General features: G+C 35.9%; 5 protein-coding genes across 6 annotated transcripts; 2 read left to right on the forward strand and 3 right to left on the reverse strand.

Annotated features, from left to right (window-relative positions):
- Positions 1 to 20,470: 20,470 nt before the first annotated feature.
- prd1 (pleckstrin homology domain-containing protein pruning defect 1) lies at positions 20,471 to 31,861 on the forward strand. Its single transcript, XM_089592030.1, has 12 exons — positions 20,471 to 20,630; positions 24,971 to 25,166; positions 25,253 to 25,440; positions 27,339 to 27,533; positions 27,740 to 27,997; positions 28,076 to 29,113; positions 29,391 to 30,132; positions 30,182 to 30,432; positions 30,511 to 30,840; positions 30,927 to 31,175; positions 31,252 to 31,371; positions 31,453 to 31,861. The coding sequence occupies exons 1-12, from the start codon at positions 20,532 to 20,534 to the stop codon at positions 31,567 to 31,569; spliced, it is 3,783 nt and encodes a 1,260-aa protein (XP_089448156.1). The 5' UTR covers positions 20,471 to 20,531; the 3' UTR covers positions 31,570 to 31,861.
- A 1,866-nt stretch (positions 31,862 to 33,727) lies between these two features.
- On the reverse strand, positions 33,728 to 35,105 carry mRpL47 (mitochondrial ribosomal protein L47). 2 transcript variants are annotated; one of them, XM_014351885.2, is made up of 5 exons: positions 34,982 to 35,105; positions 34,578 to 34,745; positions 34,280 to 34,494; positions 34,020 to 34,179; positions 33,728 to 33,944 (listed from the first exon to the last, which is right to left on the reverse strand). In XM_014351885.2, exons 1-5 carry the CDS (start codon positions 35,101 to 35,103, stop codon positions 33,794 to 33,796), a joined length of 816 nt encoding a protein of 271 aa, XP_014207371.2. In that variant the 5' UTR covers positions 35,104 to 35,105; the 3' UTR covers positions 33,728 to 33,793. The 2 variants fall into 2 exon arrangements, with proteins under 2 accessions (XP_014207371.2, XP_089448137.1); XM_089592011.1 differs by lacking the exon at positions 34,982 to 35,105 and adding an exon at positions 34,846 to 34,925.
- A 1,166-nt stretch (positions 35,106 to 36,271) lies between these two features.
- Positions 36,272 to 86,884, reverse strand: l(1)G0289 (plexin domain containing lethal (1) G0289). The gene is made up of 9 exons (XM_014353889.2): positions 86,664 to 86,884; positions 86,031 to 86,246; positions 44,377 to 44,816; positions 43,590 to 43,883; positions 42,886 to 43,078; positions 41,598 to 41,807; positions 40,043 to 40,435; positions 39,189 to 39,325; positions 36,272 to 38,124 (listed from the first exon to the last, which is right to left on the reverse strand). Exons 2-9 carry the CDS (start codon positions 86,158 to 86,160, stop codon positions 38,056 to 38,058), a joined length of 1,866 nt encoding a protein of 621 aa, XP_014209375.2. The 5' UTR covers positions 86,161 to 86,246; positions 86,664 to 86,884; the 3' UTR covers positions 36,272 to 38,055.
- On the forward strand, positions 77,956 to 78,948 carry LOC149374762 (uncharacterized). Its single transcript, XM_089592065.1, has 2 exons — positions 77,956 to 78,013; positions 78,096 to 78,948. Exon 2 carries the CDS (start codon positions 78,178 to 78,180, stop codon positions 78,694 to 78,696), a length of 519 nt encoding a protein of 172 aa, XP_089448191.1. The 5' UTR covers positions 77,956 to 78,013; positions 78,096 to 78,177; the 3' UTR covers positions 78,697 to 78,948.
- A 3,747-nt stretch (positions 86,885 to 90,631) lies between the features above and the next one.
- Positions 90,632 to 96,875, reverse strand: LOC106636080 (cilia- and flagella-associated protein 69-like). The gene is made up of 11 exons (XM_089592124.1): positions 96,567 to 96,875; positions 96,025 to 96,460; positions 95,714 to 95,960; positions 94,961 to 95,264; positions 94,494 to 94,675; positions 94,272 to 94,426; positions 93,593 to 93,797; positions 93,182 to 93,504; positions 92,871 to 93,064; positions 91,661 to 92,074; positions 90,632 to 90,829 (listed from the first exon to the last, which is right to left on the reverse strand). Exons 1-11 carry the CDS (start codon positions 96,873 to 96,875, stop codon positions 90,632 to 90,634), a joined length of 2,967 nt encoding a protein of 988 aa, XP_089448250.1.
- Positions 96,876 to 133,272: the final 36,397 nt, after the last annotated feature.

The following is a 133,272-nucleotide window of genomic DNA, read 5'->3' on the forward strand; positions in this document are numbered from 1 at the left end:
GTCATACATAGGAACAATGTTTATGATGGTACAGAATAAAAGTCAAATAGCGCTTTAAAACTGCGGGCGCTGCTGAAAAAAGTATAAAGCAAAAGGAAAGAGAAAAGTAGATCAAACAACTTCGATCTCAGCTCACAGAGAAATCATGCCAGGAATTGTTCGTAAAGAACAATTGCTCAAAGTCATAAGTAGTGTCAGAAGAAGGAAAAGCTTTAAAGCCCGAAGAAATCAAGAAAATGTGTAAGTCCAATGTAGTAGAAGCAGCAGAAGATTATGGTTTAGATTTTATTCTAACATAATTTGGGGAACTCATTAATCTCACTAATGAAACAACAAAGTTTTTCTCGTGGCACTAAAAAAAAAAAAAAATTATTTTCATATTTGGACGTCTTCTAACATGAAAAAAATGTAAATCATATAATTGTATTAAGTGGAAGAACGGTGGATTGAGGTGCAGGCAAGATAACAAGAACGTTTTTAAAAACAAAAAAAGAAAAAAAAATTGTTTTGAATAAAGACGTTTAAAAACGAGTTAGTTTTAAAATACTTATAAATTTTCATGTTTAATAATACTCTTATTATAAAATACAGATTTCTCCAATTGTAAGCTCGAGAAATTTTCCGTAAAACTAAAGTTAAATCCTCATTAAGGGCATCCATGGTCGATACTGGTACACGTCCAACCAGGGCAGTCGTAGAAGCACTGTTTGATGTTATGCTTCTTTTAGCGGAGACGTAGCACAAGTATTAAAAAAGACTATAAATAATGTGTGTTTTTATATACATTGAAAAGTTTGCTTTTTCACAATTTCCAAACCAAATACTTGTTTTGGCATGTATAAACAATGCTTCATTATCCATGGATTTGTTACACACGGGATCCTGTAATAACGTAACTACCGCGGATAAAGAGCTTTGCCTGAAATCTCTTTTGTACTGCAATGTCTCTTCATCGTCGTAACTCCACCAGAGAGTCTTGTAATTTTGTTGTATACTAGTGCTTAGTAATTAGTAAAAATGTCCCTAAAATTCTAATTATCACCATAAAATTCATTTTAAAATACATGCAGCAACTCTACACTATATTCAGAATAATATTTTTTGCAAGGTTGGTTGACGACAAAATTTACCCCATTAAAACACGGTAACGGGTTACACGCACCACTGCACACGTTCGCACTGTAAGCCTCATTTTTGCGGGAACGTAGAGCTGTGGAAAACCCTCACTTTACAAATACAAGCTGATGGTTCAAAAGACCGGGCATGCTAGAGACGCTAATTTTTCCTAACTAATTAAAAGCTCAGGCTCTAATTTTCTTCATTATTCTCGCCACAGCCCACGTAGGTAAGGGAATGAGCGTAGGTGTACTCAAGCATCATTAATCCATTTTATTCGCAGCAAGCGAAAAAAAAATCATAATAGCAAATAATAATGATAAAAAAAAAAGGTCCGAGGTATTTGAATGAAGGGTCGACTGTGTTGTGTATTTTCAGGTACGATTCGCAGTTGGAGTGCGTACGCGCAATTTATTCTTTAACAGGTTGGAGGGTGCGATATGTGCTGTACTTTTGCGGTCGAAGGTACACGTGATCGCTTTCCCCTTTTTTTTTCCATCCCTCGCCGAGGGTCACATGATACGCACACGCCACCCTTCGACTTGGACGATTTTTCTTCCCGACTGCTGCTGCTGCTGCTGCTCCTGATGCTGGTGTTTTTTCACTCTCCTCGGGGATCGATGTTTTCTTCTTGGGCTACGTACGTGTATATATAAACTGACTGTTTGGTGTGTATACATTCATGCGCTGATCTCGAGTATGACTGTCTATCTGGTCGGAGGGCGAGGGCTCGCGCGCGAGGGATGGGACTGTGCGTCCTCAAGATCCTCTGTTGTGCGGTAAGCGATTTATTTATGTGTAATTAATGTTTGTACGCGGTTTTCTCTTTTTTTTCTTTTTTTTTTGTGGGAGAAAAAAATCATTTGTCAAGTTTTTATCATAAATTTAAGCTTTTACAAGTATGGGTACTATTCATGAAACGATGTGCGTTGTTGTTAATCAACATCACTTCGTAGCTTTTTTTTTTTGTATTTTGGAAATTGTAATTAGTCCATCTCGTCAGATAATATTATTCCTTATTTGTACTTCAATATTTTTTGATTGCACGTTACAATTTTTATTTCTAATAAAAGAAACTTTGAAAATCTAGACTTGATTGATAAAAATTATCAAATTATGAATTCATAGTTACGAAAATAGAAGGCACACATTATTTAATACGTTTGCAAATTTTTATGTAAAATTTTATAGTTTTTAAAAATATTTAAGATACTTAAGCCATGTAAATGTAAAAAATGCAATTTATTGAGATGTAAAAAGTTTTTGGTCATTTGTGATTGCATTTTCTTCTAATTGCTCAACACCATTTTAATTTAAAAGTAATTAGTTGTATAGTTACCCGAAACTATTGCAGATCATGTTAAAAGTTTTTTTATTATAAAGTAAAAAATTAATGGACATTAGATTTTTTGGAACCAATAGTAGGTGCTATTATTTTCTTTTTCACTAAATAAAAATGCTGTGAAATATTTTTACAAGTTCAATTTGAAATATTTTTGAATAACATATTAAGTAGTAACTTGGCATATGGCAATCAAAAATTCTTTGGCGATAAAGGCAATAATCCACAACTTTTGAAAAAAAATGTTTTTTATTCACGCAGTTGTAATATAGTAGATAAATCTCAAAAAATCGAGTATTGCAAATTCCATATATTGAGGTGTTGAAAAAAAAATCTGTTTTGAAACGTTGCGAGAAAACATCACATGTTCATTTCATTTATCAAAATTTTTCTTATAACAACTAAAATTATAAGCCTTTTTCTTTTTTTTTTAACCCACACCAAGGCCTTTTTTTCGTATCATGCGAACAGTACACTATCACTGTTATCGTACCATCAAAACCAAGTGCCTGAACACACAAGGCGGAAAACAAAAAAATTCCTTTAAAAAAAGTTTTAGGGCACACTGTGTTTCCCCGGGAAAAAAATACTTTTTTTGTTTTCTCACCTCAAACCCTGCAGGCAATAAAGTTCGACAGTGCACGCATTCACGCCCATACCACCCACTCGTGGTTGCCCCGAAAATACATCGTCCGACGAGTCTTGGTCCCGTGTCCATCGACGATTTACAAGACAAATCTGGCTTAAAGCGGATACTCTCAGCCGCAACATATCCTTCTGCGGAACATGAAGCGATGTTTTTCTCGACTTGCGTTGAGGTGCTGTGATTTTTTTTTTTTTTTTTTCGCTGACGTAATTTTACGCGGCTGCGGCAGTAAAAAGGGAAATACTTACGGGCGGGATAAGGAAGTTCGGAGTACGAGATGGTCCTCGATAAGAAGGGGGTGAAGCGAGCCCGCGACTCTAAGGAACTGCGTCGTCCTCCCTCTTTTCCTCGGGAAAGGAAATTTCGTGTCGGAAATTCGCGACTCGTGAATGCTGGTACTATGTGGATGAGTGAGATATTTTCTGCCGAATAATCTGATTTTTTTCGTGATGCGTGAGCTGCGAGAATTTTATTGGAAGTAGTTTTGGGGTAACAAAAAAAAAGTCAGCTTTACGAGCTACCAGATATACAGCTGTGCTGCACGACACACGGCATTGCGGGGGATTAAGTAGTGGGAACTCGTTTTTGATGCAATCATTTTCTCAGGGGAGTATATACGGTTGCTCTGAAGTGATCGAGAGCGTAGTAATGGTAATGATTTATTTATTTGACAATGAGGTGTCTAACATTTTTTACCAGTACTGAAAATTTTATTTTTCTCATTACAATCGTGTTATACGTATTTTTAAAAATTTTATCAAACCATTAAACGCATTTTTGTTCTTAATTATTTTTCTTTAAAGATCTAATTTAATATTTTTTTTAGAAAAAATTCTATTAAGTGCAGTGTTCCGGAGGTAATTTAAAAATAATTCAGTACAAATAAGGCATTGAATTTTGAATTTAAAAAAACGACAATGCAAGGTATTTGAATAGATACTTTTTCTTAAGCCTGATAATAAGCTGAAATTTTTATGGCCGTAATTTTGATGACGCTTACCACCAAATATTTTTCAATTCAAAACATCCACGGAACACTTTCTTATGAAATAAAGTTTTTCTCATTAATCCTAAAACAGTTTTCAAGTAGTCTGTTTTTTGCTAACAGAAACTATGACGAGTTCAACGAAAAAGAGTACGCAAATGGAGATACAAATGAAAAATATCACAGAATGGACTTAAGTTCACGGAAAAGAGTAAGAGTGGCAGAGACGAAGCTCCTATACGACCAAATTGCGAGTGAAATTTGCAAATCAGAAAAGGACAATAGGGGTAAAGGGTATAGTTATTGACACCTTAAGGTAGTGATTGACCCCTGTATAATTTGTATATCTATATGTAAAGACTCCATTTAAAAATGCATGTGGCGGTCAATCACTATCGGGGGGTCAACAACTGTACCCTTTACCCCTATGGTGCACAGAATATAAGTTTCATGAAATATTGCGATGAGCTTTTTGCGTCGTAAAGGCTACTTTGTAAATTAAGAACTGCGGTGTATAATAATCCTTGTATACTATAACACATTTAAGAATAAGAGTGTGTCAACATAAAAGGGAGATATGTTGTGTATTACAATTTTTCGACATTGATCGAACTTTTTTGATGTTGGTTTTTAATTATTATATCTATAAGCAACCCTGGGTACAATTTAGTGACTCATTAAAATTTGTTGTAAAAACATTAATTTAGATTTTTGTAAAATTGTAATTTCAAATCTAATAATGCCCAAGTTATTCTAAGATCTGATACATTGTATTTTTGTGCGAATACACGTTACTTCGAACTATTTTAACTATTTAAAACTATTCTGAAATTACAATTATTTTGTACCATGTACTACGATTTTAATACATAAAAACAATTTTATCCAAGTATGTTGTTATGTGAATATGAAATATTACTCAAAGAACAGTATTTGTATTCCAGATATTTTAAAGGTGAGATATTATATATTTAGTATAGTAAAATATGTAAACATACGCGAAGAAGTTTTAATAGTTTCTTCATTTGTATATTTTTTAAATACCGTATTATTTCAAGAAACATGGTTTATTCATAAATTATACTAAATAAACAAATATATTAGTTGTACAAGAAGATTAATATATTTACAATATGTATGTGAACAAATTAAATTCAAATAGATTAATAATTATTGAGACACATTTTGTCTGCTTTTTGGAACAATTTTATACTTGAAAAAATTTTTCGTGTCATGACTTTTTAATAAGCTTACACTTAACTACAACACTTATAAACTATTGACTTCCATTATTTTTTAAATAATAATTAAAAATATCATTAATAGTTACATACAATGTATTCTAAAAGAAAAAATATTTAGAGGTACATAATGAGATAACGATATAAAAGTATTTTTTCACATGTACAATGATTATTTTAGAAATTTTTTCACAGAACTTCTAGTTTTTTGAAATTTTAACTTACATTTTTAATTTCTTATCGCAGAGTTTTTTATTCTCTAACAAAGGTCTTTCACAGATCTAAAGCGTCTTTTTTCAAAGTTCCAATAAGTCGTGAAAAAATCTAACATAAAAATTTTTTAATCGCTCGAACAATACGTACAGATAAGTTTAAAAGAAGTAAATATATAGATGTAAATGTACATACAAGTGATATTTATAGTTGATTAGGCATAAGATATTAGGACAATATTGTTTTTGTGAAAAAGCGAAATATACGTGTAAAAACCAGAGATGTAAATTTATCTCGTATTATTATAATTACGTTAAGTCATCTAAGAGTACTTATATATAGACTACGATAAGTATTCCTTCATAAAATGTGATTTTTCAATTATATTGTACGTGATTTGCTAGATTCACGGCTAATCAATCAAAAAAGCAGAAAAACAGTTTCAAACAATATTATAGGGACGATATTGGATTATTATTTAAAATTTATTTATTCTGACTTGCAATAAATTAACCGAGAATTTAGCCAACCACTGACTATGTGGATAATTTTTGAGCAGTACAACGTTTTCTCCACATCCCTTCACATGTACCATACAAAAATACGTAACTACTTATTCATGGCATTATATGAAATGTACGAAAATTCTATTCATTTATGTATACATGTACAACTTGTTACTGCTGTAAATTGTTACATAAATTTTGGGATCTCTACGAAAGGTATCCAATAAATAAAATGTGAATTTTAGAAATCATGATATTTCTTATAAAAATTAATAAATACAAGTGGTTAAAAGTATAAAAATAATATCTCCAAATCCGCTCATACGATTTCCTTATTCGTGTAGCAAGTTAAACAGTTAAAAGCAGTCAAAACCGTATTTTAATTATTTAAAAAACTTGTTTTTATCCAACATCAATTTTTTGAAATATCTAAAAAAATCGTCAATATCTGATACAAAAACTATTATAGAGTAAAAATCCCATTTGCAGCCAATCAGTAAAAAATTTTTGTCAATCATTACCTTTTTGCAAATGAAAATTTTTTATTTAAAAATCCCCGTGAATAAAGAAACAAAAGGTGAATCACGCGATTTACAAACTTATAGGTTAGCTTTCTCATCTGCGTCCTCCGTTGATCATCCATATAACGCAAAAGAGTAAAAAATATGACTAAGCCAAAAAAACCGTTACTTTGAGTAAACAAAAAGAAAAACTTACATTTTCCTAATTTCCCGGAAAAACGTAATTATTATACATCACACTGAAGGACCAAATTCCCTGAAAAGGCTACATCACGAGTATGTCTCGGAGCAGCAATGGTTACTCGCCAGGGACGTCTTTTGGAGGACTGTCGGCTGGCAATTATCGGCCTCCGGCTTACCACCAGCATCATCGGCCCAGCGTGTTTGTGCCACTTCTCGCCTCCAGTTCGCCCAGTCCTCGATACTTTGACACAGGTTAGCCCACTGGTATACATCCGTTTTGTATGCACTGCACCCGAGAGCACGTTTGCAATTACCATTTTTATTATAATACCGAGAACAGCATATAAATTACATGGGGATGGGATATTTTTTCCCTTACATATCTCCACACGACAGACGTGGAAATTGAAAAGTGTGCGCCTAATAGGGATTGTTTATGGTAGTTGGGGTTAAATTTATTTATAATAGATGTCATGCCACATGCGACGATATTTTTAGCTAGCAGTAACGTACCGAAATTGAAATACATTGAATATAATACGTGGGTTACGTTGATATTTCACTTTTACGTAATGTATGAAAAAATATGTTTTATAAATCAAACAAATGCTCTTCTCACGATTTTATCATCATAAAAGTACATGATAGGGGTGAAATAAATAAACAAAGTTTTTCTCAGCTTTTTTGATGGAAGAAACTTTTTTTCAAAATTTTTAATTTTGAGTTGCACTTAGTTTTGGTGTTGAATGTAATGGGTTTTGGAAAAAATTAATAACTAACTATTAAATACCTTCAGTATAGAGTCTTCAGTGAAACAAAAACATCAATGTAAAATAAACCAAGAGAAACTGTTTTTTGAAGACAATAAAAATCTCTACTGATAATTTAAAACATATTTACCAGGTAAGTTTTTATAATCAATCTACTTGAAAGTTTATTACTCAACGTGGGTTTTTATAGCTACGAAGTGAATATATCTTTTATAAAAAGATATTCACCAAAACGCAAAGAAAAAGATTCTAATATTTAGGCTTATCTCCTGTAATCAATGGACGTAAAAATAAAAAAAAAACTCGATATCATTAGGTGCAATATTCCAATATTATGTAAAAATCTAGTATAGGTGTAAAAAGCTTCAGGTAGCTGGAACTAGATGATAAACTTACAAGTTTGATAGAAAGCATGAAATTAATATTCTACATTATCACGGTAGCCCGTTTTTCTTCTATCATTTGTTTTTGTGCCAACGTTTGAGGAACGTATACAAATAACGAATAAAAAACTCTGCCAACGAAGTGCTTGGGGAAAAAAAAATTATTAAAAGTCAGAGCTGCGATTTTCACGATGGAAAGTATTGATGAAAAATCTTTCCAGGGACGTCGAGAAAATATACACACCTAATTACAGCTACGTCAAGTCAGAACAAGAAAATCTTCAAAAGCACATTAATAACTAGACTTCCAACGACTGGATGATGATGTCTACGTCTACATGGAAAAAGGAAATGCAAGATGCTCGTGTATCGAGAGTTCCAAGCATGAATTAAAAATCCCATCACGTTTCTCATCGCTCGATACCCACCTGCACACTTCCTTGATATGCAAACGTGCTCTCAATAAATGTCCCTTCACAGGATACAACTTACATTTAAAGTATCGCGCGATAACAGAAACCCCACAAGTGTCATATGTTTTTTTTCTTTTTTTTTTTTTCTTGATTTTGATCATATTACTTGTGCCCGTGGTAATGCAGAGGAAAATAATTGTAGACAGCCGTTCGTCCTGCTGGCCGAGCGCCCGAACCAGTTCGAGCGTGGGCGAGGAGTCGCTGCAATCTCATCAGAGTAAGCTCTCCTTTCTTTCGTTTTACTTTGTTTCTCATTAAATGTCGCGCGTTTGGGAAAAAATAACCCGTCGATCGAAGCGGAATGACTGTATGGGCGGGATTTTTCCTTCTGATAAAAGTGGAGCCGTTAAACGGAAGATGCTGGGAATGTTAGGTTCATCCAGACTCGATTCCTTTTTTATTATCAGCGATTTATTCGAAAAAGATGGACGGAAAGTTTTCCAGGTTCATCATAATTTCTAACGACGTGTAAGTTCATGTCAGACTTGTGCAATGTTTTTTCAAATATTTTTAGTTGCAAAGGTGTCTTGAAAACACAATTTGTTATTTACACTAGAAATTTTTTACTACTAGTTGCAATACAGTGAGTAAATACGTAGTGTTTTATATATTTTTTTTTTCAAGTTGCTTGCACTTTAAAAAAAAAATCTGTTTTCAATCTATTGTGTTTTAAGTGATAATAAAAATAAAATTTTAACATACAAATACCGTATTGCCATTTTGAAAAAAAGGAAATTATTACGATGTGTTTATAAATGTATGAAATAATTTCTTTAAATCATATTAATCGTTATCAATCATAAAATCAGTAATCGTTACTTATTTTATTTATTCACACTTTTTCTTTATTTTACTTGGTCTGAGCTACAAATTCCAGGGATCCAAGTAACAGTAAGATTTTTTTTAATTTACATACGCTAAAATCGGGTATGGTTATAATATCACGTGGAGATAATGAATTTCGCTTGCACGTGTACCCACATTTATTCGAACGCACGTATAAGCTTTAAAGTTTCTCGTACAGGTTTTCTCGCAGTACTCATGAGATTTGTCGAGATAGAAATTACAAGTTTTCAACAAATATTTAGTTTTTAAAAGAAATAGAGTGAAAACCAAATATTATTAAAAGTTCGTGATTTTAGTTTACAGTCATTATGTTACTTTAATAGAGGTAACGAAAGCCCGTATGGATGTTACTGCGTCAAAGATAAAATAAATACGTTTGGAGAGTAAACATTAAACACGGTTATCCAGTTTTTACTTCTCTTGCATCCTACAAAAATGTGTAAATAAATAGAGTCTTCAATCGAATAAGAAATTTTGCATTTGGTCCTCAAAATTTTTTCTTCTTGCGCGTATTCCTGGAATTTAAGAATTACATTTTGGTAATTCATACTGGCTTTTAAACTTTTTTGTAACAAAGCAACAAAGATCAGTCTAGTTGTGGGCTGTTAAACAAAAATCCCTAATGTTAGATAAATATAAGGTTACATTAATAAATTTAAAAATTCTTTCGTTTTTTTTTTTTGCGTTTAAGAATTTGGTTATGGTAGTAATTGTAAAAAATCAGTTTTTTAAATGGTTTTAATTGTTGACAAAATGATTTGCAGGAAAACCCGAGTCAACTTGCCCTACATGCAAAAATCAAGTGAAAACGCCTTATTACACGATGTACTTGGAAGGAAAAATTACGACGATGCAAGAGAAGCATGATAAAGTTGTCTCAGAAAACGTGGATTTAAATAATCAGTAAGATTACTTGCTTATTTTTTATTTCATATCCACGTGCTTTTCATTACATCAGTTAGCAAATAATTTCCCAAAATATTCAGAAATTTTTTCTATACTTAAAAAACTGAGGTCATACTGCTATGATTCAAATTAAATAAACAAAAATTGAAATAAATATTAATAGTCTTCCAGAAATTTGACTAATAATCAGTATTAATTAAATATTAAGTAGAGTTTTTTATTTTTAATTAACAAATCAAAGATTTGTTTGCACTACGATTTATTTGCAAAAATTATTTTACTTTACTGTATTTTCTTAAAGTTTTATTTTATATAATTATTAAACCTTGAAAAACGTATTTGTCTACGCAAATGTTAAACCATACAAACAAACAAAAATGCTCATGATTCATTTTTGGATGATCAAAAGTACCATCGAGTAAAAATCGAAAACTGATTCCTTGCATGATGCTGGAGACACCAAACCGCCATAAAAACCATTAATTTATCCTTACTCAGGCTCTCCAAGTTGACAAACCAAAATCACGAGCTCGAGGAGAAGGTGGTCGCACTCGAAGAGGCCCTTGTGGAGAATCGCAAATCGCCCGCGCCAGTGGACTGCCAAACGGTAAGCGTTGATTTTCGGCTCCCGCGCTCGATTTGCTTTCATATTCTGCTACCAACTCGCCTTAATATCGGGAAAAGTTTGCGAAAATTCCCTGCAGTTCGAAAAGTTGGGCGACCGCCTTTTTTTTAAAGTTGGTTCGAGCGTTTGGTAAGTGCTTATAGCTTCAGTACGTATGGGGAGAAGGAAGGAAAGATCGGAAACGGAGAAGTTGGGGAGCTGCTTTGATGCGGAAACTTTTTTGTTATTCTCTACGATTTTCTCGGAATGAAAAAAATGTAAGATCCTTTTAAAATCTTGCAGGTAATAGGAGAATTTTTTTGTTTGCAGTAAATTTAAGGGTTAAATTTGGGGGATATAGGCACGTCGAAAATTAATGAAGATTCACTACAGGTATAGACGTTTTTTTAAATTGAGTTTTTCTGTACCCTCGGTAGTGGTTACTTTGATTTATCATGATTAAATAAAGTATCCCAAATGAATTTAACTAATACAAAAAATGACCTTATTATATTTTTGGCTTGGCACATGGTATTCAACTAAAAAAAAATTTTTATACTTGCAGTTCGTTTTTTATAGCTTTTATAGTAAGTAATGCCTTATAAATGGATTTTTACAGCTACAGAAAATAAATCAAAGCTCAAGTTGTTTATTTTTCCGAAAAAATAATCAGTGCTAATTATACCGAAATGATTATTGTAGCTCAACGATCCATGACACGTAAAACATGTGGATGAAAACTAGACTCGTAAATTAACTATGAAACCTGAAAAATCACCTCCCAAAATAAGATCGCCCAGAAAAACTAAGTCCCAGTGAGCTCGTGACTGCATTAATAATTTCCCCCCTCGGCTTGCAGTTTTCCCATACTTACTTGGCGCTCGATGTAATATATATTCCGCGCAGCTGCACCGCGGGATCAACACGTCCAAGACGCTGCTGCACCAGTCGCTCGATGATGCCTCGACTTGGACGGAAAATCTACAGAAATACGACTGCGCCGCGCAAACGAGCCTCACGGAGTCGACAGCCAATCTTCCAAAGTGTAACAGAGACGACGACGACGGCGACGCTACTGATGTGCAACAGGAGGAGCTCGTGTCCATCAGCAAGTGCGTTTCTCTCCCTACGCAGTTATTTGAACCTAGTTAGTCTCTGTCTCTCTTTTTTTTTTGTCTGTGAAATTCATAGAGGCGGTGTATTTTTGGGGAGGACAGATCGACTGTGAGGATTCACGTACAGGTCGTGGTGCTAAATGGGTTGAATGGAAGACGAGTCAATTAATTTAAAACGAATTTTAGGCATGGTTGTGGTTGTTTTTAAGGTTTTCTTGGAACATTGGACACTTATCGGCCCTTGACCTTTGTAATTATTTATCAAATAATATCTGTAAGACAAATAATCTCATTGATTTAATCATTATTATAAATTTATTAAAAAATGGTGACGAATAAAATATAATAGCAATAATTATTAAATGCCATACTTGAGACTGCGATGATATTAATTGTATGCTTCATGCAAATATTTTCAATTGTTATGATTGGTTATTATTTTTTTTTAATTTTCCTTTATTTTTAGCAAATGTTTTTAACAATCGAAGTAATATTATTCACTTTGACTTTCCATTAACTACAAAAAACTTTGTATTCGCACATTATTGCTTTTTTGTCCGGAAATCAGAGACTATTTGAATTACTTCAAAATCGAAATTTTCCCATAATGTACTGAAATTAAAACAAATATATACTTCAAGACTATTTCTATTGAAATTATTCCTTTGAAAGCACCAAAAATAAAGATGGCATTGTTTTTTGAATCTCAAAATTAAGATACAATTATTATTAATTATTATTTACCATGCCAAGCATTGCTTTGATATTGTACGAATAATCTCTAAAAAAAAAAGTATATTCAAAGCTTCTTTAAACCTTTACGTCTATCATCAATCAAAATCCATGTAATGAGTCTCATATTCTAGACCTTTATTTTTTAAAATCAGATAAATTTTTGGATAAAGTTTAATAATAATTGGACCATGAAGAAAAAAATAAAGGTATCTCATATGTTAGAAAAAGAAATTTTATTAAATTTTCTAGTTAGACAATAGACATTTCTTTTTGTGAATATTAGCTATTTCCTGAAACGATTAGCAACAAGATTGATAAATTAAATCTATAAAATTGTAATTCCATAAGGGTATTATTTATACCAGAACGAATAAAAGTTACAACAAACAGATATAGCTTCTCACACATTTAGCATTTTAAATATCTAAATAAATGAATTTTTGGATTACAATCCAAACAGCAAAGTAAAATGAATGGATGAATCAAATATTTCAACATCTAATAATAAGAACAAATATAGTATTACCAATATAAAAAAAATAATTTTTTTTTGTAAACATTTTAAGGTACCTTTACTTGGTATATATTAAAAAAATCTTATAAAATAAATTAATAAATTAAAAATTTAGTGCCTTTTCAAATACACGAGACTTCTTGAATGACTTTGATAACTTTGTTACGTTGAAAACAGCGTTTAAAAATATGTGCGCATTTAATTGCTACACACCACTATGTACACCAAAAAGAAACCCAAGCAATCCCAGAGACACCTTGCTTCCACCCAATACTTAGCCAAATCTCACTTTCGTGCGAAATCGTGGATACAATCGTGCATGTTTATAGATCCGAATTGGAGAGCCTCGAGGCGGACATGAGAGCCCTGCGGGATGCCGTGCAGGCGAAAGAGGAGCTGTGGAATCAGACAGCGGGCCGCGAGCAAAATTACAGGGAGCACTTGGCCCGGCTCTACGTCGAATTGATCAACGCCCGCCAGCTGGCTGACAGCCGTTACAGCGAGATGCAGATCTTCGAGCAAAAATTAAAGGTAAACTCTTATTACGCTATGCGTGTAAATGGCGATGATGGTTGATACTATTGAGATCGATTGGTGTTACTTGTTTTATAGTACTTTTTTAACTTTTTAATACTTAAAAACAGACATTTTTTTCAATTGATTTCTTTGCAAGTCACAAATTATGTAGGATAAAGTACGATGCACACGGTTTTTTGTTGACCATTTCATTTCCTTACAACTTAAATTTAGTACCAGTAATAATGCTTGCAAAGGAAAATTAAAATTAAAAAGATTCTGGTTTTTTTAGAATACTGATGTAACATGTGAATTGAACGACTAAATATTAAATAAATAAAAAAACCAACAACAAAGTATAGAAAATGATTATTCTTAAACAACTAGAAATCTTAAAACAAGTCTATTACCGTAATTTTATTAAAAAATGTATCAAACATTTACAAGGGTATGGCTCACTTATTTTTACTTATTCAGCTGACATCTAGAGTATGTTACTTTTATAGAAAACTTTACTATTATTAAATATTTTATGATGCAAAAATATTCATATCAATACGATTAATAAATTATTTTAACAGTAGTATAATAAAGAAGAAATATTATTTTTCAACAATAAACAAAACAAACACAATTTATTATCGTACTGCAGGAAGGAAAAGAAGAATTGAAAATGACGCTCAAAGAACTGACTTTGATTAAAAGAGAATTCTTAAAACTGCAAAAGATACAAAGGTAATTAAAATCGTACTTAGTAATTAGGTAAGGATACAAGCGTTAATACTATTTTTTTCTCCGCTGGAAACGTACTCTTGCATCAGAAAAATGAATGTCTCTAAAACAAACAAATTGACACTTAATTTTCATTATTAATACTGAAGTGTAGAGTAGAAGATTTTAAGCCAAAGTATTTTTATAATGCTTCTTATTTGCAATAGATGATGCTTTTTTCAAAGTGAAATTCTAATTTTTCAACTAATTATTTTTTTATTAATTAATTAATTAAATAATTAATTTATAGTTCATTTAATTTTGATTTTGAAAAAACAACCTACAATTTCAAATAATTATTAGTACTAATTTTTCAAAGAAATATATTTAAAATTTTGCTACAAAATACTCTTTCAAACCCACAGACTTTCCGGAGAAATCAGTCACCAGAATTTATCCACTGCAAGTGTTCTTAATTATTTTGACATCAACGAAAAACAGCGATCAAGACCATCGAATAGCCAGCCATCAAGTCCATTATCAAAACATGGACTTAAAGTGTCATCTGCAAGAGATGGTAAAGCAGCTCAAAAATACTCGCCAAAAAATTCTAGAATTTTTTTGCCATAAAGTGAAGGACCAGCATTTAAGTAGATGGACAAAATTTAAATATGTCTCAATAATAACAATCAAAAACGTATTTTTTTGTTAAACGTGATAGTTCTGAGAAAGATTTTTATATTTGAGAGTGAAAAAACTTTAACTTAAGAAAAAAGAACTGAAACTAAATTGCTGTATGATATATTGCTATAAGTCGTGCTAAATTTTAAATCTTTTCAAACAGAAAAGTGTTTTTGTCTCTATAATTAGTCGTATTCTCTTTAGTATAATATTTTCTCGCTGTAAGACAGTTAAAGAAAAATTATAAAGTCATAATATTTTGTTAGTGTGATTATTTAAATACATTTGATGTTTATTGTGAATTTAATTAATTACTTTGCTCAGTTCCAAATACATTGTTGTCAAAATTTAATAAGGATGATCGTGAACTTGAAATAAAGTATCATACTTTGTGTTATTAAAACAGTGCACTGTAACTTTAACTAAAAGCCACCAAAAGGTATGTTGCGTATTCATTTAATTTCAAAATCTTTCTAGCTAACAACAAAGCTCTTAAAATGCAGTTTCAAAGATTTTGTTTAAGCGTAGCAAATGTATACCACTGTTAATGTTTATTCGAATGAATGTTAGGTATTAATGCATTATTAAATTTATTCAACAAATTTTGTAAAGTGAGAAAGTTTAGCTAAGCAGTATAGCAAACTGCTTACTTACAATGTTAATTAAAATTGTATTGTTGTTGGCTTATTATTTTTATTTAAAACATAAAATAATTAAAAGAAATTTTCAGTCGACAGAAATTGCGTATCTAAAAATGATTAATGTACAGTTAATCAGCACAAATCTTCTTCACATTTCTATTTTCCATTTTTTAAATTCTTACTATTCATTGAATTTTATTTCATTTTTTATTCATTTGCGGGGTTCATAACACTTCCAATAGCAACAAACAATTCAGAAGCCTCTTACAATTTATTGGGTAATTTATGATAGACATATTTTTGCATTGATGAGGTCAAAAAATTCATAAATAGTTGGTTAATTTTTTCGTATAGTTGATTAAAATTTCTTTTAAATTATAGGGTATTACTTTTGAATAAGAAATTGAAGAGTAAAAAGGTAAAAATTGGGAAATAGAGTACTCATGGTATAAAAATTGACATTGTCTGGAATTCCAACAATAAGCAAGAAAATGCAAGAATATACACTTTTTAAATGTCTCACATTAGTCAGAAAATTATGATTTATTCAAAATATTATAACATTCAGAGAAATATTTTAATAAATAATGATATTAACACTGTAGCCCACATTACGTACTTGTATAAAATAAATATAAAACAGCATCACAAAAGGATTTAAATGATTTACGAAATTCTTAAAATTACATTCACTTATTTAACCATAGTGGATGATAATCTTCGACTGTTAAAAATGAATGATGTTAACTATCTGTGATTCAAGTTGTAGGTTTATTTACTGCACAAGTCTATCTTCTAGCTATTTTTAGTTTAATATGTTGCATAATATTATTAGTTCAATTTTATCATGTTCTCCATTAATTGAACTCTTGGATATCTTTTCTTTTAGACAGCAAAAATTATGTATGAAGCAAATAATAAATACCCTCCAAGTAGCAAAAATAGCATGAAGTGCGTGTTTCCATAGAACGTGGAAGTTTTCATGCGATAATGGCCGATGAAACTGCTTTTTTTTCTATAAATTCATTTTGGTTTTCTCGTTTTTTCCATTATATCTGTATTTGCTAGTTTGCTTTTTCAGGTGTCCCATAAAAGCTTCAAGTAAAAAATATATTTTTTTACTAATTTTTTTTTCAAGAAACATTTATAATTTCTTGATTTGTTCTACATTATCATAATTTTTTCCACATTCAGAACTGTCAAATCTTACAAGATAAAAATCCAGTAATTATTGACAATTAATTCAATTTACCAATTAATGAGTCACGTCTTGATCATAATTTAAAACCACTTGATTTTTCAATGAAACATTTATAATTGAAATATAATCTTTACTGAAAAGATATTATAACTGTCAATACGTAATAATAGCGAATAAAATTAAATTTATATTAGCTGAAGTGACAGTTAATTACGAATACAATGTAATTCTTAATGAAAACAAGATCCATTAAATAATCAATTAAATTTTGAATCAAAGCACCAATTGTTGATTAAATTTAATCTAATTAAATGTAATAATTAATTTGAAACTATATTAATTATTAACACAACTTGTCCATTAATTACTATAGTATACCAATAAATTAAAGTGACAATTAAAATTAGTTTTTGGTTGAAATACAAACGATTTAAAGATTAAATTCAGTTCTAAATCTAACACAAATTAAGATTCAATTGAATGATTTAAAACCTTGGGATCGAGTCGATGTGACCTCCTGCGAGGTCACTGTTTTGATGATAAACTGATAAAAAACAAGCATGGTACTAGCTTGTGATACCCGAGTGCAACTTTGTTGGGAATTTATTTCTTCTGCCGAACACAACGATAAGAGACCTCTACAGAAGCTAGAGATAAAAGAGATAGAACATGTGTGCGTAGGGTCACCTGACCCTTAGCGCATCTCATTTACACTACACAAGCATATTTACATTTGCATTATGCCTCCCCGCCCCTCGTATCTATTAATTTTCCCTGTTACATATATGGGATGGGCGCCACTCTCCCGCAAGCATCGGGCATTGCCTTGTTTCCACCAAAAGCACAAATTGACTGTCTTATTCCCCCTTCTCTTGTGCTTTTTTTCTCATCTGTGTGTATTCAATTCGTCACGATACTGTCGCATCAGTGTGTCGCGTCGAGCTTTTTTTCATACTTGTAGTATGGATATACGCGTGTAATCGTACCAGTGATCGACATCATTGGTCCAATCATACATTTTCTCGGAGGCACGTTAGCCGGTAGTAACAGCTGCTTATCTTTCGTACGACACTTTGAAAGACATGTCAGCTTCTGCCTAATCTGACTCTTGGCTGTTTCTGTGAGTTTAAGCGAGAAATGCAGTGCATTTGAGAGAGAAACACTTGGATAGTTTTCAGTGCTTTTAGGCACGACTGCTCTTTGTTTTTATCACTACCTCATAGTTTTTGATGTAGAAAATTTAATAATAGGAAAAAGTTTTACCAACCTTAGGATGTAATTTTCCGTATATACCTTTTTATGCCGGTAGTTGAAGTCTATATAGTCGAAAAAAATTGTGGAAAAAAATCAAAAATTTTTTTTGGATTAAAAATAATGGTTTTTATATTATAATACTAAAAGAAAAGCTTTTAAAATAAAATTTAAGAATTAGAATTATGGAAGATCAAGTCTTATACATTTATTAAAAAAAAAAGGGTTTGATCGTAAAAAATTAACATAATATACATATTATGTATTATTTATTTGCTACAATCATCTTTTTAATGTTAACATTAAAGAACGGAGTATAAATATTTAAAAATAAGTATTCTCTATAACATCAGTAGTTAATAATAATTAAAAAACTGTTTCTTCGTTCATTTACAGTACTTAGTTAATTTGATAAATTTATAAAATAACGTAAACGAATACATAGAAGAAAATTATGATTCTAATTTGTGTACGATATTTTTAAAATAAAAAACTTGGAAAGCAGTAACTTAAGTTCGAAACACTTTAAAAAAAAATTTTTTTTTATTACATGTAGAAAATAGTTCACCTGCAGCTGTTAGTACATAAGCACATACACAACTGTTAGTCTTGTTAAATTTTTCATGAAATCTTATGCTTGGATTTTTCTGTCCAATACATTATTGTTGAAGTAATATGATTACTTCAGATTTTATTTATAATTATGACCAAAAATTTTATTACTATGATATGAGGGCCTGACTCCTCCTTAATTTTTATCGAACTTTTAAGTCACCTTCGTCTTTTCAATGATATTTTATTTTCAGCTACTAGTGGGACGATTGGTCTGTACTTATCTTATGTTTTCGTGTCCAGATATATCTTGCATTGACTCATCATTTCAATGTGTAATGAGACGTAATTTTAAATTTTCAAAGTAAACAAATAAAAAGAAGTGCTGAGATTCTAAAGGTCAAGTATTCGATTCTCATAAGAATGTTTGAGAATTTTTTTATCGTCTAAAGTACCAAGTACTTTAATGGATCAATAGCCCATCTACTTCGTCGTGTTTAAGGTAAAATATAAATACGAGTGTAACAAAGTATTTAAATGATTAATTGGTCAATATTTGGTCATTCTACAATACACGATTTTACTTATTTATTTAATTTAATAGTAAATTATTTATATAAATTTAAAAACTGGTTAATTTAAAATTTTTTTTTAATTTTATGTGAGCACGTGTGACATAAAGTATACTAAGAAATTCGGCACCAATAGAATAACAAAATTTACCTGTTGAAAATGATAACGTGTTTTTTTATAAAAATTGAATGAAAGAATAATAATGCACATTCAACTGAAATATTAATAGAATTAATCGTCGGATAAGCAAAATGCAAATACACCCGATATAAAACCAACTCGAGAAGTTCCCACCAGCCCCTCATCGGAAGTCAAACGCTCACCAGAGATATACTTGCACTCTTTGAAAGATGCAAAACTTTCCCTTCGTCATCCGCAATCAAGCCAGTAGAAAACTTCACCGCATCTACGTAAACACATATCATCTTACTCAAAGAAGTGAAAAAAAATCTGCACCACTACTATCTTTCACTCCGTCTATTTTCTGCCAGCCCAACTTCGTTATCTTGCCGACACAGCAAAGAGGAGGCTCGCGCCAGCGATGCGCGAATCGCCAGTGGTTACGAAAAATCGGCGCAACGCTAACGTAATGCGATACACTTACGCAAACAATAGCTTATCACATATCCCTTCTGTGCCCACCCGGCAACTACTGGTCACTGCATTCTACGGCATTAGTACTCCCTGAGTCGTCAAGGAGCTCGCATCACCGCTTTTGCCCGTTTTATACCTTTTCCTTCACTCATATACCGATCACTCTTTCCTCTCGGTGAAATTGAACCGACCATTCTGTACCCTCGATCCAGGAAAATTTTTCAACGAACAACTTTTTTGTTCATTCAACACTAGAAATCGAAACCTTACCGATCTCCTACCGATTTCGCTACTCATACTATTCTATGCTCTAAGCGATTTTCGAAATAGATGACGCGATTTCAATAAATATCTCAAGATTTCCAATCACCGAGAGCAAAAAGAATAGGTTGGTCCTTTCGAAGTTTACGCGCGAGAAAAAGCTCGCACCATCGACGCGCAGAAGCATCGGCTTACCTATATAACACACGTGCAACGAACGAGCTGGTGTACGTGAGCACATCAACGTCCACAGTCTCACAAGCTGAGCTCAGGATCGATGCGGCTGATGTGCGCGGAGGACGCGCGGTGTGCGTCGTCGCAGCAGCAAGCACAGCCACCAGACGTCGTGGGCTGCGCCGAACAAGTTGATCAGGCGAATTGTCATTATCGTCGTAATAATCACGAGGATGGAAAGGATGGCTTGAAAAAAAGGGCGAAGGCGAAAGTTAAGATGCCGGGCTATCAGCAGGACGTGGACATGGAGCTCTGCACCGACAAGGTCTTGTCCAAGGGCAGGATACTGCAAGAGCTCACCAAAGCCGTCAAGCTCGTGAGTATCAAGCTCTATGGATTTTCTTTTTCTTCTTTATTACAACTTGTTGTCATCGTCGGATTGTCTTTCGTTTTTTTTTGTTGGGGGCTTGGTTTTTGTTCATTAACAGCTTGTGTGGATGGTTGTCGGGATTGTCACGTTTGTTGGACGAACCTGGGTTATGGGCTTCTGGGTGGATTTTTAAGTCCCATCGTAACAAGCTCTTGTGCTTGGCAGCGATCCTATTATTTTTTGTATTAAGTCGTTTTTTTTTTTTTTTTTTTTTTTCTTTTTTTTTCTTTTCATGGGTTTTTTTATTTTTTACATTTTTACACTAGAAAGTCTTGTGTTTGGTTGGTTTTTAGGACGTAGGGTAAGCTATCGATTTGCAAGTCAATTCACTTGACAGGAGAGTCGGAGATGCTCGTTGTATTACAGTTTCCAGAGTTAAGGGGTTTTTTTTTTATTTTTTCTTATTATTGAATGCCTCATAGATACAAAGCGGAAAGTACAAAAGCTTCGTTTTATTGAAAGTTTCATGAAAAGACTGCATCTCTTTAATGAATATGTGCGAGTATGAGTGCAACCAAACATTAGTGTACCTAAGACTCATTGTTTATACTTACAGGTTTAACAATTTTTTTTATTTCTGATCATTTCTTTTTATTTTTTATTAAAATTAATAGGCAAAGTTATTGATGGCATTTAAATTAAAAATCTACTCGTGGATTTACATTAACAACTGATTTTTCTAGACTCAAGCCTATTTATTATCACGTAACACTAATTAACGTTAAAGCAACGTAAATAGTAGAGTAAACATCAATAGCTGGGTACAAAAAAATGAAGATATCCTCGAAGATATCCGTAATATAAATATGTTTTTATTACGTGTATTTTTAATTGTTAATTATTTAATTGTTATCGTTATATTTTCTTCATTGTTAATCAGAATACCAATTTAATTTTGTTACAACTTATAACGTAGTCTAAAAACCAAGATCTTGAACGTAAAAAAATCATAATTAGAAGAATCGATAGCAGCGCCTCGACGGAGAAAAATAGTCGATTATTTAAAAAAGAATCGATTTCTGAGAGCTAAGTTTTCAAAATGTCGATTCCAAATAATCGATTACATCTTAGAAAACGAATAATTCCAATCATTGAATTACTTAGTATCATAAAAGAGTTTTAAGAATAATAGATTTTAATCAAACTTACTTGCATATTACTTAATAATTAGATACATTGATAAAAATAGCAAAACATGGTTTGCTTGAATTTTTGGACAAAACTACTTATAAAATTTCGCGATACCGATGTAATTATTAATTGTTCATCCTGATAAATCCTCAGAAAAGGCTAGTGTAGACCGAACATGTATCTCATGGTTTTAACGAGACGTCATACGTCAAGGCTAATAAGTATATGCTACACGCTATAGTCACTTGTGAGAGATAGGTTTCGCCAACGCCTCTCTCGACTTTTTAAACTTCAAGAGTGTGATTCCGCACTTACACCTACGCCCGTTTAAACAAAGCCTTAGAGCGTCGACTGTTGTGATGTGACAGTTAGAAGTGCAAGTCGTACTCTGCATTGTAATTCTATAAGGTGTTTGCACTGTGCTTACATAGGTACATCGGTACATGTGGAGTGTGGAATAGTCAAAGCAGAGTAAAATGTCTGTTTATAACAACGTGTGAAAGTGAATCTAGTGAGTGAGTTTTGTTGTTCATTGTGTACTCACCTTTGGGTGTATTATCTCAGATCTATTATTAACTCATATTAGAGATACGTTAATTGCTGTTGGAAGAAAAAGTTAATGAATTGTGAGTTGTTCATTTGATACTGCAGTTGTGGATAACCTCGAAATCTTGTGTTTATGATTTGAGAAAAAAAAAGAGTAGATTTTTTTTTACGTCGAAGATACTGCACTACTGTTGGTACCTAACAGCTGACATATTTCATGCATTTTAATGTTAAAACATTTTATTCTTTGTGACTTGATGGAAAAAATTATTTCAATACATATGTCATGTGCAACATATTCTTGCAATGTCCTACTAGAACAATAAACAAAAATAGTCGAAAGACAATTTTTTCAACGAAAAAAAGAGTCAGGAACAAAAACTTTTGACATTAAAGATATTGATGCTTCACTAGGAATGTTCAAATTATGCAGATGATAATATAATAATTAATCCTACCTAAACCTATTATCTACTTTTCATATTCTAATTATTTCATTATATAAAAATTTAAGTTTTATCTCGCTCAATCAGCACGTCAACATTGTACTCGAGTTATACAACAAAGTAATTAAAATAATATTCTGCTTTTACATTTGTATTTCATATTTTTATAATCTGCATTATTGTGTCTGCAGTTAATTTCAGATTACTTTTTTTTATTAAATGTGCCCAGTGACATTATTAATATCGATATCTGGTATGTGTCTTGTGGTGGAAGATGAGATATATAATTAAATGAAACAATTAATGTAATGAACTATATTATTTAAATAAAGATTGGAATGTCAGAAAATTTGGAATCTAAAAAATGACACATTAAGTCGATCTAATTGGCCTTGGATTTTTTTTTTTTTTTTTTTTTTTTTGACAAAGTGAACAAAAAAAAGAACTCGACAATATTAATACCTAACTTAACATGAAATCTGGTAGCGTCAATTTTCGTACCATCAGCTATCAGACCCAGCACTTTTCTTTTGCTTTTTTTTTATAAATACATGTATCAGATGCGTGACATCCAATGACAAGACTGGCATATGAGACTGAGTAGATTAACTAGTACATTAAATATATAACTTAAGAGAAAATTGAATTTCGGATTAAACTAAAACTGCCATTCAGATTTGGAAAAACTATTTAGATAGAAAAGTTAATATTTACAGAATAGTTTAAGTACTTTAATGTAATGTTTGAATTTGAAGCAAAAGATGAGTTGTTAAAAATAAAAGATACGTTTTGCAGCTCGATAAGTCTATGCTAAATTGCTTCTTAACCTTTTGTTTTAAAATTTACATTAACATGTAGAAAAAAAGTTTTTTTTAAACCGTTTTTAACTTAATACTCATGTTTGATCGAAATTCTGCATTTAAATTAAATTTATGAATTTTATAAACGTACGTGCAAAATGTTTTATCAGAAAAAAATATTCTGAATTTTCTGTTGAAAAAATGTATTCACTCTATTTTATATCTAATGAATTTTCCCAAAATCACTGATTTTTTACTGTATGCAGTACATGCATTTATAATTTAAAAAGAACTGCTCGATACTGTCTATAAATGTTTGTGTAACAAAGAAAAAAAAGAAACAAAGAAATAGTTATGTAAATATTTATTGTTTCAGAACGTCTTTTTACCTAATATTAAAAAGCATTTTAAAAAACTCCTTTGATCATAAAAGAACCCTTCTAAATCTTACTTTAAACTAACAAAAACAATCAATTTACATGAAAACTTGAAATGTACATATGTAAATAGAACATATGGAATCATTTGAGTCTAAGGTATACAACTCGCTAAAAACATACTTCTTATTGATTATTTTTGATCCAAGAAAGCTTTGCTAATAATCATAGTTAATACTCATTTATTTAAGTATCTTTATCGTCAACAAAATAATTTGGTGATAAAAGTTTAACTAAAATCTCACTAAGTTAGTAAATACTACGTAAATGTTCAGCAGGTTCTACGTAGAACCTAAAAATTGGTAAAAATGTACTTTCAACATAATTTTTATGAGTATTTACATCCTTATGATCATAATATATCATTGTAAAACCACAAAATATAAACAGATACAAAATAATAAACAGTATTTATTGTCGATTCCTACATGTTATAGATCTATTATTGTCGAGCCATAAAATTTGAAACGCTTTATTTTTAGAATGATCTGAATGATCTTTAATTGATTAAAACTAGAGTACTTATAGTATCAATATCATTATACTGATTATTGTATACATATAAAACAACAGTTTAAATAACAAGTGCTTGAAACGCGTTTTTGCGCAACAGGTATAGTGAGTGATCTTATTTTAGTATCGTTAACGAAGGCAGGGACGAGTGACACTCGATCCGTTCTGACATAAAAATCGCAAGACAAGATTCAGCACGAACAAATTGTACAAGATCATACGAGTAGTACTTATGTGATTTTTCTGTACTGTATGCATGAAATACTGCATGAAAATTTCACGTAAAGTATATTACAAGTACTTAAAACTATGCGAGTAAGATGTTGCTCTATATTATCCTCATCTAGATTTAATATAAATTTTGTATAATAAAAAAAGTACTGGTACACGAAGCGTCATTTAACATGTTCCAGGTATATGCTCAAAGCCTACACGGTACTGTGGTACTGGATGGTGACTCCTGGCTGGTCTATTGGTTGGACAGAGCCCTGCGACATGGCTTGCGCATCGAACGGCACGGCTATTGGGGCACAGCCCGAGAACTAAGTCACCAAGACACTGTTGTTGTCATCCATGCTTTGCAAAACGTCCTAACTTCGATAGGAAAAGGTATTTTCGTAGTTGTTCAATTTGCAAAAGATATTACTGTAGAAACTTTGACTAAAATTAAAAAAAATAAAAATATCCTGTTGCAGGAAGAGCATGGCTGTATCATACATTGAGCGAGGGTAGCTTTGAAAGTTATCTCGCTTGTATGCTCAGAGATGTAAAAACCTTGAAGAAGCAATACTTTCCACATGCACTTGTCAGAGATGCCGACAGGACCAACCAGTTGATAAATCTGCTGGTTGGACTGGAAAATGTCTCGTTCACGTTGCAACTGGTGAGTGCCGTTATTGAGATTGTTAATCCGATATGCTACTTTAATTTATAATTTCATCAAAAGATAAATTTAGAACAGTCAATGTTAAATTACATGTATTTACATTGAGGGGAAAAAAAATTACTGTTCCAGAATGGTAATCTGGTACTGTTCGTAAGAAAAACAAAAATTGTTCTACACTATCGTGGAACAAACTTCAATAGCTCATCATTTAAATTAATAAAAGTTCCCTGTCATAATTAACGTATCTTAAATCATGAAGATGAAAAATACGCAACATTCGATAAACACGAGACGCGCACATGGCACTATCTTGGATAGTTGCTATTTTTTTCTGAATCTGTATTAAATTAGGGAGTGAATGTGTTATCATTTCTCAAGGGTTGATAGCCACTTAATCTTTAAAGTTAATTGATGGATACTTTTTACGGACGTGTTGACAAAGTATGTGCGTTTTTAGACCCCACATAATGAAGATATTTGATAAGCAGAATAAATAATGGTATTGTGAGAAAAACACATAATAATCCACGTTAGTGATATTATTATACTTGATTAATTTATTTTGTACCATGGATTGATCAGTTACTAAGTGATAAATGCCGAGTAAACATATTTTTCAAAGCTATTGCACTTTGTGATGTGAATGTTAAATTGCATTTAATTATGAAATTGTATGACTTGCATGTAAAAAACGAAATTAAATAAATTTTTATTGAACACAATCTGTAAGAAGCACATGACGATTAGTTTGACCAGAAAGTGCAGATTAGAAAAGTTATAAGGCAAATTGTTTGTCTCGCCAAAAAACACGTAAACGAAGCCGTGCTTATGAGACCAAAATGTATTAAGCAAAAACTATATGTATATTATTCTTGTAGTACCTTTTTATTTTTCAAGCCGAGACATCGTGTATTAATTGCATGGTAAATTTTCCGGTACTTGCTCTCCCGTGTGTACGTAACACAGATTCAGGGCCGAAGAAATTTCCACCGATGATTTTTCCAAAAGAAGCGAGAGAGAGCAGCTCACTCGCGCACAACAAGTGTATATACATATACGTACGGATGCAATAACCCCCCTGGTTACAATTATCTCCGACTAATAAATAGCCCCTTTACAGCACGAGCTTGAGCACACGCATTTGTCATATCCCAAAGGCGATACAGACGCTCTGTTTTCTGCTTTCTCGATTACAAGGGGCCAACAGGCTATCGCGTTTCGTATGTGTATTTGCTCAAATGCCGCTTCTTTTTACAGTAAGCTTCTGTACGATTATGAGGGCATATTTATTGTACGCTCTTTCTTTTTTTTCTTTCTTTTTTTCTCCTTCGTTTCTCTGGTGGCGTTGGCGGGTAATGGAAAATCTCGTGCCAAACGAATAAGACCGGTATAGAGAAGGAAAGTACTTGTTATTGACGAGAGACAGAGATGTACGAGGAAAAAAGTAGCTGGTAGACTTAAAAATAGTTTGATTCATTCGGTATTGCATACGGAAAAGTGCGAGTATTAATGATCGTGGGGACTTACTGTCGCTGTGGTGTTGACGCACTCTATGACTCTACTATGATTCATCGTCTTTTTTATTTTTACTTCTTTTTTATTTCATATGGAAGTAGTTGAACAGCCGTATTATCCAGGAATTGATGAAAAGTTGGGATTTTTTTTATGTTTTTGGAATTCAGTCAGAGTTTTTTTGTTGTTGTAGTATTGTCCTGTAAAAAAGGAAAAATCGTGCGTTCCTTGAAAAGTTTAAATGCCCCATGTTTTTTTCAACTGACTTATAATTTAGAGATAATTTTTACAAATTCAGAAAAGAGGCTACATTTTACTGTTTTTTCCTAGTAAAATGATTACCGATACAGGGTTAAAGTAAAACACTGATTGTGTAATTGCAGGACGTCACGTACCTGGACATCTGCAATTACATGCCACAGCATCCCATGAGCGGCTCGCCATCGGGCACGGCATTGAGCTTGCACTTGCGCACCGTCAGTTTGTCGTCGAGTCTGGCATCACCCGGAGACAGTGGTGCCGCGTTCGACAGCGATATGGACGCCGCCAACGAGACCGACACCAGCAGCTACAAAGAGGTATGACTATATTATTATAAAGTTGCACAGTTTTATTACTTTTTAAAAATATATATCCATTCAGTAAAAACAACATGTATAAATACATTCATTCTCCATAGAAAACTCAAATCGTAGAATAGTTGACACAGTTTCACTTTGCCACACACTATTTTACACGCAAGTACATCACTCCATGTGATCTAAAGACACCTATCGTTTCTCAGGAGGATTGGTCAGCACAAAACGCCAAATACCGCAAGTACCGATTGAAGAACGGCTGCACCAACGACAATAAAACAAACTCGGATCGCTCGTTCGTTTCCAGCGATTCCGGGAACGATGACAATAGGACGACACCGAAATCGTCCCCAGCGCTGCCGAACAATTTCCGCAACGCGATACTGGTCACTGAGAGCGACATCATCAACCAAAACCTTACGAGCCCTCTCGACAACAACAAACTGAGCTCGGATGCGATGAAGGTTTGAATTTTCCTCTCTCTTTCTACCCTTTCGAAAAGTCAACCTAACCTTACCAATTTTTAAACGAACCGCTTCCAGGACTGTAACTTCTATGTCAATGACTCAATGGACACTAACTGCGCGTCAAAGGCTACGGACTGCGAGAACAACGGCATCCTACTCAACTCTAGTTACGGCAACAGCCCGCACTACTACTACAGTAGCGTCGAGCCGGTCACCGGCGGCACCGGCTACAGTTTCAAGCGAGTAACTACCGGCCTGAAAACGGACCAGTCACGCCCGCATGGCAACTCATACGTGATAAACAATGAGACGAATCTGCTCGAGCTGAGCATGACGATATCGGATTGCGATAATGCCGAGGCGTCCTACAACATCCTCGATGCCATCAGCATGGTACCATCGCTGCCACCGGTGCCGGTAAACAACAACAGTAACGGCAACAGTAGCAATAGCAGCATACTGTCATCGTCGAGTTCAGAGGTCTCGGTTCAGCTCAGACAACAACGTAAGAAGAAGCGCAGCGAGACCAAGAAGCGCGTCAGCTTTCACGAGGACATTTTCAAGATGATGAAACTCGACGATGACGAAAACTACGTCGACTGCTGTTCACCATCGTCGGCGAGCTACGGTGGTGGCGCCACCTGCTATGCCCAGCAGCGTGTCAAGAGGGAGCTGCCGCAGAAGAGCAGGTACAGCTGGTGTGCCAATGGGGATTACTCGCCTTACGTACGAAGGGGAACGGTGGGTCCGAGGAGGAACGCCTTTTCGGACTGCTACTCATCCACATCGTCGCTGAGCATATTTGATGGCAGTGACGCGGAACGTAAATCGGGCCGCGTTGACCACGAGAACAACTACCAGGAGGATGGAGATGACACGGAAGTGCAGGAGGCTATGACGTGTGCGTGCATCGCGATGGCGGAGAGGGGCGTACCTGAGGGCCAGGAAGAACCCATGGGGGCCCCTGACAGATGTAAAATCGAGCTCGAGCTCGAGGAGAATGAGGCTCGGGAGGCTTACACCGTCGAGGAAGAATGCGGGGTTGTACACGAAGATCCGCTGGTGAAGCTTGAAATGCCCACATTGCCCGATGCCAATGGCGGCAAACCACTGGTCAGAGCAAATAAATAACTATATAAATGTATATCGATAATAGCTTTACATCCTGTTTATCATACATGTGGCAATGGCTTTGGCTTCCAAATTATTTGCATTATTCTAATGTCTCATAATGACAAACTTCCCATCAGTTACCATAGGAAATGATATACTTGTAATTTATAAACATCAAACTATAATCCCAAAGCTTTATAGAAATAAATCACTTTTTCAACAATAAGAACATAGCGAAAAAACTATTAGGTAATCGTAATTTTTTTCAATCCCGCAGGGAAAGTATGCAAGCTCGAACGACTGGTCGGATCTCGAGAGCGTGACCACGATATCGGACAATCCAGAGGATCGCCGTGGCAGTGTTAGTGCTGCTAGTACTTGTAGCAACAACAACAACAACAATAACAACAATACCACTAGCAACAATAATAACAATAACAGTAACAATAATCGTCATCTGGCCTCACCAGTGCGAAGGCGAAACACGACCACAGCAATTCTGAGCAGCGGCGAGAGTAGCCGCTTCATGCCGGCCGGCACGCAGCCAGCTGCTATGAGACAGGCACCCTCGAAGTCGTCGCTGCTGAGCCGATTCCTGCGTTCCATAACCGAACGCAAGTTCGAATCGAAGCGAGACAGGAGAATGACATCAAAGTCAAGCCCTGGTATGGCACTATTGGTCAAACGGTCAAAAGTAGATCCAGCCCTGCTAAAGGAGTTCGACGACGCTCTGGTGAAGGAGATCCGAGAGGCTGCTGCGCCCGGCGAGAGGGAGCTCAGTGGAGAGATAGTAGGGGCCAAGGTTAGGGAGACCTTAAGGAGGAGCATCTACAGGGACAAGACCGAGGTGCTGTACAAAGTGTACAAGGTTAGGAGTTCGTACATGACGAATGGCGAGAGCAAGCCCATGCTGGCTCTGTTGACCGATAAGACTCTCTATTTAACCGGTAGCAAGGGTGGTTTAACCTACAGCAACCACTTTGTTATCCCGTACAACGAGCTCGACGTCATTCTGGTGAATAAACTACGTCTTTTTGACTTTTTAATGTTTGTATCACATGTAATTACTTACTGTTAATAATTTTGACATACAGATCGGGCCTAACGCACAAACGGTTCTCATATCGAACGCTGACTACGAAATGCAGTATCTCTTTTCAACGGGAAGCAAAAGAACCACCTCAGAGCTCATTGGACATTTGGAAATGGCTATGCGGGGATCTCCGTCGAAGCCTAGACTACCGGCGGTCAAGGAGTTGCACTACGACGACATGCACATGCTCAGACACTCCATTTTAGCCGATACGGCGGTTCACGCGGTAAGGTTCAAAAGATTAAGATTATCGTGCCTATTGTTCTTATATTTAATAACCTCTCCACGTCCATCTGTTGCTCAGGATGAAAAAATTGAGCACTACAGCTTGATATTCATGGAAGATGAACACATCTCTCCACCGACGTCCCCCTGCGGGCCCACGAAAGAGGGTGACCTCATGTTCAGGAGCCACAGCTACGTATCAGGCTCGACCTCGGCGGCGAGCCCCTGGGAGGCTGGTTACTTTGTACTGAAAGGTGGTGTGGTCTACATGTTCACCGACAGTAATCAGAGGCTGCCAAGGCGTGCCATACCACTGAAGGGCGGTCTCTGCCAAGGATGCCGTAGAATTCCCAACTCGCACCGGCCCCACACCTTTGAGATTCTCCTCAAACCCAACAAATCTTTCCAGGTTTCAGACTTGTTTTCCATTACCACTTGCCACTGGGTAACACCAGTTATTTGAACGATTTACAACTCCTCGTGTGCCTTTTACAGTTCGCCGCCCCGGACGAGTACGTGGCGTCCGAGTGGCTGCAAAGCTTCATCCAGAGCGCCTCTGGCCTGTTTGACTGCTCTGAGAACAGAGACCCACTGCCTTGCAGCCTAATCGTCACTTCGGGCCATCTGGTGGCAATGAAGGAGGTTTTTCCTGGTACCCAGCGCGGTCAGACGCTCTCCTGCGCCAGCATCGAGGACCTCTCGGCCTTCCGGGTACCCCTTTCGCAACAGTCCTGGTGCATACTGGTGAGTTTACAACTGAAATAAACAACCTGGTTTATTGGCGTGTACCATTTGTCCTAACTATACATTTCTCTTCCAGGAGTTTGCATGCAGAGAAGTTCACGAGAGCAGCGGAGACTGGGTCGTGTACTTTTCGAGCCACAGGGAGCAGCGGGCGTTCCAGAGGGTTCTCGAGCGTCTCTGGACAAACGCTAAACTGGTGGGATTACAATTTGTTCCTTCAAAACGTGTCTCAAAAAGTTGAATTGTTGTTTGAAAATGGATTTTCACGAATTCGCAGGGGGAGTTCCCAGTGAGCAGTTTACCGGCCGAGGAGAAACTCTACAGTCGGTGCTCGAGCGCGAACAAGGCCCTCGAACAGGCTTGGCAGCACCTGCTGCCGTCGGAGACAGATTAGCAGTTAAAATTACTCGACAGATTTGAGATCGGCGCGATCTTCAAGTCGTTGTTTTTTCATTGAAAACAATGTGTGTGAGGGAAAGGGGGGGGGAGTGACAAGTCGGCAAAACCAAAAAACTATACATAGTACTATTCGTACCTCATATCGTCGCTTCTGTATACGCTGAATCGTTGTGTTACCTAGGCCAATATATATATAATTATAAGTGCTCTCGTGTTATTGGGACATGTAATGGAATCTCTAGAATCGTATGTATAAAATCAGTGAGCTTTCATTGAAAAGATTATATATTCGCAAATAAATATATATATATATATATATTTATATATTTTTCGTTAGAACTCGATCGGAATGTTGTTATAAACAAAAAGCGAAGCCGGAACTGCATGCGTCTGTGAATTCAAAGTTTTGTTATAGCTATTATTGGAAGTTTCGTGACATATTTATAATTATTGAGACTGTATATATAAATATCATACGCATTAAAGTGATTCATCGTAACGCGTAAGTGTCTATGTATATTTACTCGCATTTATCATCGGAGAAGGCTGAGAAAAGAAATGTAGTTATCACATTAAAGGAAATATCTGTGCAATCATAAGAATCTTATAATCTTTTACTTATGTTACGCAATAAATCGGGTATTTTCGCACGAGTGCGTACAAGTTGCGTATTTTATGCTTTTTAATACAGAGTTGATTGAAGTGCAACTTCGAGTACCTGCACAGAGTGCGAAGTAGTTGATTCTAGCACTATGTGAAAAATAAAGTAGTGTTTTTGTGCATTGGATATACGACAAAGCACTTCAATTGAAATTTTCCTACTCTCCGTGTTAAAATAATTGTACTTCGCAGTTTCTGTGTAAGTGCGAGAAGTTGAGCTTCAAAAACTGAGAGACAGCTCTTTAATAAAGAAAAGTGAAAAGTTTCAAGACTCTTTGACGTGTAACAAAGATCAACCGGACCTTTCTGTAGTCATTATCATAAAAACGCCTTAGCAGTTATATTTTTTGCATCATCGCCTTCTAATCATAATAAAAATTGAATATACGAGATGGATTGAGGAAGAAAAAAGTATAACTGTCTCGAATTGTACAGTTTTTATCACGACTCGCACATACGTTACATAACACATATTAAAGGTGCTTTCGTTGCCAATATAAGCCAAGAAAAAATTTCATTCCTTTTTTCAAACTACAAACGATTAACGGAAAAATAGCAGTATTTTTAATATTATTACATACGAACATCTCGTATTGTGCCAGTGGGTTTCTAACATATATTCAAACATAAACACCCAAACTTGGATCAAGTTTTAAATCAATGTAAGATTGAGCTTTAAGTTAAATAGTTTATTTTTTAAATATTTTATTACTGTTTTTTTGTTGTGATAAAAATGTTACGAACAGTGGCTTATACGCCAATGTTATATACACCAAGTTGCGAGGGTTATACGCTGCACGTAAAAAATTACTCACGATATGTGATAGAACGTTTTTAGTTAGTACATAACGAATTGAGATATATTGAATCTGTTGAAAATTCATGATGAACTGATGACAGCTGTTTTATAGGCATGCATATTCAAGGTTTACCAGTTGGATAATTAAAACGTTGGTTTCCCTTGGGTTCTCCTCGTTTGAGTAAAGCTTGCCATCGAGCCTCGATTAATTTAATTGCAATACATTTCTATTGAATAAATGAATCTAAAATAATATAAAGTTTTGCATAATATCATGTTCGATTCTATGTACTATGGTTATATACACAATCACCGGAGTTTTGCGTCGATGACTTTTGGTGTGCGTTTTGTCAGTGTACCCGAATCACATCATCTAACCAGCAGTTAAGTATATGATCAAAAATGTAGTGATAATTATTGAAACTCAACAATAAAATTATACAAAACAAGTAAAGAAATTCAATTTGTTAAGATACAATTATTTTCTTGCTTCCCATCAACTTGTGTACTTACATAATACACACGTGATGAAACAGGTTCATTCACACCGTATTTCTTACTTTCCATACAAAATAGTATGACATCAGTCATAATATCGTGGTTATTGGATGAATAAAAGAAATTTAGAAGTTTGATGGTAAATAAAATAGTAAAAAATTAAACAACGTATTTTATTAATAATGTTATTGTTAATTAATGTAAGTTATAATATTTCAGTTTAAACGATGATATTCAGCGAAGTATTTACAGAAACAATATATCATTCATAACGAGAAGCCATACCGTGATATTTAAGCTTATTAGACCTCAGTGCTTTTTCTATATTTGCGTTGGGATATTTCTGTCTGAGAGCTTCCATATCCAGATTAGGGAATTTCTTCAGCAAAGAGATAGCAGCATTGGTTTCTCGGCTACAATGTAATGAAAACCAATGATGAGTAAACTATGAAAGATAGAATGTAATCAACATCATAAAAGATGCATACTTATTTCTCTTTCTTTTCTCATTCCATATGTTTTCACGGTATTTAAACAGGAATTTCCTTACTGCATGACCACCATATCCAAATAAGTATTTTTTCTTCCAAGTTTTATTTATTCCTTTGGGTATCACATGTTGTGAAAATCTATAGTATTGCCTCAGGCCTAGAAATAATTGAATTAGAAATGCATGACATGAATTTCATGCAAGTTTGTAGTTTTATAAGTGACTCTTCGAACAAGCTGATACAAAAGGAAATGTTACCTAGTACATTATTAACAATTTTTGATGGCACTTCTCCAGTCTGTCCAGTTTCTAGCTGGTAATAGGCTTCATTTCTTTCTCGCACAACTGTTTCCAAATTTTTCATGCTCTCCTCGACTTTGTCCAGCCTCTCTGGATTTGGAAATAGTTCATAGGCTTCGTTGCAAGCATGTTCCATGGTCAGGAGCATATTTTTTTCTTTTAACAACACATACCTTGAAATCGAAGTAAAATCACCAAAATCAAACGAGCTGAATGAACACTGTTCTTTATTGGTATTTAATACTGGGAATCATACCAGAGCTTGTGCAAATCTTCGTTGCTTTTGATGCGTAGCTCATCAGTGCTCCATGAACGGCCAACCTGAATTCTTTGCTTCGTCCAGTTGATGTCTTTGTCGAAGAATTCCATCAGGTCATCTGTCCTCGAAGAAGTGTGTATCAATGCACTCCTGGGGATTGTGGGCCTAAAATGTGATAACAACAGCCATTTCTAACCTGTACGAATCATGGGTGGTTTTGATTGGAATAACAAATAAAAACACGACCAAATTTGTTGTAACGAACATTCTACATAAGATTTTACTTCATGTATCACTTTTGCTTGATGATTAATTTGGAAATTAATTGGAAAAAGCATTGTTTAGTGCATGTGACATTAAATTGAATGAAAACAGTGATATCCAGGTAACTGACAACTTACACACTTGGGACTTTTGAATGTAACGATGGGACAACATTTTGACAAACCGACAAGTTAGTAAATAATTTTTTAATGTTATTTACTGAGTTTGAAAGTCTTAAAACTTTTGTTAGCGAAGCCATATCTTTCGAATTTCGGATGTATATGAAAACAACATGTGCATATATATACCATACCTTACCGTTGTCGTCTGCTGGACTGATAGTCTGGTAAAATTTAGAAAAATTTCGAGAAAAATTAAAACGCTTTTCGTACAGACTTTATTCAGGAATTTGATTGAAATAGTTTTAGTAGTTAAATATTGTTAATAAAAAATATGTAAATTTTTTAAGCCAGTTCTAATAATATGAAATATCGTTTGTACTATAATGCTGTGGTGACACTTAAAGGTGTGACGAATTTATTTTTTTTAACTACATTAACATTTTTTTACAACTTATACTTGAAAATTTAATAAAGTTCAATTGAAAAATCTCTAAGATCAAAATTTCAGAAAATTAGAAATAAAGAAATGAAAAAAATTGATGTTTGAAAAAAAATTACCAAGAAATTTTTTTTTTTTTTAATTTTTACAAGTAAATTTTTTGTTTTTAAATTAGCGGTGTGGAAACTCCAAAATTCCAAGCATAAATTAGCTAACTATCTGTTGATTAAAAAAAAATAGTAATAATAAAAAAGAAAATTTCCTGTTTTGAATTTGAGTGAGTTCATAATATTTAAAGACTGCATACCGATTTCTACCTTGATGTATTAATATCACTTTTACTGTAATCCTTAAAACCATCCAAAGTAAACAATAAAACGATGTGATGATTTTTTTCACAATAATTTAAAAAATGTTTTGTAAAAAAATGCATATCGTCGGATCATTCTATATTCATTCTTATCCCAGGAATAGCTTGCTTATTTTGTTTAATATTTTTTTAGAAAAGAAACAAAAAAATAAATAACATCGTTGCATATCGTACGTTACACTACCTCATCAAGGATAAAGAATTTTTTTTTATTCATTGCATACAATATAAATTTTTTGAATAAAATGCATATGATATTTAAATATGTCAATTAAAATATTTATTTATCACAAACTAGGAGCTTACATAACACACATTTTTTTTTAAATGAAACTTACATAATATGTTTCTTTTTTACTTTAGTGCCTTAGTAATAGTATATAAGTTTTTATGTATATTAATGTTTGATAAAAAATTGACTAAAATCAATAATTATTTCCATCACAAAAACTAATTCATTTTAAGACTTAATAGAATTTAATAGAACAGATTTAATAGAGCAGGATCGTGAAAAACGTGCACGAGTAAGAAAGTCGTTCGTTCAAAAATCCGTACAAAATTCTGTAGTAGAAAATTTAATATTGACTCTATGTATACTGTATTGTTTGTATAAAATGTAACTTTTTTAGTGTTCATTTTTTTTTCTTTTTTTTTTTTTCATATGACTGCGTAAAAAATGTACTTATTTTTACAGATAGAAACTTATATTTTAGATTGTGTAAATTTGGGTTATCAAACATTTGCTTTTTTAAAAATGTGTACAATAAGTTTAACTGTATGTAGAATAGGCACCTCTCATAGTATATTAACTTAAAAATTAGGTAAAAATCATATAGCTGTTTATAAATGCTACTATATACAGTAATTATAAAACACAATTCGATGCACGATAGTTGTTAAATAATTCGTTTTGTTTTAATATCAAGTGTGTTTTATAACAAAGCATTTGGAAAAGTTAATTCAAAATCCAATCAAATATATTTGTATAAATCTTGCATTATATTTATAGCATGTGTATAACTTGTTTTTACATTTCACGGCTTGACGGGCACGTAAAAAGAATTAAGTAATTTTCTACTCCACACATCTTATATGTACATTTGTAATTGTCTTATTATACTAGAGTATACAAGACGAAATTTTCAAAAACAACAATTTTCTTCATACGATACTCTGATTATCAATATTAATATCTAATCACAATGTCAAGCCATATTTTCTGAACGATAATTGTGCAAGAACATGATTGTTTTAAGAATCTTGTGTTCCCTTTTATGTCAAGATCATCATAATAATAGTTATAATTATGTGTTGTAATAATAATGATAATAATAATAATAATTATATATAAAACAATTACATTAATTTCTCTAACGATAAAAAAACGAATTCCTAAACAATAACAAAATTATACATATACGACGTGCTGCTAACATCACATTGTAAATTTATTGCGTATGTATTCATAATAAACGGTATCAACTTGATCGCTTGTTCCCACGTGTATGTATGTAAACGTATCTTCTTGGATATGTATGTGCTTTATTAAAGACCTTTTTTTATTAAGTTTTACAATAAAGGCACTACGAGTTTCGTCGATTCTGCAGATTAAGTTTGTACTTGTATCAACCTGTACTTCTTCATCATGATTCATGATCTGTTAATACAATGCGGATCAAGATCAAATGGGAGGATTTAACGCAAATGTTGATATTATTTTGAAGTGGTCAAGTTGTTTCATAAACTTTGTACTTTTGGCCTATGCACAGAATAAACGTATAAATTTCCAAGTGTTGACAAACGTTTCTAGCAATCAACATTATCATGAATAGTAAGCAATTTCAATTAAAATCTATAAGCCAACATGTGAAGTTTTATCGACGAAACATCGCTGGATATAAACATTTGTAATACAATTTACGGGTAATATGTATAAATATTTGTAAACAATACGCTCACTACTCCTTAATCAACACATTAAACTAGTTGCGCAATGTTCATGCCCTTTTTTTGTCATCATACACTTGCGATGCATGCAATTATATGGATAGACACCATAACTATCGGAAAATTCATATGTTTTTCAACTCCAAGCAGAAAAAATGTACATTTTTCCTGTAAGACACTTGAAAGGTGATTGATTCTCCAGGGAAAATTGGGAACTAAATGTAGAGGGGGATGAGAATAGTAGGGTTTGGTTTGACACTTCGACTGGAAACACATTTTTCATGTTATGGTGCTGAGTTGCGTTTGCTGCTGCCCACTGCCATTGTCGTGGGATCACATGTGGATTGTTGCTGCTGTGTAGCGTGCCTCACCTCGTCGCCAACTCCACTGGCTTGGTCGGTACTGGAATCGAGGAAAAGAAAATTATTTGATGAGTATCGCCATCTTGAAAATTTATACAATCAAGTAATGTATTGTCAAACGAAAAAAAAAAATAAACAGCTCCTACTTATGTGGCCCAAATTTACCCTTATACCCCTAAACTTTTATTCATCGCATTTTTATGTAATTCTTTTTTATTCACTCACTGTTTCTTAATTTTTTTTTATACTGGGTAGTACAAGCGTATTGTACCTCTTTACTCATTTTTAAAACTTTGAGTTATTTCAACTGTTATACTTAAATATTGAAAAATTATTATTTTAAAACATATATTTATGTCTTGAAAACGTAAAACATTCACTATCTTGTAATAACACTAGCTGCTATCGTAATGAAATGTATGAAAATTTTTTTTTTTAAATTCATTAATAGAAAAAATTGTAAAATTAAATTGTCAAGTATTTAAACAATGGAGTAGTTAATTAAATCAGTAAAAATAAATTTTTAATGGTTTTAAAATTACAATTTTTTTTTAACATTGAATTTTATTTAAAAAATCAAGAAATTTATTATTTGAGTTAGAGTTTATACAAGAACCTTTTATTTATCAATTGATACATGTACACTTTTGCTTGTACCTATCATACTTTCATACAAAATTTTTCTTAATTAAAATTAAAATTACTGTAAAATAATTAAATATCAAGTTTTTTTAGTATGGATTTTTTTTAACAGTTAAAATTACTATTGGAAAATAGTGCATTCTAAAATAAAAAATTCAATGCCCACAATACAACATTCATCGAATAAATTTTTTTTTTAATTTTATTTTTCTAAAAGAAGATAAAAATTGAGACTACTATTTATTGTTGAAAATAAAATGAGGTTTGTATCAAACACATGGAAAATTTATTTCATATAAATAATCGTGCTTTACAAATTTTAATATTTACCATTTGCTGTAAAATAAAAAGAAAAACAGCACATTTATTAAAAATTTTTAAATTCTCAATTTAAATATTGCAAGTAATCAAACAACGAACAAACGAATATACATAAGGAAGTTGAAAATGTAATGTACTTACTCGAATGAGCATCTGTCCAGACGCTGTGTGGGGGTTGCGGTAGGCATATGCAGCCCATGCAGCCAACCCCATGATGAGAGACACGATGAAGAGGATACTGATGATTCCAGAAACTCCCATGTTCATGTTGTCTCGGGCTAAAAATAAATGTCCATAGAGTATATAACGAGTTACTTCTTGGGAGAAACAAAAGTAAAAGGTCAACAGAGAGTGGTGCTACATGTTACATTTTATTGCAATGATTGCCGCTGTGCGTACAGACGCAAGATTCAAAGGTAATTTTCTTCTATCGTGAGTATAAGTTTAAGAATGCTATTTTTCCATGAAATAGATTTTCTCATTCGATTTAGCGACATTACAGACTATTTCTTATAAGAATTTATTTATTATCTTTTTGTGCAACTATTTATTGTTTATCTGTCCATTTTCTTTTGCTCACACGTCCATGCAAACAAGCATAAAAAAATAGTACTTTTATTGTGAGGTAGGGCTGTTGCAAGACTCAAAAAAATATTGACCTTGTCTTATTTTGTTTAAAAAAAAAAAAAAATGTGCATTACGTGATTTTTAACATTACACATGTGACGTACGTGATTTTTAATATGAGAAATTTATTACTGTTAGAGATAAATTCAGTATTTGAAAATACGATTAAGATTTTTTGACAAAATGTTGATTGTATATCATGACAGTATCAAGATTTTTCAAGGTCAAAATTAAGATCTTTGTAATCTCGTATTGTTTTGTCTTGTGGCAGCCTTATCAATGTAAGGTAACGAAAATACTTAATACTATGTAATTAGAAAATTCAGTTTTTTTATGACTGAAAAAAAAGCTTCAGAAATAAGACGTACCATCTTCTATGGACTCCAATGACTTGCTGACCGCTTGATTCGAGCTGTACTTTGTCATCGAGGGCATGTCATCGGTACGATGATCTTCAACGTGAGTGTCGTGGAGTTTGTGGCCAAGGCTAGGATCGGGACACTTATCCAGTTCTTTGATATTGCTTACGTCGCAGCCCTTCTGCAGCCACTCCTGCCTTAAGCGGAACGTCCCGGTACTGCACTTTTGCAGCTTAGAGCACCACTTGCAGTCAAAGTCCTTGATTTTGGTAAGGCAGTCGTTGCAGTTTTCCATTTGCAAACAGGTTGGTAGGGCTTTTAGGTAGATCGCCGTCCAATTCTTAATGTCCTGCTTATTGAAGTTCATTCGGTGGTACTCGTAGATCGTCTTACGACGTGCGACTGTTTTTTTTTTGTTATTAGAAGAAAAATCAATTAATTTATTACTGAGAACTTGACTGACGTATGATAAAAGCAACTTTGATAATGGGGATTTTGTTTATTATTTTGTCTACAATTTATAATTCATACATTATTTACAGTCAATGAAAAATAAATTCAGTCAAGCAGGTATCAATTTGCTATAACCATGCACTAAGAGGAAGATGATCGTCCGACCTCGAAAAAGATAGCTAAAAAAGTACGAAGGGATTGAGTCGGTAAAGTTAAAAGAGCCAGACGTGTGTGTCGCGACCAAAGGTACACGTTTGTAAGAACCATTTATAGAAACTGGCACTAGGCCAGGGTACGTTTTTGAAAGATGTGAGCCGACAGGTGTAGTCATGGTGGCGAATATCACCTCTTGTTAGTGTGCATCGCAAATTTCGGAACAGTCATATAAATATATACGACTTTAATGATATACTTTGTGAACTTAATTGGTGGTATTTTTATTGAACGAGTGTTGGTGAATGTGTAGGGTGAGTTGAAGGCAGAATTGAAAGTAATAATTAATAAATTAACTTTTTCTACATTATTTTTATGATTAACAGTAAGAGATGATGTTTTTTTCAGTTAACATACTTATTATTTTTTGTATGAGTTACAACCCCCTTTTTTTAAAGATTAAATTCTCAACATTGGCTACATCTGAGAAATATTCGTAATCATTAAATTATGATACAATGGATGGTGAAGACTGTAATTGAGAGTGTCATGATTTAAGGTAATGAGGCGTACAATGAGTAAAATTTTCTATGCCTTCAAAAAAGGGAAAAGCAAAATAATAGACGTACTATTTTTTTCTTAGGTGAGCTAGACACTTGATAAAAATATGCGCATAAAAATAAATGTTTGCATAAACACACGAGAGTGACTGCGATTATAAGTAAAATAAAGTAAAGTGCAAAAAATAGTGGATTCAGATTTGCATATGGAAAAATAATTGAAACAAAACAACAAAATAACGGTATGGGTATGTTTTCTTAAATAGTATATTGAAACGCAAAAGTTTCTTTTCAACTGTGATTCCCTCTGTTTTATAATTTTTTGAAGCTATTGATGGAGATATACCGTCTGAATCATGAATATATCATGAAAAAGAAAACAGAAAAAAAAAACTCACAGAAAACAGTGTTGTCCATCATGTAGGCGTCGCTGAGGCCGATTTTAACGGGATGCTCCTTGTCCTCGATATTTTCCACGAGGACCGGTATCTTCGAGTACACAAAAATGATGTCACCGTTTTGCATGAGCGTCACCTGGAACGTGAACGGTCCGGCCTCCGGCTTATCTTGCAAGTGGACGTTCTCCCATCCGACCGTGAACGCCGTACCTGCGAAGAGATCCACGGCGCATATTACTCATAAATATCCACAATGGTATACGCGATGAGAGATTCTTTGATACGACATGCACGCGTTATTATTATCCTGCGCTTCGCTTCTACGAAAACTCATGTGCGTGCGAATGATCAATCTCAATGCTCGCTTCGACGGTCGGTCTATTGTTTAATTTTAACACCTTTTTTTTCGTTATGATTTATCCCACTGTCAGTGCGGAGTCTTGGAATTAAAAACTTTTAGCTTGATGGAATGCAAAATGTGGATGTTATGTAGATATTTATTGTTAGAAAATCTCAGGTGCTGTCAAATTCTAGCATGTGAAAACGAAAATTTTTATTTTTTGAATGAAATTTCTTTGTTAAATTAGAAAATTAAAAAGTTTTGGAAATTATTTCCTTATCTCGTTCACAGTGAAAAAAAAAGAATTTTTACTTTGAATATGTGCTTGGTTATAAAAAAATACTATTTTTTAAAATAATTTAAATAATTAAAACAAAAGTCAATAAATTCGAATGGTTAAAAATGTAGAGACACTGAATTCACCAGCCATTTTTTCGTCTTTATAGGAAAATCAAGTTTTGAACATTTTTTAAAAGTAGCTTATCCAAATTGAGCTTTCCAAAAAGTTTTAGGTTACTTGAAGCAACTCTTTAAACATAATAGTCTAACAAAAAAACAAATTATTGAAGACATCTCGATTTTAGATATTTTTTCTACTCTCTTTTGTTTTGTAAATCTTTTTTTTTAACGTTATTAAAACACGTATAAAATCACTTGATTGATTTCTTAATTATATTGTAACTTATTAAAAAAAAAAAAAAAAATGCAGTTTTATGTAATAAAATGACAATTTAATCAAATATTTAAATGTTCTAGAGATTAACTCTTAGGTATCTCTACTTGAAACATGCATCCTTCCACCTCCAATCAAAATAGGATTACCCTGTGATTCTTGGCAAAAATTTTTTTTGATTATCCGCAATAAAGAAACGGTTTTATTGATAAAAAAAAAAAAAAAAAAAAGAAATCCAATACCCTTTCATAAAATCTCACGAGAGCGGTACTCACCGTTGTCGCCGTACTTGACGTAACTCTTTGGCGAGAGCGTGGTGTCGAAATTGGCCATAAGCGGGGCGATGTATTGAGTGGCTGCCAGCCAGCTGTGAACGTACTCACCGGTGTAGAGGAAGCCGCCCGTCGCGATCGTTATGTTGCGCACTTTGTGCCCGTAAAACGGAAAGTCGAACTTCAGTTTGATCGTCTGATGGGTTTGACAGAGAAAAAAGGTATCTTTAGCTTTTTGCTTACTTTGCCCTCGTTAGTTTGAAATTATATTCAACAATGCATTTTCTTAAAAAAAAAAAAAAAAAAAAAAAAAAAATTAATGATCGTTTCTTTAAAAGTATCGAAATATTTTTATAGCCAACTGTTTTACCGGAATTAAGATTCGGCTACGAGGTATTTATTATTCATCTCGAAACAATGTAGATATATTATATATTCTACATGATTATATTATTGATTATCTTTCCACAAAGCATCAGTCGAATAATCAAATTGGACATTAAAATCGCGACGTAACCCGCTCAAATATCTCGATCATTATACCGTATACAATCATTGAATAATTTACGAGACGGCCATGATAAGCCTCTTTCCTCTCCATCCGTGGGTCCAAACTCCAATTCCACGGAGAAAGAGATTTAATTACGATAGCGCGCACAATATGTAGATAATAATGTGAAGAAAAAGAAAAAGAGCGAACAACTTACAGCAGCCCAACGATGGCTTTTGCTCAGCAGGGTGTTGATCTGGAGATCGGGATGGCTGTCGAGGTCGACCCAGTACCTCCTTCCGAACGTTTCGTCGGTACTGAAGGTGCTGTTGTAGTACTGGTGAGTATCGGTCTCGGTTTTCGTGACGTTGTTGTCGTGGAGGGTCTTGTTCGTCACGTCGGTGGGGTACTTGCCGATAAAGTCATCCAGCTCGGTTACTCCCTGCTCCGATGGGACCTTTTGCTTCGTCGCGTTCGGCCACAGCGTTTGGTTCGCCCAGACGTTTACCACCTGTTGGATTTACAATTTGATGTTTGAAATGGCAGTGCTCTTCGAAAAACAGTAGAAAAAAAAAAACTTAAAGACTTTTCAAGTCGGCCACCAAAAGTTATTTGAGAGGATCATCAAGACTTTGGAAATCATTGAATAATTTGAAAGCGATTAAATGTATTACTAATTAATTTGAAAGTGGTACTGATTTTACAGTCATTGAAGTCACAAACATTTTCTAAACTCATTGCAATAATGTAAATACCTCTGAATATTTTGAAATCTATAAATATTCAATACTTGAATCAATTTTTTGGAATTTTTATTAAAATTTTGAAGTGCTAGTATAGCTTGGAATCGTTTGCCTCCTGGTGATCCTTACAAGTCTCGAATCCTTACAATAATTACTTATAAATGCAAACTGACCCGAGTAAAAATTTCATTCGAAAAACGGCCGTTTCCTTGACTTAACCAACTTGTTCTAAATAAAAAAAAAGCCAGAAAAACAACTCACCGGTTTTTCCACTTTATCCCCAGCGACTGCCGCACCCACAGCGGCGCTTGCATTGGCCGTCTTCGTGGCATTCTTATCGATCGGCGGCACAATCGGCGTCGAAACGATGACACCCTTGCCTTTATCGTTGTTGGGGGTCGTGGAAGGTCCCACACTGCTCGGCAGCATTGCCGATTTCACCGTGGACGTGGCCACGGTGGCGTTTTTCTCGGTCGTCGAGTACGACACCTTAACGCTCGCGTTGGTCTTGGTCGAAATCAACGGGTCTTGGTGCGGCGTTTGGGGTTTCGTTGGAGATTCCATGTCAGCTTGCGGCTGCACGGCCATGCGTCGCCGACGGTCCAGCGTGCGAAAGCTCCGGGGACTCGATTCGAGGTGGAAGACGAGCTCCTGGTCCAACAAGGACACGTCGCTTGCATGGTACTCGTAGAGCGAGGGGTCTGTAGAGGAAGAGAAGGGATCATTGGTCTCAAGTTTATGGTTTGTGGTTCGGTAAATTGTTTCATCATTTTTTCTTTTGTTTATACATGTATTTTAGAGGACGATTTCGTTACTGCAGCGAATTATGTTTGATAGCATGAATAAATATCGAAGGACATAATTTGTGGTCGATTTGAGAATCAATGAACAACGCAGATGCATCAAATTAAGCCCAAAATAAACAAAAATTCGACCTTGTACCTAAACAGGAATCAGCTGGACTTGGGATGATTCCACCAGTTTTCGACTAATTTTGAACTTTTAAAATTGACAAATGTCTCTCATGCATTATTAAAGTAAATTTTCAAGGTTGTAACTAAATGTTAATTAAAAATGTACACTAATTATTTTTTTCTTTCTTTCTTAATTTTTTTGCATGCCAAACCCAATAAAAAAAATTTTTTTTTTCAGTTATAAACTGATTTGATTGAATAGTGCAGAAAACATCTATTTATAATTTGTATAATTTCATTCGGACACGGGGCCCAGTAATTCATGAATATTTCAGTACTTTGTCCACAGACATAAATGGATATATGTATTGTACTGAATAGACAGTGGTGTATACATAGTGGTATTAAATACAGAATATTGTGGTACATTTTCATATGCTGAAGTATTTTTAGAGTAATATTTTCATTATTATTTTATGAACTTGTGTATTCATTTTTTTGCAAATATTTTGCTAAAGATCTAACTTTCAGGTAATGTATAATGAAAAAGTAACAAGTACTCAGTAATTCTTACGCAGTACCGAATAGCAAATTCCTTAGACAATGTAAAAACAAACAGAAGAACTCATTTATATTCATCTCAGAAGCACTCGGTGACAAACTGCTCGGATCCATGATTCATGCAAGCATAAGGATACATTTAAAAATACAATTATTAGTTGAGTAGCACATATTACGATGATCAGTGGAGTGTTTGAAACCATAATGCCTAACAACAGTTTAACTTTTTTTTTTCAACTGGTGATTGTTGGTAAATAATAAATTTTGTTAATTATGCTACGAACATGGATACAAAAATGTTTGACGACAAAATAATTTTGATTTACTTGTTGAAAAAGTAAACATAGTTTAATTAACTAATAAAACTACTGTCGTTGATAATTAACCTATCGTTTATAAGCGATAAAAAATTTAATAGCCTTTAGAAACCCTATGATAGTTTTAAGTCTATTCTAGTATGTTGACAAAACACGAAGAACAATTATAAATATAATTATTATTGCTACAAAAATACGCCTATATATTAATCTTCACCACAATGACTATTTTCTATAAAATGTATATAAATCAATAAATTAATATACATACGAACATAAATATTAATTTTTGATTAATTATTTTTATTTTTGACTAGATAAACCTGATTTTTTGAACCTTATCATCATCGCTATCGATTCGTTCAGTAGTTTTGTGACACGAATAAAGTACTATTATAATTTATAAAATAATCATAGTTTGAAAGCAATGAATATGTCTTGGATTGTTGTTTTTTTTTTTTTTTTTTTTTCAACAAATATTTCTAACTATACCAGATGTTCTATTTAGTATCGGAAATCATAATAGTCAGCAATAATTTAAACATTTCTTGCTCAATGGTGATAATATCGAAATATATATAATACAGTATTGAGAAACATCATGAACCAAAGACATTACTATAACTTCATATACCGTAAACGTATCTTCACTGCAGTCTGCAATAAAAATTTTTTCCACGAAGGATACAAAAATAGTAATAATCACTGAAATAAAGACAGTAGTTGCATGTCGCAATTTCCGAGATCGATAAAATTTTAGAAGACAGGTACGTTATTGGATTTCTGCTAAAAAGTATTTCCATAACATCTTAAAATTTCGCAACCAATATTATAAGTCAAATCGACACTTGATCATATATCATCGCCTCGCGAAATCGGTTGCTGCAAAGTTTCCCCTGTTTTATCCCCCTCGTTACACTCAGTCACGAGTGTCGATTCCAACTCGAGTCGAAGTCTCGCTTCGCGCCGAGTAAGCAGGTACCCTCAAAGTGTTTTGATCTTTTCGAAGTATAGTCAAGCGAAGCCACTGCATGGACGCTGTGTACAGTGGACAGATATGGGTTCGAAAGGAGTCCCTGAGGTAAACCGTTAGCCTCACGATGTCGGGGAGCCCTCTTCTCTCTGATGGTCACGAGAGCGAACGGCCGCCCCGCGTGGGATCGGAGGTGCCTTTTAAAAGTCCCTTACCTGTGCGCTTTTTCTTTGATTCTGCGAGTGGCTTGTCAGAACCAATGGCAATCCTGTGGACTTTTTTTTTCCTTACCAACTGTAATTTTCCGTAAATCTTAGTGTTTTAATAACACGTTTAAAGCATAAGCTTGCAATCGCTATTTTTTAAACGATTTTTATTGCAGTTGTCATACAATGTTTCACAAGATGTGCTGAAGTGTTTTTCTTCAACAATTTGTGTACAAAATTCATAAAATGCAAGTCCTTGTTCTCACGAAGATGAGCTGCACGGTTGATGATAAATCGATTGGTCACGTATTTTCATAAAAATTAAAAACTGTAAGCATAGTATGCTTTGAAATATGGATGGATGTTTGCTGTATGGATTTCTTTGAATAGAAGAAAAAAAAAAAGAAATTAAGCTCACATGGTCAGCCAAATACACCAATTTGCTATAAGTAGAAAAAAAAGGAGAATGTCAGCAGGTATAGACTTGCAGAAAATAAAGAAATGCCAGAGTAGAAAAATTAAGTTGAGACGGTAAAAGAAAACAGCACACGGGCACTGTTACAACAATAAACGTAAGTGCATGTGTCCTGAACGGAGAACATGACTGTAACGTTACTCAAGAGAGTAAGATTCGCGTGAGACTTTAATTACACCGTGTATGTATGTCGCTTTAAGCACAAAAAAAAAAAAAAAAAAAAAAAAAATACTGGCAGGTTTGTGCAACGATCGATACTTATGTGCGGGCAAAAAAAGTGGCACTCGCGTTTTTTCAGAGTGTAAGTGCAGGTACGTGGCAAAATCGATACAAGGAAAAAAGTAACTTGGACACCGATTTCACGTGAATGACGTACTGATACGATTTTTCTTGTTGTTATCAGAGCAAATCAGTCGTACGACGATCGCAAAATGTATAAGATCGTCTGAGACCGCCAGCACTCGATAATGAAAAGAAGAGCCTTTTACCACTTAACGGCTGATTAACAATTAAACGGGGAGTTCTTCTATCACCGATTAAAAGTATTACGTGCGAGATAACTAACGTCTTAAAACATGAAAAAAAAAAAAAAAAATACATAGTCACACGTCTAATTAACGAATTAGAAAGTACAGGGGCAGAGGAGATAAACGACATTGTAATCGGAGGAAGATCACGTTGCGAGAGAAGGGGACGAAGATTAGCATATAAGCGTTAGCCTCGTATGCATCAGAGAGTGGAGCTCCTGTATTTTATTTTTTTTTTTTAGCTAAGAAATAGGTGAGCTGCAAGTGTACGGGTAACAGGTAGGCCATCCGTTACTTGTAGCTGCTGGTATACGTACATCGCGGAGTCGCATCTCTCTTGGAGAGAAAAAGAGAGTGTATATATAACGTGTAGGTACGTATTACCGTTTTTCCTGATGCCACCGATGCCGCAGCCGAGGGGTAATTCCAGTGCTCACATCCTCGCTCGTTTCGTTCGGTTCACCTGCCTCCGATGATTTTTCGCGGAAGGGAACTGGAAAAGCGATTGGTTGGAAGCGCAAATTCCGAAAAGGGAGACTTGCAGGTTTGTTGTCATCGTCGTTGGACGAGGTGTTTCTTGTTTCTTTGTTTTCGTTTCGACCCGTGGCGGGGAAAAGATAATAGATTGGAACGAGCGGCTGTTGCTCCGCCGGGGAGTTCTGTATATATACTTGTTGCTTGTACTTTACTTGCGCGAACTCGAGCTCCAAGCTCTTGTTATTGATTGTGGGATCCATGTTAACATCGAGGAAAATAACACTGCAGTGATTTTCATTGTGTTGGGTTATTGTGCAGATTTTCAGAGTGACTAAATAAAATTGTTTACTTTGCGCATCTCCTTTAGATTCCGTGCGCACCGTGTCTCTCTTCGCGTTTTATGAGTGTTTTATCCTAACACTGTTATGCGTCTTCTTTTTACGACGATAATAATAACGAGAGATGCAAAAATCGAAGCTTGAGCGTTTAGGTATAAGATACAGTTTGGCAGTGCATCCACCTGCTTTCAATTGAATAGAATGGCAATGATAAAAACATTACAGTAAATTTCTGGATTTGTAAAAAATTTTCAATCGCTTTCTGCAAGTTAACAATTATAAAATATCGCAATGAATAATATGAAAATTTATGCACCACAGGGTGCCATTGTGTACTTTATGTATCTTATGTAACAACTGAGTATATATGTCCTTTCACCTTTGTGACATACATGGAAAAGCATGCTTTTGAAAATTTTTGTTTATACATTTACTCCATGGGAAAAAAAATGATAATGATGCGATGTAAACTAAAATAGCAGAGATGACCAACGGATAAGAGGTCAGACAAGGGGGGCAACATTCTTGGAAAGAACTAGATCGCACTGTCAGCAAATGGACCCTGACTACAGCAACAAATTCATGCACATATACATGGCACTGCAAATGTGTATCACGACTAGGTTAATCGCTTCCAATGTCCGTCAGACAAGAGCCACTGATGTTATGTACACGACAAGCCGCTGGGGATATTTTCATGCTGCCGGCTTTTTAATGCGTGGCAGCACGACTACGTCGCCTCCGGAAATTGGAGATTAACATTGGAGACGCGCGCACAGATCGTGCGTCTGTATGGATATTGATAGCGGAGATCGGTATCGGGATCGGTGTTTTCGATCGATCGATTAATTTTTTTATTGGCGGTAAGGACGGCTGCATATCCGATCGAATTGAAAATTGTATTTTTTTTCCTTTTCTTGATGTGATCGATTAACTCCTTCGGTTGCCTCGTGGCTTACGTCACCCTACAGCTATTACCGATTTTAAGCACCCATTTGCCATTTTTTTACGCGTGATGATGTGATTTTTTCGATGAAACGTGTGATTATAGTTTGAAGTAATTGCCACATTGATATGATTTATCTTTATTGTTGTACTAAAAAAATTTTTAAATACGTCATTGTCATTGAAACTCGAGTAATTTAAAATACTGCGTATTCATTTGTTTATTTTTACCGTCGAGTAAATTTTTTTATTTATAAAACATGAGGCAAAAATAACAATGGTTATAATGAGCTGACTTATTTTTCTTTGAACATCGTTTCCATGAAATACGAGTTTAAAAAATGAAGAACGTGATTCAAGAAACAACAACTAACGTGGTATATACCTCGTATCGAATGTTGAAATGGAATCGGTGATCAAAAAATTTTCTACCTAAAAAAGTATCAAAAGGGAAACAATTGCGATCAATAATCAAACGACAACACCTGCAATAAGACGTAAAAACAATTGATGCAAGTATAATTCAGTTACCTAACAGAAGATTTATTCACAAACTTTTTACATTTTATTTTTTAAATCATCCAAAGTGATTTTTTTCGCGACAATGCCAACTATAAATTTTTAATTAAATAGCCAACGGCGTATCGCGATATCGACTTTTATGCCGCCGGATCAAAATATTGCCTTTACAGCGTCAAAAGCGTTTCTTCGAGGGTTTGACAAAATCTCGCAAGAAACTCGAGAATATAATTAAATCACGCACTCGTTTCGTTTAACTTTTAAAATCAGATTTATTAACGAACAGGTAACAATAAATATAAACTTAATAATATAACAAAAATATGTGGGCTTGCTTGCTTGTTTGAAAAACGGAATAAAGAAACAACTGAAAGTATTAACAAGATTAGATTAGAAGAAAAAAAACAATAAAACAGAAAAATCTTTGAGCTAAGCGAGACTCGGTAAGTTCGACGTTAAAAGTCGCAAAAGGTCGTTAACGACGCAACTATGCTTTGCTGAGCGATTGATCTGCTCGAGAGACAAAGCCTAACTACTCGTGCCTGCGAGCGAGAAAAGCCAGTATAGCCGAAATTTTACTTGCTGGTAAATTTACATGTAAGTGTAAAAGCTAGTTCATGGATGTGACGTTTAAGAATGTGTTTGAGTTCGGCCGTACTCTCTCGCAACCAGCAACAGCAGCTTCAGGGTCTTTGTTTACATTTTAAAAACGCGTTCTCGTGAACACAAAGCGATCACCCAATATTTAGCTGAAGATGAAATTTTATTATCATTTGCAACTATACCTGTAAAATCACATTTAAAAAAAAATCTTTAATACAGTCCTTACGATTAAATATAGTTGCACGATATTAATTGTACTTGATTGCATTTGCACATCTCGTATCCTGTTGTTGCCTCTTGTTTTCTATATTCCGTATGCATATGTATATAAGCAAGTTAAATGCCCATCTGTGTACATCATTGTTTTTTTTAGATTGTCTTCTCACAAGGTAAAACATATTGAACCCACAATCAAAAGATGTACAGCCATGCATTTTTTCGTACAAATAATATGTTTTATAAATACGAGGGAAATATATGAATGCATATAAAGCCTTTTTTACAGTGAGACTTGGAATTCAAGAAATGCTGCTGTCTGCTGCTGATCCGTTGAAAAATTTACGACTATACATTTATAAATGAGTTACATGTCCAGAGATGATTAAAAATAAACTTTTTTTTTTGAATTACGAATTTTAAGAGCTTTTATTGTGAAGCAATACTCTATCATCGAGTTAAAGCTTTAAAAGATGAAAAAGTTTTTCAATGATAAATTTATTTTAGAGACAGATGATGTTTGTCAATGCAAATTGAAAATTACTAGAAATGTATCGACAGCAAAGGAAGTATCAATAATGAAATATTATTTTTGTTTTTAAAAAATGTGGAACAAAGCTTATACATGTTTGAACACGAAAGGAAAATGTTTTTGTTTGCAAAGAAAACAAATCTCAAATGATACCTTGTATGTATTGCTACAAAATGACAAATGACCTCGACAACCTATGTTATACTTAAAAGGGTTAAATATTTGATTTTAAATACTTTATAGATGAAATACGTTGGGATTTAATTTCTTTATGTAAAACAAAATTTTATAAATAATGCATTTCAAATAATCTAAACAAATGTTTTTTTAAGAAGCTTTTTAACATTTTAAAATATTTTACCTCTCATGTAATATTTTTTACACTTTTTGTTTCATCTTTTTTCATATCTTATTGTTTTCTTGACATTGGGATCTTTACGTTTTTGACGTGAATTACGAATTGCTACGAATCGATCAACCAACGTAACTTATGTATCTCACCCTCTTAGTAAAAAAAAAAAATGGTATTACAATTAGGTATCTTATAACGCTATATCAATCAATGTACGTCATAAGTATTACCAAACATTCAGCTGTACCCATACACTTACGCCGTCTGAATAAAAAAGGAGGAAAACACGGTTCCCGAAAAAAAAGTTACAAGTACATGCACGTATTATAATACGGGTAATAGAAAAAGCACGTATTTCAGAGGTATAAAAAGCGAAGAATAAAGAGAAAAATAAAAAAGACGCTGCGTAAGTAGGTTTTCAGCGGTTCCTTAACGCATGAGTAATAAGGGGATCTATTAAAAATAATAAACGTCCGCTTGACGAGATGATAATACATGAGTAAGGCATCGCGTGATGTTTGGTTGTGTACATATAGATGCCGGAGAAAGAAAAATTATTTTTATTTCTTTGGATTGGAGAAAAGTACTAGATTTTTGTATGTATGAAAACAATAATATGCATTTTTAGTTTAAAAATATGTCATTTTTTAATAAGCCCAAAAGGGCATTTAAATTTTTAAAACATTGCATTCCCTTTGAAAAAAAGACTCGCACCCACTTTATCTTTTATAAGATAGGACTTTCTTTAAGTTAAAGAAATACAGTATTTATTAAAAATTTAAAAATTAGAACATTTCTGAAATATACTTGCACTTTTTCTTCTTCTAAGAGGTCGACATATCGAATTGAGTATACTGACCATAGTCTTCCAAACAATTTAAATCAAATTCGCGCACAAACGACTCGATGATTGTTAAGTGATCAAGTGAACTGATAAAGAGATTCGAATTATGTTGGATATGTTGGAGTGAAAAGTCCAAAAACAGTTGACTATACTTTTGCTACAAAAACTGCCTTGTCAAGGAAGAAAAGTGAATTGTTATAGTACGAGGTGAAGTAAATCCTCAAGACAAACAATATAAAAAACCATGAGGCAATACAGAGGTTTACGACTGTTGCACAAATTTAATAGCGATGATGTATGATTTTTCACGAATTTATTTTTAATATGTACCTTCCACTGTAATGATTCTCTTCCTTTCCTTTGGAAAATTATACATACTCCTTGTCGCGTTGCAGAGAGCCTCTATAGTTTTTACTCGTATTCGTCGGTTTTTCACAATAAAAATGTGACCGTTGCAGCTTTTTAAATTACAAAAAAGTAAATGCAGATACTTCGAAATCAGCGATTCGGAGGAAATTACTACCTGAAACTTTTAAGTCTGTTATTATGAAAATTTATTGTAGACAGTTTGATTTGCAGAAATTTTTTCAAGGAAGATTGTACGATGAGGAAAATATCTTTAATATTTACGAATCATTGTCGACAATATATTTTGAAAATATTGCTTTCATGATCAGGCATAGGTATGTTATTGCATTTTTGCTGTTGCGTATGAAAAGTGCTATATGTTGTCATTGCAAGATTAACGATTAAACTGTCTTGATCATCTTCAAGGATCTTTTTGCCATTCCAAAAAATTTTTTTTCCGTACTTAAATTTAACTTGATAACTAAGATGTAGGTAACATTTCATAAGATCACGAATTTGACAAATAAAATCGTAAACCTTTCGTGCTTCATTTTTATGCATCGATGGAAAAAATGCTTAATATTCATTTAAACTTATAGAATTTTATTGATATTTTTTTACTTATTCATTAAGTATATAGATATTTGTGTTTATTAGACTGCTTTGAAGAATCAAAGTTTTAATAAATTGTTTGTTTTTTTTGCTGAAATAAATTTTTCACCAAAATATAAATTCCTTGGTTTTAACTTTTAAAATGGACTTAAAATAAAATGAACGAGTAAAATGATTTCAAAAAAACCCTAAAATCAGACCATATCATCAATTTTGAAATGATATACTGTAATACTCACCCACATTAGTTGTAACAAGTTTTTCACGCGTGAAAGCTCCCAAATAAATCCTCGGACGTTATAATGTATCGCAAAAGTTACAGGGGAAAAAAACGTCATAGTGGAAGATGGGAAAGAAAAAGAACACGACTCAGCAACAAGGGACTCGAGTAAAACGGAGTCTATACATCCTCAATGGCTTCCTGTCTTGTGTCGCCTGCTGCTGCTCGTTATTCCGGCGAAAGCGAAAGTGAGACTTTCGACAGTTTTTTCCATACACACACATACGTGCATTGTGGATACATATAGTACGCAGCAGCGGAGAGGATTTAGTGGCGAACGTACTCCTTTTTTTACCTTCACCAGCGTCACCCTCGTCTTCGGGAGCCTCTTCCTTTCTCATTCTCTCTTTTTTTTATACTTAAGCATAGGATGTCGAGAGGTGTACGTTATAGGGGTCAAAGAACTTTAGTAAACGGATGTATCGATAAAATTATTTTTTAAGTTTTTTCATGGCCTTTTTTTTGTAATGCCTAAACAACTGTGTGAATTGCTAGTTTACGCGGTTAATTCTAAGATTTTTGAAAAATCATCGAGTCAAAGAAAAATTGTTTCCTTGGATGTGATTAGCAGAATTTTTCCATAATACTTACTAAGGTAGCAACGCGTGTAACAATTTAGGTGGGGAAATTTCTTGGAATGAGCAGATATAAAAAGATGCTTTTAAATGTTGTTGGATAACATAAAAACTTTTTCCAAGAGTGCAGTAATTTTTTTTTTTTACTACATTTATTACATTTATACTGCTTATGCATTTGTAAAACACTTGGTTCCACATGAATGATAAAATAGTTTTTTATACATAATTTTTAATACGAAATTCTTGGATAGTGCATTTTTTGATAAAAAATCTTTTACAAAATTTTTATCATTGTTGCTTTTTTTTGTGATGTGGATTTTTCAAAGAATTATACTTCTCATGATTATACACAAGGTTACCAATGTATTTTAGAATGGTTAGTTTTATTGGATTCGTTTTTTTTTTTATATTTTGCAATAAATGATATGCAGACCACAAATTTTTCGGAATAAATATTTAAACAATTGTTTCTCTCTAATCGTACGTAAAATTTTTTAGGTAATAAAACTAGTTTTTTTAATATTGAATTAAATTGCAAGCAAAATATTTATAAGTATTACGTCATCCAGCTTTCATATTTTTCTGCATCTGTATTATTTCTAATGAAAGCCAATTTCCAAGCGTGGCAAGTATATTCACGTTGCAATTTTTTTTATCAGCGATCAGCGAACTCAGTATTCCATTTATTACATAATGTACAATATTTTAAACAAAAGAAATTTGTACCCTTGACTTTTTTTCTCTTTTTTTATGGTATACTTCTTTGCAACTTACATATTAGCACAAAACTAGGACTCATAATTTTGATAATCAACGTAATTTTTTTTTTTTTTTTTTTTTGCAGTGTATTCGTTACTTTTTCGCATCGTAAAATAAAGCAGTTCCAGGATACAGACTTGCAATTTTGTGATTTCACAGATAACCCACATAAATTTGCCGAGAAACTTTCTCAATTTTATTGAAATTCCGTGAAAGTCTTGTATACTCGAGAAACTGCATTATTAATTTTTTTTGCACACAGGAATGAACTACGAACCACCACTGAATTGCATCGTCGTTCTTAATCCAATAACACAAATAACCATCGCACATGAATAAATAATTCAAATAAGGTTTCAATAAAACTCGAAAGTCCGCAAAAATCATCTTCAATTAAAAAACTCTCGCACGTGTCATTTCAATGGACATCAAAGCGAAATGGCACCAGGTAGAATTGAATGTAAACGAGGCATGTAGCCACGAACAAACGTCTTCCAAATCATGTACATGGTCGTGTATACGCGGCAAGAGTCAAAATGCGCTAATAAAAAGCAAACGAGTACCTTATATAGGTGGATAAAACGCAGGCTGAATGCAAATGGAAAAAAAAAATCCAATGGTATTTGTACGTTTAGCAAAGGCTATCTTACGGCGCCAGTGCATGCATGTGTACATGTGTCACGCATGCACGAGTCTAGCATTGGCAGCGGAGCGGTTATATCTGGAGGCATTTTTAATGACCCCACGCTAATTGCATCCGATTATGCCGATGACGACAACGTGCCTTCAACTCACTCTGGACGCCTATCTCTCTTTGTCGCCGCGTCTATCTCGCGTTGGCTTGGCTTTGTTATGTTTTTTTTTTTTTTTTTTAAATTCATTTTAAGTTATTTTTTCAAATGCTTTTCACCTCTTTATTTCCCTATCGTTCTCTTTTATCGAACTTTTTTAATGTTGCCGCTTGAGTACGTTATTAACCTTCGATTAACTTGCGCGATAAGACAGTCAAAATATTGTTCTTATGCGATTTGAGCTGCTAAACCCGCGATTTTTTTATTGTACGAACGTAGGAATAGATTTGTGTGTTTGAGTATGAAAAACTAAGGTCAAGGGTTATCAGCACCAATGGAATTTAAGTGTGGCAACAATTTTTTTTTTTTCTTTTAGCTAAAAAAGTATGTTGAGTAGTAAACGAAACGTTTTCATAAAATATCCTGTTTTAAACACGATTACTTCCCAGCGATGTATAGTCATACAATATTAGTCTATTCGCTGGCATATCACAAAATTCTATAATACTTTTTATGAATCAAAATGGATTTTTGCATTATTTTGAATAGCATATCCTAATCGACGTGATAAGATCTACGGCTTTCTTTATTCCTTACGTACAAAACTTTTCAATAACTGTTAATCAAGGTCGTATTCGTCATAGCAACTTAATTATCGTCTATTTCTCGACTGATGCATTCAGCTTCAATGACGATCTACGTAACGACGAGCATCACTCGAACGATCGTAAATAAAGCTACGGAGAGAAAAAGAAATATTCGCAAGATAAAGTTCGTCTGCGTGGAATTGTTGTTCAAGCGGTACTTAAGTCTCGATTTTTATACCGTCACACATGCCGATCTCAATTTATTCCGTGCCAAATGAATAAACAATTTAGAAACGTTTCCAAAACTACATTTAATGCCTTATTTTTGTTCGAAAGATATGAACAAAGTAATTTTGTACTGTACAAAAAACGTCAACAGAAAGAAAAAAGTTGTGCAGTGGTATTTCATTCACTGAATCTGTAAACCCTATGGAAAAAAATCCTCTCAACGTTGCCAAAGTCATTGCTCCTTCCCTCTCTCTATTTTACCACGTGAAACACAAGCAACATCCGGCAATTCTTACAATCGAATTCACGGCATATATACATACATCAACCCACGATTTTCCCTCTTTTCGCGCGTACGAGACGCGTCAATGGCACACAATACGCGTATACGAGCGACACAATAAAACCGGATAATTAAAAGCTAAAAAGGGAATTAGCTGCGTGCTATCTGTAGGGCTCTTTATTCCGATCTGGGCGACATGCGTGTGAAATGTCCTTTGTTTCGCAAGAGACACCTAACAGTATTCGATGGTAAAAAAAAAAAAAAAAAAAAAAACGTGGGTACATCTGCAACGATACCCATCGTCGTTCAATAACGATCCTCTTGAGTCCAGGATCGCGGAAATCACACCGGAGCACTTCCCGTAAGCGAGTAATTTTATTTTTACTGCCTTAAAAAAAAAACACAAACTGCAAGCACGTATTAATTTCACACATCCGACGTTGAATGGACAAAAAAAAAAAAAGGAAGAAACTTTGAGCACGTCGTACGAACCACTGGCTGATGGCTAAATATATAGCGAAAAACTGGCAAGGAAGTGATCGTCGGCGCCCGAATGGATGGACGATCGGAGGAAGTGGGAATCGCCAGTCAAGGACGCGCTGGTGCGAACAGTTGCTAATTGTGTTTGTTATGCTACGAAAACGGAATGAATAATAAGGTGAAAGACGAATTTTATTTGCTGCCCAATTGTACTGTTTGAGTGTTGTTTTCGTGGGCATTTTTTACTTTCGATGAGTGCAATCATATAGTTCGAGTATTTGTGGAGGGTAAATTTTCGCATCACTAAATAGGATAACTATTTAAAAGATACTCGTAGACTTTCAGAATTAGTGATTAATTGTTGCTATTACTAATAATTTGTTATTTTCCAGAGGTAAAAAAGCTTTTCTTTATCATAAAACGGAGCTACAATGAGATTTTATGAATAATATAATAAAGAATATTCTATTCAAGAAGAAGATGACCACATCTTCAATTTTCTCGATCAGACCCTATTCATTTCAATTTTCAAAAATTTTCTCGATCCCGCAAATCGGAATTGAGCTCGTAATGGGACAGTCGTCACATGTAACATTGACCAGCAGCAATAATTCACCGTCTTGAGTTATAATTCCTCCTTCAATCTGCAAAGTTTGTGCACTAACTGCTCATAATGGGGAGTCAGAAAGCACACACCAGTCACGGGGAATAAAACGCGCGAGTCGCTAGATTTCTAAGGTTTCATACAAGCTCAAGGAAGTGTTTGCGCCTACATCCACACGCACAAACACCAAACCATGAGATGCACAACGCAAGTTCTCATCTCAGGTATCTCGAATCTCCGTCAAAGTTGGCGATCCGCGCAAACAGCTAGAGTTGCGCGTACATATAACACGTAGGTGTGTGACACTCGGGTGCTTGTGTGCGTTGGTTGGGATTTCGCGCGTGTGAGGGGTAGATCATATTGCGAGTATAGTGATGATGCTTTTCTCGGTAATCGTCTATTTATATGTACCCTTCCACGCCAGCCGAGGGGTGAGAGACTGGTATATTTTTTTTATCCCCAACGGAATCTCGGAGGAACAAAACGAGCTTGCAAAATATCGTTAACGGATCAAAGGCTTTTTTACCTCAAACAATTTAGTTGGTTTCCCTATAAAAATTGGGTCCAGTATCTAAAAATGTTGTAGTTAGCATAGCTTTTGTTTCTTTGGAAGAGGTACAACTGTAATATTATGTTTCAACACAACATGAATTTGCAACGATTTAATGATCCAGTCGCGTGGATTTAAAAGCTGCAAATGATGAGGTACGGATAAAGGAGCATAACAACATTTATTTTTTATCAAGCATTAAAAAAAAACATGGCCATTTATTTCTAATTTTAATGTATGATTACGGAATTTAATAAAAAGTTGAAACAAAAAAAAAAAGCAAATTGGGTTACAGCAATTAAGCAATTAATTGTGTGTGGTTGGATTGGTGCAACTGAATTGTCCTCTTTTCCATGATGTACACCCATGTCCCGACTGCTGTCCGAGAAAGGGAGGACGAGATAAATTGCACATAATTTTACCAATAAAATCAGATAATTCTCCTAGAAACAAAAATCCCATGGAAATAAAAAAAAAAGTGCAAGAGAAATCGATGGCTTTTAACGTTCTCGTAAAAGTAATGGTGTGAAGTGTGTGCACACGTACACGTATGAGGACATACACTCCGACGATAATGACACGCGTCACGCAAGCGCGAGAGCGCAAAAACGAGTTTGGAAAACGTGAACCGGCACATTATTATCAACGCGATAACGCTCGCGTGCTTGGATATGTTACATGTATGTGTGTAGGTGTGCATGTAACGTGTAAGTGACTGCTTGTTGTGTGTATGAACGAGATTTGGATTAGTAGTTATTTGGAAATTGAGGGTATCCGCGATGTAGTAATGTATCAATTGTTGTGCAATTCGGTTTCGTTGATTCGACCAGTTGTATATCGATTTGTCACAAGAATTTTGGAACACTTGAATGAATTTCAGTTTGATGGAAAATGTTTCAGAAAATGATTCTAGGAAAGCGCGATTGTCGTGATTGAGGTCCCTTGGGTGTCCCACGTAAAAGGGAGGTAGAGAGACAATTTTAATTACAGAGAAAAGCCATAGCGGAACGCGTGAGAAATCCATCGCACCTATAGTTTCTTCAGGTTTTTTTGTGTCAACTTAAAAATCTGGAAGGCTTATTGTCTATTAATGAGAAATCTAAAGTTTTATATTCGAGTACAGATTTATTATTCTATGCTTTAAGTGTATATATTATGCAAAGAAATTATGTATACGAAAACATTGTAGTTTCTACTCGAAACCAATTTTTAAAAATACATAGCACTGCTAAAAAAATATTTATGAAAATTAATAAACATTCACTTGAAGTTAATTTCGTAAAAAATTTGAAAATAAATTAAAAACTCAAGTCTGGGATTAATTTAAATATTTTTTATTTTTTATTTGATAAATTTAATTTGATTATAAGCTTAGCATTTCTAATTGTATAATTGATTACATAGTTTTAAGAAATATGTTTATACAATTTTTTAGCCATGTATTAACTATTTAGACATCAATAAGTAAAAGTAATGATCATCTGCAAAGTATTCAAAATACGTATTTCTCAAAATAAATAAGCAGTGATTAAAAATTTTCTTGCACTAAACCTTGAAAATGTTTCATGTTAATAAGATTTTTTTAGCTTAACATATTTGCTTAACAATTTTTATTGAAGCCAATCTGATCGACACTCCTTCATGAAGAAAATTATTTTCTAATTTTTTCAGATTTTTTGACCCTTATCAAAGTCGTTAATGATGGTCAAAAGTATCCAGTTTTTTCTTTAACCTACTTTTAAGTATTTTCTGACTTAAGATAAAAATTAATTAGAGGTGTAACTTTATACATTTTTTGAGACAGAATTGTTTGACAATATTTTCAAAAATACTTGAGTTTTTAACTCTTTTTTTAGAGATTTTTTTCAGCAAAGTACGCCACGATTTTTTGTGTGTTATTTTGTTTTTTTTACAATTTTCTTAAAAATCTTACTCACATAATTTTTTTAATGTTTGAAACCTTAAATTTGACTATACATAAAAATTTGTGTCATACTTTGCTAATAAAGATTTTGAAATTTTAAAACCATCGAAATATTTTGAAACGATTCTACTTCAAAAAATTTTCCAATCCGTACCCCCAAATTTTTTTTTTTTTTTTAACGAGAAAATTTGATTGAATCACTACTACTAAACTAATAAAACAGTATTAAAAAATAAGAATTCATTAAAAAAATAATAAATATAAGTATTTTTAACATATTCTGCAATTGCATACAAAATTACCTTTCTATTGGTAGTCATACAAAATTTCTATTAATTTATCTACGAAAACTTATATATTTTATTGCAGTCTAACTGATTTAAAAAAATGATTTTTTAATTTTTTGTGTCTTTATATGTTTTAAGTTACTCAGTTATTCAATATAATTTAAATGTATCTTAAAAGTATTAATTAACATCTAAGTAATTTAGTTTTAATATATTTTTCTAATAACATACATTAGTTTGTATCTTTAAATAGAAGAATAAAACATTTGTACAACAGATGTATAAATTTTAATATTGTATATTTTAAGGTATTACTGTATTTAATAAACAATATATTTATCCATAAAGAATTATGTCTATTTATAAAATTGTATGTCTTAAGTACAAAATTAAAAATCGGCTGTGTTTTTTATTCAAAGCTAATAAATTGGCAGTATAAATTGTTCTTACGACTGTTCTTCAATTTAAATATTTTTCTACAATATTATCTGAATTTTCTGTATTGGATTGTTTTTTTTTATAACAATGTTTCTAAAATATTTTTCTATGAAACTCTTGTTCTTTAATATTTAAAACTTATTTATTCCAATAAGTTGCATTTTAAAATATATATAAAAATATGTGTTAAACGAAAAAAAATTATCTAAATTTGAATACTTGTGTTTCAAATGTATCTTTCCACAGTAGTTACTTTATTCAATAAACTGATTAATAAAAAAATGATAAACATCAAACAAAATTTAGTAATTAAATATGAACAAGACATTTTTTGTGTCTTATTGCGATGAAGTTGAAAAATTGCCAAATTTTATGTAATTATTCTTAGGAATGTTGGTTAACTTCAAGGTTTTTTTTTTACAGTGTAGAGGCGTCTCGTGTTGAATCCGTAAAAGAATGTTATGCCAGTGATACTTGACATTCTTTTTATTACAAATGCCAAGATTTGTACAACTACATATCTATTTTCTTCTAAAAATTTTTTCGAACATCATTCATGTAACGATGAGGGCATCTTTTAAGAAAATTAATTTATTTTTTCACGCCATCTGATACGCAATTTAAAAAAAAAATTTATCCTACATGTTGTTTATATTCATTCTGAACAACTGAATAAAAGTAGCCCATTTTCGTGCACAGCATAGTACATAGTAGTAGCAGCCAAAGGTCAGTCTTTGTTGTTCGACTCGTAAACACGTACAGAAAAAACGTGGTGGCCCAATGTTTCCCAGGGCAAATGTATATAATGTAGGTTGAAGAGTAGAGCACGAATCATATAACGGTATGCGACCGTTATCTCGTACGACGAACCACACTATATGGAACGAGACTTTCTCGCATACTGTGTATAGTTGTGGAAAGTGACTTTTTGGAGAAGAATAGAAATAGAGCGGGAAAAGAAGGGTTGGGAGTGAACAAGTGGATGACGCGTGATCTTAGCAGGAGAGAATTTATGACGCTGTTGAGCATAGGTAAGACAAATACAATAAGTGTGAAAGTTTTTGTCTATATGTATATAATGCATTAGAGTTCAATATTTCGGAGACAATCGGCCTTGAAGGTGTATGGTTGTAAAAATTATTGAATCAGTGGGTAAATGAGTACGGTAATGATAACGTGACGAAACTAAACCTGAAAAAAAAAGACTCTTGATCGAGTGAGAAATTTAATAACTATATTTCTAAGGTCTATGCAAGTCGAACGGGAACGAGAAGGAGAAAGAGAGCGGGAGGGATTCATTCGGCCAATCTTCCAATTGGTAAATTTGATGATAGAGCCAGCGGCATCGAGTTGTCTTTGCACTCACGTTTGAAAGATGTAGAGCAGAGTTGCATCACGTGGAGGAAAGTCCACTTACTTATCTTGTAAGTACGAGCAATAGAAAGTCAACTGCAACAGCACTGAAGTTTAACCGCTATACGCGCACAAGTACTCGTCCACGATGTTTCGCGGTTTTTTGTTTTTCGCTCTTTTTCTTTTGTATTCGACATTTATGGATGGGCATTTTTTTCTCAACAACTGACATAATTGGTCAATATACTCGCAAAGTGTAACGAGTGTGCTTGGATTTTTAATTAAATTATACATATAAACGTAACAAGAGCTTTGTTTTATTTGACCAAAGCATTTCTGCGAAAAATAAGCATGGCGATTAACAGCTCACAAGAAGTACCAGCGCACAATTTCTGGAAATTAGAGATAAAACCTTGACGGACAGTTTCTGATGATTCACAGTATGTAGAAAGTAGGCAGAGGCTCTTTTACTATAGGATATAAAATGTTTTGATTTATTTTTTACGTGTGTCTATGATATTATTTATGCTCACAGTCGAGATTTGGATTAAACGACTGTAAGTACAGTGTGAGTGGTTTTTATTAAAGAAAAAATTGTTTCGATTAGGTGTTTTCCATCAAAAGTTATAAAAATTTAAAGATACCCAAGAGAGTTTTGGAAAAAATAAGTACTCGATAGCTTATTATTTACTTTGTAAGTAGTTACTACTCCATGAGGAGCAAAAAATCAAAGAAACTTATTTTTCAATTATTTTCTTTAGTGGTAAAATTATATTGGATAGTTTTATACAAAACTTATTTTTTCTAATTTTTGTACTAATTTTTCATAAAAAATATTGAATTAAAAACCTTGACGAGACCCAATGTTTGATTAAAGTTCTATGGTGTTTAAATATATACTGCCCAAAAATTGGCAAACAACTTTTGATAATAGACAGATTCCTTGAACTTCGATACAAGCCCACGACGTTTGAAAGCACCTCCGTCCAGATTATTTTGCATTTGCATCAAGTTATGCGTTATAAATGCAAGACTGCGCGCACAAGATATATCACGCCTTCATCACTGCGTCCGAGAAAGCACGAGTCCCTTAGCTTGGGATTCATCCTTCGCTTGACATCGGCCAGGCTGGGCTATATGCTGCATCTTCGCTCATCAAAAGGAACTCGAGATAAATGGCTCTCCATCCGTTTCATTTTCAATTCATTCGTTCGTTCCGTATACAACCAAGTCTCAATAATCAAACGTCGCTTTGTTTATAAACGATCGTAAAAATCGTCATACACTCGAGTGATATTATAGCTCTTCTATTTTAGAAAAGTGCACATCAGGACAATGCTCCAAAATAGGAATCTGGAACCAAAATAACCTCAGTCAAGTCATCTCCTTCGATTTCACTTTGAACCCACTGAACCCAGGAATCTCGGAACGACTCTTCTGGAACTCGGCGATGCTCGGCCGCAAATTTTCCATGATTTTCCAAAAACCCAGTGACCACAGTGCAAACAGTTGTACTCCGCGAACATATTCTTGCTTCTCGCCACAGAGCACCCGGTAGCTGGAGAACAAAGCGAGGAGTGACAAGGAGCCCCAAGGATCTTCAGGCAAGCGAGCGGAATAATCACTACCTCTCACCGGCTCGACTCTCTCTTCCTACGGGCGAGCTCATGCTGGTTGAAGGATTTCTCCACAGGAAGGAGGAGGTGAGAAGGGGTTCTGCGTATGGACTTGTGGGCGTCGACTTGATGGGTGTAAGTTTGCGTTTTGCGTGATGGTGGGCTTTTGTGGGGGAGTGGCGTTGGAGGCGAGATGTTGGGCCTTTTGTTTTAGTCTGAAAAGGTAATGAGAGGAAGTGGGTGCATGGTTTTGGTCGATCGATTGAGATTGGCTTTTTATTCAAATAATTATGCTCTGTCAACCACAAAGTGCTTGAAAACTCACGTTGAAACATCTTTTTTTTAAATTAATTAAGCTACCGTGAGCGAATCCACTTTAGATGTTCCTTGAAACGTACTATTAGATACTCTATTTAGTGACCTTCGGTTCAGTTATGCCGCAGTAATCTTAATTGACGCAACGGTACTGCCGCTTTATTAGTGTGAAGCGTCGTGGATTACAGCTTATTTTTAATTGGGGAAAAAAATTAATTAAAGTAACAGTGAATAAGAGTGGATTTAAGTATGAAGAATTATCGTGAAGTAAACACGCGTTGACACGAAATAATAACGACCAAATTGAAGAACTTGACAAAGTGACTATGGAGATCATGAGGTAATGCGAGAGTCTCTACTTAATGGGACTCGCTCTCTTTTTTCAGCTCTTCTTTTATTATATTGGTAATTGATTTACATTTTTCTCGAACCTACAATTTTACACGTTACCGTTTTTTTAATTATTCCAACTCAAATAATGTAGAAAATCAGAATTTTGGCCTTACTACTTACTCTGTTGACTTTAATACACTAATTATAACGTTTTTTTTATTCACTAGGGGGTTGCACCCCTTGCGCGCTCCACGTGCCAACCCCCCAAATTTAATCAAACATTTATTTTCTGTATTTTTAAAGAAAAATACACTAATTGTATATTTGTCGTAACACGTAATATTGTAATATTTATCAACTTACAAATTAAAATGACTTTTTACTGATTTTTCAAAATCTCATTTTCAAATCTACACGTGCTTGATCAGTTTCAGCCAATCACGCGACGAATAAACATGCTTCATCACGTGACCCATCGTTTTTTTAAGATATGATGATGATCTAAAGCTAATATCATTTATTATTTCATATTTTCTTATTACTTGGAGACAAAACGATCATTTTTGGAAGACGTATTTCATTTCATCGACAAGTAATACAATTGTATGTTCCAGGATATTATAGTAAAAACTTACTTAGTCATGTTTACGGTTAACTCCATACTGCAGTAAATAAATCGTATTGCATTGTTCATCAAACTCACCTGAAACAAAAACAAAAGTTTAATTAGTTGATTATTATTGAATTTTTTATTTTTCAAAAACATATTGTTATACATCGTAATTTTATTTATGGACTATATCCCAAAATGTCAACTATTTTCATCGAAAACCCAAATAAATTCGGAAAACCACATTTCGCATAACATTAGATAATCTCTCAAGATCTTTCTTACATTACTCCACTCCTCCAAAATCACGAGCGTCACGCATACGCGTATTCATATAAATGCGCGCACGTAGAAGCCGAAACCAGAATACCCGGTTTTTCTTTCCTTGTTAAAAATTAACCCACGCACGTGTATACATCCTCGATCATATTTCATAGACACACGCCACCTACGTATCCTGCACTTGTTTTCCTTTTCCTTGAGCAGGCATTGTTTAATGGGCCATGAAGTAACCCCTTGAACGCCAACCTTCCCTGGAACTGTAAATGGTCCTTGCAAGAACTACTCAAACGAACAATCACCAGAACGGCTGTGGGATAGAGGCTTTGTTTATCGACACTTGAAATATCGAGGAAGAAAAGAAAAGACGTTGCGCGAGTAAATAATGCTAATTGGAGGGGAGCACGCAGTTTGAGCTAGAACTGGTGCTACGGTATTTGAAGAGGAGACTGCACGGAATGGACAAAAAGTATAGAATACCATAGATGCAGAAGGAAAAAAAGGAAAGGAGATGGAAAAAAAGTTTCTCAGCTGATTGAAAGTGGATCCTCGTTTTTTTGAGCATTTACAACTACACATAGTCTCTTTCTGAGCGTGTGCTTACGTAGATTAATTCAAGGTACGGTTAATTTGGCACATACGAAGGAGCCTTTTGTTCGTTGTTTGGTATTAATATTTAATACAAAAGGTGTAAAAATTAGTATACAAATGGCTCCTTTGCCAAGATTTTGCACACTTATTTTTTGTCGATCAAAATTTTCCTTCCATGCACAATACCACGTATGAAAGATCTTTTACATTGAAAATGTATCAGATGCGTTATCCAAGTCGACAGCCGAATAAGAATTGCAGCGAACGATTTTTTACTTTTTTTATCATATAAATTGTTTTTTAATCACAATCTTTATGTCTACCGGTCATCACAGCTCTGACCTAACATTATGTGGATTCTTTCACGTTTGAAATTTCAACTGCTGCAACGTATAAGTGGTTTAACTATTCTATTTGCTTACGCGCGCGTGATGTCCTAGATCTGGTTAAACAAGAGATCTCTCGTATTATACACGAAAGATAAAGTCTTCCGAGAGACATCTAGTTTTTGTCCTGTAGAAAAGGAATGGGAAATTTCGAAACTGGGGCTGAAAAAAAAAATGGTCAATCTGGGGCCGGGCCATTATCGGAATATGCTAGTAAAGTGCATCATTGGACATTAAAATAAAAAGTTATAAATTACATAATGTCTTTTACATTTTTATACGTGTTAGAGACTTTACAGATAAAACTTAGATAAACATGAAAATGATTGATTCAACGTGTGTAATCACTCTCGGGGTATCTGTAAACTTTGTATACAATGCTCTGAACCACCTTATCAAAACTATTGACCGCCGCTGATTCATTGACTTAATTCGATGTACATTAATCTAATCACTCTTTAATGACAGAATAATCATCAAAGACCACCATTTCAACTCCTTGAGCGTATCGGACACTAATGTTACAGCACATATTTTCAATGCTACGATAACGCACCATTCAAAAAATTGCAGCAACAGTAAGCGCCACATAATCACCAACCAGAGTATAACCGGTACCGAACAAACCAAAAACCTCTTTGGAACGCATCATCATCGCCTCCTTTATCCAAAAATTACAGGGCTTCTAGTGAGCATGCACGTATTAGAAAAAAAAAAAAAAAAAAAAAAAAAAAAAAAAAAAAAAAAAAAAAAAAAACAAGACTCAAGGCACGCGGAGTGGCTTTTAGTGAATGGCTAAAACGTACACGCTTACTTCGTTGCCTCTTTTTTTTTGCGTAATGCATCGTAAACGTTGACTGTGGGTACAACAGAGAGAGATATGTGCTCAGAGACACATCATGGAAAGAGAAAAAGACAGACATATATGGACGAGCGAGGTGGTGCTTACGTAAACGCGGCAAGGACGCCGTCTTTGTCGTTGCAGATGGGTATATACATGGCAGCATAGAAACATCGGCTATTAAAAAGGTCTAAGCAGACTCAGTGGCTCATTGTTCTCTTTCCCTGGGCGACTGTGAGTATTAGCTGTGGCGTCTGGTAGTCGATGAGAGAGATTACATGACGGTAGGACGAGATTGCTCGGTTTTCTAGGCTAGGCTATTGTCTTACTTTTTTTTTTTTTTTTTTTTTTTTTTTTTTTTCTACCGAGTAAAGCTATACGCTAATATTATTAGAGTTGTTGGGAGTTTTCACCCGTAGCAGACATGCCGATAGATCGCAGTGCTTCGCTTTGTAGACGTCGTAGCTATATTTTTAATACATCATCCAGAAACCTCGTGATCTTCTCAATTAGACTTGATTAAGCTAATTAATTTTGTTCAATGATTCGAGATATACTTAGGAGAAAAGATACAATATAAAGTAGTGATCAAGCCCTGAAACGTATCACAAGCTTGTCATCGCTTTTTATAAGTTACGATTGCTTCTTGTAGCTTATAGCGGCTTATCGCAACTTGCTGTACTATGCTTATCGCTTAACCCACGCACTTTATTATCATCGCTTACAATTGGTCATCTCAAACTCACTTATCGTCACTTATCACCGCTTAGAATGGCTTTCTCATTGCTCGCCGTTTTTTATAACGCGGTAAATATGATCATTGATTATTGCTCATATTACTAAGATAATTGCAAGTTTGCTTACTTTGTCCGTTTGAAACTTATTAATTGTGTATTATTTCTTGTTACTGCTTCTGAAGGTAAATTATCTCACAATTAAGTACCACTTGAAAGGAAGTGAAATTTTTGGCTATTGCATACAGAGGACACTAAAAACGGGCTTGTAAATTGTCACAAATTTCTAAGGAAAATTGTGTACTCAGTACCGTTTTCGACGATGAAAAAGGAAACGTGGGAGAATGTGCATGAAAAAATTCCACATTTTCCATGCTTATAATTTCCTGTATAAATTTTTGTACAAACAAATAACCCAACAGTACAAGAAATAAACCAACACACAAAATTCATCCATACGGTTTGATAAACGTACCTAAAATATCAATCATCTGTGTGAGTTATAAATGGTACTACTAGACCAAAGCCTTTTCTCGGTTAGCTCATCTGAGCCTTTTTTTTGCTGGGTATCAAAAAAAAGCTACCAACTTCACGCTGAAACACATTGGAAAAAAAGAGACGCTCAAATGCTCGTACAGAAATGTACAGCGTCAGCGGTAAAAGTCGGGACTCTCTGCTATGGTACCTATACGTATAAATATGTACCCCAGCACGCAAATACAGTGGCCAAACGTAACGTGCCGCTGCGATTCGGGATTTAATTTCGTTCCACCAACGTTTTTGCTGCTTTTCGACTGTGAAGACGCTCTGCGAGTCCTGACGTTTTCACCATCGTATATATATGTATATGGACCTGTTTTACTGTACCGAGTGCCGATGACGCTATGCAAAAGGAGCGTATGAATTCACGGTTGGTTGCCGGAAATTGGACGGTCGTTTCTGTGCGTCGCTAATTAATTGTTTTTTTCCAGAAAAACTCGTGCCAATCTAACGAATCAAGGAATAAAAAATTGTTGTTGCTGAATAGTAAGAAAATATTCGGTACTTTAAACGCACAGCACTGTAAATTCGTATATAAAATTTTTCACATTCAGGACGTATTTGTGACATTTTTATTTTTGATAAAGTACATCCAATATTTTAAATAAGGGTTTTAAAAAACCAAAAAATTATGAGTGCATCGACGCTTTTGAAAAATATTGCCAAACTAAAAAGTTTTTGCGCGCACAATTACCACAGAGAAGTCGCAAAGCGCAAAATAATAATGTTTATACACTCCCAGAAGTGCGGTACAATTGTAAAGGGATGTTCAACTCCTTGCAGCTTTTATTCATAAATTTTTCCGACCAAATCTGTGCAATTCGATAGAGCTAGTTAAATAGTTGACAATAAATCAATACGGCTATTTATCATATGTTGTGGTACATTTAACTAGCACTGGAGTTTGCAGTGTATACATGTACTATGTACACTTTAGGGATCAGATTCCATGGAAATTCGATGGTCGTCATCGAAATTCCAATGATAGCCCGTAATATCAATCCCATCGACAAAGTCCAGCCGCGCACACATCAACATCGTTCAAACCCACGCACACCGCCAAGCGAGCTAATAAAACCAATTGGCGTTTCTCGAAGAGCAAATGTATAACCAAACGAAATATGCCGACACGGTAAAAAGAAACAAGCATATCCAATAACGTCTTGGGATCAAGCATTTAAAAAGTCAACCGCGTCATTGACGAGGCATCTGTCGCAATTATATAGATAGCGCGATCTCTGGTGCAGCGAAGGACAACGATCTCCTTTTCGTCGAGCTGTGACTCACGAGGAATGCGCGCAACTCGAAAGTATAATGTCGGGGCATCTCTACGGAAAGGCGTCCAAGGGCCCGTAATAATTTTTCGTGCCCTCCCTCTTGGAGAGTTTTACGGTAGTTTTATACTACACCCTCTGTGGATCTTTGAGGAAATACCCACGAGAAAGTTGGAAGATGACATATACAACTTTCCAGGATTCGAGGAGAAAACAATTTTGATCCAGTGGGGGCTTTGTTGCTGCCTCGGCTTCTTGGGGCTTCTTTTATTATATCGACCCAAATAGCACGTATCTCGAGACACCGAAAGATCGTGATGATTATTTCCTCTACGTGTACGAGCGAGATGCCTACTCTATAATTATTTCATTTTTCATTCGTGCCATTTCACGGGTGACGTGACGAAATTGAAACATTTTCAAGCCGGTTAAGAGGTCTTCCAGCACGGGAGCGAGTTACCGTTTCACCGGCGAGGAGAATTCAAAATTATGCAGGTTACGCTAAGTGCTCGGAAAAGAGTCCCGCTTTGTTTCTCTTTGGAGGGATACCCCATCTCCCACCACGTTGCGCAAGAGATCTCATTTGATTCCAAGTGGCGGAGCCACGTATATCTCAGAGATCATCGGATGAAGAAAAAAAAAATTACCACGAGTCTAACGTTTTCGAAGCTACATGTACACAGACAAAGTAGATCAAGAGCAATAACCGCGTGGATTGTCAATTAGAGGGTCCATTAATGCTGATTGCAGTGTTAAGGTCAGTCAGGTTGAAAATCGCCGATCATTGACCTTTTTCCAGGAGCAATCGATCATCAATAAGCGTATACACGAGCTCAAAAATCTGACGGGGCAATAAATTGTTTGTTTCCCAACTCCCTGAGGTATGAAATTAACAAACTCGGATCTCGCTTTCATCGTTCCAACCAACCATCATCATCACTTGTACTAGTGTGTACCATGTACCGTGTGGCCATTTTTGCGCGAGAAAGTCCACGATGCGCACTTTGCTTGCTAGTCATCATCGCGGTCGCAAAAAGCCGTATCTTTCACGCCTCGCTGTGCAGTGCACATACCGCGCTTCTACCTACGTGTATATAAATATATGTATTTCCATGCGAACACTCTCGGGCCACTTATAATAACCCCCGAGCCATAAGCTCCTCTTTATAGCAGTGTTGCGTCTGTAAAAGGCGAGTTTCCTCGCCTCGGCTGTTTTGTTCTCATTAACTATGCAGTGGAGTGTGTGTGTCTTGTGTATGAATTATACGTGCGTCGTTACGTAGTGAGGTAAAGGGATACGTAGGTCAGTGGAATCGGCTTATGGGATTATTGTGTGCGTTGAGTTTATGGTATATTGTGGAGAGTAAGGGCTAAGACGTTGATGTGGAAAGTATAGAGAAGATTTGGGATCGTTCCAAGGTATAACTGTGCTTTTGGTAAAAAATCATGATTTCTTTTTTTCGTTTCTAAATGAAAATCGACCACTTAAGGTAAAAGAGTAACTGCTTTGTGGAACGTGTCTCTATTCATGAAGCACCTTTTTTTTCTTTTTTTTTTTTTTACGAGAAATAGTAAGATTATTTGTTTTGGGGAAGGAATTGGAAAAGACAATACTTATGTGTGATTTTATGAGTAACAAGAGCAGAAAATTAATCATGTTCATTTGTACAATCACGATAACGAAATAGGCATAAAATTTAATTTTATTCAGAGAAAATTATGTGCTTCAAGTAGAATTTCAAGTTATTATATCATAGATATACGTGTATGCAGAAGGAGTGGGAGTTTTACAAGAATTTAAAATCAAGAAGCGTTAAGATCAATTTCACATTGTCATTTTACATACATATTTTATAAGTACACGTGGTGCCATTTGTATATGAAAAAAGTATTTTTATAAGATGAAGTTATAATTTTGTTAAGCCATTATGTATCATAAAAATAAGAATAATAACTAGTGAATATTATAAAATCTTTTTATAGAATAAGAAGAATTTTATGATTTGCAAAAAAATTTGTACTTGCAATAGATTGCAGAAATCAGATCGTTGTGAGTTAGTGTGTGTATTTGTTTGGTTGTGGTATGAAAATTGTACGCGTTTAGAGGACGACCGCTTGTCAACGTCGAGTATTATATAGAGAACTCCTGAGCGTTACAAAAAGTGGAAATTGTATTTATGACTCTTATTTTAATGTCTGGTATTTCCGTTCAAGGTATTTTGTGTTTCTGATTTTCATACATTGAACTGGAGAAAAATAGGATGACGAGTGTTATGTTAACTGTACATGGTGTGGCGCAGAAAATTGGACGGAACGAGAGTGCGGAAGTAACAGTAGTGTATATATACTTAGGGGCTCAGATGTAACAAAGGACATCCGTTCGGATCAGCATTTCTGTTTTCGGGCGAATCGAGGCGTTTTTAAAAAAGCCGGAAGAAATGAAGTTTATTTTTTTTTGTGAGTGTTCATATTATTTTCTTTTAAAATCGCATTATGTAGCTCATCAGATTTGCATTCGATGTTTTATAGTTTTTTTTTTTTTTTTTTTTTTTTTTAAATTAGTTACTGTTCTGCATCTTTGAGATTTTTTTCAATAAAAAATTGCGTACGACCTACATTATTCATAGTGATTGATAAGACTTTTCTTTGTTTATATAATCAAAAATTTACTTTGAAACAGTTAGTCCTTTGTGTTACTGTCCGATGAAACAAAAATTGATGCACTGTGCAATTTTTTTTTCTTATCTATGTAGTTTATTACTTTTACTCAAAAATACTTATTAATAATATAAAATATCAATTATATAACGATTAATCTATAAAAAATCCGTATCATAAACATCGGCCTGTATTGTTTTATTAGTTGAGCCTAAAAACGTATAAAAGTCTGTTTTTGATGTGTAAAAATGAGTCGTTACATATTTATCATCCGTTGGATCAATAAGAACAAGAAATAGCAATTTTTTATTCACAATGAATCCATCCCCACTTCCCAACCTATACGCAACATACGTCATAGTCTTACTTTTATAATTTTCTCATAAAATAATTCCCACTTTACTTACAATAGAGAAAACTACAATAGAGAAAATAAATAATTGAAAAGATAAGACACACGTAAGCCATTTTTTAAACACATTCAATCGACCCCACACATAAAGTAACCCATGCAAACACCACCTTCTCCATCAGTAAAAAAAGGAATATAAATATTTGATCGCTAAGCCAAAGTAGCGCCCAAGCGTGTATTATATAAAAGAATATACATACGTCCTACCACCACCTACGTCGATTCGAGGAGGTGACCATCCGAGGGTTCGCTGCCACTGGTATTACGTTACGCTCACACATTCATCCACCCACCACACATTTATAGGTACATGTGCAGGCGTACTGTGAGTCTATACCGGTGTAAGGCCATACACAAGCGAACGGCGATAAGTGCAACGAACTCGGAAATTACATTGCGCCTCCAAGTCCAGCGGGGCCCATGCACGGCTGTGGGCAAAGAGAGAAAAGAAAAGAGAAAGAGAGTCGCCGCCCTTTTCCCCCTTGGCTTGTACTGCGCTATATTATATATATACACTATAGTACTACGTTACTTGTTTCGTGCCACTGTGATGCGAGCTTTGTTTCCATATAGGATATATGCATACCTGTACGTGTACCCTATGTAGTACGGCTGCATGGGTGGTACATATCTCAGGAGTTGGTTACCCTCAATACTAACTGATCGTCTATTAGTCCATTGATGACATATTGCTGGCTCGCTTTTAAAAAGAGCATTGTGATATGCTGATTGGATGGGACTGCTTGGAAGGCCGTCTATTTGACATCACGTACTTACTGATATTCTAATTAGTTGCTGGTTTAATTTCAAGTCCAAAAATATTGGGTTATCGGGTTAAATGGGTTACTTTTCAAAACGATTAAGGGGGAACATGATGTGCAGATAAATTTTTGATTATCCTAAACCAAACTCTTTACACAGCAGTGTTTTTGAATGAGGTCAAGTAAAATATACATTAAAACGTGTGGATTTAAAAATCAATTGTATATTAATAATAATGTGGGTTCTTATTAGTTACGATGGTCTTTCTTTGATAGCAATTGATGTTTTTGACAGAATCTTATTAAAAAAAACGATGATATCATATGACTTAATAAGAAGATTACGATAAAAAAAAGAAAAGAATTCTTTATAACCGTGCAAGTGAAGGAGAGGTAATTTATTGAAGATATGAAAAAATTTCGTCATCATTATTTATGTAAAGCTGATGCTTAAACTAAATTATTATCATTATTATTGGCCATAAAATTTAATAAACCTTTCTTATTACTTTTAGAGAAAAAAAAAAAGATTAGTGCCTGTGTAGTAAAACTAGTGGTGCGACCTTAGTAGACCCCAATTCCATTATAATTACTTCAATTATAAGTCAGGAATGATTTTGTTTTATAATTTGACTTCAATTATCAGAGAAAATTTTTCCGTAGAAATTAGTATATCTTGATGAATCACATAGCAAAAAAAAATTTAGTTAGGTGGTCATCAACTTTTTAAGAAAGAACTTTTGAAAAGCAAAAAACTTTTCCTGGCCAAAATGAACCTAAACATTTTTTTTAAAGATTTTAACCCCGAAAAATAGTAAAAGTAGCCCTAAAATAACCACATTACTAAATCCTCCATAAAAAAATTAATACAACTTTATTGAATCACTTGATACAACTCCAATAACTTGTATGTATTTTTTCTAAATTTACCTTAAGCTAAAATTTTTATGTAAATTAATTTTATACCAATTGAAAGTTTTATGTCTTGTTTTTTCAAAGGCGTACTTAATACATTAAAAAAAAAAAACATTTTATTTCATGTCATGCATCGTTGCTTTATGAAAAAAATTTACTGCCTACATCTATTGCGTGTGATATATTTAATGAATGTAATTTTCAAGTATTTATAGCAGATTTTAATTTTAGTTCTATTTGTAGTAAATTTTTTAATCATAAAATAAAACTCAAATCAGATACGTTTTACTAAAAACTTTACCAGAGAAAGTGCAGACCTAATAACAAGAGTACCAACAAGATAGAGGATTAAGATATCGTAAGATATCGTGAGAAATGCGATATACAGCATTAGCCGTGTTATACCTACTTTACTTTGTGGCTCAGCTGATTAAACAGAGTCACATGTCCCGGAGCTTCAGATTATAAGCTTTGCATAAACAATCGCCAGACAAACTTTCACGCTTGTGGCATGAGAACATGTATTAACATGTCACAATGTGGAGGAAACAGTTTTTTTTTTTTTTTTTTTTTATGAATATTATTGTGTTGGTCTAGATACATTATATGCATCATGTTGTGATCCGATTTTTTATTATTTTGCCATGATTAAATGAAATTAAGTAACTGTACGGAAAAGAAAATTTTTTTTCTTATACATCAGTAGTTTATTTGAGAACATAAAATGTGATTTTGTTGATGCATACTACAAATAGTGAATAAAGTGATTTGAGTGCCTACCAACTGTAAATACTTTAAGAGAACCTTTTTGCACACTGCCTTCGACTGAGATTGTGTCCAGGCGGGGTTGCCCCCATTCGCATCATTTAAAGCTTCTACCAACAATTATGAGCCTGAGAGATTATCGAGGCTGAAGAAAGAGGATGCAAAATTGAAACTGTACCAATAGGCTACTTCTATGAAACTGCATCATGAGAATTAAAAAAAATCCAGATGTCGATTTGTTAATCCCCAGCTAGAACTCGAAATGTAAAAAATGTTTCTCTTGCTTGCTGGAGCCAAGATAGACGTTGGGAGTTGACCGGAAATGATTTTGTACTCATTTCCCTCATGTTATACAAACGTCAGAATTTTACTTAGGATCAGAAACGATAAGAACAGTAGTTTGCCAAATCAGTCTTGGTTTCTGCTGTCGATAAAAGGAGCGTACTTGGTCTAGACTGTAGTCTTTTATTACATCCATGCAACCCTCAAGGTATTCTTACCCCAAGTGTTTACTCGACTCGAGATGAAGCAAACATGGATGAACCATCAAATGAAAAAAAAAAAAAAAAAAAAAAAAAAAAACTTGATAGGTATATACAAAAAACCTCAAGACAAGAACGATCTTATGCTGGAGTAAAAACAAGCGATGAGTAAGTATACACACAGAGTGAAGAGCAAAGATCGCCGGAGATGGTTGCGTCGACGAGAGCATGGCCATTGAGCATTCCACTATTTCACCGTGAGATACATCTCTCTGTGAACGCTCTCCCTCTTTTGGCTGTATACGTTTACTATAGCACTCTCTCTGCAAAGCGAACGATCGCGAAATCAGCATTCGCCACGAGAGAAAGACCAAAGTCGCTCCTCCTCCTCCTTCTCTGATGGTCGAGTGGAAAAATAGGAAAAAAAAAAAAAAAAAAAAAAAAGATATATAAAGAAGGGGTAACGATCGGAGATTCACGGATCTACTGGATGTATATGAGTATACGCTGTGTGCAAACACGTATCTTTACGATACTCCCACACAAACTGTGTGTATAAAAAAACCGGCTCCCGTCGCATCTTTGAATCTTTTCCTTCGATGCTCTCCTTCTTTCAATATTTCTCATCTCTTGCTGGCCGTGTCTTCAAGTTTTAGTAGTTGGACTGTGCATTATTGTATCGACTTTTATCTTAAATGTGTCTGTCTGACATACCATTGCCATTAGCAATAGAGCATTTAATTGTGGGGAGTATAAATCTCTGAGACGATTTTAAACCAGTTGATAAGGATTTCTTATGACTTTTTTGTGACTGCACGTCATGCATATATAGGTTTAATTCTAAATAACAGTTTGTTGTCATGCTAAATTTGTGGGCTGACATAGCTCAGACTGTGCAACGTACACAAATAATTTTAATCATCGAAATAGAGACAAAAGTTAAAATTTCAGTTTGACGTGTTTGAAGTATGATTTTTACTTTAAACGTGGGAAAATAAAAACATTCTAACTCATATAACGCGTATCACAGATCGATAAAGTTTCGAATGAATTACTGTTATTCTGAAATATAATAATAGTTTTAAAGGTTTACTAAAATCAAGACAGTGAATCTGATCTGATCATGAAATCCAATCAAGAAAATAATAACTCAAAAATGTCACCACTTTTCAGCTCATCACTACACGCGTCAACTATGATAAATATGAGCAGTAGTTCAAAAATGGTCCGATGGATCACCACTGCTATCGGTCGTTTCCATGTTCTTGTGTATCTTTACGTAATACCCAGATATTACAGAAATGCTTGACCGAACGATAAACTAATAATACCGATAATACGCGTAACAAGGATGATAATCTAACGTAACCCGACAACTCGAGGGTACTACTACGACCACATTATACATATTAAAACCTAAATGGACAGGATAACACTCAGTATTGGTTTGCTTGGACTCCTGATATTACAGACCTGACAGACAAAGTAGTTTATTTAAATTTTCAACTATAAAGACTGACAATTTCAGTAATTAGCAATAAAAAAAATTTTCTTACCATTATTTTAGAATCTGTGAACACCACCTACGAAGTTTAATCAATCGTTTTGGAGTGTTACCCAGTGTAGGTGTGATCGTGTGTATACATAAAATGTGTGAAAAATCATCACCATCATTAGTCAGCAAAGCGACAGCAGCGTTCAAAAGACAAGCCGACCTCGATATTGACTCTTTTAAGGAGTCAATCAAACGGCCCAGGGTCACCCTTGACTCGATTAACTGGCTAGATAACGGCGAACAAACACAGCAGCAACCGTCAAAACCATTGTCAAGTACAAAGTCAACCTTATCGTCGTTCGATGATATGATAGAGGAGCTCGAGCAATTGAGCATTGGCTTTTTTCAGCAGAGACAACATATTTCGGCATCGTTTTTACCGGCAGCACCTCAGTTTCAAGCAACATCAGAAAACATTAACGACAACCAGTCGTTGTACACAGAAGCGCAGCTATTGTCGATCTGCGAGCGTATGCTGAGGAAAAAGGAAGAGCAACTACGCCAGGAATACGAGGCCACTTTAACTACCAAGCTTCGCGAGAATCATGACGCTTTTGTCAAATTCATGCGGGACAACTACGATCCAACGTGGAATCCTAGCTACTTAGCTTGAAATTATTTTTTTAAACGTGTTAAAAGGGCAAGAAATTCTTTTTTTTTTTTTTTTTTCTTATTCATAAATCAAATGCCCATTCGAAGCTTTAAACTTTATTTCTGTTTGCGTTTAGTTTATACATTGATGTGTCTAGTTATGTGGACAAGAGTTTGTAATGGTGTACTTTTGTTTTCTTGTTAAAGGCAATTTTAAAATTATAAACTTTCGTAACTTGCGATGAAAGGAATTTTTCCAGGTTTGATTTTATGTATAAAGTGTAAATATTATGATATTTCAGTTTCTGTTTGAACGTTAGTTTTCTCCAAGTTACTTTATACTATGAAGTGAAACTTATGTTTTACTAGAGCTTTATAACTATCAAAAAGTATTTACATGAAGAATTTTAATTTTTCAGAATATTATGAACAATTAATACAAAATAATTTTTTTTTTTTTAATCTGTATGTAATTGAAAATAATTTATGATTATTTTATAATTAACTTAAAAAATAAAGATTTTTTTAAACTAAAGATATTAAAAGTATTTGTCTTATAATCTTATTTGAATTACTTAAACTACTAATTTTAATAAGTTTAAATATCGTCTACCACATTTGATCAGCAAATAACAGCGTGACGTTCTTAAAAATGGCGAGGAGTTACGATTTTCATCAAAATGCAGGTACAGCTTTTTGTGATAAATTCTTGTAAATTTTCTTCAACATTAACACGCTTTGAAATTCAGCTGATACAAAATTTTTTGTTTGTTTTGCGTCATCTTATGGAACTTGATTTATCTACTTCTGCCTAATTTATTCTCTGATCGAAGGGTTCTTATCATGACCAGCAAAAATAATCTACCCAATTTATGTAGGTTAGTGAATACAAACAAGTAAGAATTCTGTATAACTGTGCTCAATTGTAGTTCCAATTCACCACAGCGCATATCAGTCGTATTTATTCATATGCATGTGTGCATCACTGGCAAACGTCTGAACAAATACCTATACAAGTATAAGTATGCACACATGTCTGAATAAGAATTTTTAGCGCCACACTTCATTCCGATTAGCATCTATCTGCCTTGTTGAAAATTCTTCCATTGTCTTTTTTTTTTTTTCTCTTATGCTTAAAGCCTGACCGTTCGAGTGGGTTTTAGAAACTGGGCGTATTAAGATAACAAGGGAAGATGAGGAGGTTGAAGACAATTGGCTTGTACAGGAGGTTTGAGAAGGAGAAAAAGAAGGAGAAGGAAATACAATTTTTTTTAACGGTCAGTTGCAGTGATGTTGACGCTCACGTATGCTATGCTATGCTCTTCAAAAATCTCTATGTTATTGAAGAAGAACAGTAATTTATAACGGGATTAATTTTTTTATGAGAAAAAATATCAGTCACCTGTATGGTGAAAGAAAAAATGTAGATGTATAAATGTATAATTAATAAATAATTTTTTTTACTTTCGTCAAATACACAGGTAATTAAAGATTAGTGTTTTTATTTAATATAAGTACCTTTATTAATTCTTGGTAAACAATTTGATCAAATGCAATTTTGTATTTACAGTTGATAGTATTTACTTTTTAAACTTTAAAATGAAAAAAAAAAAAGTAAAATATCGTATTAAAAACACCGAATAGATAATGTTTTTGTGGAACTTTATACTAGATCTCGAGCTCTTGTTTTTCTTATTGTTTATTATATTAATCAAAAAAAATAAATATGGGATGTATTTTTTATCACTATAAGTCACGCTAATTTCATACAGTGAATGTGCTTTGATTAATCAAAATAAAACTTTCTTTTATGAAGGAAATTCTTTATATTAGCAGAAAAATATATAATGATAATCAACGACCGTATAATACAACGATGAAAGCATGAATGAATTCTTCTAAGGTTGATCCATATTTATAATATGAAAAAGAAAATTTCTAATCCTATGAGGTAGGTACAACGTGTCTGCATAAAAATATAAAAGGAGAGATAAATTTTCCGTCTGAAAAAAAGTTCACGCCATGGTTCAGCGAACGAGGCACAGAGAACTAATTATAAAGTGTGTATCGCGCAAGGGACGAGTCTCTGCGTGTAGTGCAAGTAATAATGATAACACGGAGTGAAATTACTTTTCACTCGATGCGGGCGCTTTCGCGAGTGCGCAAATTGCTAATGTTCTCCTTTAATCCAAAACTGTATATGTGCGTATGCCATATGGGTATCTGCCATGCGTGGGCCCGTTGGAATATATCGAGTTTAGTGAATAAAAAACGTTTTATACATCATGAGGTGATCAGCTATGTTTTTAAAATTTTTCAAATTACTTATACAGTTTTATAAATTTGTGGTATTTTTATCCAGGGATTTCTTACTCTTTTCACATTCGTTTTTTTTGTTCCTTTGCTAGTTGTTATCGACTATAAAAATTGCCTGGGCAGTAATTTAAGAGAGAAAAAAAAACATAAAAATGAATTTACTATCACGAAAGTTCTTAAAAAAATTATTTATAACGTATTTTTAAGGGACAAATATAGGAAAAATTTGTTTTCTAATTTTAAGCGTCAAATTCAAATTTTTTAAGACATTTCGCCACTGGCTGTATTTTAACTATAGGTCACGTTCCTCCTCTTCCACAAGATTGTACCTCGAAATTACTGTAAGAAGTTCTGTCTTCGTTGTTATCGTGAAGCTTGATGCTTAGTTCTCATCTTTCGATGAATGAGTTCATGTTATTCTTGGATGTAAGTATAAGTAAATACATACGCAAAAAATGCGTGCGTAGGAAATTCGATGTATTAAATAGGTATAGAAACTTTAACTCTTTACAAAACTCCCAATCAAATATTGTTTTAATTTTAGGAGTACAGAATTTTCAAAATGACATCCTTCGAGGATTAGAATCTGGAAAATAATACTTACTCTTAACCATGAAATTTCAGCCCCATCTAATAGTATAAAAATTAGTGAACTTGTATAAATAGTACAGTTTTAAAATACTTTTCGTAATTAACAAAAAGTGCTTTCTCGCGAAATTTTTTTCACGTTGAATTCGCTAAACTCTACTCTACAAGTATAGGTACACCCAATCGAGGAACCGTTACTTTTACTCTTGCCAAAATGAACTGCGTCCAATAAGCTTCTCTTCTCAGGATGGAAAAACAGAATTACGCATTATAGATCGTACGAGTACAGACACTTGACACAACCTATATTGTCGCAACATGACGTGACTCCGCGACACATCGATAATCTGAATTGCACACGCACGGTATGCGAGAGCAAGACACTTGATAAGAATATTGTAACACATTATAGTCATGTGATATGAAATGGAAAGCAAAATCATTTTTTCGGTTTTCCTGGTCACACGAACATTTTCATTTAATATCTAAAGAAGAAATTTTTTTCTTATGTATTAGATATACACCTATGCTTGCTTGAAAAACCTTTTGCTTAAGCTTGCAAAGCCAGTCTCTAACGATTTTATTGAGTGGGTGGGTATATAACACTGTAGGACTACGTATTTGATCATACCATAGAGTTGTTTTTATTGCACGTACTTGTGTAAGCGTACAAGCTGTGAGAGTAAGAGATAAGATGGAGTAGGTACGAAAAAAATCTCTTTGAGAGGCTTTAGTTATCAAAACAAAAGCAGCGAAGTATTCTGGGTTCACTTAAAATAGTGAGGCTTACTTGTGTTTGATCTACTTTTTTACTAAATGATTTATTTTAATTCATTTATTTATTTGGTTCGTCTAGAACCATTTTCATGCCAATTCATGCGTTTAGTGCGTATATTGTGTTACCATTATGATATTTTTAAAGAATAAAATAAAAAAAAATTTTTCTTGCTTCAACCAATAAAGTATTTTTTATTTGTTTAAACTGATTCTTTTGGCCTAGGGTTGTACGAATGCATTGATTTTCATAGTTGATTAATTGAATAAATTGAGTTATTATTTAAAATTATTTTTTCATCAATTACCATGAATTAAAATTGATTTTTCATTTCGTAAAAATCCCCTCAAAGCAGATGTAAACGTAGCAAAATCCCTTTGTTGTATGCTTTAAAAGAATATTTTCCAAGTTTTCTTAAAAATTATACACAAGCGCACAACATTTGATTCCTGTCTGCGTTGATGTAAATTTTATGGTAAAATTTCAATTGAGACACCAAAATAAACATACGAGTTTTAATCAGACGATACCTAGAGAAAACACACAGTTACTTTGTGAGAAAGCTACACAAAAACGTACGTGGGATTTATTCAAAAACTCGGACAATTGTTCCTCTCATTTTTTTACGTACTTTCAGATATCCCTGTTTTTGTTATACTTCTCACAGCTGCTTCATTTTTTTGGTAAATTGTCATCAGGGCCAATAAATCACTTTTTTTTACAATACCTAGTCTCTCATTTGCTTGAATGTGCAATTTTTTTGTTCCGATTATTTTTTTTTTTTTTTTTCCTTATCTTTGTTTTTGTAGCGCACATACATGCGTGCAGCTGAAAGTACTTAATGTCCTTCCACTTCGATATGCATTAAGAACCGTATTGGACAAAGATCAGCATTGTGTGTTTGCGCACTGCAAGTGCAGTACTTGCGATATTTTTGGCCTATAATTTTTTAAACGAGCGATTTTAATGTCATTGACTGCGAAAGAACGCGTATGCTTTGCTTTTTTAATTCATGTTTACTCACAGATATGCGCCTTAAATGCTTTTTCTTCCAACAAGCGAATTATGCGAGAGAGTCGAAACAAAGACTGATGGTTAAGTTGCCGAAGAATTAACAATGTTTGCCCAGCACAAACGATTAAAATTTTGATGTTTTTGTTTTTGTTATTTTTTATTTATTTATTTATTTTTTTCGTTCTTAAAACAAAGACGAAAAAAAGTTACCCTCCCAATGAACGAGCCTCGATTTCGTATAAAGTATTATATTCAATCTCAATTTTTTTTGTCTCGTTTAAACGAAAACGTACATACGAGCAAATAAACCGTGCCACATCACGCGTACAGTGATGATGTGGTCACACTCGTTCTGGTGTATCAAGGTAGACAAGAATTGTACGTTGTACGCATCAAACGAGAAACTCAGTCACGCGATATCGAGAACAGCCAAAACCACACCAAAAAGCCAAAACAACCCACGATCAGCCTCCGCGTTCACTTTCAGTTTTTCTCCAACTCGAAAACTCATCGTGTTTGTATATATATATATATATATGGATTGCATCTCCCGCGCTTTCTCTTTTCCTTCAATTCTACCGTGCGCTCTTTTTCGCTTGACCCTCGTTTTATGGCGGCGCCGAAGAGTTTCGGTCCTTCCAAGGGAACTCCTTTCCCTCTCCGTTTTATCGTAATGGGTTTTCGTTGTTATTTTGCCTCTTTCGGGAAATAGAGTATCTCATAGTTTTGGTGATGGTTTGGCCAAAGGAAAGGAGTCGCGAGATTTATGCTTGTGTTTTGTTGTTGTCAATAAAGTACTTTTAGCTCAATGGTAAATAAATATTGTAGTTTTCGATTCATCGGATTTTTTAAATTAAAACTTAAGTGCATTTTGTATTTCTTTGATCCTCAATACAGAATCTGATTGGTTTTAACAACTGAGATTTAGATCTTGTGATTAGTCTTTTATAGGTATTTTTATGTTCCAGTTAAAAATTACTGTTAATTTTTCAAATCATACTGATGATTCAGTACTTTAACTTATATTTCATGAAAAAAGATATCTATTATTTCTATAAGTAAAAATCTAAAAATTAATTAATTAATTAATTTTTATCCTTTGTTGCACAATAAAAGTTATCTTTAAGGGTAAAATTATTTGAAATAATTTATTTTGACAAAAAGTTTAATAATTTTATTTTTAAGGTTTGTCTTGAGGTAGTTCAGGATTCAAAAATACGAAATTTTTTTTCCGCATTTGTGGTAATTGATTTGGAGTACTGAAGTCCTTTATGAAGTCACACAAAAGCGATTGGATCCCTACGTATCAGACTACACTTTTCCGTCTCAGTAAGGAGTTTTAGGAATGTGCGCAAATATGCGACGATAAAATTTCAATCCAACTCATATATTCTGAGCAATTAATTATTTCAAGGCCATTTCATACTAATGCCATCTTTGTTACTTTTAGAATGACCGTACTGAAACAGTTGTTTTGGTCACAAAGAAAAATTCAAATTATTTTTTTTACTTACGTACTGCGTCAATTATTTATTTTCGTCTTTTACCTCACCTGTGATAACATAGTTTTCTATGAAAAAACATGTCTACATCTGTACACGGGTAATTTTTTTTTATCGATAAAACCGGATAAAATCGTAGATACGATACATTCAGCTCTCGTAAGCTAGAAAAACTCAACTACCTCGTTTTAAACACTTGCTTGAGATAACGAAGGGATTGTTATTCTACCTCGCTGTTATTTCCTCGAGAGTCGAGGCATCACAGTTTATACACCAAACACTACCGTCTCAATGTGTAAACCATACCGTTTCCCGAGAGAATCCGTTTAGTCTTACCGAAGATCTAAAACAACAGACACGCGCGTTTGTCTTATCCACACAGATGTTTTTTCTCAAAACCACAGTTACACGTATACGTGTATCATTTTAACAGAACGAGAACCCCCTGCCCACCCAAAAAAACTCACGCGTGTATCTCCAAACCACAGAAAATAAATCCATGGTCCAATTGACGTCATGCGGATTTCTGAAAGTCCAAACAAGCTACTCTCGAAAAAGTGTTTTGGCGCCTTCGAAGCGCCCACTTGCACGTGAATCATCCATCGAAGGAATTTTTTATTGCCTTTTGTATTTTAAATACATAATTTTTTTATTTAAAATAACTTTGGGAGGGAATAATTACGTGCAACGAATGATTGATCGGCACGTACTTTGTCTCGTATCGCGTTAAACTGTTGTTTTCATTGTAGCGATCGGTACTTGCTTAGAAGGTCACCAAAAGCTTCTCACATTTTTTAAAATAAATTCCACAAACGCAGCAAACGATCGTTAACTCCGCATGACCTTGAACTTCACTTTAATTTATGCGATCGATAGCATGTAAAACTGAATATTCTCGAAATGGCGTTTAAAATATAAACTCTTTAGTAATTATTTCAAAAAATATACTTCAAATCGCGAGGTAGACGACGGTACCGTGTACCTGTTGCGTCACGCAAATTTTGGCACGATCCAAAGGATGTACGTCTCACTCGTTACTTATTATACACGCCGTAATTTCCAAAAATAACGATGAAAAATCGGTATTGGAATCGACGAGCATGAAAAAAAAAAAAAAAAAAAAAAAAACAAAAAAAAACACATGACATTATAGTTACTCACCAGACTCTCCCGCAGCTGCAGCGTTAACACCCGTGAGGTCAAAGGCGACGGTGGAGAGGATCGCGATGAAGATCAGCGATCTGCTGCTCCTGCACCCACACTCGCGCCGCTCACGCGCCATGTTTCCCATCGAAAGCTCTTTTCCTTTAGCCTTATGTTGTTGTTGCTGTACGTATTATTGTTGTTGACGTTGTCGTTGGCCACTTATCCGCGCACCTATTTATATCAATTCACGTATACACCAGCCCTCAGCACGCGGGTATATGCACTTACGACCAAGGAGATGGAGAAATTAAAAAAAGTATCCCTCTCGATGGGGGTGTATTGTATCGTGCGGGTGATTGTTGGGTGTCTTATTTACTCTCTCCCTACATGCACTCGCTTTGACTCTACGATTACTGCACTCATGTGCATGTATTACACACACACAGATAAATACACATGCACGCTACTACGGGTTTACTTTGGTGATGGTACTTTTTTTATGTTATGTTTTTACTACGTCGAACAGATTTTTTTTATTCGTCACTATTAACTAAAGCTAGGATTCATGCACGAAGCTGTCGATTGTAACAATGCGATGAACTGTTTGCTTTTTAACAAAAAAAAAAAAAAAATACACCAACAACAAACCCTGAATCGACGACACTTGGATGCACTAAGTTGACCGGTAACGCATCGCAAAGTAGTTTCTTTATACCGATGTACTGTGCACTGGTGAGAAGACAAAAACAAAAACAAAAACAAAAACAAAAAAACCAATGAGTTAGTAACTCGTGAATTTTAGCACAGCGAAAAGAGAAGTTTGTATTACATCCGAGTGCGATGTGCGTTGCGAGCGCTCGGGAAACCAAACGTAAACTGCCGGTGCTTGGTCGAGCCACCGAGCAGAAACTCTGTAAACTCTCGCTCCCTTGGGTCCCCCTCTGCGATGCTATTGTGATTCGGTATATGGGTGAGTTTGCTAAAAGGAAATCTCGGGAGTTAATATTTTTCTTTTTTAATTTTTTTTTTTTTTTTTTTTTTTTTTTCTTAGGTAAAAACTACTGAATTTTACTGTTGAGTTATTTACAATAACAAGCGATGAAATTTTTATTCTTTTTTGCATTTTTATTTTTAGGAAAAAAATTACGCTTTACTGCATTGACACCGGAGTTTGGTGAATATGGTTGTAATATATTGAACGTAACTCAAATCAAAATGTTAAATGTCCTTGGAATGAGTTTTAATGGTAATCGGTATAAGTAACTTATTTTTCATGTAAACTAGTGAAAATAAGGACGTAATGGTTGTGTTGTAACTTGAATCTTGATGCTACTTATAATGAAGTTACGAAAAACTTTAACTTGGGTAATATTTGAATTAATAATATTAACCACGTATGGTTTTTAATTTATCTTGAAAAATGACGGACTATCTCATTTGCAGCTTAAACAGAGTAATTTTTCTAGTTTTAGCCATTTTTTAAGTTAAAATTATAATTCACCTCTAATTTTCGTTCTGATCAACATTTTTTAATATACATATAACCAGGGCCCACACCCATTTTAGTGCCACCATTATTTTCGAAAATTTTTATCAGATCAAGAAGACAATGAAACATCCGTTCCTTCGAATGAACCATGAAAGGAGCTAACAAATTTTTCCATAAAATGGTCATCCGCAAAACGTCGAATTTTCCAGAGATTTAGACATATATGTACACACAAACATATTCATGTACGGCTGTGTGTTAAATTCGTGTGTGAGCGGTTGTGTCGTTCTCCTTTTTCCCCTATACTGTGCCTTCCTCGTCTGCTTCACCTCTTTCGTATATTTCTTCTTCGATTTCCTATATATTTTACAAATATACGCATAGGCTCTACATATACATGCCTCCTCACAGATATATAATATCTCTCGCACATATATATGTATACACACGTTTACATCACTCAGGAACTTTTGCAGCTCAACTCTGCTCCGAAACATGCGTAGGCGAGCGTATATTTAAGTATACAGGTATACATGTGTGCCGATTGTGCGCGCTCTTTCTCGAGGAAATTCGTTCTCTCGTACACTCGCCTCCCGTATACGTGTATCCTCTGAGTATCTTAGTTTTTTTTTTCTTTTTTTTTTATTTCTTTCGTCGTTTCGCTCTGGAGAGGCTCTTTTACTCACTCTCTCTTCCATTCACTTTGCACAGAGTACCTGGATACATGTCCATTGGTGTATATGTTGGAATCTTTGAAAAATCGCGAAATCTGAAGTGGTGTAAACATTATTTTGCATACTGGATTATAAGACACTTATGTCGTAAGGGTCATCCTCAGTTTGATCTGCCTATTTTGCAGGAAATGCATTTTGGGAACACTGGAAAAAGAAAAATGTAAGGAACAACCAAAAAAATAATGGTTGTATTGTTAAAGAAAAAAAAATTTTTTTTCAATCCAAACGAAGTTAGAAAAATCTTGAGATTAATTAACACTTTTAAGAATAATTTAGGCTAATTTTAATAATTTTGTAACTTAAATTACAGTCAAATAAAAAAAAATGTAAGAAACATGTTAAATTCATTACATTTCATTAAGTATTTATGAATTTTCATAAATCAGTCGATTGAATTTAATAAATAATACAGTATGAAAATACGTTTCAAACAGAAACATCACATTTACACACTTTTTTATGTAATTTGTATCTTTTATATTTATTAAAAAATAAATACTTATCGATTGAACTATCTTTGTGTATTTAAAACAATTTATTCAACCAGCATAATGTAAAGTTTTTATAAAAAAATAACTAATAAATGTTGTTACTTAATATTGTAAAATATTAACTAACATGAAGTTATTACTTTGGAAAATATTAAAATGTAAAAATGCTAGTAAGAGGTATTATACTAAACGCATAACTTAGTAGCTTGAATATTATTAAATTACAACTAATTTAAATTTTTTATTTAATACATACATTTTTTTAAATCTTACTATATCAAAATGAATTTTTGTGAATAATAATATTGAATTAATTCATTACTGTAAAGCAGTGCCTTACAAATATCAAGTATTAAAATGTAGATATTATTTTCAAAATTTTTGATCTTTTATACGCGTTTTAAGAACCAAACTTATAGATAAATATATTAAACAGAGAAATACATCAAAATTCAAGTTTTGAATGATAATATTTGATACAAAAGTTTTGTAAAAATTAAGGCTAAAATAAAGACTTTAGCTCAAACACGTGAGTATAGCCGATGATATTGAGCAGGTCAATAGTGTTGAAGTTTGATTATGAGTTTGAAAATTAATATGAATCATAATTTATCCAATAATTATTTTAAATTCAATAGAAATTATGTTTCAATTTTGTATTGGATCAATTAAAAAAAAAAAACTTTGATCAACTGAGTTCTCACTTGAACGTTGGTAAAACATTTTAAATCAAAGTATTATTAATAACTGGGTTTCCTATGGAGGAAAAATATCATAATGTATCTTGTGTTAAATTATATTTAAATATCAGAGATAATTTTTTAAAACTTTTCTTAAAGTAATATGGATGTACAGTTATTAAATTAAAATTTTTTCGAACTCTTTACAATGTGCTTTATGTTGGGGACATCGAAGATATATAGGCATCATCAAGGATATACAGGTTTTTCAAAGACTCCAACATGTAGCCACTGAGAGCAGCTCTTCTCCTATAGCTAGGTATGTATATTTTTTTCTATATCCTTCTCTTTCTATCTCGTACCCACTGATACACAGGTTGTAGAACATCTCAAATTGTCTTTGTCTAGCTCGCAATGTCTGCGATTCGATTCGACATCGCAGCTGCTAGTCCAACGAGTGCGAGAAAAAAGGGCATCCCAGCAGGGCTTCCTTACGCGCACTTTTCTGATTTCCATCTGCTTTGTACGTCTTTGGGATTTCCTGATCTTTTTGTATTCTCAGTTATGTTTTTTGTAGTTTTATTTTGTTTCTTATGTATTGGTTTTCGCCAGTAGTTTTTTTACAAATGACATGAAAAACCGTTTCAGTAGCTGTGATTTTGAAAGTTGATAATTCGTTGAGTTATTTTGAAAAAAAACTTTGATTACATTGTTACATACCATATGATATTGGACAAGACTCATAAGGATAACAAATCTTCGTTAACAGATCTATCGGTGATTCGTTTTGTTGCACAAGAAATAAGTTTTGTTGGATGTGATACAAAACTTTTTGAATACAGCAATAAATACATAATATGTTTAATGAATACCCAATGTTATTAGGTAGAGTTATGTAGCATAAACTTTATTGCAACTTAAGCAAATGATATTTCGTGAGATAATTTTCACTGTCGCAATCTTATGGAGATTTCAATTTTTATTCTTCATCTTGAGTTTTAGTACATCAGTAAAAACTTGCAAATACTGTAATCGCTATTTATATGATGACAACTCAGGTCTTACTATTTTTTTTTTGTCAAAATCAAACGTCAGGTTCACTGTTCGATACACAAAAAACATTTCACAGAGTGTTTATGTTATTTTTATCTTTTATTTTCTAGTTTATTTGTTAAATGCAAAATACATTAAATTTGTGATTGTTAGAAAACTGTAAGTAATTTTAAACAAAAATTCGTCCACTTGGATCAAATCGATAGTTTTTTAATAAAAACGACGATTCCGATTTATAAGACGCGGACGTGCACTCTGAAGCATCAATCAACGACAAAGCTGCAGAATCTAGTGATATGTTGGACGTGGCCTTTTCAAGGCATTCTTTTCTTATGCTTTGAACTCTCACGTGTTGATTGAAAACATTCTGAAACGAGAGTAAGGAAAATTTTTTTTTAATCACAGATTTGCTTCATTCACAACAGGAGACAAACTTAGGTGTGGCAGGTATGACATTGACTATCATGACTTTTTTTTTTTTTTTTTTTTTTTTTTTTTTTTTTTTTTTTTTTTTTTTTCATTAAATATGTATAAAAAAAGAAACTCAGTTAGCCATACCAAAGAATACCGTACAATCGAAATTTTGCAACAACTGTTCATAAATATGCCGATAAGTGTAGGAAATCAAAGTACACACAACAATTTCGCATTCAAGTAAAATGATGAAATCGCAATAATTCATTTTTCATTGAAACATACACGTCAGCCGCACTATGATTAAATGGGCCTATACAGGCAAAATAACACTAATCCTATTTTGCTAAGCATTTAGTTAAAATACATGCAAAAAATGCTAACCGAAAAAGAATTATTTAACACTTCGTCATCACCATGAAGATTCAAATTTATCAGAGATTAATGAGGCAAAAACGTGCTACTGCAAAAACTCTACATCTGTTTATCGTGCCTTAGGGAGCACTCACACCAGGAAAAGGGGAGCCGAATAGCTCCCCTCTAAGCGTTAAAGTGTTTGGTTACTACAGGTGTATACGAGGACACCCATGTAGGTTATTTATAAAAGTATATTATGTTCTATTTTCAGAAAAAAAATCACAAATTTTTAACTCGGCGTTACCTTTTGTGATCCTAAAATGCCTCACTCATTTCCAACAGACTTTAAACGAATTGACCCAACGAACGGACAACTCACCCAAGTAAAAAAAATAAAAAAATAAAGAAAAGTCACCCAAGCTCTCACCGTAAAACCAGCACCCCAATCCAAAGTCCGACAAATTTCCGGTCCCATCTCACTCCGGTTCATCTCATTTCGTAGCTCCTCCACTTTGGTCAGTTTGTATTCCTTGGAGCTGGTCCGGGCAATAAAGGAAGTCTTCTCGAGCGCGTCAAAGGCCGAGGCGAGACCTGCCTCGTGTATCCGGTGCAGCTGGTCACGCTCCGCTTGCACTTCCACGGCCCGATGCTCCGCTTGTAAACTCGTTTGACGCTCCAGCACTCGAGTGCCCCAGCCACTGATCTTTTGATCGACGGAGCGGAGAGGCTCGCTGGCCCGTGTCAGGGGACGGAGCCCCACGTGCTCCAGGAGCCGTGATATCGACAGCTCAGCCTCGTCCTCTTTCAGTCTGGCGTAGGCATCGATCCTCAATAGGGTTATCTATGGGTAGCAAGGGTTGTGGTTTGAGGTTTAGGTTTTTCATTGTTTCAAAAAGAGGGCGTCATCTTTCAAAGAATTTTCCCTAATCAATGTTCTGGAATAAATTGGGGTAAATATTTACAAGTGATTGATACATCGTTTTGCACACACTACACAGAAGTTATTATTATTATTATTATTTTTATTATTATTATTGTTAATTACATGTTTTTTTTATAGTTTTTTTTTATTTAATAAGTTGAGAGTATATTTTACTCATAAGATATGTAAAAAAAATGGTTTTTGTACAAACAAAACATTTTCCTACGTACGAGCAAGCTGCGTTTGAAGAATAAACGTAAAGAGTAATAAAAATTATTTCTGTAGAGTATTTGTCTTTGCTCCCACAAATATAGAAAAGTTTGTTTTCTAGATAACTTATCAACGTGTAAACTTGTTGCGAAAACTTGTGTTTATCGAAAAAAAAAAAAAAAAAAAAAAAAAAATGTATTTTGTACATATGAATAGTATTTGATGAAAAAATTCTTATGACAAAATACTATTGACATATTCTATTTTTTTTTTATTTTAAAATTATTTTTCATAAATTTTTTTTTTTTTTTTAATGTACGACATCATAACTTCCCTTTTTTGTGCTATATATTAAAATTGTTACCTAAAATAAGTTGTATAGAGCTTGTGCCCGTTCATCATACAAATAAATAAACAAATAAATAATAAAAATTTATTAAAATAGCCGATAGAAAGCTCAAAAACCTTATCAATGTCAATTGGTAATGATTGATTGAGTTCTTACTTGATCCTCAATACAGAGCTGCTGGAAGAGATTTTCGTAGTTTTCGGCCTTGATTTTTATCAGCTCGTGCAAATAGTAAATTTTCGGCCTTGCAGCTCCAGTTGCCGATAGAGCGATACTACTTGGTCGTAAAAGAGATTTCGTGAAGTACACGTAATACAACTGATTGTCGTTCATCAGAGGGGATTCTGTACCTACAGGGGAGTTTTAAGATCAATAACCAAATTGCTAGCAATGTTAAAATTAACTATGGATCTCAAAACTCCTCCCACCGTGAAATATGCACGTAAGAAAATATATTCTCCACTTACTCTCCACGCGGCCTTGACAAACGCCCCTCCTCCAAACGGTAGCGAGCGCTTCCTCCTCGTCTCTCCAAATATTTGCCAGCAGCGACAATAGTCCCCTATTTTTGTCGGCCCTAAGCCGCCACGTGAATATGAAGCAGTCGCATGAGTCCGTCGAGCTGCAGATATCGCTGAGTAAGGCAAGGTAAAAACTTTGCACCGCCAGATTCGCCGTTTCCATGATGTCCAGCACGAGGTAGAGCCCGGCATGTTTCAAAAAGGCCTCGAGCACGCGGGAGCAGCTGGTCGTGCATTTCCAAACGAACGAAGCAATAGCACCGAGATAACTGTTTTTTTTTCAAATGTTACAAAAAATCATTATTTGTTCAATAAGTAAATTTTGATATTTGAGAGAAAGAGCGTCTGATGATTGACCTTTGCTCGAGTTCAGAGTCCTTGTTCTTCGGATCAAGACATCGTTGCATTAAATCAACGGCCGTACCAACAATCAAGTCGCAGTGGCACTCGCAGAGGTCTGTTTTGTTTGCTATTATGTTCTCGCTCGTTGTGAGTAGCAGAGTAACGAGTCTCTGACGATGTGAGGACAAATTTTCCGAATCAAGGGTTTTAGTAACTTGTTCTGAAAAATTTCAATTTTTTATGAATACAAAAATTGTATTTTTCATTCGTGATTTCAGTGGTTAGGTAGGGGGACGTTTAAATTTATGAATAAAATAATGAAGTTATAATTATACAGCTATAAGAAAGCCCCCCCCATTGCCCATTGACCCAGACTACACTTACTGTGCGTTAAATTTAAATTCAAGCTTAATATTCTCCATCTCTACTGGTGTTTTGCACCTCCAAAAACGAAAAAAAAAAAAAAAATAGTGTTATTTCATAATATCAATAGTTTCAATAAAACTTTTTTGTTCGAGTCATGTAAAAGAACAATTTAAAAAATAATAATATTGCCTTAAAAAACGCAGTGAGCTTATAATATAAAGCAGTAATTTTTCAAAATTATTATTTTTTTTTTTTTAATTTAAAAAAAGACGTGGCAAAAAGTCAATTTTATTCTCACTTTTCCTATTTAAGAAAATGAATTACGTACGCAGCATCACTGGTACGAAAGCGTGTTCACCAAAGTTGTCCAGTATCGATCGACAGTTCGACACCGATAGAGCGCATATCGTCTCGACGAGGCACGTAACAAGCGCATCATCCTCAGAGCCCGTTTTCACGTATCGTTCCAGCATCTCGAGCAACCTTGCAAGAGGAAATGTTACGAAAAGGAAGAATAGTACACAAACATATGTTATATCATATCGGTTACCTCAGCGAGCCATCATTTTCAATGAATTCTTCTGGTATTTCAGGCACCAGATGAGATAGCGCATTCGTCGCGTATTTAAATAGATGTCGCAGTTGGGCCGAGTTCCAGGGTACTTTCGTGGACTCGCGGTTCGGGTTGATAAGCTGCAGTAATCCTCGAACCAAATTTCGGTTTTTTAACATCTGAGGAATTTTGAGGAATCTGAGTAAAATTTTCCATTGCAGTCATTGGACAACGATCTTTGGAGTTATTGTTATGATGGAAACCATACTGGATCATCTCATTTTTTTCCATCAGTTTCATGTAATTTTAAATATGCATGACTGTGTCAAAGCTTTTCAAGTAAAATGAATACTTACAAAACAATGAAAAAAAAAAAAAAAAAAAGATTTTATTTAAAAATACCACTTTTCTTCAATTAGACTCAAATTTAAATAGACTTCGTATAAATAGGTACGACAATTTACACGATGAACGCCATCAGAGGGTATCTGGGCGACGAGGGCAACGCTGAGCAGCACAGTCTTCTTGAAAGCGAGAGCCTCGCGGCTGCTAGTTTCGATCATGTCACAAGCTTCGCCGAATTCCGTAGCGACGCTTAAATCAGCCAAGTCTTCGACAAGGCCACTGGTCATTAGATCCCAGCTGGTGGCCGTTTTCGACCTCATGAGGCTTGCGAGTAGTAGGTTCGCGAGGTTGTTGCGCAGCTCCCGGTTACGCGAGCTTTGCTTGCTGAGCAATACTGCGCGCCTGAACGCGGCTTTTAGGCTCCTAAAATCAGTGCATGGAAGTAGGATGTTTTTGATGGTTTTTACTTTTTCCATCCTGACGTCGCGAGACTTTAAAGAGAATGATTTTTTGTTTAAAAGATGATGTAAAAGAAAAGGCTTTGCGGTTTCTTAGTTTGCATTTGTTTACCGAAATTCAAGAGGTGGGAGGATAATTTAATTTTTACAAAGAATTTCAATTTTTCCTAATGATTTTGTGAACGCTCGAAGAAAAAATCTAATTTGGTAATTTGATAAAAAGTTAATTTTCTACGATAAAATAATGGTTTTCTGACTCGGGTGGTGTATGTGTGTTGTTATAGCAAAACTAACTTAACTATCCATTGTCTTATCAAAAACTTTTGTTTCACTACCTGCATCCTACATCAGTTAACGATTCCGGTTATCCCAATCGTCCCTCTTAACGTACAGTCCCCCATAAATGGTAATTACCACATGGCAGCCTCACTAGGTGGCTCCAACTGCCTCACCGTCCCGGGCAGCTCGCTCGCGAAAATCACAGCCGTGATCAGTCGCCCCAGAACCCCCGCAGCCAACTCCGCGGCTCCGCAATAATCCTCCCTCTCGAGGTATAAGTCCCCGTCGTCCGTCACCGGCAGGCACTCCGATCCCAACCCGTAGGCTGGATGCATCCTCAGCAGCAACTCGTTTTCAACCCCAGCCTCCAGCATCCTGAAACCTATTTTTCCAAAAGCACAGCCCATCATCGTTGGAACCACGACAAAATACCTTCCTAGGCTTACAGCAAACCGTAGAAGCGGAAACGACAGCCAGCACCAGCTCAAGGACTACCGGGTACGTTTCCCAGGATGCCGCTCCGACGAGCTCGGCCAGAGTGACCGAAAGCCTCGAATCCTCCAAGGCTCCGAGAAGCGCGTCCCGCTTGACGGTGTTTCTAGCTCCCTGGCGCCTCTTCGGTTGCATGAGTCGCTCAATGGCCCCTTTGGCCAACAGGAAGTGGCATCTCGTCGGTGCCAGCCCGAGTAGGTAGCCCAGTAGGCTGAAGTGGCGCTTCAGATTACCAGTGGAGCCGAGGATCTCGGAGGATCGCCGCAGACGCGGGGGTAGGGAGCAGAGGGACAAGAGCCGCTCGAGGACTGCGGGGTACTCGTCCGATTCTTTGGCCCGCATCGACAGGAACTCGAGGATCTCGCCGATCTGCGGCAGGTGGTGCAGGTACTGGAGGACACTCGTTGAGGATGCTTATGGGGCGAGGGTATCGATTTTGGTAGAAAATCGAAAGAGCGGGGTTGAATGGTTGAGGGAAGGGGTTTTTCAAGGATACAAAGCCGTCGGTGCCATTGTACTCGAGGAGCTTGCGCAGCAAACAACGGACAGTCGGGGTGTCCCCTCTGAGGGTGGGATCGCCAATCAGATCGACGAGTTTTTTTATCGTGTTGGTTAATTTTATCAAGCGGCAGTTGTCATCGTCCACGTCCGTGCAAGATGAGCGTAGTTCCAAGGAGGAGTACGACCGTAGACTGGGAGGTGTTAAGGGCGAGCCTTGGCCGATATCCGATGAGCTTTGGCTCTCGTGGTCTTCGTGCGTTTCTGCGGTGAATATGAAATTCCCATCGTATGGGGACTTGTCCATCGTTTCGGTCATCCGAATTCTGTTTCAATTGTTGAGGGTTTCACTTACTTTTGTTCAATTTTTACAACAATTTTATATTTGTTTAATATTTTAGCTGACAAAGATCCGTACGTAGTGTTTTTTAAACAAGAGGGATCAACGTGGTTACTGGCGCCGTCTATAGGTTAGATGACCAATCACGAGTCCACGTGGGTAACATCGAGTCTTGCCAAGTTGCCAACGCACGCGCTTCTGGAACTACTTACCATCTGATGGTATGGTGTGATTTAGGAATGAATCATAATATATGTAATACCAGTAATACGCACGTTAATTATGATTAATAAAAAATTGTGATTGAAAGATCGGCATAGGAATAACTTCAACGTTCATAGTAGGAGTTATGGTGTAAAAATTTTCTAAAGCCAATACACATTTTTTTTATTACTAAGGACAAGTGGCATAATTTAAGGAATAAATTTTTATTGTGTTTTCAATAAACATCATACTACTAGAGTTATCAAATGTAGTATTTTTTATTAAAATTATTTCAAATGCATATACAAAATAAAAGGTTGTATCTATGCTTAACATTAATAATGGAAGGAGTTTTATTCATGGCTTTGTTTCTTTGAAGAATGCAGTGTTTCCATTGCTTCTAAGGAATGTCCCAATAGTTTTAGCATTAATGAAGGATTAGAAATAAAGAAATCATTACACTCCTCAATTTTTAATGTTTCTTTGTGGTTCGACAGGACAAACTGTACTCCCTTGTCCATTAAAGAATCAATTTTATATTTTTTTGAAAAATTCAATATTAATGCTATGTTCTTCAAGCTTAAGGATTTACTCAAATAATTTATGTAATTCGGATCTTCCGCCAAAGTAGCTCCATTCGATTCGATAAACTTTTCTGCTGCAGTTCTTAAATTCGAAAGCTTATATTGATCATGATTTGTTAAATCTAAAGTATTAGTTATATTTTTTGTGTTTATATGAGATCCTATATAGTATTTGCAATTATTTTCCAATGGTGTAATTTCCAAATAGTGCGCCAACTGGAATAATTTATGAGGATTTACAGTCATGTCACACGTGTCTGTATAGATATAATTTAGTAGTTGTTTAACAACCGCACAATCCCATTGCACTAGTTTTATTGTGCTGGTTTTTTTTTCAATCATATCTGCCTCTATCATTCTGCAAAGCACTTTGCTTCTTACGGAAAGTATGTTCTTGTGCACTTTAAACAATTGACCTTCAGCAACTAGTTGTAAATCAGAATAAGTTGTATTTAACAGCAGCTGATGCATGTCTTTAACTAGATTATTATTACTTAGTTCATTATCGTAATAGATTTTTATTTCAACATCGAGTCCCGAACGCGAAATTTCATTTGTAAGCGTTGATTCATAAAGTGTCTTATTGTCTGATTCAAAATTTTTGTCGTTCAATTTATGGAGAGTAAAAAAATGTTTGTTTTTCGATGAATTAAAACAAACTGATAATTTCAAAAATGTTTTCGACAAATAGGATGGTTTTTGTGTAAACTCGAGACTAACGACCATACCAAAAATACTGTAGCGAGTATTGTAACCATCGGATATAAGGTTGCGGACAATTTTTATGGAGCATTGGCTTTCAAATGTTGGTAAAAAAAATACTTCGGATGGCTGATTAATTTGGTACTTGGTAAAATGCAACGTGGTAACATATTGATCAACACGCTCCACTGATGTGCTTGGTAAAGTAGCCATTTTTCTGAAAACGAACATATGAATAATTTAAATATTAAATAATTTAATAATTAATTGACTTTTTACTGTCTATACCGCTGCCATAGAAAAAAAGAACGTGAGTTTCATTTATTTACAAAATTTAGTTATTTACTCCAACGAATTTATTAGACATTCGTAAATCTAACAGCGTTTTGAAAAATTTCTTCAATCGTCAACAATTAAACAATGATTAATAATAATCATAATAATATAAAACATTTGACACTGGTTGAAACACTGGTTATTTGTACTGAGTGGCTAATCGTATAAATATACTTTTACTTTTTTTTCTGTGATAGCGGTGTAATGCTAAAGTTAACTTGTTAAAATGAAAATGATAAGTAATGAAAGTATAGTCTGAAGATAGCATATGATTCCATGACTTCTAAGATGTCAAGTGTAAAATAAAGTGATTACGAATACTTTTTGGCATAGAATCCAAATTTACAGGTTTATTTTCGGTAATAGAGGCACAATTTATCCAAAACACAATTATTTGCAACTATTTTTAAACCAATGATAAAAATTGTACTTTTTGTTTTTTTGTATCTAACAAACTTTGAACCTTGTTATTTTAAGAACAAAAAGTCTTTTGGAACTTAATCGAAAAATGTGACTTAAAGTTGGGGAATTTTTTAAGATCGACAATTTTACATCTTTTGCTAACTTTGATAATTTTTGATCTATTGAATTTATATACACCATATAAAATATATACCAATTCAAAAAATGTGTTATCCGATAATGAATTGAAAACTCCAATTCCCAGCTGAAGATGTTTTGCTTGAAAGTTATAGAGAATAAAAAAAGCCATATGTATAGCGACTTGCAGAGTTAACTGAGATCTCATCTCCAAATAAGTAAAGCGCTAATGACTATATTTTCTCTCCCACGAATTATACACATACTATTATAAATACGTCATATATATAATGCATTGGGATGATGCACATATTAATCAAGATGATATCGTTGCGTCCATTGGAAATATTTTTGACACTCGATTTTTTGTATTATTTTTATGCTTCAATTTTCCCCTACAAAAAAATCTGCATGATACCAGGTCAAAAAAGATATGAAAAAATTTGTTTGAACAATTTTTTCAAAACAAATTTCCATAATTTTTATTTTCTAGCCCAGAAAAATTTTTTATGGTTATTTAGACAGTTTAGAGCAAAAAAAATGTGTTACAATTTTCTTTAAAGTTCATAGTTTCAGAGGTATTAATTAATTAAAGCTGGATAAAATGGCCATTGATGATAAATTGATAATAAATCAAAAATGATATGAAAAGTCAATAATTTTTTTTTTACCAAAGTTCTTAACTAGTCTTCCAAAATTCCTCTACAAAGTTCCAAAGCGTTTAAGACAATTATTTCATTGCAACACCTTATTTTTTTAACCTGGTTTCATGTGCACTCTCAAGCATTGAAATGGATATCCATATATCAACGAAAGCTGTGGAGGTATCGATATTGGGTTAGAAAATAAGGAGTTGCAGTAAAGTAATAGCGTAAAACGCTTGAAGACTTTCTTAAGCGATGATTAAAAGATATTTGAGAATTTTGACAACATTAAAATTTTCTATTTTTCCTATCGTTTTGTTGAAAATGGCCGTTTTTACTTTGTATAATTAGTATCTTTGAATCTATGAACTTTAAAGAACAAATTTAGGATATTTTTTTGTTCTAAATTGTCCAAATTATCTTTAAAAATTTCCAGGGCATAAAAAATAATTTTAGCAATTTGACTAAAAATGGTAGTCTTCGTCGGATATGTACCGTCGTCTCCGGGGCTATTTTGCCGTCCGAGGAACGTAAGGTAGCCGCAAAAACGCCCGGGGTAGGAAAAATACTTTCTTTGCAGGTCCTTCAAACCGTAAAATAGCCCCAAGACGATGGCACTTATCCGACGAAAACTACCATTTCTCATACTTTTTCGACTTGGCAACATGCAGAATTTATTTTGGAGGACCATTTTGCATAACAGTAGTATTCAACAAAATCGAGTATGAAAAATATTTTAAACGGATGTGAAAATACGACCCGGACTATAATATGAGAGTGTATTTCGTAGAAACACAAGTCGATAAGATAAGATTTTTTCATACTCGTATAGTTCATGTATTACACGAGGAAAGGTGACTCAGTGATAAAACAAGTATATACTTATTTATACAAGTTGGATTTATATATATATATATGAGGAAACACACAAAAAATATACCACTTTTGTCCTCCATTTTAATAAAAAAAGTTTTTTTGAGGCACGCCCTTAAAACCGGGCACATTTTACATTTGTATGGATGTAATTTTAACATGTAAATCTTGGAAAAAGAGTGTCACCCTTACGGTAACCAGTGTTCAAAATTTTTTCCTCATAGGACACGGGATTACGAGTAAAATAAGCCCTATCTCGAAGGTGTGCCTCAAAAAAAAATTTTTTATCAAAATGGGATATTTTTTGTGGATTTCCTCGTACATATAATTATTACAGTTGCCAATATCGTTCAAGCATCTTACCGCACCTTCTCATTTTTGGGATCCTAGCGATATACTGCGTCGAATGATATCGGTATCAGCAACTTTTGATTACAATTACGGTTCTCTTAAAGAAATGTTTAACGTTATAAGCTAAAATAAGAATTCAAACGCTGAAGATGAAGTTATCATGAAACAATAGCCGGTATTGGTTAAATCTTCAAAAAACACGGTGTGTCGATTTGTTTTCTAACAACTGCTAAGGTCTAAAAGTCAATAATGTCAGTGAGTGATAGTATAGAGGGACTCAACTATAGAAGAAGACCCTTTTTGAACATTATCAAAATGTCTTTTTTATTCGATTAAGAAATTGAATTGATAAATGGTGCCACTTATACGTAGAAACGTTCAGTAAATTTAGATTTTAAGCAAAATAGGACATATAAATTACTTAATTTCGTTCATAGTAATACTGAGATGCATATGATATCATAATCAACCACCAAATAATATTGCTAACGATTGCGTGCACTTGGCAAAATTGGTTTTTATTAACAAAAAAGTGACAATATTAAAAATTAAAAACACTGAATATAAGCATACCTGATGTTAAAAAAGCTGTGTGGTTGCAGAATTAATAACAAAATGCTTCTTTGAGTAAATACTTCTTTTGCCTTTCGAGAAGACTGACAATGCAGAACAAGGCAGCTTTGAAGAAAAAAATCGTAATGGTACCAAAACTACTTACACAGAAAGACTGAGGGAAGTCCCTTTCAGGATTGCCAGATCATTGGCGGCAATAACGGAGTACCAACTTAGTAGGCCGACGCTAGTGATGGCTGTTGAAACCACACGAACCGCGCGCAATTTAAACTGTACCGCCTAAGAAAAATGTGTTCAAATATTGATTTTTAGATTAATAAACAAGGTAAAGCACCTAGTTCTTGAACAGGCAAAATCAGGACTGATTCTTGGACAGTAGGAGGATAATATTTATGTAAAATATTTAATATATATTAAACCATATTCAAAAGAAAAAATGTTGCAATGATAGTAAGAAATACATTTTTTATTACGTCTAGAAACATAATTTTCTTTCACGTCATTTTGACTACGTACACAGACTTAGAAGTTTGATACTTTTAAAATTTTAGAATCGGGATTTTCTTCGTTGTTCGTTACATTATCGGTTACTAACTTATTAGTAAAACTTGATTTATTTTTGGGCACGAAAAATTGATTCCAAGTACTATACCTTCCTACATTTTTTTATGACTCCAGTAATTGGATACTTATTTATTTGACACGGGTGTCCAAATATTGCTTCTAACGGTTCAAGAATTACCTCCTTAATTAAAAAGCCTGTCAAACTACTACATACGTAATAATAAATTAATTTTAACCATTTGCTATTTTATTTTTGACTTGAGAAATTTTTCTTCAAACAATATGAAAACAGTCATGAGTGGTGATGATTCTCGATACATTTTAACAGGGATGTTCTTTGAAAATTAAAAAGTAAATTTTAACCCATGAAAAAGTGTCCAAGTTTTAGGTATTTTACCTTAATTGCCTATTTGGCCTTTTCATTATACTGATATGTTAAAACTGGTAGTTTAACGATTTTACTGTTGAACTTGGTTTGGTGTAAAATCGAGCTATTGTGAAGAAACCCAAAAACAAATATATGTATGATCAGCAGGATACGTTATTGACCTGGACGTTGGTTTCAATAATTGAAAGTAGTAACATTGAGTGCAAATAATAGGTAAAAATCTCAGTCATTTTTTATAAAATGTATTACCTTTAGTAAATTTTATTAAAGTATTAAGGAGAAGTAGATTGTACAACTAAGTAAAAACAGTCTGAGATTTTAACATGTATATTAACGCCCAAGCTGAAGGTAAGGGTGACAAAAATGACATCTTAAGCAATACTTGCATTGCGGGATGTTTGCACTGTTCTTTTGCTTCTCATGTAGCAAGAGTAAGCGTATTATTAAGCCTATCAGGGTAAAAAAAGAAAGTTAATGATGTACATTTTACTTCTCCCTTGAAAGTAATTGTTTTCGCAGAACTTGAATAAAGTCGTGGAATAGCAAGCTGTTTCGCGGATGAAGACATTCGATATTATGACCTTGAATTTTTTTATTCTTTTAACACATTTGCAAAAAAATCATTCGTTTTCATTTTGTTATTTCTTCATCTCATTAGTACTTGATCTTACAGCAGATGATGTTTCTGGTCATTTTTTCATTTTGAGTTCCATCTATACGATATGAAAAATCAAGTTAAGATGTGACAAAGTAGGGTCAGCTTATTAGTGGTACAGCTACTTTGAATAACTGTTCAGGATAATGTCTACTCTTAGGTCTCAATTTTTTCTAACAGTAGTACAATAATTTCTGACAGTTAATGTATTGTACATAGGATCAAAATCTGAGAAAAAGCTGTACAATTTGGAAGTGTTGAATTTTTTCTGTGTAGATTTTTAAATAACCATGAAAATAAACAATTGCGGTCAAATAAAATAAAAATAAAAAAAATAAAAAAACTTTTGAACAATGCAACAGTGAAGTAGTGGTATTATTATTTTGAGAAAGCGACGTTGGTGAAGATTATGATGTAAAGTTGAAGAATATATTTTAAATTTTTGTAAAAATACTCGTTGATATTGTCCTTTGCGTTGCATACTAAATAATAATCAGTCTAATTGTGTTTCAGTACAAGTTTATAGTATGACGTTGTAACTCTTGTTAACGCATAACAGTGGTGTTAACAAACTTTTCAATAAAAACTATATCGATTGTTCATCAACCATTTCATCAGCTCTAGTGAATCAAATAATTTTTTTTTTTTTCGATGATTGATACGACATTTGTCAGATGTTTGTCAGCCAATTTTAGCACTCTATACAGTTTTCCTACATTGGCTTTTTCTCTACAAAAATATCCATGATTTAATAAAACTGGTAAAATCGTTTAAGCACCATCACTTTGGTTGTTTATACAACTGTGGCGTATTTTTCTGAAAAAGAGAAATTTCAACTACGTGCTTCAAACTCATGTACTGAAACACACTTGGATTTCCAGTGAAATACGTAAATCAACGAACCAGAGTAGAGATAAGTTTCTACCAATTCTCGAGATTATGTCTCTCTCGCTCTCTCTCTCTCTCATTCGTCCTCGTTAACGGTGGAAAAGAGAGAGAGAGAGAGGGAAAAAAGAGTTGAGCGTCGTCTCCCCAGCGGATCATCATCCCGTGGAGAGAGAGCGCGGTATCTTTCAAACTCCTAAGCCCCAAAGGCTGACCCTCGAGCTTCTTTTTCTACTATATACACAGGGTGTACGTATACATCCAGCGTCCCTTCTCCTCCGGTATTTTTTCTCTTCCTTCGGTTCCATTGGATCTCCCTTATACTCTCCCGGGGGCTCGCGTGCAGGAGCAACCTCCTCGGCGCGGAATTCCATGCACCAGCTTTTCTGCCTCGTTGACGATACAAGACTGCCTGAGTTGCCGATGTTTCTGTTCCCTCTTTGTCTTTTTCTTCCTTTTTTCGTCTCTTTCCTGTTTTTTTTCCTGCAAGATTTTGTACAGTTTGTAAATCGAAGCCAATGCAGGAGCTAATTGACACAAAATTGGAACAACCTTTTGCTTTTACAGCTTTTCTATGAACATATAGGATTTATATCGAAAATAAGTTTCATAATGTAACGTACTCCAAGATGTATGCCTGTGGTATGGGTCCTCATGAGTGAGGAATCAAGATGTAAAACCAAAAGTAACGATTGTTTAAAGTGCAACGCAAATGTGCACCAATAATCTCCATGAAATTTTCGAATTGATAATACCCTATTACAACCGTATACTTTGAGATGTATATTAATAGTAACTTGAGAATGCATTATTTGTACGAGAGTTGCAAGTGGCGCGATAAGATAAATTGAATAAATTCAACCGGGACACCAAGTATGTTCGGTTTATTTTCGTCTGATACCCATTCCATACATGTATATATATGTACACTCTGGCATTCTTTTAACTTTAGTTATCTCTAATTTTTGCGAGAGTAGGACTGGTTATTTCGTATATTTGATTGTGACCGTAGCAACGAAAACGATCGCCTATAAAGTATAGAGAAAGGTGGTACGTAAGGCACATTATTACCAAATGTATATTTTAGCAAACATTACTTAATTCCTCTCGAAGGCTTGCATCAATTCAATCGATGCTCATGTATGAGTTAAAATAACGGTTAATCATCAGAAACATGGATAATCAGTCAAATGAGTCTATCATCACAAAAGGCGCTTTTCGAGATCAAAAGTACTTTTGCCCCGTATAGGTATACTCACCACCACTGCATCTATTCCCCCCTTGTTTGTACATGCAAGCCCAGCGCTTACATAGTTGGCCTTTATATTAGTAGAGTACAGCTCCTACTACCACACCGAACATTTACATCTGTACACACATAAAAGGACTCAATTCATCCCCCTATGGGTAGTATATTCGTATCGTACATCGCACTGCGAGGCTTCGTTCCCTTCCGTACTTTGTCAACTCGTATGTATGTGTGTTGTACGACAGAATGAAACTTTTTTCGGGAAAAAATTATTCATTTCAGGACATGCCGGTTTAATTACTGACACAAAACTTTCGTTTTACGGTTGCTCGAAAGAGTCGGTGGTATCGTCATATGTGATTATTAAAAAAATGGTATGGATGCAACATAACTGCATTAACTAAAGAACTTGTATAATTCTCGACTGTAGTTTTATTTATTTGACTCTAGTTTAAATTCGAAAAAATTATTAATGGATACGATATCATTAGAGAAAACAAAATATCTAGAGATGTGAGGAAGTTGCATAATCCCATCATAGCAAAATTTTGCACACATCATTGGTTTTAAAGATAGTGACAATATAATGTAGTACATTTAATATCAGTTGATCTAATATGTCAGCCACTATAAACTAAAACATTATTTTATACCCCTTACAACCCTCCGGGTTGTAAATCCAGTGAAAGGATTGACGGATGTATTATGAGCTAAGAAATGTCGTGCCGAATCTAGGATTGTAACCACCCCAATTCGGTGAATAACATATTATGTGCTTTGACCTTTTTCACTCAAATGTAAGGGGACGAAAAGTAATTAAAATGCATAAAAATATATAATGATACTGTTATATACGTTCAATGCGGTGCTCAACACAAAATGATGAATTAACTAGGTGTTTTTCGGGAACCAGCTTAATATGAGTAAGATTAAGTGCCAAGGGTTTGGTGAATAGAGTACGAATATCTCATTGATGTCCATTTATCAGCTATTGGATCGATGCGAATACATTCATTAAGGAACATTTAAAAAAAAAAAAACGCATTTTTCACATTTCAATTCAAGCAATAAATTTTGTTTGAAAATCATGCATTTCAGAATTTTTAATTAAAATCTGAGCTGCTTGCAATTGTCTATACGCACACGGTATCGTGTAATGCTCCTGCCTTCTCCCTCTGCAAAGACCAGTGCATTATACGTGCAAACGAACAAACGCATGAACCTCACCCCTAACTTGTGTCCCCCTTTCTGTTGGGTCGCGTGTGCCTGCTACATATAGTCAGGCGTGTCTAGGCTGCACGTGCACGTTACACTATATGTATATACATTCGGGGGAGACTCCTGTCTGTTCTGTCCCGATGGCAAGGGTCATCGTTTCGCTCATTAATGCACGGCGAAAACGTGTTTTGCACCCATGTATGGGTGATCGCGTCCATACGTGTGCGTTTGCGTGTAAATGCGTTTTACACTTGCACATGCGTTGCATGGATGTGTCAAATGAGGATGATGGGCGATAGATTTGTGTTGTTTGAATCGTCGCTGCTCGAAATCACCATCGCACATGCGAGAGTACGTATTACCATGTGTATATTATCTGAAAGGGTTCGTTAGGAAAGGGTTGGAAAATGCATGCACGCAACTACAAGGACATCAAAGGAGCTTCAGCATATCTACTGTACTTGGAAAAGTACAATGGATTACGTAGATTGGTAAAAATATTAAAGACAACTGTTTGATTCAAAAGATAAATGTGATTGGAAGCACTGGTGTACTGTTTGATATTTGTTTGATTTATTGGTGGACCACTATTCTTGACAAAGGGTAGTAAAGGAAATGGTACTTGCAACATAATTTGATACTTGCAAGTTGTCACCCCATCGTTATGATCACAAAGTACAGATAAAACAAATCAGTTGGGACCATTTAAGTTGTAAAAATTTCTTCAAAAAAAAGAAGAAACAACAAGTGTCTTTTCTTAGAGATGAAAAAAAAAAAAAACAAAAAAAAATCAAAAACACCCCCACATGGCATGCATACGTAAACGTGTAACATCACAGGCACCAGAGTCGAAAACCAAGTGCATCATCAGAGCCGACGCGCACGTAGACGCACTTTGCGGAGATTTTAATGAAATGCAACGCACACACTTCGCTCCACGACTCCTATATATGTGCAGGGCGTACCATCGCCAACTTTTCTCTCTTCTCTCGCTCGCATCTCTACACCACCCACACGCTCAAACGAACGCAACCACGTATCATGTATACGGGTACGTCGAAGTCGAGCTTTTTCGCATGCGCCTTCGATACACGCGTATACCCGAGCAGATAATACATATATATATACCCAGGGTAGAGAGAGAAAACGAGGATTACACAAACGGGCGTGTGCATTAATGGAAACGCAAATATGCGCGTTCATTTGCATAAATGTATAATCGCGTAATCGTGTACACGCGGGTACATATATATGTACATATATATATATGCAAGATCTCCCGAACGCGCGCATAACTAAACGAACGGGAGCATCGCGGACACGCGCGCTCACAATTCTTCCATTACCCATGGTAATACTTATATATACATATGCGGTGCAAAGAACCGGGGGTAGATAATACGTGTGCATATACAATAATACATACATCGGTACAGGTATAAGTATATATATATACATATATATATATATGTATGCAAAGATCCGCGCTAGCGATTCCGATACACCGGCTCCTTTGTTCCTTTTTCTCCCCATCCTCCCACCCCTTCCACGATCCTTCTTCTTCTCCTTCTTTCTAACGTGTATGTATATGTACGTATGTATAAATGCGGCGCTCCGTGTGTCTTTTCTCTCCCCCTTCGCTTGACTTCCCCTCTCGCGTGCGTCCCGCGTATACAATGCTCTCCCTTCCACCCCCTCGGGGCTCTCTCCCTTTTCTCTCCACCGTCGGGCGAAGGCGAAGGGCCGCACGCACACACCCTCCGGTCTCAAACCACTACACACATACACACACATACGGAGCGAAAAGGTGAGCTCCTGCGCTAACGTATAGCCACGGGATGGTTTGTATGTATGTACCAACACACGCAGGCACCTCTCGCGCCGTGGATACGCCATGGGTTACCCATGGCTGTTCGGCCCGATCTCGATCTTCTTCCAGCAGTCTGCGCTCGCGCGCCAACCAGACAGCACTGCCTACACCCCTGTACTCGTGCGTTTACTAACCCCCTTTGGCCCTAGTGTACAATTGGTGATGGTGTTTCTTTTTTCTTTTTTTTTTTTTTTTTTTTTTCGTTTAATTTGTAATCACCCTTGAGGGTGGTACGGTTGTGCCGAGGGTGCAAGGTTTTTTTTTTATTTTCATACGAAACAGTGACTAGTGAGGGAGAAACAGGTGCCCGAGTGTAGCGGTTGCCGTGTGCCGTACAGTATATGGTTTTTTTTTTTTTTTATTTCTGCGAGTGTCTTTGGGTGCCCTCGTTTAGTGACCGTTGCTCGTAAGTTGTGACGAGTGCACGCGACCCAACTAGTGGAGGACCAAACGAGGCGGTTGCGGCGACAGTTTTGCAATTCGCGTGGGAACCGAGAATATCGGCCTTGGAGCACACACGGTGAGTGACCCTGGGAGTTTGGTATTCAATGTCCCCGCCTATGTGCTTTCCTACAAAGTATTCGTACAAGCATACCGATCTCATCCCCGCGCGTAAACGATTCCTCGTTGGTGCTAATTTGCGATGCGTGTGCATATGGAAGGAAGGACGAGCACGTACCGTGTGTGTACATGTACAGTGGACTGAGCACGTGAGTCCAGCCAAGCGGCTCATTTTCACGCGCGAAGCGACTCCTTGCCGATGCTTATATGTGTTATACGTATACATACCAAAGCCGGCCATTATACGCAAGAGTAATTCTCCGTGTGGGCGCTTGTCTTTACAAAGTACGTGCGAAAGTAAGAATTTGTACACGTTACATACCAGTGCGTTTAATTCTATGACCGTTACGCAGAAAAAAGTATATATTGCCGATTGTGCGTCCAATTCGAGAGCGATCGGGGAAGCTTAGGATCGGTCGTTTGCTTCCACGAGAGAGAGAGATGGTATTCTGGTAGTCGTGAGTCCGTGCATGTAAGTATACGCGGTGACGACGGCCGGGACGAGGATACGGCGATCCTATCTCTCCTCTCGCGCATATGAGGACGCGTAGCGGTTGTTTCTTCATCGGAAGAGAGAGAGAGAGGAGATCGCGGAATGTGTTATGGATGTGCATATTCCCATAATAATATACATACATGCAAGTGCAAGATAAGTCTCCGGTCTATATTTTTCTTCATCATTTCGGGTCCTTTATTTGCCGATCGCTCCTGCATCGCGTGGAGTTACTGTTACTCGATCCTCGCACGAGGATGATGATGTTTGATTTCTCTGATGCTCGAGCTGTTTTTGTTTTTTTCGCTCGATGTCTGTGGTCGTTTCGTTTGAAAGAGATATACCAACGGGGGAGGTGGCTGTGCGTTAATATCCTTTTCTCCAGCCGTTTGTATGTACAACTTTTAGTACGAAAAGATAATGATTGCAGCGACAATCTTCATAAATCATCGAGACGGATAGGATAGGCATGGGAGTCTTTGGGTGCACGCAAGGGTGAGCTTCTGCGTCCGCCCATCCAAGTATATATATATATGCGGTGGTGGGAAGGAAGATGGGGTATCGTAGGTAATTTTTCATCATCCGTGGAAAATCGGAATGTAAACGTTATTCGGTATAAATGACGTCCTCAAAGCCATCGACGAGGATGGTTGAACAAAGTACTTGCGTGTACTTAAGATTTCGAGTAAGCTTACAAATTTTGGTACATTTTGCATGGTCACAACGATTGGTCCATTGTTAAAACCCTTGTACATCGACCGCTCTAAGGATAGACGAAAATGAAAACCACCGCAAGTAGATGCATCTATCGAGTATCCCGAGTATATTGGAGCAGGTGATGGGAAAAATATTCTGGGATACCGTTTACGAAGCTTTGCTGCAGAAGCAACGAAACACCCTCTAGAACCCATCGAACAACATTTTATTGAACTGTACTCGTGTACGTTGTCTGTTTTTTTCGATCCAGAACCCATTCAAATCGATTCCAACATTCATTTCAGGGTACAAACGAAACGAAATAAAAAAAAAAAAAAAAAAAAAAAAGGGAAGACACAACAATCCCCGACCGAAACTTTACTGACTTTAAAGCCAGCCGTGGGTTGTTCTGTACAATGCGGCTACCAAGCACATATAATATATACCAGCGGTCCGCGGGAGGACACAATACGCAATTCAAGAGTGTCTCCTGCTCTTGCACTCTTGGAGTGTAGGTATAAATATGTACAGAGACAGAAACGGAAAATAAGACTGTACGTACGCTCCTCGAAGGTGGTGTACGTGCACACGTGTGTGCATCTCTCGGTGGATGTGTATGTAACGAAGGGAAGGAAGCGTCCCCTCTTTCCCCTTGCCTGTGCGCACGTTTGTCCGCCGGCTTCTTCTTCTTCTTCTTCTTGCAGCCAACTGGTGTCTGCGTACCTATATACGCACCGCGTCTCCTTGGGTGTACGTCTACGTGGTAAGAAAGCGTCTTTTTCCCACGCGTGGAAACCAACTTTTAATTAGCACTCGCCCTATGGATACTCCCTTTTTCCTATGTACACGAGCCCTCTCTTTCTGCATACAACATATACACGTATGTGTGCAATCGTACAGTATGAGTCTCTGTGTGGCGATCCGATAGCGCATTGTGATTCGCCACGCTCTGGTACGAGGGGATCGACTCATTGTTGTTGCTATTTCTCTGTTTTTTAAAATTATTTTTCCTTCGTTGAACTGTTTCGCGTACAAGCCAGTTGAATTTGGTGATATCTGTTTTTGTAAGGTACTGTCTTGTCTTTATGATCAGGAACTTTTCCTTGTCAATGAATTTACCTTTAAACATAATGTGTGTGTCACAGAAATGCAGTTGTACCTAATCTACCCCAAAAAGATCGTCTACATCGCGTATTTCCTCTATGCTTTGATAAACGATACTGTACTGCGAAAAAAAAGGACAAACAGGTTGCAGAATCAAACAAGAAATGGTTATTCTCAGCCACTCGAACAATTACCAAATTTAAAGGGTTGGCTTTCACGTAGGAATCGTAAAAAACGAGAGGCCCCAACCAACGCGTCTGCGCGTGTATACTTTTGCAACAAGTTTTCATTTTGTGCTTGTACATGTACGGTGCAACTAATCGCAATATGTTGCTGTATGGTTGTACAAGCGTGCGCTCAACGAAACCCCGAAGAAAACTGTTGTGAACACCATCAAAGTAATCGAGCACAACATCTTTAGCTGGAATCCAATTTTCTATCTCGTGTCCGGGTAAGCCACGTGCGTCTGACTAAAAATTTCGATCCGAAGCCGCGATCTCGTTTTGCGAACGAATAAAAAGAGTCCTAAAAACTACAGCGATAAATTATCATGCATACCCACATACAATGCACCTACCTCCAGAAGATTACCAAGCCCATATACCCACACTCTGAGTCTCTCTCTCTTCCCATTATTTATCCGCCCTGAAACTGTACCTTTAACAACACGCCCGTCTTACCATGCACTGTCCGTTACTACTGACTACTTGCCGATATATAACCGTATGTGCGCGAGATGTAAAAACTGTTGGCGCGAAGTGAAGAACCAATACTTGTACTTGCTTAGCTTCTTCTTCTCTTCCTTGCACGCTACGGAAAATAGAATGTATATGTACATATACAGCAGGGGTTTTCCGTCATTAGTCTCACTTGTATACAGCCCGAACAACAGCTCGCGAATGGCCGAGTGATTATATTATTTTCTGTTTCCAACAAACGCGACGTGCATTTATATTATTACCATCTCTCGTCCCGCATCGTTGAGCTCTGCAAACGCAAGTTTACGTGCACACACGCGTACGCGCTAGAGAAACAATTTATTTTATTTTTTTTTTTTTTCATTCTCTCAGAGTCGCTCCAAATTGGACGATACTTATCGGCTTTCGCGTTCATTCTTACGTGCGTGCGTGTGCCTCGTGGCCCGAGAAAACGCGGCATGAGAATGCATTTTTGCTCATTACGCGCTAACCGGACGGTCTGTTGTGTGCACTGTATGGGCCTCATGGGTGTCTGTCTCGCGGTTGGAGCGACGTTTTTGGCGTCGAGTGAAAAGACGCGTCGCGGAAAATCGCGCGAGAAACGTCCGTTCCCTTTGTGCGTGGAAAACTACGTGTCGCGCGAAAATGCACACACGTATACCCCTATCCACACCATCTATCTTTTTCCTCACGCGTGACTTTGTTTCTTTCACTACGAGCGTTGTTCCGCGGCTGATCTACTTTGTTGCCTTTTATAAGGTTATTGGGCTTGAAAGCCTGTGAATGTTATGTATATGCTTCTGACGTATGGCTCGGGCTTGATTTTTTTGCTCCTCGTTTGAGGCGGAGATTGTTGTTCGTCGAGGCTGCTGCGGAAATTGTTCCCTTGTGTGCGTTGGTGCTGCGCGCGACTGAAGAAAAATATAAGATTTAAAGGATGGGTACCAAGTGAGCCTGGAAGAAATCCATTTTCATTGACTTATTACATATTTAATTTTTAAGAAGTAAACAAACAAAGTCGACATCATGCTTTGAATCTTAATGTTTTGATTTCTAATAGCGTTACATTTTCCTTGGGCATGAAGTGGATCACAAGTTTAAACATACGTATTTTTGCAAGAATATTAAATATTATTTAAAAGCAGTTTAGTGAAGATGCTGATCTTTACTTGATATTGTAGCATAACTGACAAAGTAAGTAGATGAAACTTTCTCAATTGATGGGTTTTACTATTTTCAATGAGACTAATAAAATTTATTTGTACTATAGTAATACTAATTCCGAAAATTATTGAGATTTTCCAGTTTTACTTCTGTGCTTTTACTAAGTTACTGTTTGTTTTTTTGAAACCCATGTTTACACCGTAAAATCACACCTGACTCTTCTGCATGTATACAATTCAATTGGGACGTTATTCATACAGTTTTTAAATTTTATTTTTGAGTAGAAAAAAAAATAAATAAAAGCTGAGTTATACCCTTTTTCATCTAGAAATCTGCCTAATTAGTGAACAGTAAAAGCACATACCTTCTCAGCGAATCTATCGTTTTCCGACTTTTCCATCGGAAGCTGGATACTTTTTCTCCCTCGCGTACCAAAGATCCACACAATTCACCCGCTTCGACCCAGAAAAGTCCATCCATGAGAGGTTCAGTTTTTATGTAGCAGTGCACATTAAAAAATCCATCTTGATGTCAACGGAGCCATAGACACTGTCATTCTCTGCCAACAGTCACCCCATAAGTTTGAAAGTCCATTTGTTCGAAAAAAAACCCTACGCGCAAACAAGAGTACCCATCCACACATAGATTACACGCCTTTGGATTAAAAAAAAGGGAAAGACATCATCAGCCTCGACCTCCCCAATACACCATCAATAATTTTTCGTCCCACGGTGGCGACCCTGTACATTCCATTATACCCGATTCGTTTCCATTATACTACACGCTCACGTGACCGCAATTCACCCCCTATGGACCAACACACTGACTTTCTTCATCTACGAGGTTCTTCTCCCCTCGCGCCATTTCGTTTTATAGTTCACAACTTTTTGTCGCAAAGCAGATCAGAGACAAAGAGTCCGATGGTAGTGTAGTACCTGTACCACGCGGACTCCCTTTTTGTTCCCCGGGGCCGTGCGTTTCGGTTTATTGCTCCCTCGTTCGCCAAGAGGAGGAACAAACGTCTTCGAGAGAGAGAGAGAGAGAGATCTCTCCGCTGTTGCCGATACATGCAACTCGCTCGCGAGAGAGGAAGGAAGGAAGGACGGTGATGCACGTAAGTATAGGCAAAGGTAGAAACGAATATAGAGGAAGCGAAAGGGAGTTAAGAGGATTCACCAGCTCGGACGCACCGTGTGTATTGGTATACAAAATGTATACGTGTAGTGCCGGGCTGCAGTGTCGCGGCTGTTATCCGCATGCAAATTTTCGAGTATATTTCACGTCGTTGATATCCGTTTGGGGGTTTTTTTTTTATTTTTACAAGGCTGCGAAAAGCTGATAGGATGAGTTATTGGGTGTACTTTGGCGTTTAATAGGAACCCAGAGTGTGTTGGCGGAGGGTGATGATTTTACGATGGTACACCACACGGGGAATCCTTTGTTTTTTTTTTTGGTGCGCGACATTTTTATTGTTGCTGTCCATAGCCCTCTATCGGGTTATTAGTCATTACATGCGCGCTGGGCCCCTCTGGAAGAAGAGTCTCCTTTTTATTGATGGCTCGACGGGCCGAGTGAATTCAATTAAACGGGAGTACGCCTATACCCGCGTAATCTAAAAAGGGTGTACGATAATTACACGGGGATCCGGCAAGCAATTAAGATATTCAAATCGCGTGTAAAACTGTAATGTAGAATAATAATCTCCCTCGGCCGCTTGGGGGAGACCAGAAGCTTCTGGCTAATAATTTCCCTGTATCGCCGGTCACATTTCTTTTTTTTTTTTTTTTTTTAATGTACTCCTCTTCCGTGCTGTATTCGTCTTGCCTTTCATTGACAATCAAACTCTTCATGGCTCTCGCGGAACATCGATCGTTATAGGCCAGGTGCACGACCGGTGCTGCCCTCATTTTGCCCCCAAAGCCCATGTTAAATCTTATAGAAGAAAATATAGTTCAAGTGGCCGTCATTGGCGAATTTACCCCCACAGCCCATAAGACACAATGTTAAAGTGACTAGTGGCTCCAGCCCTCCCCTCCACATATGGATGGGCACCCAGTAGATAATCAAGAACAAAAAAACTGAACACTCGATTTTGAGCATTGCCAATTTACTGCGGTAGCCATATCGTTTTCAAAGACTCACCTCGCCTTAATATCATCGGTATACGTTAAGGCACGCGTGTATGTAGTAACTCCCAAGCCATCGAGTCCATTGACAATATATAGACTCGTTTGCTTGGCACGGTGTATGATGAACGAAAAAAAAAAAAATAAATAAAAAAATAAAAAAGATGGCCGCTCACCGGAGTAATACGAGAGTGAAGAGTCGCAGCCGGTAGCTGCAGCAGAAAAGTAGCAAGAGAGCTTATACAGCACAGGCTATGTGGACAGTATGATACGTATATAAGAGGAAAGACTACGAAAAACTCGAACCTGCCACCTGCCTCCTTATACCAACCAACTGTACGTGCACACAGGATATATATATATATGTATATATACACACACTCCGGCGAGTCTCTTCTCCCTTCTTCTTTCTTTCTTCTTCTTCTTTCTGTCCCTTCGCTCCGACGAGATAAATGAACTTCTGAGAGATTGCACAGTACACGCCACCTCCGTACGGTCTTTCTCTTTTTTGCTTCACTCTCCCTCTTCCTCTCTCGCGTATGGATGAGCCGCGTATACTTATATATACACGTACAGAAGGCGAAAATCGAACCCAACGATCGGTTACCCACATATACACACACATGCATACATACATGGCCATACGAACGACGGTCATTTGCTGACATTTTTTTACTTTTTTTTTTGTTTTTTATTTTTTATTTTGTTGAGGGTTACCGCGTGGTGCTTCGTTTGATACGGGGGCAAAAAAAGCCGGGGGCTGGCTCTCGTTTTCGGCGCGTTTGTGTCCCCCGGGATATCCCTCGCGAGTATTTTTGCTCGGGTTGGCATTTTTGCGTTACATCGAGGGGAAAGACTACCGCAGGCCTCTCTGTTGTTCGGATCGACTTAATTGAATTAATTTTTTGCTGTTCGGCTCGTCAGGGGTGCATGAAAATTGATTGGCAGGCCTTTCGATGAACGTATATATAATTTTGTGGTTGTACTTGGTAATTTTCAAGAAAACAACAAAGTTTGCAATACTTTATTGTTACAGGTACCGTAATTATTTATCCCCCTGGTAGAAGCTTACGATATTTGTGGGCAAGCATTTCACGATAGTAATCATACGTGACGAGGTTGTCGATTATCAACCCCCTTTATTTGGCCACATTATATCCTGATGTAGCAACGACGAACTCTTCAATGAGTACTACGCGGTAATCTACTCATTTGCACCCCTCAATAACCCAATGCTGTATCACTACGTAAATAAGCCGAGTACTTGTAGAACCCTTTGTTAGAATTTCGCAAAAGAACTGTCTTGACTGATGACACGTGTACCTAATTTGGAATGTATTTGTGATGCTAAAATTATTTATTTTTAACAGTAGATTTGCTTCTATTCGTATTGCTTGGCTCGTAGCTTTAAATTAAACAGTCTTTTGATCGGAGTTAGAACTGTCAAGATTTCTATACAAGGAAAGGTTTCATCAACACTATTAAAAGTTTTTTCTCTTTTGCGGATGTTGTTTTACGAAAGTAATGCAAACTCTTACGGTTCATGAAGATTCATTAATCAAATTGAAATCTTCTTTCAACGCAGGCGGATGCACGGCATTGAAAAGAAAATTGTTTATCATCCGCGTGTATAAGTGCTTCATATTTTTCACTTGGTTATCAAAAACAGGTTCCGATGCGCGTTGAAAGGTAGAAAATTAACATGTCACTTTTATCTCTTTAACTGGGGAAAAGCTAAGATAGTCCAACAAAAAAATTAATAAAGCTCGCATAAAAATCTGGAGAATCCTTTTCAAATTACCTATTTTGTTACGTTGTTTTCTCTCGTGTACGGATCTTCTACCTACATCTTGTGTCTCGAAACCTAATCACGTTGAATCCATACTCTACCGTCTGAAGCTATCCCTATTCCAACAATGTATGAAAAACTCAATCGATTTTTATGAACATCTCTAGGTATTTACATTTTTTCTCTCCCTTTTTTTTTTTTTTTTAAATCACAATACCGTGGTATACGCAAAAATCAGCCCTGCAGATCCCCAATAAATTGATATGCACGCAGCCCTTCGTCATTCATGAATTCATCTCGCGTTTCCTCTGCATAACTTAAGCTCGTGTACCCAAGATTACATCTCCAACGAAAATCTGTTCAGTAATATACGTATGTCTCCCGTAACGCGCGATGACATCGTTGGATGTACATTCGATGTTTGACTGGTATATTTTTTGACACCCCATGTATTACATCACGTGACTCTATCCACTTCTCCCTCAGTTTTCTTTATTCGCTCAGCTGGAGTGGAAAATACTATATCGTCGGGGTAACCCTACGTCGCTCTCGATCGTGATGACAAAGGGAAATTGATGTCTTAATTATACTTTGCAGGTTGTCACGAGAGTAATTGTCGCTTGGGAAAAAAATGCTGTGCTGTAACTACGTACGCACATACACCGTAGCGGTGAGATGCGTATTTCGTTGAAATATACGGTGCGCTGGAATGTCCGTAAAACGGAAACTGTTGAGATTATGTTCGAGAGCTGAATTTGCAAGTCTCTTACTTTCATCGGAGGAGCAATGCATCGAATTCCACAAAGAGAGAGAGAGAGGTGATGCATCATTTCAAGTCTTGGGGCTTGTTTATACGGTGGAGGTGATAAATCGAGTAATTCGCTGATGGTTTATTGCACGCCTTTTGTTTCTTTATTCGCTACCAACTTCTTTTGTTTTTGTAGTTTTAAACCTAAAAGAAACCTTAACATTTTGTCGAAAAACTATTAAGGTCTTGTGATTAAGAAACGTTAAGCAATCAAAATCTTACGACAATTCGGTACAGAACTATGTTAAGCAGTGTGGTTTTGAAGTACAGCTTCATTATCTACGGAATGTGAATTTAAGAGCATGTAAACTACGTCACGTTATCAAGTCTGTTCACCAAAATAGTTACATCTTCAACTCTTCAGTTTAGTTCTTTTACAAGTTTCTGAAACAAAAATGGTGAATTATCTGTTTCTTTTACAAGATATGGTAAATTATCTGCTTCTTTTACAAGTAATGGTGAATTATCTGTTTCTTTTACAAGTAATGGTGAATTATCTGTTTCTGTTACAAGGTATGGTGAAGTATCTGTTTATTTTACAAGGTATGGTGAATTTTCTGCTTCTTTTACAAGATATGGTGAAGTATCTGTTTATTTTACAAGGTATGGTGAATTATCTGCTTCTTTTACAAGATATGGTGAAGTATCTGTTTCTTTTACAAGATATGGTGAATTATCTGCTTCTTTTACAAGATATGGTGAATTATCTGCTTCTTGTACAAGATATGGTGAATTATCTGTTTCTTAAAATTTCAAGAAACGTAAGTGAAGTACGTATTGGAGACATCATTAAATATCTTATATGTCAGCGAATATGTAAATGGTGAAACTCCTATTTCACCGTAACCTCCTTAATTTTTGTATTAAATAAAGTAGTTAATATACATTATTCCATGTTATGTATAGTACAACTTTGTTTTAAATCGAAAATAGTGGTTATATCAATATTTCCCCACAAAAAGACTTGGCACATTAAGATAATTGGTATCTTTGAAAAAACAGGCCCCAAAAACCCCTCTATTGTTCACCTTCCGCCTCGACTACTCGAAAACCAATACAAGACACGCATAATAGCCCATCGAGCTATGTATACGCGCATTACCACTTACACGATCGCCCTCTCGCTTACAAACGCACCGCCCGACCTCATAAAAAAAAGCCAAAGCAAACCAAGCCCACGTATATCTTCCTCCACCCTGCGTGTACGAACCAACGCTCGCACGCATGGATACATACACACGAGAGAGAGAGAAAGAGAAAGAGCATCAGAGCGCGTGTCTGTCTGTCGTCGTCGCCTCAACGACGCCGGCCGGGGCGCGGAGCAGTTTTATTGCCTCGGACGCGAGCGAGACGGGCAAAAAGCTCCCCGGGCTTTTCGGCAAAAAGCAACCTCTTCCTCCTCCTTACGTATATTTATACCTACATGTACGTACTGTGTGCTCTATATTGAATTTTCGTGAAAGGAGCAAATTTCCGAGGACACGACCGTGCGTGTACATAATACGCGCGCACGGGGGAGGGACAAGACGCGCCGGTGTGTTTTTTGATACCCATCCGCCTAAGCCACCCCCTACCCCCCGCATGATTGCGTATTTCGCTCACGCGCGAACTGCGAACCCTTCCCCCTTATATACCCGCCGCTGATGCTGTATTTGTGAACTGGAGACGTCGCGACGCGCCACGTTAATGCCAGGGGTCGGGATGTTTTGCGAATTCGGTGTATACGCCGGGGAAGAAAAGCGTGACGGGGTTTCCTACTCTCATTTGAAGACGTGAGATCCCTCCGTTTCGTCTAGTCGTTAACGTGGTGTGAAATTTCTTGCTTTTTTACAAGAGTACTTTCTTCTTTGAGTTCAGTTAGTACTGTCGTATCAGCGGGGGTGCAAGAAAGAGCTACCTAATCGATTAAAATTTTTTACTTACGTATTCCTAAGCGTCTCTGTCATCATTGGCCAAGTTTTCATTGAAAGCTTGTAGATCAATTTCGAGTAGAGACTATACATGTTAAAAATTGAATATTAGTTTCCATCATCCCTCGTCCCCAAGGCACCCTAAAATCTTGAGACGTTACACTGAGTGTTTTGGTTCTTGAATTGATCTAAAGTTAAATTTTTATAAAAATCCGGTAGGTCAATACCCATATACGACGGTATTACCTTAATTGTATTGGCTGCCATGAGAAATAGGTGAGTGAAGAAGTCAAGAAAGATCAAACGCGTGACGCGATCCAAAGGCGCGCATCAAATTTTCCAATCGAATATTCCCGGGAAAATCCCCTTTGGCGAAAAAAAGAAAAAAACAGACGATGCGTCCGCATGAAAGATCTTGGAGCGCGAAATTCCGTGGAGCGAGCGGTGCCTCGCCTCGGGGCGCAAGGAGGCGGTGAGTACGCGAGGGACCGAAGCGGAGTCAGCAGCGAACGACGGACCATCAGAGAAGAAGAGAAGAAGAAACGCACGAGGGGGCTCGGGAGCAAAGGGAGGGAGAGTTGGCGAGTTTGCGAGAATCTCCCTGGGGCGTATGCGAGGGGGAGGGAAGGGTTCTTTTCACCGCGGCGGGAGAAGGAAGATGCGCGTGTGCGTGTATACATACCCTGCGTGCTCGAGAGGATGGAAAATTGCGGTTGGAAGTGACGCCGAGAAAATGTTAATCTTTGAAAATTACGCGACTCTAACGCGTGTATAAATTCACGCCGGGGGGGGGGAGAAATGGGAAGAAGGGGTTGCGCATTGTTTTAGAGTGTCGGAGCATTGGGGAGTGAAAAATTTTTATGCGCGCCTTCGCGGCACTCGAGCCGGTGTGAACGTGAGAAAACGAGTGTATGCGTACCTTCTCGGTTGATTGGATAGTGGAAATTTTGGCTTCTTGAAATTAGTTTTTTTTTTGCTTCAAATAGGTTTGTTTAAATGCCATTTGCTGTGGGTACAAAACAGTTGTTGAGAGATTTCTTTTATGAATGCAAGTTTTTTGAAAGGCAATCTTGACTAGCTAACTGTTCACAGCTACGAACTATTAGCATTTACGTAGTATACACTACATGCCTGTTGACATCGGGAAATCAACCTGACGAGATAAGACATAATCTAATTAATTACACGTATTTAAATCCGATGGACAAGGGGTTATTGTCCTACATTTATCATTATTGAAACAAAGGTGATAACACGATGTACGTCATAACGTTAACCATGATAAACATTAAATAGTCTTCCTTTTGTGGAAGAACTACTTTTTAAAATTGCACAATCATCCAGTTTGTGTTAGCAAATGTCATCGAATAAAAATTGTTTTTTCTAAATCTTAGGAATTTTTAAGTACCCAACAATTAAATAGTTGAATAAACAGTGAAACATAACTAAATATTTGTAGTATTGCAAAATAATTATTCTTATTCAAGTTACAATTGTGCTTCTTGCTTAACAGTGATAAAAACGATGAAATCTTGTCTTGCGTTAGAAAATTTAGATTTTTGCGTGGTAACCGTTGTCCTTCCATGCTTGGGCTGATAATCTGTTTTTCTATCTATAGTTAAAACCGAATACCCATTATGATTATGTAACATAGTGGTACACGAGCACACACAAATCTTACAATAAAATAGTCGATCCAAGAAGTACACAGCTCAGCTAGCGGTTGTTACAGTGTCCCTACAAAAAAACACAGTACCCCCTCAAGTCTCCCAAAGCTTTTTTATCGTCTGCAATTACTTCCCGAAATGCGAAAAAGTTTTATCGTGCAGCCCAAATTAACGCTGTTATTCGAAGGAGTAAGAGTTGTACCAGTAGACTTATTTTAATAAGGGATGGGAAAACTCGGATAAAGAAGTAAAACCAGGGAGATGGGAATCGCCTGGAGGGGGGTGGTGGTCAGGGTCGAAGAAAAAGTCTGAAGGACACAACAGGGACCGAGCGTCAAAACGAGTGTGTGGAATCTACGTATGTAGTGGGTATAAATATGTGCCGGTCGAAAGGATGAGCTGCTCATATCGTACGCATGGGGGTTTTATCGCTCTGTTTTTCCGGCTCTTCTCCCCTTCCAGGCGACCCCTTATTTAATCCTGTGCGAGTTTTCTTGAGCAATGAAAAAAAATAAAATAAAATAAGGTGCTCTAAGGGGTAGTGTGTAGAGCGACTATGTGGACGTCTGCGAGAGGTCATAAATATACCGCGCGCGAAATTGTGCGCTAAATGGATGGAGCTATGGAACAAGCGCGTAATTGCTATTTGATAAGATAGGAGTTGGGATTGGGCTATTCATGGCAAAAAATTTCTTTTTCTCCTCTTGACAAGTCAATGTGAATGTGACAGCTTGTAGCCCAGTAGAAATATAACAAAAACAGTTATATATCTGCAAAGTGTTATTGCGAATATTTGCTTTGAATCTGAATAAGGAGTCGATAATTAGGCATTATGTTACAGTTTTAAGATACTTGATTCCCTACTCTCAAAAACTAGAATTCTGGTCACTTTTGAGGTGAGTTTTTAAAAGTTTTAAGTAATTATTTTTTCGTTTAAAAAAAATTAATAATGAAAATCTTTAATTTCTTCTCATAATCCTGTTACTTCTTTATCATTTCTCAAAATGTGACCCATCAGTCTTTCCTATACGATGAAATATAAAATAAGACAACTAGTCTCGCTGTCTAAAATATTTGATGATCAAACTTATAGTGAAGTTCAATCATAATTATATGAGTGAATTGTTCGAAGATATTATTTGTTAATTGGTAATTTATTAATTATTATTTGTTAATTTCAAAACCCTGACCTGATGGGTCAATCTCACTTTAGATTTGTACTCTATGCAAAAATCGACAGTAATTGCCGTATGGAACAATATCATCATTTTGCAACAAATATTCTCTTGATCGACGATTTAATTCGAAAACCCTCAGAGCTCGAGGCAATAACGTAACGCGAGACAAGTGAAAAAAGATGAAAAACCAAATTCCCCCAGCCCCACGGGCTTATCGGTCAATAAAATTTACGTTATCACTTTCTCGAAATGTACGATCTCCTCGTTGGCGTCGGAGAATGAAAAATAAATAAATAAATTTCCTCGCAGCTGCACCGAACGGACGCGCATCTAAATTTATACAACGTCTCCTCGATAACACACTGAACGGAAAAAGGGAGGAGTGTCCTCTCGCAGGAGCATCACCATCGCGGACACAACACTTGGGCGTTACGAGGCCCCACTCAAAAGAGAAGACGCAAACTCTCCGCGGCAAACTGGAAATTCATCCTCGGCACTTTTATCGAAACCTCAGAAGCGCGGGGGCAAAAGGACGATTCAAAGTAGTCACGCGCCGATTTACGTTTCCGCCCCCCCCCCCCCCCCGTCCCTCCAGGCCCAACTTGTATATTTTGGCAAAACGAAATAAAAGCTCAAGCGATACATATGGGTAAACATACGCTTGCGCGTCCATATACAAAACTCAAACAAGTATAGCGTATGGCGAACGCATGGGTTTTTCCTCGCAAAGGAGAGCATCCGCCTTGCGGCCACTATGCTACTCCCAAGCCAAGAATGTAAAAACCGCGACGTTGATCGATCGCCGCTATTTTCTCCCTCTCGGTGTACCTACTTCTGTACGTGCACACATTGTGTGCTTTCACGCTTCGTCGCCTGCGTGCACACACGAGCCTTTTCCGCAGCTTGTCATCAAAGGGGTGACGATGGATTGGTGATTTTTTTTTTTTCGTTTTTCCTCCTAATTCCATCTTTCCATCCTCGGTATGGGGAAGATCGTCGGTGAAGATAATACGAGGAGCGGGCTTTTGTCGGGGAGATGCGGACGAAAAGCCCCCGCGGCCGATCTGATTACGGGTGGGTTTTCTCCGGCGCTTTTGCAAAAGTGTACGGTAATAAAATTCATCTCGGAGATTGGTGCTTTCGTCGAATGTGCCGAGTCGAGTCGATCCGTTATGCGCGTTTTTTACTTGTATGAAGGTTTTTTTTTTTTTTGGAAAATACGACTATTACCGCGATGTAATGGAGTGGTTTTTTAATAGCCCCCATTAGGGTCGAGTCACCGTGTACGTGTCTCATCTCGCTGTCATCAGTTTGAATTTCAATCTTGCGAAATGCAAGCAAGTAGCTCAGAAAAGGGCATTTAGTTATTGGTAGCGGGTATTTTATACACTCGCCGATGATAGTAGCGGAAACCTGTATCCAGTCGGACAAATGCGACTGGTTCCCACTTGTTTTCTCACAAAGGTAACTGATTGTGTTCTCCTCGATTAGCGTCTACATTGGCGAGGAATGACACAATGTTTGTGGCTTACGCTTGTTTTTGCTGTTTACGTGTGTATGCATATCATTTTGAGGCGTAGGTATATATATGTATATATCTTCAAACAATAGAGCGAATATTGAAGTTGCTTGTGCGCGAGGAAGTATTGTGCGTATATAATATGCATGCATGTATGTACGGGGTTCTCGTTGGGTCGTAAATTTGAGCTGTTCATTCCTCGGGAAGCCCCTCTTTCCTTCCCTCGTTTTCGAGAAAACGGCGGAAAATTTATTTGGCCATTAGCCGCTACATGAGTTTTTCTTCTGGATTTCGCGAGACAAACTTTAAATTGTCCATTAAACTAAGACATACAGAGCTCGTAAAGGTTAAACATTGCGATTTTCAACCTTTATCGAGGAAAATATCGCTCGAGCCTAACAACGAAAGAAGTAGACTCGTGCTGGCTCATCGCTTTAGCGATTAATAAAAATGAAAAAAAAAAAAAAAACTTAAAAAAGTATCCACCACACAATCCCATCAGCAACAAAGTGTTATACTATTCCTCCCCTGTTGGTTCCCATCACTCCCCCTATCCTTATCAAAAGAATCACTTAGCCAAAGCAAGCAATGCCACACGCGAGGGCTACATTTATACACGTACTCACACAGGGAGAGCGCCATCACCCGGGGACCGAGAAAAATAGCAAAGGCGAAATTGAAATCAGCACTCGCGTGCGCTCGAGATAAGCAGGAAGAGAAGGAGAGTCCCCTCGAGGGGATTAAGGACGAGCGGGGGCGAGGAGGAAGAGATTGGGAAGAGGCGTGCATCCATCAGCTCGAGAGTTTTTCTTCATTTTCCGCTCTCCCAGCTCCTTTTTATTATTCATCCGTGGGCCGCATTTGTTCGGATCATCGAGATTAAACAGTGCCATTTTCAAAGAAGGACCGAGAAACAGTCGCGATGTGTGGCAAAACACGACTCTACTTTTATCAAACCAATGTTTAAAACCTCCTCGTAACGTCATCGTAACGACTATTGCTGTTACAATATGTGAAAAATTTTTTACCGTCAATCACACCACCTCACAAAAAACAACTATTGCAACAATGTAAAATAAAAACATGAATTATGAACATGCTCAGACACATGAGAATTGGGCTCTCTTATTATTTATTACGTGATTTTCATGTAAAAAAAAGTATGTATCTCCAATTCCCTTGTAGGCCTATGACGTAATTAATACAGCGCACAAAAGAATGGAGTGACCGTATCTACTTTTGAATGGAAAGTTTCGTCAAAGCCAATGTAATCTTATTAAAACCTCCTTCATCTACTGAGTGTCCTTGGTGACAGGATATTATTGTCACATATTTTCGTGTTGTTATTTGTTAAATTTATTTTTTCCTGCAACTTATTAACAAATTTTTCCCACTTTTCAGAGGAGCAAAGCTTCCCCACGGCTCAATACTATTTTCCATTACCCACACGTAGCACAGACACATATCTGACTTTGGCATCGCAAATTGAAATGCGCACCCACAAAAGCTCATTGGCACTGTAACACGTAGAAACAGTGGCTGCGCGCACGACAGACACTTTGTTATTTTAATTTCAAATTTCAAGGAGCCTCGAGCCCCCAAGAGTACCGTATCGCCGATAAGAAGCCCCCGCAGCACCCCCAAAACTTAGTCATAAGCACCGGCTGGCGTATACATGTACCCTCTTCCAACCCCCGGATACCGGCGAGCAGGCGTAAGTTAAAATTTTTCAACAAAGCCGAGCCCGTGTAATGCACAAGAAGGAGCTCGGAGAGGCGACTTTTGCGTGCGTTATCGCACCCGCGCGAGGCCCGAGGAAAGTGTGCGTGCGTGTATACTATATATTATTAAACGCGCGACACACAACAGGCCCTGAACAGTACAGAGAGAGAGAGAGTTTAGATAGCGCCCCCTCAGACTTCCGGACGATGACGGCGTACAGTGGCGAGAGAGCGTGTGCGGGTGCCTCTCCCCACTTGGCGAATCGATATTTCGAGGGTGAAAGCGCCCCCCCCCCCAACCCCCCTAGAGTCCGGCGCCCCGTACGCGTATATACACGTACAACCGAGGAGAGTACGAGACGTCGAGGGGGTGGCGCACGCCTCAACGATACATGAGTCACTCACCCCTGCTGCTACTGCTACTGTAAGCGTGTAGGGTGGGGGGGAGGGGTGCATGTGTGTAGAAGTAGCCGCTCGTGACTCCCTTCATTGTTCTTTGCGCTCTGGTGCTCCCCATGTATACTTACACACGTGCTGTGCCTCCTGCCATATGTGTGTGTGTGGGTGTGTGTTGTACACGCAAAGAGGGAAAGTGAATGGACTCTGCTGCCCATCTTGAGTTTCCCTCGTTCGCTTTTCTTTTCACGTCCCTGCGGGTCTTCCTCCGCGGGACTGCCGGTCTGTATCCCTGTCGCGTGTTCATTGTCAGGGAGAGCTTGATCCGTCCTTTTACTCTTGGGGCTCTTACGTGTTTTTTTCATTTTTTTCATCAACTCTTGGGATGTGACTCACCTTGGGGTAGTGACTTTTTCCTGCGTGTCGGGATGTACTTGGGCACAGGGTGATTTTTGTAACTTCAGAGTTTAAAGGGAGGGATGTTTCTAAAAAGCGTTTGTTTCGTGCGACGAGGTAATGCTTCGTTGTTCTCTACAAGAGTTTTCAATCGTCGCGAAAAACCAGTGAATCACGCGTCTACTGATTCGAGTAATCAAATCGTCCCTGGTCGCTACAACCATACTCGATATCCATTTAAACACCACTACCATAATTCATCCTCGCGTCGTAACAATATATACGTGTACGGCTGCGATTCGTATCAATTTGACATTTATTGTGTGGGCATGTATATATGTATCCGTTTCAACCCCCCACCGGCTAATTGTAATACATCCACGCCAACAAAAGAAAGAAGAAAAAAGACTCGCATTAGCCATAGAGGCTCTCTCCGATCCATATTACAGCCCATTATTGTTCGCGCTCTGATGATCGGCTTTTATCACCCCCACCCACCCTTATAGAGCTTCTATATGTATACCTTTACAGCTTCTCGAATTTCTTTCCGTCCCGTCCTCCATTGAGACCATCTGATGAAACGTGATACAGGAACGCGTTTGCTTTCAGCTGTTTGTCAAACTTTTTTCTTTTTTCCTTTTCATTTTTTTCTCCGAATCTCTCATCCGAGCCATAAAATATCCAAATGATCAACTGTACGATATACCCCTAACGTTCATTTTACGGGAAATAACGTGAAACCCCATTTCAATTACGAATCGCTTTTTTGTGATTAATCTCCAGAGAAGTTAATACAAAAAACTGCAGAGCAATCGGCATAATTTACACACGACGCACTTCGCTCGGCATGAAATCCCGTGAAGAGCGACAACGAGATCAAAGAAACCAAAACAAGAAAGGGGGGGGGGGACCAACAGGAAGAGTTCAAGCCCTGCTCGCTCATTAAGCACACCACACACCATTACAATTTGCTTCGAGTAAAATTTTCATGCAGTTCTCGGGACGTTGTTGCCGACGTCTCTCTGTGTACACACAGCCATTGTTCTTTGCGTGCGCCTCCTCCTCCCCTACACGTTATTCCCCCCTCCCTCTTTCCTTCTTTCTTAGTTTCTCGTTCATTATCCGAATGAACACACGGCATATTGCGCTTTCGTGTATGCACGTATATATTTTCTTTGGTTCTCCTTTTTTTGCGTTGCAAAGGTGGAGCTTGTTTTTCACCCAGAGCTCTCGCGCCCTTCTTTTTCCCTGGGACTCGAGGAACCCCCCTTTTTTTTCATACCTACGTACCACTGATACCCACCGCATCGAGGTTTCTCTCTTGTTTTTTTGTTCTTGCTTTCGTTTTCTATTTTTCCACTTTTCTTTTACTCCCTTTTTTTTTTTTTTTTTAATTTCGCGCGTGCTCAAAAAATTCCGAGGGATCACTCGCACTCCGTTGAATACGCTTCCAGAGCTGGTCCATTGTTTCGTGTTCTTTGTGTACTCGTGAGGTGTCGGAGGCAAGTACAGTTGCGGCTCTTCAATTAATTGCACCCTCGCGAATTCATCTGGCGCGTCACTCGTACGTATACGGACTTTGTCTTCCCACGAGCGTATTATATTCGTGGTTGATGGTACTCGTGTCAAACTGGAGGGTTGCGTCTCGTTGTTGTTTTGACCTACATGAAGGATGTCTGACTTCCAGAAAATAGACTTTGGAAATATGTGCCATTAAATTAAGCCACGATGTTACGCATATTTAGTTCAGATCTTTGCTTCGAAGTGTTCAACTATAGATTACCGTCTAAGATTTAGGCATTTATCTTTTCGTCGTAACTTTTCCGTCATCTAGAACACCGTGAACATCTCATTTGGCTTTTGCTTTACGTACCTGTGCCAAAAAAAACAAACAAAAAAAATATACTTGAACAAAACCGAATGTCCTGATGTTTAGACTTCTGGAAAAGCCGTATTGCTTCCTCGTAATGTCACACCCACATGTTCCACCATACATCTACTTGAAAAGACCGCCAATGTCGTATTACGTGGTGATATTTCCTAAAAGGTATACTCATTTATAATGGGTTTCTATCTGGTTCACATTGAATAGCATTAATCATTAGTATGGATTTTTTTTTCGTACGCCAGACCACTAAGAATAACAGTGTCTATGGTATAGGACTTTGCTTCAATAAATAGATTTTTCCCCATTTATGATTACCTTATTGCATACATATGTTACGAGAGATGGTGAAGTTGAAGGCTCCTTAATTCTGTTGTAATCAAATTCCTATTCTTCATCTCTTCGCTAACAAGTCACGGGACTTTTAACAGTATACTATATCTACAGACTTGTCAATCGGATAGGCTGTATGTACCCACCTTAGAAATGGACATTACCCTGTCCATACTCCTGACCTCTGGGACGGAATTCAGCCTTTGAGGTTGATCCTGCTGATTTCAAAGGTAGGAGGGATCTGATTGCCAATCTAATTTTCTCTTCTCTTATGACTTTCCTTGCAAGATACTGGCTTTCCCTCATCACTGATCTACTGAGCCTAGCTTGTTCTCTAAAACTAAGCTTGGAATGAATACCTTCAAGAGATATTTTAGATAGAGCTTACAATTGTTGTACGATGAAACAAATGTACTTGAATCTTTGGAATTCCATAAGACTTTCGCACTTTATATTTTCCCAATCGTAGCCCAATGTATAGAGACCAACAGGGACCCTTTAACTCGCAATCGTATCTCACAAGTTCTCTTGAATCTATTATATTATCAATGTTAATTTTTCTGAGACCGTTTTAAAGGGTTGGTTTGCTGCAACACCAGGATTCTCTGGATTTGTATTTTCCACTTTTTTCATTGCAATTCAATTCAAAGCCATTGCGAAGGGATGATACCAGTGGGCGTAACACTCTAAGGTACATTATAGTTTTGGAATCCTATGATAGTTTTCCCGTGACCAAGAGAACCACATGCTTTTCGGTTTCGTACAAAAAATATTTCGATCCGACCGTCAACCGTATAATATGACTTTTGTATACATGTTCCGTAGTCGTTGTCTTACAGAGATACTGTTGTGATGGTCGGTCGAGCTTCCCAAGGTAATTGCTAACGGATCTCTAGCAAAAAAAATGAACAATAAATTGATAATAGAAAGAAGATCTTTGAATTTCCTTGCGTCCATAGTATAATGATGTTACAATAACTGTATTCAATTGATAATACCAGCATAATTGTCCCACCAACCACATATTTACTCGCCAATTCCTCATTATATCTTTGCAAGGATTGCCAAAATAAACACCGACCACGAATACCTGCTAATTGATGAGCAAATCCGCGCAGTGCACTAAAAAATACGAGTACATGGCTGTACAGCATAACTCAATAAGGCAAACACGCGCATACTTCCGTGATATCACTCTGACGCATCTGCAAATTTGCCAAACGTATACGAGCGCAACGTCACACACCAGCGAAAACGAACGAGTAATTAATTCCCATCTACCGGATCAAAGGCTCGTCGAATCACTTCCCCAAACACTCCGTCCGCACGTATGTGTACAACGCGTTTAAAATGGCACGAATGGCAATGGCGCAGCACAACCACGATAGTGAACGCGTATCGAACTCGGCTACACATGTATGTGTGTATATATACCCTGGATCGTGCATGCCAAGAAAATTAGCTCGCTTGGGTTGGCTCGCGCCCGCGGAATCTCTCCGACGCATAATAGCCCCCGGGGCTTCCTCGATCGCCGGCTGCGCCATACATTGTACACGTACACGCGTATACTCGCGCGTGAGTGTATGCGCTCAGGGTGACTATATAGACCATCAGGGGGTTTGTTTGTATCGACCCTCTACGGGGACACGTATGGACGCGGAATCGTGTGTACACGAGCCGCGCGATGCGGAAAACACGCCGTGTCGTATATACACACTGCATACCACATACTTAATACTGGGTCCCCATGAACAATAAGAGGGAGACGGCGGGTGCATTGTATCGTAGTGGTTTGCACACATGTGTACCTACCTGACTCTATAGTCCGACTAAACGTTACATACCTCGTCGTCGACGGCGTCTAACAGTCGCCCAATGCATGTACACGTATATTATACACGTCATACGTGTAAAACGTATGGTAGACGAGCGTGTGTTTAACACGTGTACGTACGAAACGCCAGACGAATACGTCGATTGTATTATCGTATCGGCAACTATAGCGCACATCGTGTGCCTTTATGTAACCACAGTCACGCGCACCGTGCAAGCTTATTTTATATTTTCTTTCTGTTCCGTAACACGTATCTTGCTGCTGGTGGCCTGACACAGCTTTTAATGGTCGCTGGATATACTCTAACAGTTTTTACGACGAAAAGTGCGTGAGGTGATAAAAAACAATACACAACGGAAAAAAAAACTGTCAGTTTATAAAGTACACTGTAGGGAAGGTGTCGATTTTCGAGATCGGAGGGTTGAGAGGAAAAAAAAGGAGAAAGAGAGAGAGAGAACAAAAAGCTCTTATTGATTTAACGGATTTCCATTTGTTCCCTCCTCTTCGGGCCCTATACCGTGATGGTAAAAGATTCGCTTATTCCACCCTCGCTCACTGGTACATATATATGTATGTATATGTATATAGTCATCGGTTAGGTTCGCGGGCGCGCCAGCGACGGCTGTTTGAGTTATCGGGGCGTTATGCCTTTCTCTGCGCTCCGCACTTGGTTTCGGCGTGTGGCTGCTTGAAAATTGCTCGGTCGGCTGATTCATAACGTCCCTCTCGGGGAGCTTTGGGAAGCTGATGTTTGTAATACCGAGTGGTTTTTCGAGAAGGATGGGGTCACGCGTATTATTTCCCTATGTACACGTAGAAGGACGGTCTGTTCCGTGGTGCGTTATGCGTCATTGAGGGGGTGAGAATATGTTGATGGGGTGCGAGGATTGATTTTTCTCTATCTAGAAGTTATCGTGGTTCAAGGAGTTCAAAGTTTTTTATAATCTCGTTGGTTCGTTCGATCTCATGATGTATTGTGGTTGTACAACAAAAAACAATTTTAAGGAGTGGAAACGATGATGGTTTGGTTATTGTACATCCTTTGAGGGTATTAAGCAATGATCCGAGTGTCCATAGCTGTTGAGGATAAGTCGAAGGTCAATATTGCTTCTGCATGACGAGCTTGACAAGTTTGATGCCTACAGTGTTTTGTGTCAATAATGCCAAACCAATGAAACCAATATTTTTTGCTTGAGTATTGTAATGATGTTGTTTGTCCCAATAAATGTGAAATTTCGTACCATTAGAGTCCCATAGTTGCTGAAAACATGCGTACGAAAACAATTTGCATGAACCTCGTACAAATGGCTTTGCGCCAATTTAATCAAATTAAAGTCTATTTCGTGCCGCAACATTGGCTGTATATAACGGCACGGCGGTCGAAAGTGAAAAAAAAAATAAAAATAAAAAACGAGAACGCAATTAGAGTCGGTGAAAAGAGCCAATCGATACACCGGGCTCCAAAGGGGTGGGGGAGAGCTTGAAAGCTCACAATTACATTCGCGCGACTTAAAGCTCCCTTTTTCGTTCGAACCGGGGTAAAGAGACACCTCCTGATCGTGCGCACACAGCTGCTCGATTTTTGTTTCATCCTTTCAGCCTCTACTCCTCCTCCTTTGCCTCTGGAACCCCGTATCGTTTTATAATTACATCGCGGAACGACATAATTAATCAAACCTTTCCTGGGCGCGATTCTCGGCTCTTTTTTTCCTCCGATCGTTATTTGCCAAAACAAAAAACAACCTGAGGGGGCATCAATTAGCCTCGCTCGCAAGGACGTGCCTGGGGTTTCGGCTTTCAAGGACGGACTTTCTTTTTTTCCGCAGCTTCGTTTCCTTCATTCGGTCTTTTTGCGTTTTGGTCAATCAGCTCTTGCGTCCCCCGATCCGAGGTTTTTTCGGGCGTCTCGATTTGCTTGGGAATTTCACGTTCGATCTGCCCAAATTGCTGGCTCTGTTTTTTACACAAATTTCGCCCGATTCTCTCGATCGATTTTTTTTTTCCAGTTCGAACGAGTGAGCTTAAACGAAATCTCTTTGCTTATACATGGTCCGTTTTATACACTTTTTTTTTACCGATCAACGGGGTAATTTACGTAATCGGTCTCCCGTCAAAAATTGAATGATTCCTTTTACACTGATGAGAAATACTTTTAATTTACAATTAAAATTTTTAATGCCCGTTATGCTTTCAATAACTTTCCTTTTTATTTTGTTTCAGACACACATCGTACATCCGCATGTTCGAGCTTACGGCTTCAACTTGTAAGTATTTGTTATCAGTGCCATTGTACGTATTGAATGTTCCAGTATCAAAAACAATAAACGATTAGATACTCCTTCCCCTAATATCATGCTAGACTCAACACTTCCAGTCACGCAATGTTACCCATTTTTTACCAATACTTAATCGAATGTATACACAAACGTCCAAACTTTGAAATAATAGCC

The sequence above is a fragment of the Copidosoma floridanum genome, unplaced genomic scaffold (assembly GCF_036245765.1).
Source record: "Copidosoma floridanum isolate Cflo_tuat_1 unplaced genomic scaffold, Cflo_Japanese_pri ptg000014l, whole genome shotgun sequence".
NCBI lineage: Eukaryota > Metazoa > Arthropoda > Insecta > Hymenoptera > Encyrtidae > Copidosoma > Copidosoma floridanum.

What these genes read in the sequence shown, in the direction of transcription:
- prd1 (XM_089592030.1), top strand. Translation starts at nt 20,532, where the DNA reads ATGCCGGGCTATCAGCAGGACGTGGACATGGAGCTCTGCACCGACAAG. An exon ending in ACACCAGCAGCTACAAAGAG is followed by an intron (nt 27,534 to 27,739) that starts GTATGACTATAT and finishes ATCGTTTCTCAG; the next exon opens with GAGGATTGGTCAGCACAAAA. An exon ending in CCGATACGGCGGTTCACGCG is followed by an intron (nt 30,433 to 30,510) that starts GTAAGGTTCAAA and finishes TCTGTTGCTCAG; the next exon opens with GATGAAAAAATTGAGCACTA.
- mRpL47 (XM_014351885.2), bottom strand. Translation starts at nt 35,103, where the DNA reads ATGGCTTCGCTAACAAAAGTTTTAAGACTTTCAAACTCAGTAAATAAC. An exon ending in GAAGATTTGCACAAGCTCTG is followed by an intron (nt 34,495 to 34,577) that starts GTATGATTCCCA and finishes TTCGATTTCAAG; the next exon opens with GTATGTGTTGTTAAAAGAAA. An exon ending in AATTGTTAATAATGTACTAG is followed by an intron (nt 34,180 to 34,279) that starts GTAACATTTCCT and finishes AATTATTTCTAG; the next exon opens with GCCTGAGGCAATACTATAGA.
- LOC149374762 (XM_089592065.1), top strand. Translation starts at nt 78,178, where the DNA reads ATGTGTGAAAAATCATCACCATCATTAGTCAGCAAAGCGACAGCAGCG.
- LOC106636080 (XM_089592124.1), bottom strand. Translation starts at nt 96,875, where the DNA reads ATGGACAAGTCCCCATACGATGGGAATTTCATATTCACCGCAGAAACG. An exon ending in GACTCTGAACTCGAGCAAAG is followed by an intron (nt 93,505 to 93,592) that starts GTCAATCATCAG and finishes AAAAAAAAACAG; the next exon opens with TTATCTCGGTGCTATTGCTT. An exon ending in TTGTCAAGGCCGCGTGGAGA is followed by an intron (nt 93,065 to 93,181) that starts GTAAGTGGAGAA and finishes ACTCCCCTGTAG; the next exon opens with GTACAGAATCCCCTCTGATG.